General features: G+C 42.2%; 7 protein-coding genes across 7 annotated transcripts; 3 read left to right on the top strand and 4 right to left on the bottom strand.

Annotated features, from left to right (window-relative positions):
• The first annotated feature begins 2534 nt into the window (after positions 1-2534).
• On the top strand, positions 2535-3917 carry LOC139289544 (amphoterin-induced protein 3). Its single transcript, XM_070911169.1, has one exon. It carries the CDS (start codon positions 2535-2537, stop codon positions 3915-3917), a length of 1383 nt encoding a protein of 460 aa, XP_070767270.1.
• Positions 3918-10494: 6577 nt separating this feature from the next.
• Positions 10495-23940, bottom strand: tasorb (transcription activation suppressor b). Its single transcript, XM_070910334.1, has 23 exons — positions 23637-23940; positions 21978-22123; positions 21609-21701; positions 21450-21522; positions 21099-21190; positions 20873-21007; positions 20640-20764; positions 20481-20512; positions 20023-20128; positions 19619-19722; positions 19268-19377; positions 17873-17945; positions 17683-17757; positions 16591-17451; positions 15705-16015; positions 15500-15602; positions 14536-15395; positions 13745-13867; positions 13187-13346; positions 12986-13094; positions 12684-12862; positions 12417-12551; positions 10495-12179 (listed from the first exon to the last, which is right to left on the bottom strand). Exons 1-23 carry the CDS (start codon positions 23938-23940, stop codon positions 10924-10926), a joined length of 5565 nt encoding a protein of 1854 aa, XP_070766435.1. The 3' UTR covers positions 10495-10923.
• A 1043-nt stretch (positions 23941-24983) lies between these two features.
• asb14b (ankyrin repeat and SOCS box containing 14b) lies at positions 24984-27642 on the bottom strand. The gene is made up of 9 exons (XM_070909843.1): positions 27518-27642; positions 27373-27425; positions 27152-27283; positions 26912-27070; positions 26570-26815; positions 26166-26334; positions 25528-26062; positions 25230-25383; positions 24984-25162 (listed from the first exon to the last, which is right to left on the bottom strand). Exons 1-9 carry the CDS (start codon positions 27640-27642, stop codon positions 24984-24986), a joined length of 1752 nt encoding a protein of 583 aa, XP_070765944.1.
• Positions 27643-29798: 2156 nt separating this feature from the next.
• On the bottom strand, positions 29799-51694 carry dnah12 (dynein, axonemal, heavy chain 12). The gene is made up of 73 exons (XM_070910558.1): positions 51483-51694; positions 51257-51344; positions 51129-51155; positions 50827-51016; positions 50651-50720; positions 50389-50547; positions 50085-50280; positions 49636-49824; positions 49375-49528; positions 49198-49289; positions 48910-49088; positions 48678-48813; positions 48448-48573; positions 48228-48362; positions 47529-47722; positions 47207-47450; positions 46911-47096; positions 46604-46804; positions 46318-46512; positions 46111-46232; positions 45887-46022; positions 45657-45803; positions 45380-45499; positions 44847-45003; positions 44560-44732; positions 44299-44451; positions 43973-44212; positions 43568-43813; positions 43342-43461; positions 43119-43228; positions 42794-42977; positions 42550-42690; positions 42377-42460; positions 42097-42285; positions 41854-41973; positions 41487-41675; positions 41258-41409; positions 40951-41089; positions 40637-40803; positions 40239-40494; positions 39829-40125; positions 39373-39551; positions 38953-39145; positions 38657-38818; positions 38352-38546; positions 37950-38083; positions 37704-37866; positions 37512-37592; positions 37237-37413; positions 37013-37144; positions 36763-36852; positions 36538-36678; positions 36196-36437; positions 35953-36100; positions 35702-35847; positions 35329-35543; positions 35051-35243; positions 34767-34959; positions 34475-34647; positions 33584-33724; positions 33298-33456; positions 32874-33169; positions 32531-32784; positions 32289-32429; positions 32036-32173; positions 31724-31957; positions 31437-31625; positions 31035-31138; positions 30737-30941; positions 30484-30621; positions 30283-30374; positions 30100-30171; positions 29799-29985 (listed from the first exon to the last, which is right to left on the bottom strand). The coding sequence occupies exons 1-73, from the start codon at positions 51692-51694 to the stop codon at positions 29799-29801; spliced, it is 11922 nt and encodes a 3973-aa protein (XP_070766659.1).
• Positions 51695-53336: 1642 nt separating this feature from the next.
• Positions 53337-56108, top strand: LOC139289060 (glucose-induced degradation protein 8-B homolog). Its single transcript, XM_070910559.1, has 5 exons — positions 53337-53392; positions 53731-53860; positions 53986-54182; positions 54304-54501; positions 55005-56108. Exons 2-5 carry the CDS (start codon positions 53743-53745, stop codon positions 55176-55178), a joined length of 687 nt encoding a protein of 228 aa, XP_070766660.1. The 5' UTR covers positions 53337-53392; positions 53731-53742; the 3' UTR covers positions 55179-56108.
• Positions 56109-58993: 2885 nt separating this feature from the next.
• On the top strand, positions 58994-66766 carry slc17a9b (solute carrier family 17 member 9b). The gene is made up of 13 exons (XM_070910927.1): positions 58994-59127; positions 59803-60000; positions 60614-60753; positions 61660-61759; positions 62028-62158; positions 62292-62388; positions 63269-63365; positions 64090-64177; positions 64276-64310; positions 64492-64607; positions 65966-66021; positions 66169-66198; positions 66588-66766. Exons 1-13 carry the CDS (start codon positions 58994-58996, stop codon positions 66764-66766), a joined length of 1401 nt encoding a protein of 466 aa, XP_070767028.1.
• Positions 66767-97041: 30275 nt separating this feature from the next.
• bhlhe23 (basic helix-loop-helix family, member e23) lies at positions 97042-97725 on the bottom strand. Its single transcript, XM_070911093.1, has one exon. The coding sequence runs from the start codon at positions 97723-97725 to the stop codon at positions 97042-97044; it is 684 nt and encodes a 227-aa protein (XP_070767194.1).
• Between the last annotated feature and the right edge of the window lie 24171 nt (positions 97726-121896).

Below are 121896 nucleotides of genomic sequence, written 5' to 3'. Positions count from 1 at the left end.
AGCAGTGTTACATAATACCTTAAAACAATCAATGAAATGAATATTTAAAAAGCCATCTGGAAGGAGGTTTTCTTTACAGTAGGACAAAGTTCAATTTGCAGGAAAACAGACAAATTACTTTGAGGCCATTTGAGCCGTGATATAAGCCACCTACACCTACAAGGAGGGCCTGTTTAGAATCCTTTTCTAACATATCTCAAATGTACATGTGTGGGTGTATATATTTCTTACATGTTCCAGCCAAGCTGATGACTAGCCTTGGGACAAGATTGTGTGTAATGCCACAATGCCAAAGATGCTGATAGCTTGTTCATTTTGACATAAATACATCCAAATGTGTTTTCTTACCCTTAATCCTGTACTTAAAACACTGAGGAGGAATATTCTAAACTGATCTCAGACTGAAGCCTTACATTCCCCTGCAGTTTCCTGCATCCATCTTCCTGTGGACTCCCATCAGCTCACCTTTAGAGAAGTGAACCCCCATCCAGCGAGCCTGGATCCATGGGGAATCGGGTATGTGCCTCTGCAGAGTGAGTGAGTGAGTGAGTGGGAGTCAGTCAAAGCCCCAAGCACTTACAGGGAGGGGGTGGCGGGGTGGGGGTGGCAGTGAGGAGGTGGCTGCTGGGAGGCAAAGCTAATTCACTGTGACAGAAATCAGAGCTGTCAGGACCACCATGACCAAGCAGCATGGACAGCATATATCCAGTCAAACCCACAGCCAAGGGGAAGGAGGGATGTCGGGGGCTCAGGAAGAAAGGAGGGGATGTACTGATTAAGGCACTTAGAGAGAAAGTGTGTGAGTGTGTGTGTGTGTGTGTGTGTGTCAGCAGGGCAGGGGGCAGGCAACATCTATCCACTCACAACCACTAAAATAGAAACGAAAAGGTATGGAGGCACACTGGTAAGAAGAGACCTTCACAGTTAGAAAGGCTTTCAAGACAGAAGCTGACAAAATACACTGAGAGATGAAGACAGATGGACAGGATTTGCCAAATTCAAGAACTTACAAAAACAGGTGTATTTACAACGATAAGTAAACCGACATCCAGACAGAGTTACACACACACACACACAAGTACAGTAGGCACAGCTAAATTTCAGTCCTCTGGGATTATTGGTGAAAGGTTACCGGAATAGAATATTAATAGAATATTTGCGAGAAAACTGATATTGTTGCGAGAGGGAGAAGGAAACATAGAGAGCGGGAAGGGCAGCCACCAGCATCATTACTTAATGATGAGAGAGGGAGACACAAGGCTGGTCTCTAAATGACACAGAGAAGGAGGAGGGGATTGTGGGAGATTAAGTAAGCTCTGTGCTGTTTGCTATACACTGCAAAGCACTGCAGGATGTTTGTTGAGCGGCACTCTCATTTGGGACGAGGAGAAAGCCGGTAGGGGGACCTTAAACTTGGCTGAGGAGAGAGGCGAAAGCATTGTTCCTGGAGTGCCTCGGGAGGAGGATCTGAGAAGAAGATAAGGATTAGGCAGCAATGGTGTGGGTATTCATTGATGGGATACAACTTTCAAAGAAGAAAAAGCGCAGCAAAGTTGAAGTCTCATGTTGCCGCTAAGCAGTTTATTTTGGATTTGTGGTTCGGAAGTGTTTTTTTTCTTTTTGGAGGGGAGAATGGGATTAACTAAGTGAGCCAAATTACTCACTTGTCTGGAAGTGGTGTGAACTTTTCCTCTTCCTGCCATCAAATTCATACAGACTTACAAGTCAGCAGCGGGAAATCTGTTTGAACTGATCTGTGATAAAATGTTCAACTTCATGTCACCAGATACTAACTGAGAAGAAACATCTTTTTAAGGTGAAGTATCTCCCTCTGTGCGTATGACTTTTAAACCCTAAGCTCTTGAAAAGGTGTTTAAATGTTTCCTACTCAGTGGACAATGATTTGGGGCTGCAACGGTTAATCGATTCATTCATCAACAGAAAATTATTCAACAACTATCTTGAATTATTTTTTAAGAAAATAGTGCCAAAATTCTCTGATTCAAGCATCTGTTTTTGTCATCTTCTGTAATAGTGAACTGAATATCTTTGTATTCTGGACTGTTTGTCAGACAAAACAAGACATTTCAAGATGCCACCTTGGGCTTTGGGAAAATCTGAGGGGCACTTTTCACTATTCTATAGACCAAATGATTTACTGATTATTCCATAATGAAAAACATTTAGTTGCAGCCCGACAATGATCACTGCTCCAAAAAAAGGTGTATTATTTCTGTATTCTCTAAATAGTCTGGGGTTCGCTTTGTGATTCAAAAGCTGAAACGATTTTTCTGGGGCAAAAGGGATTTGTGGCTACTACATTTGAACCATTTTTCATCCTCTGCCATAGATAGAGAGTTCCTGTACGGCATTAACCTTGAAGTCATATTATGTGTCTGTTGAACGGCTAAAAGCAGCATGTGGGTCGAAAAAGAATAGCTTTTTAATATATCATGCTGTTTCTCATTTGATTCTTATCTGACCAGGGAGAGCCAGAGGGATTAGAAACCTTGAAGGATCCGACTTCCAGAAACATGACCTCTGGACTGTATACAGGCCCTCTTCTGGGGCTGCTCTGTCTCCTCCACGGCTCTGAGGAGACCTGTCCGTCCATGTGCCTCTGTGTATCTGACACAGTGAGCTGTAGCTCCAGTGGTTTGGCCAAGCTACCACTGTCCCTGCCCCCCTTCTCTGTCACCCTCGACCTCAGCCACAACCATCTGTCCTGGCTGGGTCCGGGTGGCTTCAAGAGGATGCCCAGACTGGAAAACCTCCGGATGGCCCACAACCAGCTCAGCTCCCTGGGCCATGGGGCGTTTCATAATGCTTCTGGCCTCAGGGTCCTTGACCTGTCCTCCAACAAGCTGCATGTGGTGGAGCAACATTACTTTCAGGGGCTTTGGAGGCTGGAGGAGCTCCTTCTCTTCAATAATAAGATCGCACAGGTGGAGGCCGGAACACTGAGTGGTCTGAGCAGCTTAAAAAAGGCCTACTTCAGCCTCAACCAGATCACACACTTCCCGTTCTTCTCTATCCAAGACCACAGTCATCCTTTCCTGACGATGCTGGACCTCTCGTCCAATCGTATGACTCGTCTGCCATGGGAGGATGTGAAAGCTTTGCCCGGGTTGGTGCAGCGGGGGCTGTATCTCCACAACAACTCTCTGATCTGTGACTGCTCCATGTACAGTGTGTTCTGGCACTGGGATCTGAGGGGTTATGACTCACTGAGGGACTTTACCGATGAGCACACTTGCACCATCTATGGGGACCCACGAGCGTCCATTCGGTTCCTGCGACACACCCGCTTCTTTCACAATTGCACTGTGGAAAAAGCCGTCTCACAGCCGGTGACCGTGCTCCTCTCCAATGTGTTGGTTTCAGAGGGAGAAAGAGTGCGTCTCGACTGCCAAACGTCCCTGAGTAGCACAGACCCCTCATTTACATGGCTCTCCCCCAGCAAGGGGTACATCACCCAGGCCAGCATAAATGACACGCTAATTAGCCTGTTTGCTAATGGTACCTTGGAGATCCAAGCAGCCAAGGTCAATGACTCAGGTCTGTACGTGTGCACAGCGGTGGATATTAAACAGGCACTGAATGCAACCCGTGAGGTGAATGTGACGGTGCTGCTGCCTGCAGCAGAGTCATTCAACACTGGCTACACAACGTTGCTGGGCTGCGTGGTGACCATGGTCTGCATCCTCATGTACCTCTACCTGACTCCATGTCGCTGCAGCTGCTGTAAACAGCCCAAACCCCCACTTATCCCCATTGCGACCTACGACCCCAGCACCCTAACTTCTGTTTTCTCCCCATCCATGAGAGACCAGCCCAAAATCCAAACTAACAAGCATGTAGCATTCATGGAGCCAATGATGAGTGAAGAGGGAACAGAGTGGACACACGAAAGTTAATGCTGAGCAGTGCTTTTTCTTTTTTCTTCCTTCTTCCTTTTTTGGGGTGGAAAAAGAAGACATCTGGACAAATCAAAACTCCTTACTCAGGAATTAGCGTCGAGATGCAATCAGAAGTGGGTGTTAATGCTGTAAACGAAAAAGAACATCGTGTCTCTTTCCCGACTCAGTTAAAAGGCCTCCTGTACAAAACAAAAAGCAATATGTCCTGTTCCAATTGTGCTTTTCTCTGTCATCTGGCCCAGTAGTCGAAATGAAAGTTTCAACTTTTGTTTATTACCCCCAGTGTACTGACATTGTTAAATCACAGTAGAGCCATTATCAGCCCTAAAACTCAGCTAATAACTTCTCTGTGTACTCAGGTACAGCACTCGGGGGGGAATATTTCTCGCGGGATCAGAGAATGAATCTGGCTCACTTTTCACACAAAGTGTTTAACAACGATTAAAAGCCCCAGTAATACCCTGCAAGTTTATGACTGTAACGGACTGCAGGAAGTAAGTTCAGCCTACCTTAGTTGAGTTGAGGTGCTCCATATTTAGCCTGGGAGAGATAGGCACTAGCACTGCACCAGCTGAAGATAATATAGATACAGCCCATATCTCTTATACTCTTAATATGTAGCTTAAACATGAAGCACCTAAAACTCTATCCAACTCCTGACATCTTCTGTTACCTGTGTTCTTAATAAAGGATTTGTTCCCTTAACATCAGTTGCTGGCTCTGCTGATATAAGTTTGGTTTTGAAGGCAATTTTAGCAAACATACTATCATACATAAAAAAAAATGGAATTAAGATACAGCAAGAAAAGCAATGAATGGTTCTGTGCAGAAGCCACAGCTTTCAGCAAACATTGAAAAATCCTATCTAGCGGAAAACAGAGGTGCATCCTGCAGTGATCCATCATAAATATACATATCTCCTACAAACCTGTTGCATTAATCTGGCAGAGAAAAACAATGACTCTCTATCGGCGCTCTGCTTATCTGGCAAATAGTGAAGTACAGAAATCAGGAGTGTCAACAAACCAAAAACAAACTGCAATTGGACTGCTCTTCAAAGACAGCATCTCTTTGATCAAACACAGCTGAGCACTTTGAACACTGCGGAACAAACACAACCACAAAATTTGAACTGAAGTGACAAATACTTCAAGCAGCTCTGACGCAAACCCCGAGGGGGCATTACTTTGTATAGCTTTGTTTTTTTTCTTAATTCACTGTAACATGCTTCAAATGACAGAATTACACACTGCCACGCTAGAGATGAAAGAAGATGCTGAAGAAGGACTTGCATGCTTTGCCACGAAAGAACATAAGTGTGTGGGACGAGAAACATTAAGTCGAAAGAGAGCATATGGGTGGTCGGGGATAAGGGGATGTATAAAACCTGATGAGACAAACAGTAGCCTCAAAAGAAACAAATCAATTTCTTTAAGTCCATATATCCATAATGTTTTGAGATTGTAGTTTAATCTCAATGCAAACACTGGGTGGGACTAAGGATTGCATCGAGATTGAATAGGATTAGATGTAATCCTTCATATAATGTCAAAGAGAAGTTGTCAGTAACCGCACATCTCACAAAAGGAGAGCATGTCGTTAGAGGAGGGGGCTTTGATTATTTCTAAATCCTTAATTAAAACTTGACTCCTTTCAAGTCCGAGGAGACTAATATTGTTGTGCAACTTGAATGTAAATTTGCAGGCAAAAACGGGAGGAAATCTAAAATCAAATGGGCAGCCCTGCATGAAACTGGGACACACTAGCACTTTGACAGCACTGAGTTTCATCACTATTAAACTCTCAGGGATTAAGCAAAAATCCGTTTAAGACTAAGAGAGCGCTGTATTGTGATGCACCACTCTGTTTAATCACACTGCTACTGACTTGTTATATTTAGCAAAGTTCAAAATGTTTTCACAATGGTAGGCAACATTCAAATTCCTGAACAAAGATTACGTAACATGCCGCGATGTGCCCGTGTGATGTAACATCTTGTATCAGAGTCATGTCATGATCCGTTGTTTTTCAGAGGCAGTGTACTGGAGACATTACATGGTGTGATGAGTTGGGGTTAGGTTTTAGGAGATTACCACGAGGATAAAAAAACGAGGTGCTTTGTCAATTTCAGTGTTTTTAAATCCCTCTAATCTGGTTCCGCTCTCTGACACAACACACACAGCTGGGTTGGGATTTATTGTTTCTGATATGATTAGCAGACAGGTTAAAACATAGAGGACATGATGTTAGTATTTCATTAAGGGCTTCTATTTCACAGAGGGTCCTCTGCGGTAAGCACACTGCTGATTTAGGGAATCAACCTCAGTGTAGGCAGCACGCCAGAGTTAGAATCAGTGAAGCTGGTATCCTGATGCCATTTGGTATCCAGCATTTTATTTTAACCTTGTGACAGCAAGTACTTTACTGATAATGGGAGCTCAGCAGAGCATTTTTTTTTGAAACGAGGTATAAAAAGCACAGCATAAATGATTTTTTGCTCTATCATATTGTTGCATATTCCTGCTCATTTGAAACATGAGATTTAGTTTGCTGAAATCAGGAGCAATACAATATTCCCTGTTTCATCTGTTATATCATTTACACTTTAATAGACAGTCCTAATAACTACACTTTAAAATAACATCAGGATTTCCAGGCTGCACAGAAAGGTGCATGTCTGTATGGCTCAGTCTGTCTGCAAATTACCCTGAACTGCTCTAACAAATTACTCATGTAAAGGACGGACCCCTTGATGCTTTAAAAGATGCCCTTCTCCAAAGCAAAACACTCCATCAGGCCTCAATTAAAGCATGCACTTCCCTTTCCAGATTAATTGTTTTCCCCTAGTTCGGCTGAGCTCCGAGGGATTTGAAATCATCTTATTCAAGAATCTAATTACCGTGAAAGGGGAGTTTTACTCTGAATAGCACAAGTTGAATTGCTTTCACTAGTGGAGGGTTGCCTTGACTGTCAACGGGGGCTATTACTGAACTGTCAAAGCAGTCATCAGGCTGGAGTGGAGGCATCCAGCTGTGGCATACACATCTTTCAGGCACTGTGACACCCACATATGCAAACTCAGTGGAGGCCCAATGTCACCAAACCAACAAAAGCCCTTATTTCACTGCACACCAGTCAACAGGCTGCTTATCATACCTCTGCACCGAATATGAACGCCGGGCATTTTTCTGGGTTTTCAAAGCAGCATGAAGCAGCTGGATGTCCGACATGTTAAACAGGATTCTGGTCCCAGTCAGATCACTGTGGGGCACATTGCACACGAATGTCTCATTAACCAAATGTAAAGATCTATCACATTTCATTACAAATAAACAAAGAACATATGCAGTGATACACCCTGGTCAGAGTCAGCATGTTGGTTAGCAGTATCCTGGCCCGCTGTCTGTCTGGGGCTGTTATGTGCTTCAGTGAGTACAATTTAGCTGGATATTGTAAGATTTGACAGGCATAATGACTCAAAGTATTTTAAGTTTTATATTGTTGCTCATGACCACTTTTCTACATCCTCTTGTCTTTTTATTCTTCCTCTGTGTTCAGCTTGTGTCATTTCTCCTACCAGCTTTATTGTATCGTGTGGTAATGGTGCTTCCCTTGTTATCATCTGTCAAACCTGTCCAGTAAAAGACAACAATGAACTTTGATGAAATATGTCTTTCATTTCCATTAAAAAGACCTTTACTGTCACAGAGACAGTGCAGGTACTATATCTACAATGTCTTATATTTTCAGTGATACTCAATAATGTATTTTAAGGTATCATTTCTTTTTGCCATACTAGCGGCATGGCTCCAGGCAGGCAATGTTGGTTGGTCCACAACTTTGGTCCAGACTGATATATACTGATATATCTCAACAGCAAGAGGATGGATTGCCATTACATTTTCCACAGACATTCATGGTCCCCAGAGGATGTTGACATTTATGGCTTTTAGTAAAATATTTTGACAACAAATGGATGGATTGGCACAAAATTTGCAAAAACATTAATCGTTCCCAGGTGATGAGTCTTTCTGACTTTGGCGATCCCTCGCCTTTTCCTTGAGCATCACCATGAGGTTCACATTCGTGGTTATGAGTGAAAGTCTAAACAACTATTGGAAGGATTCCCATGAAATTTAATACAAACATTCATGTTCCCCTCAGGATGATTTGCAATAACTTTGGTGATCCCTCAACTTTTTCCTCGTGTCCAGCACTATGGTTTACATTTCACGACATTCCCATCATTCAAAATCCTACTTAGGTAAAGTACAGACGTATTATCAGCAAAATGTACTTAAAGTATCAAAAGTTAAAGTACTGGTTCTGCAGAAAAATGACCCCTGTGAGTGATATATTATTTATCTATTTTATCAAATCGTTAACACTGACACATCAATGCATAAGCAGAGTTTTACTGTTGTAATTGGTTGAGGTGTGTCTAGTTTTAACTACTTTATATATAAGCTAGCTTATTCAGTCCAGTGGTTCCCAACCTAGGGTTTTAGAGAAATATAGGATAATTCCACCTCTACGTGCCTTGATCCGTTATCTAAATGAAACCATGTGAGAAGCTTAGAGGTGTCTCTTTGGTGGAACTTCTAGCAACTCATAGACATCTGAAACATGATAAGGGGTCACAAAGCCAAATACAAGCCCAGGTACTACATTTCATAAGGGCATCATGTTGTTTAATGCCAAATCTTAATCTGAAAAGTAACTTCTAACTACAGCTGTAAAATAAATGTAGTGGAGTAAAAATATAATATGCATATGCAATGTAGTTTAAGTATAAGATAGCGTAGATTAGAAATACTCAAAATTGGACTTTAGCACTGTACTTGAGTAAATGCACTCAGTTATCTTCCATCACTGCTCATGATGAGCCAAAAATGATCAATGTTTTGGTTTAATGGCCCACATCTTAAATATTTTGGTTCACTCTCACTCAGCCTCTGGCCCGGGCAGCTGTTTTCAGTGAAAACGCTCTGATAAACCCGCTGTATGCTACCTGCCGATCACCAGATGTCAAAGACATAAAGTTAGCAACTAGCTTAACGTTAGTTAGCTGGTGAACACGGAAGGCATATTTAGCATTAGCTGCTAAAGAGCCAGATATTTCCCTCAGGAGTTGGTGGAGAACAACACAGAGCTAAAAGGAGAGTGAATATTGGACTTACATTCATCAGGTGGCCAGAAACCTGAGGCCAAATGACCGTTGCTCCGCATCTGCTGGATGAATAACCAAGCAACTGTGTGCTAACAATTTAGCCTCATGAACTTTAAAGGTAACATGTCAATGTTGTGTTTTCACTTGTGTCGGCTGCCCCAAGTGGCCAAAAAAATCAGTTCATACGTTATTTTCATTATTTTCATACGTTTATTTTGAGCGGCAGTTGTATATTCCTGCCATTTATTAGACAGAAAAGGTAATGTTATATAATCCTGACACACTGATATTTATGAAAATGACTTCCATATTTTTGTTAATGGCTGTACTTTTGCCTGAATCTCAACATGATGTATATTCAGTTTATTTTTCCTGATATATTTCATTGTATTATATTTATTTCCCTTTAAAAATCAATAGAGTTCAGACATTTTTTTGTAACTGAATGAACAGAGTTCTTTCCCCCTACATCATCAACACCTCTGAGGATCCCTTGAACCTTGAACACAACACTGCAAATTCAGCACAGTGGTAAGTCTAAGACTGTATTTGTGGTGGGTATTTCAGGTGTAAATGTATCTGTGGAATAGGGTGCTTTAAAAAAATAAAAATAAAATAAAAAATAAAACATCCTGCTCTGTGTTTGTGTGATGGTCTTAGCTGCAATTGATGTAATGGAGGAAAATGTTCTCACAGTTTCCAAAGTTACCATGGCGCAGCTATTGCACAACTGGAAAGGGACTCTGGAGATAAAGTGTTAACCTATTTTCCACATTAACAGGAAAGGGCACCCTCTGGTGTTTATCTCCACCAGATACTCCACTGACTTAATAACACCCTACAATAGACCCACACAGAGGACATCAACCCTCGTAATGATCCTTTCAGTGGGGGTAGAGTTGAGGGGCCAGTGGCACCCTGCACAAAGTCTCAAAAGGATTTTAAGTGCTGCATTTCCTCCAAACTGCTCTCCATGCAGTTTCCCCTGCTGAAGAAAATAGATTTAACTGATTTCTACTGCAGTGCCCCATGCCTTCTGTCATGGTGAGAAAATTGTCTTTTCCATAGTATTTAAAGGCTTGTTTTTAATATACAAGTTTAGGTATAGTTTTTATGAGCACCAACACACCTTGAGTTTCTCCTAAAAATCTGAACTATTGATTCAAATGAGAATACTTTAATTTCATCACTTCACTTCATATTACACACTTTATTATGATCTACTGCTATTTTGAGATTAAATTATCAATCCTCATACTGCACATACAAATTGTAGGTAGCTAAATAAAATATGGAGTTTGAGTGAAAGGACAGTAAGACAGCTGTGATTTAGGTTTTTAATGGTTTGCTTGACACTGTCATCAAACTGGTGACACAAACAGGATTTGAAATGTTTTATTTTAATAGAATTTAGGACAACCAAATATGTAAAATAAAAAAAAAACCAACAGCAAAAGTGAAATTTCATTCACTATTATTTTTTTTCCTTAAAAAAATACCAGCCTTGCTCACAAACCGTTTCAAAACCGGGACAAACAGAAATAACATGATAAAGTCCGAGAAGCTGGAAGGCCATTAACATTTGTTGGCAAATATAAATATAGTGGTTTGAACAGGGTCTCAAATAGCTCACATGGAAAGAGTGTACATACAGTTTACATGACAGTAGGACACTCGGCACTGCCTGTATCAATTTTTTTATTAATGTAGAAAACCAGGATCCTTATTTACTGATTTAATCAATGTGTTTCACAAGGAAATATGTACATTCAGCCAGCTCTAATAGTCTCTGGAGTATGGCGTTTGTGTTGCCCCGTTCATCATGTTGATTGTCTATTCAGGCGCATAGTTGTGAGAGTATGTGTAGTCCGAGTAGTAATCCTGTGCCCCACCCCTGCCTGCTGGGTAACCCCAAGAGCAGGGTCCACTTCCAGTCCCGCCCCCCCGATCATGTCCTCGTCCTGGCTGAGGCCAAAGTCCTACTGGTGGGACTCCTCTCCCACGATAGCTCCCTAAAGAACCAGGACCCATACCACCCCGCATGGGCCCATGATCCATCTGTCCAGGGATGGCACCTATACTACCAAAGCCCACACTGCACATTGGATGTGGAGGCAGCTTAGGTCTGATTACTGAGCCCCCCCTGGTGGCCACTGTGGGAATGCCCACAGATGCACCAAGGTTGTCAGCGCAATTCACCTGAGTTCTGGCCCCCTGACTACCAGGGGTGCTGCCTCCCAGGGTTTCCCCAGTCTTAGGGAGTCCACTGGGGTCCACTGGGCCAGATGTGACCACAGGCTGGCTGCAAGCAGTCTCACAAGTGCTGGTCCCTGCTGTCCCCCACACACCCTCCCCAGGTCCACTGTGTGTCCTGTTGTGTTGCGAGGGGGTCCCGCTAGCATTTATAGGAATGCCAGCCATGTAACCTGGCTGGACTGAGTCACTATGGTCTGTGTAGGGGAGGGAGGTAGTGAGCGGAGAGTTCCCAGCAGCCCCAACTCCTCCAGTGTCCGAGCCATATGTGTGGCCCAGCATCATGAGGTGAGGTGGAGGAGGAGGTTTGACCTCCAAGGGGAGGGAAGCCAGGTTGGATAGAGGTCCTGCTGTGGCCATGACAGGTGCGGTTGGGACTGTGACTGAGGCTGTGGCTGAGGGGCGGTATTCCTGTTCCTGGGTGCTGCTGCAGGGTGAGGCAGGATAGGCCGGGGATGCCGCATAGCTAGAAGAGCCAGTGTAGGATGACCACGAGGCTGAAGGACACAGGAAGCTCTGGTGTGGATTCACAGGAAAACCTCCTGGCGACAAGCTGCCAATGTCTGAAGGGCCCATACCAATCTGGTTCGTGGCTTTGAATTGAGAGATGGCTGTTTTGAGAGCGCTGTAGTCAGACAGCGTTGGAGTTCTCTCTGGGGTAGCCTGCTGGTCTGGGAGTGGAGGACGAAACTCCTCCATCTCTGGTGGGGGTGGCTGTGGAGGGTGCCCCTTCTTAACTTCCTGGTTCTGCTCGGGGGGATCTGATATGGTCGGTGGCTCGCCATCATCAGAGTCTAATGACATGTCCTCCTCTTCCACACACTCATCATTCACTACTGGGAGAGCAGGAGAGGGCAGAGAGGGAGAAATGGAAAAGCAGAAAGGAAAATATTATCAAACATGTGTGTTACAAATGCATTAAGAGTATCAATCGGCTGGGTAGTTCAGACATCTTTAACTGGCGAGATAACTGTATAGAACAAAAGGCAATTTAGCAAAGCAATTACACTATAGCAAAATGACATGAAATCCCAGGTGTTTTGGTGTTTAGTCCTATTGTTGACGCTACCCACCAGTAGAGGGCGGTGTTGGGAGCTCATTCTGATTAATGGAGCCAATCAGACTGTGGAAACCGCTCATAACATCATCAATGCTCCCAATCACTATTCCATTTCTGGAGTACTGTAGGAACATCTCAAATGGCCTCTCTGTAAAAACACAACACAACATGCAAAATCCAGTGAACACTGTAAATGAGACATGGTAATAGTAAATACTTTATCATTCTAATAATGTATATCATTTATATAATAAGTTAATAGCGATGAGGATGAAGATACCTGTGAGGAAGATGAGGTGCCGCTGCTGCGTGTGCTGAGCTTGAAGCTTGATCAGGCATTCCAGATCTGGAGCCTGACGCGACTGGGTGTCACACTCGTGATAAGGGAGGAACTCCACTAGGTGCTTCTTCTGATAGGCTGTTAGAAGGTTCAGCAGCCCCATGGCGTTGGTGTTTAACCTTTAAGAGAACAGCAAAAGTGGATCCATACAGTGTGAGATTTTTTATTCACAGCTCAAGTCTGACAAGATCATTTTTATTTGATTACTACGGTTTTGGATAAGCTCCTACTGAGATACTGACCTCCCCAGTTCTTTCAGCTTCTTCTGGGACTTACAGTGCACCTTCCACTGCCAGGGGTGTTCAGGGGTGCTCTGCTCCTCCAAGAACTTAAGCAGCCCCTGCAAACGATCTGGACAAAACAAACGACACAAGCTCTGAAGTATCGTCCAACTGATGTTTCCATGAAGTCTCACAGCTCCCACAAGGAAAAGGAAAACTTACCCTGTGTGATAAGGTCAGGGTTGAGGACAAACTCATCAGACACCATGAAGCCTCCAGACACAAACAGCTCATTATAAGTGTGGTTCTTGACGTCGTCCAGAGTGTCCACTCCAGCAAAGCTCACTGAGGGCAGCTTCTTCAAAGACATCAGAGCCGGGATCTGCAGGGTACATTTTTTTTTATACAAATGGAGTTCTTTTTGTATTAAAATGTATATAGAAAAAGAAATGTAACAAATTTCATGTAATATGTATATCTTGATACAATGTCCCCGTCAACCCTGTTATAATTAAAAAAAAAATCAACTCAGCAACCAGACAAAAACAACACTCTGCAGCAGATGTATAAATTCAATTAGGATGCCATTATTTCTGTTTGATCACTGCCTGGATAAGCTGGCACAGAGATCAGAATCAGAATCAGAATCAGAAATACTTTATTGATCCCTGGGGGGAAATTGTACAGTACTGGTGCTCCCATTCAAGATTAGAAAGCAGCATAAATTTAGAAATAAAAGTATGTACAAAATATAAAAATGAAGAGGGTGACGGGAGGTACCTTGTGCACGTGCGCGGCGATGTCCTCGTTCTGAATGATGATGAGGAGCTTATCTAAACTGCTGCTGTTTTCTAGAAACGTCTGCGGGCTGCACTCGCTGTTGCCAAGACTTTTCAAATACTCCTTTGTGACAGACAGGAGAGACGTAATTGTTAGAGACAGACAGATGAACTTGTCCTTCTCTCTTACACGTACGAGTACTGACTGGCTGACAGATACAGAAAGAGCTGAGTACTGAGACGTGGAACACATAGTGACAAAGAGGAGCTAGCGGAGCCTTTCACATTCAAACTGTAGACCTGCATTTCCACTTGTGTATGCCTGTGCAATTCACTAATGCAGAAAGCCATGGAGGCTCTTTGGCGCCAATAAAAAAAAAAGTTGATCTAAATTAAGACTACAGATGTAAAATCAGAAGTAATAACAGTAATATGTTGAAGTAAAGCTGAAATTATTTGATTACATGGATTCACAGAAAATTATTACAGTCATTTTGATAATACAGTTAAAGTTTAGGTAGTTTACCAAATAAAATCACCTGTTCCAGATTCTCAAATGTGAGGCTTTTGTATTTAGATGTACATTCAATATCTCTGAGTTTTGGGCTTCTGAATGGATAAAACAAGCAAGTAGAAGACGTCAACTACCTTTTTTCACAATCTTTTTGACATTTTATTGACTAAACGATTCATTGTAAAAAAAAACAAAAAAAACAAGCCATTGATTAATTGATAATGTGAATAACTGTTGCTGCTCTACTTTCAAGACCACATTGGAACGTTTCATTGTACCTTGATCTCCTTGCAGACAGTGCTCTCCTCCCCCTCGTCCCCGGAGTAGATGTAGAATTTGACTGTATTCTTAGTGACGTCCTTAAAGATCTCCACCAGGCTGCTGAAAACCTCAGGCTTCAGCTGACCGATGAGGCTGCCAGCCAGCAGGCCGGACCCACTCCCAGAAGCAGGGCCTGGGTTTTGGGAGTTGCATTCTGGAGAGTCTGCTGTGACTTGAGAGGGAGAATACATCTCTCCCCCCAACTCAGTTGAGGAGGCTTCTGATTTAGCCTTAGTGGATGACTTCTCTTTGACAGTGACCATTTTACCACTCTGAGAGGAGGTGGTGCTCTTCGACAGGGGGGGGTCTGCTTTAGTTTTGGAAGTCTGCATGGGGGTGGGGGGTGGTGTTGTAAGATTAGATGTTGTCACCGGGGGAGGTGGTGAAGTGACCTTAGAGGGAGCAGGTGGGGCTGGGATCAACTTGTCCATCTTCTCACACAGCGCTTTGACATGCCCCTGAACGGGGACAGGGGACACGTAGGGCACAACAAAGTCTGAGAAGCAGCTGTTGGGAATCCAGCAGTGGCGTGGAGGCAACCGCGGGGGTAGCTGCGAACTATAGCAGATGTGGTGCGTCTGCATGATGTTTTTAATGTCAGAGGTGAGACTGTGAATTTCCTGGTTGAGTATAGTGTCCAGGCTGATGGAGGGCCTGAAGGGAATTTCCTCCACGACCGGTAACGTGGGTGGTGCAGCCGCCTTTTTTACTTCTACGGCTGCAGGCGTCTTCGGCTCTGTGTAGCCGTCTGCCACTGCCACAGGCTCCGGCTCCGGCTCCGGCTCGGACTTTGGCTCAGGAAAAGGCTGTGCTTTGTCTGGAAGAAAGCAGACAGGAAAGTTATCACAATCATGCCTTGTGAGCCAGATCTAAATATGCCTACAAGGGAGAGGTCTGTGTGCACTGTCTGCTCTGAGGTACCTTCATTGGCGGTGTTAACCCAGGTCAGGTCGTCTGAGGTGTGAGCTTGCTCTGGTGGGGAGCCCGTGCTGAGTGGACTACCAGGGCTACAATCCATGTCCTCCTAAACAGAGAAAACACCAGAAGTTATTTTTATGTCTGCGAATTTAATGCATGGTAAAATATTCCAAAATAACAACCCTAGAATCTGCCGTTTACATCTCACCTCTGTGTAGTTTGTTTGCAATGCTGGCTCATTTTGTTTCCTAAGATCTGGGTCAGGGGTGACAGGTTCCAGCCTCCCTGAACCCGTTGAGGGTTCACCGTGGTTTAACTGCACAGGCATTGAACCCTGAGCCACGGCTTTGTTGAGAGTAGCCAGGAGGATCTTGAGAAGGCGCTGGGTCTCGTTGACTGCTGTGGCGTTGGTGTTGCCGCGAGCCCTCAGGTCAGTGTCGTAGATGCCCATGCTTTCCATCACTGCTGTCAGATTGTCGCTCTGTCCACTCTCATCTCCGATCTCATCCGCTTGGGCTCCTAGCATACACACAATTAATTAGAGGCCTTTGCTAAATTTGGTATGTAAGTGTACTAGAATATCCTGAGCTCTTTAATAACTAAAGCTTTCAGGCTAAAGAGAATGTGAAGGACATATGTATCCTTTTTCACATTCCCTACAGGACGTATTATTGCAAATTTGTCAACTTTAACAAGCTAAAATATTATTTAAAGGGGGAGACTGAAACGTTACCTTAATTGCACTAGAAATGAAAAGCCCAACTCTTTTGCTATCGCTGAGCTAGCTTTATGGATTATGAACAGCTACCTGGATTAGCAACAAAAGTGCATGTATCTTGACATGAAAGTGTCAAATGTAAACAATCATAAAGGAATTAAAATTGAATGTAAGCCAATACAATAGCTGCTTGTTAATATAGTGCCAATGGGCAGCAATGTTTTTTTTATTTGCAGTGCAATTGCTGAGAAATGTTGTGAAACTAATATAATATCCATTCTTCCAGAGGAATTGACTTTGAGGCAGTAGAACAGTAACAACAATTGAAATGATGCCATTTAAATGAAGCTACATAGACAGCTGCAGCCCTCCTCACCTCTACTGGGTTCCCCGTTGCTCAGCGGATCTGTGCGTTGGTGTTTGTTCAGGCCCCCCCTCTCATCTCCCTCAAACTTTCTCTTCAGACTGTTGGCTTCCCAAGCCCCATCCTCTCCCCTTTCCTTCCCAGGATCCTTCACTAGTGCTTTCTTATGGAGCTGAATCAGCTTAAGCAACTGTTTCATCTTGTCTTTATCATACTCATTCTGGGACAGCCGCAACCTCTGAGTGGGCTGAGGCTGAGACTCGATGTGGGACTTGTGCTGCACCTGGGCCCCATTAGAATGGGCCGACCCTGGCCTCCGTCTGCTGCTGTCTGGGGTTGGCTTCTCCTGTGCTGGCCTCTCTGGAGGTGGCCTCTCCGGCGGTGGCCTCTCCTGGGGCAGCCTTTCTTGGGGTCTCTCTGCCCTGTCCGAGCCCCTGTCCGAGCCGCCCCAGTCAGAAACGGGGCTGTATTCCACTGGGGCTGGAGCAGGTGTGGGTATGGGTATGGGGTTTCGTATTCTTTCAATTATGTCCTTCGCCTTATTCAGAGGTAAAATGTAGTTGGCTGGGTTGTGGACGTAAGAGCGCAGCACAGAATCCATGTTAAATTTGGGTCGGGGCACTGGCAGTGGGTTGGTCCTATCGTCCACGTTATATTTGTAATCGGGCAGAGTAAACGGCCGCACCGTGCCTGAATCCATACGAGTTAAGTAATCTGTGGCCTGACGCTCCACCCCAGAGCTCAGGTCCTTGCCTGGGTTAGGGCGCAACTTGAATAGGGCATAGTGCAGAGCAGGGACGAAGGGCTCCACGGAGGACAGGATAGCAGGCTGGGGCTCCACCGTCAGCGGCTCTGGCTCGAACAGTCTGGATGCTACAATGGAGGACACATATGTCAGTGTCATATAAAAGATGTCTAAGTGCACTATTACAGTCTTTCGAGACAGGAGCTTAATAACAGCCAACACAGGAGTCACCTTTTAATAAAACAGGAGGAGGGTTCGGTAGGTAGATCATCCTCTGTTTGCTAATAAAACCTTCATGCAAACGCTGCCACTGGGGCCCAGTCAGAAAAGGGGATGGACAGATGGTGAATAATACTTACAATACTTGACAACCATCCTTGACTCCTGAAAGATGAATAATGCTTGTAGGTTCTTCTCCACCCGCCCCCGACGCTCTAGAAAACAAACAGCAACTTTTTTTTAATGCTGAACCCTCACTGAAGGGAACAAGTAGGTGTTCAACTGACACAACACTGGATTTTGAGAGGAGAGTAAAAAGCTTTTTGGCACCTTTGGACTCAACCATCTGAGCTGAGGACAGCAGGAAGAGAAAGCCCCTGTCAAACAAGGACTTCACCAGCACCTGAATAAGGAGAGGAGTAGAGAGCAGTCATAAGCAAACAGGGTGTATCATTATCACATAATGTTTGCACTTACTCTTTGTGTACACTTGTACTACATTGATGGTTTCATTGTATTTGTTTATGGTTATAAAAAAACAAAACTGGAATTACGACCCAGCGGTGGTACGCATCCACCAACCAGTCAAATTGCACTTTACATCCATGCCTGTCCAGAATCATAATATATGTACTGAATATTTGGAGGGATTTTAATAAAAAAGTATGTGTATTTTTTGGCTAAATAGAAGTTATCACTATATTGATAATACATAACATAATTGTATACGATTCCAGGCAGAATGGGCGACATGGAGGGTTAGTTATTGTTTACACATTGCATCTTCCCAGTCAACATGTGTGTGAAATATGGAATCGCCTAATTCATTCTTAAATCATGGCTAAAGATCTATTTTGAGGTCACAATGACCTTTGACCTTTGAGTCAAAAGTGTCACCTATTCAGTGTCCGACCAACTGTGAAATACGGTCACATTCTCCCCTTCTTTTCCTGAGTTATGGTGTTGACTAATGAGGTCCGGGTAACCTTGACCTTTGACCTTTGATAAGCAAAATCTAATAGTTCTTCCTTGAGTCCAAGTGGACATTTAAGGCAAATTTGAAGAAATTCAAAGTTCAAAGTGTTACTGAGATGTCATGTTCACGAGAATGGGATGGACGTGAGGTGTGAGGGAAATTCCTGTTTTTAATTATGTGTTTTCCAATATGATCATGTCTTTCACAGTATGAAAGCTCATTAGAAAAGAGTGTAGCCTGGAGGTTAAGGCCTCACTCTCACTTCTTCAGTGTGTTCTGAGAAATTAATGATGTATCTTGCCATAACAACGGGATGTGTATGTGGAAAAATTTATGGAGTAAAGGCAGGTGGTGAATGTTTTGAGATAATGTAACGTAAGAAGGAGAAGATCGACGTTCTTAAGCCAAGAAAATGTCATGCCCCAGTAAGGAAAAGCCATGACGATTTGAGTGACATCATGTGCATCCAGTTCTTTGTCTACAGTTAATGTGTGTTACTATAAGAGCTGACTAGAGACTGCCTCTAGTCATCATCTGTGTAATGCTGATTTGACTCATTGCTTGCAAGCAATAAAAGATCTTTGTGAGGATTTGAATATTGTGTCATTCTGGCATTACCAACTCTCATCTGTACTCGCAGCACTACATTTATTTAGTTGACAAACTGTGATTCAGTGAACTGATTCTGTATCTTTTGGGGGATTTTCAAGCAGGAGAACCTGGTAGATAACAGCTACAGGGTGACTCACCATCCTGTCCCTCTCCAGTTTATTGACCAGCCCTGCCAAGCTGCCGCTGGTCGGTTTGCCTTTTCCATCCACCACCTCAAACAGGCTGCAGGACATCCCACACTTCATCACTGCGGACAAACAAAAGCAAGGTGGAATGCACATCAGACCCATAACTCATCTACGTAGTCAGCTTTATCTGAAATAATGCAACACTGTTTATAACTTCAATGGATTTAGTGGGGTTTCTGTAATACCCGATGCAGTGTAGCTTTAGAAATTGGATTTCAAGTAATGCCTTACTGCCAACATCCCAAGGGCATTTCTCTATCATTTCACCATGAGATACACACATGTGGGGTCCGGACTGACCTTCCCGTGATGCGCTGTAGGTGTCCCAAGAAAAGAGCACAGAGGGAATCTTTCGCTTCACCTGCTCCAGCTGCATACCACGACTCACCTCCAGCTTCTCAGGCCTGCAGGGGAGCACATGGAGATTGATCAAAGAGCAACTCATAACAAATTCCATTAAGAAAATAGTCTGAATAATATAATACTTTAACTTCCTCTTCTCGCCTAAAATTTCCTTGTGTAATTTCCCCCCGGGAATCAATAAAGTATTTCTGATTCTGAAAAGATATGTGCAGTCTGTTCAGCACATAAAAATATTTTGCAGCAAATAGGGTCTTTAATGATTAACAGAGGAAATTCTAGTTGCACTGCGGGTGTTTTCTAGATGTACACGGAATTATATGAAAAATTAAAGGTTTACTCACAGTTTGAAAGGAAGGTAGGGGCGTGAGGAGGATCGTAAACAGATTGGGAATAACTCCTTGCCCTTGTTTGCTAGTGGGCCACTCCACACAGTGTAGCAGCTCTTCCCTGCAATGGCATCAACAGCACAGGTCAAAGGTCAGACATGATGCACAGAGGAGGCAGGGCTCATAACATTTCAGAACTGCTGGTTTGTCACTGAAAAGGCACATTTGTGACACATACTCTTATTAGAAAATCTCGAAAATTGTTGAATCTAATTTGAGTGCAGCACTTAAAATGCAACTGACTAGCAGTGAGCGTGCCAAACAAAGTGTTAAAGTTAAGTCTTAGGTAGCTATTAACATTATTGACGATTGTTGCAGATCGGCAGTTTTCCGCTCCGAAATGGCCTTTACACATATTCCAGTTTACACAGACATGACATTCATGAAATATATAAGATAAAAAAATGTTTTACCTCTACTTCCTTCTGAGGAAATAGTGTTAAACCTGAAAAGGAGAGAAACAGAAAGCTTGTTTACAAACACAGAACTCCGTGGAGATGTTACACGTCTTGCAAGCCTCCCCAACCGCTTGAAAATACTTGCTGAGTTTCACCATTTCCAGGAATGCGTACCTGTGTGCAGTCATAGGAGTTGCTGCAGACTCTTTGCCTTTGTACTGAAAGGAAACCACAGCGTAGGGGCACACGTGCCTGGGCCGTGCCTTGATCTCATCAAATGCAAACTCGAAAAAATATTGCTGAAAGATGACAAGAAAGGCACATTAAAAACTAAATAAATAAACGTCAAAAATTACTTTGAACGCAATACATACAATAAGTGAATGAAGAAGAAGAAGAATGCTTACCTGTGTGAGCTCAAACGCCCTGTAAGACAGCAAAGACGTAACCCTATTGGCACTTTTGGACAAGTGACAGTCAAACTTGGGTGTAGGTTCTATAGCATTCTTAGGTACGTTCTCATGGATGTGCTTTATTCGGCCCTGAGAAACAAAACATGCTGGTGAGCTATGAGCCCCACGAGAATTAGAAATCTGTCAACATCACAAAATGAAAACAGAACGGTAGACATACCCTCATAACTTTAAAAACGATCATGTCTCCAATCGAGCCCACTTCAAACGGATTGATTTGTAACAAATCAGAATATTTGGAGAGATAAACACCTACAATGACAGAAGAACTGAATTTTAGTAAAAGCATCATAATCATACTCCATCAAAATCTAAAAAAAAATCGCGGGTAGTCAGTTATGAACCAACATTTAAGTGATCTATTGCTGCATATAGCGAGCTGTTGTTAAGGTCTGTATTAGCGGGCTTCAGTTGTAACTTTATCAGGTGCATTAATCCCAAAACCATCTTTCCATCTACAACAATATAGTCCCCTTTTAAGTCAACAGCAAGATGCAAGAGACTAACTTACCCTGTGATGGATTTCCTAGTGTCTTTATTCTGGAGTGCCCAACCGACAGACCCTTCTCGCAGGTCCACTGGAGCTGGACATACAAGAGAACACACAAAGCTCAGGATCGTGCCATCAATATCAAAACATCATGCTTTATAACTTGTCCTTCATTAATACCTTGGATTTGTCTGGATAAAGGAAGCAGTACGACTCAGTCAGTTCTTGTTCGGTCCGCCCCTCCTGCTTCATCTCTCTCCGCTTCTCGATGAACTGGCACACAAAGCGAGTAGACAGCAAATGAGATACAGCAGTCTGGACCTCACAGACTCTTACATACATGGCTCTCGCAGAATGTGGAACACGGGAAGATCACATGCTGAAAACGTCTTATCACAGCCTGCCCTCAGCATGTGCTCTTTCCTGTCGCATGAATTACAGCAAGAATTATAGCACGGCAGAGTTGTTTTAACATCTTCCATTAATGAAAAAGGGAGCAACTGAAATGCTCATGTTAACATGGTCGTGTTCAGGAAGACAATGACCAACCTCCTTCTCCAGCAGCTCATTGCGAATGAGCCTGGCCTTGCAGTAGGAGAAGGTTCCTCGTGATGATGAGTCTAGGTAAAATGAGGAGACGATCTTCACAAGGTCTTCAAACTCCCGGCTGTCCGGGGGCAGAAAATGGTACAAGCCTGCACACACAGAAGTGAATCAGTGGATTAGTATATTTGCATCTGCAGCATAGACCTGTGTGCGTGTGCAGAGGAGGATCAGTACAAAAAGTAGCACACCACATCAAAACTTTAAGTCGAACTGCAGGAGACAGCAACATCATCAAACTGCCTATGATCCTTCTCTCTCAGAGCAATATGGCATGAACATATCACACAAGTCTAAAATATGTTTCTTTCTTACACAAGAAGAGGATTCACTGTGTTTAGACTTCAGCTCAATATTTAAGTCACATGTTCTCACATAAAAAGTGATGTAAACTGAGTGCTTGCAGGCAAGAATTCTTTGTGTACGTTTAGTACAGCAGCATCCTATGCTGAACTAATTTCTCATGTGTGAAAGCCAGCTCAACAGAATAGGTTATCGATATGTGCTTTAAGAGTTAAAAACACTGATCGACAACAGTAACAAGGAACCCCTTACATCAACAAACTGTACAGGTGACCAAGCCTTGCATACGTCTGTATTTACACAAGGTTTATGTCAGTCCAAACACATGCAGGCAGGCAACCTGGATGGAGCGTCATCAGCCTCAAGCTGTGGGGTCACAAGCAGTAAATATCCCTCATGTGAGGCAAAATAATGAAGACTGGAGACAGGCCAGTGGAGTGTGCACACAGCCAAGTCTCTCAGTGTCCCACAGTTAAGTTTCCAACTTGGGCAATGAGACATTTCATGCATTAAATATGCAACCTCCTGAGGGAAAGGTTGACCAAATACTGCAAGCACAGCTGCTTGTATGAGGCTCAAAATGTTAAGTCCAGCAACTTCAGCTCAACTTTGCATATATACAAATGCCTGATGTATCACAGCAAGGTTTGCCACAACCACTGTCCATCTACCACTTGACTAAAGGAGCTAACACCTTATGACAAATATAATGGGGCTGTATGGGAATTATTGTACTCTGAGGAGTATTGAGGTGTAAAGGGGTGCGCTGAAATAGCAGTGACATCAAGCTGCGACAAGGGGTGGGCAGCCCTACTTAGACTTCATTAAAAGTGTCATGGTACTGTGAAAACATCTTAAATAGACAAGTGGGGAGGATGAATCCATGCCCTTCACTGAGGTCACTGAGACACCCACATGTTGTCAGGTGATGGCTGCAACACACTCATGACAACAGCAGCATTATTCAGTCAGACTATGGTCCCATGAAAAGGTGAAGAAACCAAACAAGGTGGGCTTTCAAATGGGCAGTCCTCAAAAGTGCAGCTTTCAGGCGCCTTCACAGAACCATTGCTGCTCACTGGTAACTTGGATACCTGAGCCGGACTGCCAAAGCTATGTCTGCTAAAACAACCACAACCACCAGGACTATCCAAGTGCTTAAACAGACCTTGGTTTAATGTAAACCTTAAAACATGTTGTTAAACTAGCGAGACCAGCTAGCTAGGAAGCTAGCAACATACAGAAGCAGAATTGTGAAAGACAGGACAGTCTCTGTTCAAAATTGTAGCGATATGGCACCACCTTTCCGCTCTCTTATCTTCCTCGGGATTTGGAAATTTCTCCGTGGCAGCTCCTCGCTCGGTCTCTGGCCAGGCAAGGGAGAACTGCTAACGCTCTGAGCGTCCGCCTGCACGCTTCTCCGCCGCTCAGGGGCTTCTTGTTCGGGCATTACACTGTCTCCACATCCAGGCTGATCGCCATTTTGGTTGGCTGTGGCCGAGGTGGCGGCTGAATTCTTCGGGGGTTCGCCACCCTCCGGCTGGAGATCGTCCGTCTCGGTACATTCAGAGTCCCTTCTCCCAACCGCGTTGGGGTTCAGGGCCATTTTCGGGCACCGTGCACGTAATATGGGCAATGTAGCTCTAACGATTACGGCGCCGCTTCACACACACACACACACTAACACTCTCCTCCTCACCCAGCCTCCGCCATTGTGAAAATGACGTACACGTTCTTCTCCACCACTGCAAAACGCTGCCGTCACTATGTTTACATACGAGAAATCCGCGCCACCCAGCGGCGGATAGATGTACTGCGAGAATTGATGGAGTGATGATATGTGTGAGTGAACATTGTGGTGAAAGTAGTGCTCACATTTAACAATACACAATAAGACTAAGATGTAGAATGCAGCCAAATATGTAAAATCTTGCTATAAAGCTGTTAATGCCCCGACTGGACATAATTACTCTGATTACATTTTAACGTCTTATTTTGGTATCACTATGCATCACTTTATAACATCTGTTTTAGACCTATTTTCCCACACACTGACATGGCTAGCAGATGACTACAGATATACACACTTACTGTAAAACCATGTAGGTGGATGCAACCCACAGAACAAGCCCACTCTTGTAATACTTAATTCCACCACCAGGCGATGACAAAGGGGATTCCTCCATGTCGCCAGACATGGAGAAAAGTTTTTATTTGCATACTGGTTTTATGCTTTCATGCACTCTCTCCTAATGGTTTTATTGGATTTGTCTGTATTCATATTATACAGTAGAGTACTCAAATTACAATAAGACTCTCAGTGTCACATAATAACAACAATAATACATTATTTGCATTATTTACAGTTATTTCAAAATGTTTCTTTAGGACCCATTTAACCAGAGGAGTCGCTATAACAAAGAGTAAATCTTTACACAAGGCATTACCATGTCACTGTAGCTATTAAAAGAAAGAACTCAAAAGTACATATAAGAATAAGAATAATATTGCAAGGCGTAAAGTACATAAAACATGCACTTGGAAAACTACACGATTTCCAAAACACAAAATCAAGGCCAGCAGATAATGGATACTAACTGTCTTTGTCCCTCTATCACAGAGGTATCAGTGGCAGCTGTAAATGTGTGTTCACGATGGGTTAACCATGCTGCCCCTGCTGTAGACATCAAACTCCTTGTAGCGTAGGTAGTCTCTCAGTCTGGGAGGAAGAGGAAGGAAGTTGATGAAAACTGGGGCTCTCAAGCGCAGGCGACTGAGATGTTCCCTTATTCGCAACCGACACAGGTGCTTCAGGCTCCGTGCATTTCCTGAGTGAAAATAAAGTCAGTTAAGTCAATGAAGGCACATGAAAAATAACTCAAGCAGGAGTCTTACTTTGAATGTGACAGATCTCCCGCCACTGTTTCTGCTCATACAAAGTCTCCTTAAGTTTGGTGCAGAAGGAGACGTGGTCGGTGTAGTCGAGCATGATGAGCACCACCTGTGCAGACAAGTGCTGAAGCCAGGACACTGTTATCACCTCACAGAACTAGAAAGAGACAAACAAAAGACACAAGTGGCAGACACAGCGAGGCCTTGAAAGAAAGTGTTGCTCCACTGGCTCCCCTGTGGAATTCATTCATATTTTTTCAAACCTTCACACCATTTTTCTCTCAGACAAGCTTTGCCTCACCACCATGTCTTTGATGACTGAGGTCGTCCATGGAGCGTAGTCATGGGAACTGTCACCATAGGGACAGTCAAAGCAACGCTTAACATCGTACCCATGGTTAAGAATCATTCTCAGCATGACCTCGTCTTTCAAGGCATACTGCAGTGCTGAGGGGAAGTGCGTGGTGTTGACGCGGGAGTAGTAGTTTACATTTGCCCCAGACTTCAGCAACGTGTTGATCAGCTCATAGTTGCCCTGTCTAAGAGCCACCTGCAGACAGTTGATAGGATCCTGGTTCGCCATTGCCCCAGCCTCTAGCAGCAAGCGGGTGCACTGAAGATCATTGTTGGACACAGCGAAGAAGAGGGCAGACCTGCGCTCGTCATCATAGTTGCGGCGCACCCTTTGGTGCAGCATGAAGTTTGGATCATAGCCAGCTTTGAGCAGTGTTTCCACACAATGGGCATGTCCCCCAGCGGCTGCAGAATGGAGAGGACTCATCCCGCTCTCCTTTACAGCGTCCAGCTTAGTCACTGGGACGAGGTGCTCCAGTGCCCTGTCAAAGAGGAGACCTCATTTAAGAACGTGACAGTAGTGGTTCAAACTCTACTTGAAAATTGGGGAAGATGGCAAGATGTTGTAGCATAGATATTTCTCACAGTATGTGTCCATGGTAGGCCACACGGTGAATTGGCAGGTGTCCACTGTAAAGAGGTATGTTGGGATCTGCTCCGTGGTCCAGCAGCAAGGAGATTATGTCAGGGTTTCCTGATGCTGCTGCATCAAACAAGACAGTGCCTGACTCCGATTCACACCACACATGGGCTCCTTCAAAATGAATACAGATAACATTAGAATATACATTTAATAGGTGATTTCCAGACCTGCAGTTGTGTTTTGGAAATCATGTACATGTTTTATGTCTGGAAAGATTAATATGTTATAAAACTAAGGCAATTATTTATTTTTTCCAACTTTTCTGAAAAGCCATAATGCTAATTGTGTTTTTCATGCGCTACATAAAGCACCTGATGGACAGGTTAATTCACATTATCTCTTATACCTTTCTGTAAGAGGATCTCCACTACGTTTAGATGTCCGTTCTGTGAAGCCAGAGCCAGCGGTGTTTTCTTTTTGATGTCACATGCATTCGGGTTGGCACCAGACTCCAGGAGCAGATAGACAAAGTTCTCCAGGCCTAAAAAGGCGGACTCGTGCAGAGCTGTCCTGTTCAGTGGTCCTGTTTGGTCTACACTGGCATTGTAGCGAAGCAATAGTGTGGCCAAGTCATACTGGTCATTCAGAATAGCTAGGAAATAAGGAATAGGAGAGAGAAGAAAAGAATTAGCAGATATCTTTGGGTGTCTGTGAAACTGGGTGCATTCTGCCTTCAGATGTCAGATACCTGCCACTAATGGAGAATCCTGCTCATCATTCTGGAGATCCGGGCTACAGCCGTTCTGTAACAGGAACGTAGCGTTCTCTCTGAGTCCATGAACCACAGCCAGAAACAGCGGCATCTCACCCTTTAGAGTACGACACTGGGCTGCACCTGGGGCTGATGCTGCAACCCAAACACAAAACATCTGGTCAACATGCCAGAATTTAAAAAGAGTCTGTACATTACAGTTGTACTTTTAATAACCTGAGAAGATAATCTCGAGGATCCTTTTATCCTCTTGCACTGCAGCCTCATGCAGTGGGATCCATCCTCGTTCATCAACTCTGGACAGAGCCTCTGGTTGCACTGCCATTCTGTTCAGTGCATCTTCATCGCCTAAATATGAAGACATTATATCAGAGCTGCTGGCGAGATTAATGATAATCTGATATGCAACAGCTTTGACAGGAATTACATCACCTTACCCTCCCTAATCGCTTTGAAAATCTCATCAGGGTTGTCACTGGGTTTTAGATCACTACAGAAAGAAATAAAAAGGATTCAAATGATCAACAAGAGATACACAATGTGTAGTAAGAGACTTTTAACCCAGGGTGGTTAGAGATTAACCTTGGATTCAATCCTTTGAGCTTTCTATATTGAATCAGACTTTGCTCAATTATGTATTGCGTTGCCTCATCTTCATCCAAGTCGTCCTCTGATTGATAAAAGTCATCTTCTGTCTCTGTGTTCATCTGTTAGTCCAGAAAGGGTCAATGCAAAGGGGGTTGCTCTGGGGAGACACAGCCAGAAGGTAAACAAGGCCATAAAAATCTGGTACCCGAGAACTCGCACTTCACATGCAGCCTTGAATACCAATAGGGAAAAGTGAACTACAACACAGTGCAGCTAAGCATGGGATAGTTGCAGTCTTATTCCTGTTGTTGAATGAGATGTGAAAATGAGTTTAATGACACTACAATGCGTTCAAGATATTGAATCTAATGATTCCAATGAGCAGTCCCATTGTGTCCCACTTTCGTGCCCTATAGCTCTTAACTTTACAGGCCCAGTAAGAGCAGATCTCATGCAAAGAATTTACAGTATTTCTCTCTCAGCGTTGCCAAAACAAATGCATTGAGATTCCTACTGCACAAATGACAGCTGTTAGCACTTCCTATACATGAATCTTAAAGTAACAGCAGATATGTCATAAAGAAAACAAAAAGGCCACAACAAGACATTTTTTTTTCAGTGTCACAAGTGCTATTAAATGACCTGGATATTCAACAACATACTATGGAAATTCAACAGCTACAAACCACAAAGTTCAACAGGTTGTCTTTAACAGCAAACTCCACACTAATGAAGAGTTTTTCCCTAGATGCATTATTTATTTATTGTCTGGTGTTTACCTTCAGTCAAATGGCTGTGCGCCTTCGGTGCCTTTTAGAACAGTATAGCCAGTAGGCTCCTCAGTACCCACACATACTGCAGCTATTTATATCTCTCCCACTATAAATATCAGATCACGGGGTCTTCACAGGCAGCACCTAGCTTTGACCCACTGAGCACTGCAACAACTGCCACCATTATGCTCATATGCACATTCACTCTTCAGTGGCCATTATTGAAAAAACACAGCAGGAAGACTTTAGCAGTAAAACCATAAAAATAGGCAAATTTTTTTTGGGATTTAATTACATTTTATTATAATCTGTGCAATTCATTGTGCATATGCCCCAAATAGTGTTCTTACTTCGTATCTTAAATACTGATGCTGAGATTGCCCTTATTTACATATGCGTGCATTAGTGTAAATTTACATTTCCATATTGCATATATCAAGTTGAGTTTTCTTCACTTTTTAGTCAGTGATCATTCATAAGAAACGTTTATTTTCCCGATATTGTTGCTGTACTGTTTTACACAGCTAGGTCTGTATAATAAAGACAAAGCAGTAGATTATAGCCAACACATTAATAGCTTGTGAGGCATTCATAAGTCTGTAGTCGGTATCAGCTCACAGTGAGGAACCAAGAGACAAAAAGGTGACAAACAGAGGCAAGTTGGCATTGAGAAAAGGAAAAAAAAGGCCCCTAACAGGCAGGAAAGGCAGAGACTATCCAGAGTATTTACAATGATAAGTAACAGTCTACAAGCAAGATGATCAAGCCTTTACAGCAGCACTAGTTTAACATCAAGGTTCCTAGTTACTAGTGTTCCTGGTTCTGATTACAAGCCATCTGTTTTTAATTTTGGTTTGTGGCCACATTGCTGGTATAATACATGCCTGCAAATGTGCTCCAAAAGCAATGTTACACAGTTACCCGGCTGGATGCCAGAAAAGGATTCTTGTGAACTGGTTTAAAAACTCAAAAGGCCTAAGCGGAGTGCTTAAATTAGTAACTGAATAAGACTTGCTGTACACTAGGCAGAGCATGTACTGTAGGCCTACATGAGGAATAAACATGCAAGTTGTGTGCAGGGAGGAAATAAGAGGCTGCATGCAATGCGTTTCTAAGGATTGTTAAATGTAATAAAACAAATGAAGTGCACTCTTTTGTACTTGTTTTTGGAGTCAACTTGTGTGATCACATTTTGTTACTTCCGTGTGAATTTAAGTGTCAGTTTGTTTGTTTTTTGGGAGAAAATTATGTCAGACACTCGTCTAGCTTTGTATTTTGCAGTTGGCATTTGACCTGAAAAGGGTATCATGCGCCATTCGATGTACCTCTCTATAGCTATCCACAAATATGCTCTTTCCATAGTTTTGAAACAAACACACTCGCTAGTTAGTCACAAACAGATGTTATGTTTAATTCTGCATTGTGAAGGAAGCAATAATCCAAAAAGGCATCAAAGTGTTTAATGTGTCACAGTAAAGTGCTTGAGTGTTTGTTGTCTGATATCAGTCATCAAGCTGGCAGAGCATGGCCACACCGCGCTTGATCCAGTGTTGAGGGGGCCTGCTAGTGAGCAACATCATGGAAATGACAAAATTGGTGGAGTGGCCAGTGGTAGAGAGGGTGCCCTTCCTCTCACTGGTCTTGTAGAGAGGGCAGACAAACAGCTTCTGAGGCTCATCGCTGTTCTTTCTTTGAGCTGCAGAAGCAAAGAAACGAAGAAAATAGGAGGCAGAGAGTCAGGAAAATGAAGAGGAAATAATAATTAGAGTCATACATTTGGTAAAGTACAAAGTATAGTAATACTTACTGGGTTTTATCCAGATGATGGGCATCATATCAAACAGGACTTTGGGGTGCTGCTCAGCCAGAACTCCACTGATGATAGGGAGACAAACAACAGTTCAAGTTTATCAAGTCTCCTTGCACTTCACTATAATAATGATATATAATTATATTTCTAAAGACAACCATAGTATGAACATCTACCTTGCTTTGTCCCATCGAGCTCCATCCAGAAACAATCCATTAACGTACACACCATCCTCAGGCGATGCGTCTGACTCATCAATAGGAAGAACCTGCAAGATAAAATCGTGACAACAAAACCACACATCAGTATACCCTCAGGGCTATGAGAAGATCTTTGAGGTGGAAACAGGGGGGATTACAAAGTGTGCGTCTCTTGACCTCAAAATCAAAGCCTAGGAGGTCAATGGGGATGTGGTATTTCCTGGCGTAGTTCTGCATGGCCCCAGTTAGGAAGGCCTGGGTGAAGAAGAAGCCAGACAGCCAGAACACGTCAGGTTTGCTGGTGTCGTACCAATCCTACAGGCACACAAAGTAAAAGTGAAACTATAAGTGTAGTGAAAACTCAACAAAGCTTCCACATAATCAGAGTACTCTCCCGTTCATCTGAATTATACTTATCAAGCAGTCTCACCTGCAAAAACTTGAGCCTTGAGAGAAAGTCAGTAATGTAGCTGCCCAAAGGCTTGAGGCTAGGGTAAGAGCGCTTTGCCCATTTCTCTGGGACCTTGCCCACTATCAAACTGCCTGCAGCCGCCTCCAGCTCTGCATCCATCACCACCAAGCCCTTGATGGCCTTCAACAGGCTCTGTAGACTCACACGGATCGTACTGCACAGCCTGAGAGAGAGCAGAAACAGCAGTTAAGTCATATAAAATAGGTGATCATGTCCAGTTTGTCTTAAAGTTCTGCAGCGAGCTGTTTGTCCGTACGTGTTGTAACGCTCCATCTCTTGGACGAGCACAGTGTTCATGCTCTCCTCGTAGAGCACTGGGAACTTCAAGAGGGCTGCTTCTGTGTCGAAATCAGCTGGAAGCTGGGAGAAATAAGCAAGTCTGCCAGTTAAAAATATACAACGCAGCAAAATGTTGTGCTGATTCATTAAGTGGATGTTGAGATATTTCACAGGATAAGTGAAAACTTATTTTCACTTGGGATCACCAAAATCTGTAGGACTCATCCTCTGGGGACCATGAATGTCTGTACAAAATGTCATGACAATCCATTTGATAGTTGTTGAGATATTTCAGTCTGGGCCAAAGTGGTGGACCCCAAGATCCTCGCTGCTAGCACTGCTAAAAATTGCTAGATGAAGAGGTTTGATTAGTTTATACCTTAGTAAGGATGTCATTCGCTATGTCGTACAGCGCGTTGTCACTCCCGGAGCTAGCCCCTCCCTTAGCTCCTCCACCCTGGGTAAGTAGCAGTGAATCAAAAAGCAGCTTTGTCTGCTGGAGATCTTTAGAAATGTCGACATTTTCATGCATCCCAAACACCTCTGGATGCTGGCTGAATGGAAGCTCCTGGAACAAAACAAAGGTATTGCTGTTCAGTTGGATGTCATTATATAGAAAAAACACACATTTATCCTCTACATGTGTGTTATCTCAAGTGGCTTTACCTTGATAAATTCAATGTAGTCCTCATAGATAGATTTAGGTGGGGCATAATATTCACCACTAGGTGAGAAAGGGTAGCGAGGTTTCTCAATGATGTCCTGGTTGTAGAAGTCAGCCAAGATGGTCATCAGGAGCCGCCTATCCCAGTCGTCTGTCACACGGCCACCATAGTTACACTCCCCGGTCAGGTAAGTTATGGCCTCGAAGGGCACCTCATCATATTCATTTACAAACAGCTAAAGAGGAAAACAAATTAAATGCATTTTAGATTCTTGTGATGTAGAAAAACGGCCACTGAAACTCTGAATGAATACCTGTAGCTGTCTGATGCTTATACGTAGGTCAGACTCATTGAAGCCATAGGGAATGTTCCAGCCCAGAGGACCGAATGTCTTCCTCTCCTGAACAAGAGCATGAAAGAAGCACAGTCCATACAGGAGCTTCTCCCAAATCTGGTGGAGAAATCCAAGAGTCAGAGTATGTCCTTGATATGATGGACCTACTAGATAAATAAATGCTAATTCCTGTCGCATACTAAATAAATAAATTGCTTCTCCCCCAACTCACCAGCTCCTTTTTGGGGCAGTTACTGAAGAAGGTTGGGTCAGAAACAGGGTCGGACAAGTAAGACTGCAGCAGGTTGAGTCGGAGTCCTGTAGGAGGCTCGTTTGTCATTTTCACCCCATTCTGCAGGATGGTCACTGGAAACTGAAATCAGAAAGGATGTTTTTTCTTTAAGGCTATAATCAGAATAACGCTCTATCTAGTGTAATTTATACACGAGCTGAATAAAGTGCATCAAGCTTTACCTTGGATGAGGGGTAGCTTGTGAGCCAAAGGCGGAAGTCTGCGTGGCATGTTGCTGGACTGAAGTCCTCACAGATTTTCTCTAGGGTGGACATCCAGGAAACGGCCAAGTGACAGTTCTGCAAACACACCCAAGTCCCATCCTGCATGGCTGTGGATATCATTTTGGCAGCGATGGGTCCCTGGCCCTGCCCTAGAGAGATGGACTGGAACTTGGCACCACCCATGTTCTTGTCACTGGCAAACTTCGTTAAGCCTGTGGAGGGATATCGTTATTTCTAATGATATGCAGGGGTAGTGTTATATGGAACCTTGACAGGCAATCATTGGTACTGTAGGACTTACTAGCCATGGGATCAGCTCCTGGAGACAGTACAAACACGAGTGGGATGGTGGAGTTGGAGTCCAGGTAGCTCTTACTCAGGTCAAAGGGAGGAGGCTGGACAAATTTCTTCCCCAGTTTTCCAGTCACGTATTTAGTCACAGCTGGAACTATCTTATCAGGCCTGAGACAGCGAACAATGATCATCTTCTGCAGCTCATTGAGCTGCTCACACCATGGAGTGGGCAGAGGAGTGTTGCACGGCTCTTTGCTGTCATAAATAGGCTTGAAGTCTCCTGGGCTTTTGATGAACGCCTCTCTGTGGAATAAATAAACTTTGATTCACTCCATTTGTCAAAAGGAATATATAATGAGAAACAGGACAGATGAGTAATAGACAAGAGTGATAAAAAAACATTTTTGGTTGAGTGAGTGATGCTTTTTTACTTTATTCCTTCGAAGCCAGGCAGTTCACTGGCTCTACAGATCTCATCCCAGCTCTTGTCCTGTAGCCAGCTGGGGTCAGGGTTAGCAATGGTGTTCTGCAGACCCACTCCTCCGGTCAGAAAGAACATGAAGTCAGAGTATTTAATCTCCTCTTTTGCTCTGAGTGGAAACAGAAGAAGACAGCAAATTATAAAATACACACTGTATCTTCATATGTACCTGTGGTTAAAAGCTGAAATCAAATTCAAATCATCTAAATCATCACCCCAGTAGCTTTAACACTTACAGGAGTAGATTGCAGCAGAGGATGAAGGAAAAGAGGAGTTTGTCCTTCTCAAACAGAGAGCGGCAGACGTTAGAGTACAGGTTGTAGGTGAAGTGATCAATCAGGTATCGAAGCCTCCTCTCCAGGATCTTGGACTTGTTACTAATGAGTAAAAGACAAAACATAAGAAGCTTTAGATGAACTCAGACCAACTCCTGAAAGTTACATAAGGCTATGCTAAAAGTTCATGTCAGATGTCACAGTGCAGAGTTTGTCTTTCACTCAGAAATGTAGCTGAATCTTGACTGAGTAAAGGGCTCAGTCTCTTGCCACTAGTTTGACCCACTTTAGTAAAAAATGCTTAGAGTACAATGAAACATATTGATAATGTCTGCAGTTGCTACTTGTGATGTTATGAAACAAGAATGCATATTTCCTGTGTGTACGGGATACATCTGCTGCTCCACAAGTTAAAAAAACACACGTTACACTTGATCCCTTTCACTTGCAGCTGCTGTGTGGGAATACTTTTGCTTCCGCTCTGTCCTTAATCATAAATGGTGTTGCATGTCTTCTGTCTGAGTTTAATGATTGCACTTGTTTTTTTTCTGAAAATGATTAAAGTTAAAAGACAAAGGAATGATTTGGAGAAAATGACACCAGTACCATGTACCATGAGCAATGACACAAATCTCTTCTTCAAATCTGGCAGCAAGTTCTAACTGAGACAGGAACCTGGGGCCTCACATCCAAGTTGCTGTAATAATCCTCTTCTTTGTCAAACGTGTGATTCCTGTGCAATATTCACACTTGTGTTTATATAGTTTTCTAAACTGCTGGTATAGTCAATAAGCAGATTTGTCTCAACCTCTTTTGGGACACTGCAGAATACACTTCATATGCACCACTCACCTGTCATGAATAGAGTTAATGTAGAGGTTGACAAACCAGCTGAGAGAGTACTGGTACATAGGGTCTATGTTGGTCAGATCAGCAATGCTGAAGAACAGGATGGAGGAGTGCTTGGCGATGGCTCTGTATCCCTCTCTAGACTCTGCTATCTTGATCTCTGTTTTCTCTGCAATCTGGGAAATACGTAAGCAGTGGGAAGTTAAATTACCAAATATCAGACTCTTCATATTCACAATCAGGCCTCATTTTCTCTTGAGAACATGTAAGACATTTATTTGTGCATTATCCACACCTGCTGTTTCTTGGTAATCTCATTGGACATGATCTTCGCGGAGTCTAGAATCTGAATGGCACTCTCATCCTCCAGGATATTCCCCTCAGAGGACTGCAGTGTCTCAAGGATCTTGTCCTCAATTTCCTTAAGCTGCCTCTTATTGGCAGCTGACTGCAGGATTAGTGCATTCCTCTCCTCTTCCAGTTCTGGCCTGCAGAGCAGATAAAGCAGAAACAATGCTCTAAAGAAGTGATAAAAAGTATTTCTGTGGTATATCAACGTGAACACTTTATGAGCGCTACCTCTCCTTAGCAACCACAATCCCCAGCAGCTGGTCCTCCAAGCCCTCTGGGGTGATCATGAAATTGAGCAGGGACACCTTGGTGGCCAGTTCTGGTAGGTAGTGAGGGTTCCTCAGCTTAGTGGTGATGTAGAAACGGAAATCGCAGGAATACTCAATCACACTCTCCCCCAGCCTGATGCAATCCACACCGCCTAGATGAAACAAAAAATTACTGACCGTTTTAGTTTTAAATTGATCTCTATTGCCACCTTGGCAGACATCTCACATTCACAGCACCTTGTTTGAAGGTTTGTTTGAGCAGCAGTGGTTCCAGTGAGGGGTCCAGCTCCTCTCCTACATTTTCCAGCAGCAAGGGTGTTCCAAATTGAATACAGTTTTCCAAAGTTCTCATGTAGTCCCCGTCTGTTAGCTTGATTACACTCAGGTTGCTGTCTTTCTCTGAATTCTTCACCCACTTGTTGGCCTGACCCTGAGGGTCAATCATCAAGGGCCTACATACAAGAACACAAACATTAGGATGAGATGGAACTTTGGTTGAATTGTACACCTTTCCTTTTTCACATTTGACCAGAAACTGTATATTGTAAGTGTATCAATAGTTAAGTAGTGTGAGATTTAACTTCAAAACATTTCGGCAACACAGACTCACCATCTACGTGAATTACTGACAATAACACCATTGTCGATAGAAAAAGAGTCACTGGGAAGGCCTGCGATGTTCCAAGCCCTGATCTTAATAGGATCACCCAGAGTCTTGCTGAGAGAGAAGTCATCTGATGATGGGATGTTCTTACACTAGAGATATTAAGGACGATGAAAAGAAAGATTAAACAATTAGATATGTCTGAATTCAAAGAAAGTGACTTAAAAAGTCTAAATAAATAACTGCAGGACTGTTACTTTGCAGAGTTTGGTCCATGACTTGGTGCAGTCCTGTCTGAAGCCAGCAGTGAAGGCGCCCAGGTAGGCGATGACACCAGCAGAGATGAGAACATCTCCAGTCAGGTTGTCATATGTGTTCTGCAGGTCATCTGCTGCCTTAGACCATCTAAAGACAGAAATTAATTAAATCAGTGGCATATTGTAATTATCTTATTTGCAAAAAATAATCAACAACAGAATATTTATGTGCATCATCCTGACCTGGTCTTCTCTCCGCCCAGACCACCAATGAGTTTCTCTGCCCTCTCCAACTTCCTGGCACACAAATCCACCTGGAACTCCAACTGGGCCTTCTCCTCTGTCTTCTCCTCAAAGGTTTTCTGAAGGGCAGCCAAACGGTCCTCGACCTCCTTCAGCTCAGCTCTCTTCTGGTCCAGCAGGGCCATGGTAGCAGCCAGGGACTCCTGCGCCTCCGCGAGATTGGCCTTCTTAGGAGCCACAACCTAAAACCAAATAGGGTGGTTGAGATCAAATGATATGTGGAAGTGTATTATCAGGACAAGTCAAGAGAAAAAAGTATATGCAAACGCAAGAGCACTGCACCTTTGCCACCCTGTCATACACCTCCATTGCTTTGATCCACTTGCACAGACCCTCTGCTGCAGAGGAGGCCTTTGCCACTACGCTGGGGTCAAAGTCAGGATTAGTCATGTACTCACTACGTATTTTTTGCATTACGGGTACCTGCAGTGAAGAAATAGAAGAGTTAGTTAGAGCAAGTGTAAGTGTTAAATAGTACATTAAGAATGTAGTTTTCCAGACACTCACAGGAATATTGTCCTTGTCATATTCTTTAAGATCTCGTAAAAAATTCATATCACCCAGAAGTTTCTTGCTTGGACCCCAGTAGTCAAAAACCTACACAATATAGAAAACATGTTACTCATTCCGATACTATACTATAAGTTGCAATGTTAAAATGTTTTGTTATGATGAGCTTTGGCAATATTTCAGGGGCTGAAAATAAGTAGCAGACAATCGTGATTTCTTTATAAGATATGTTTTCCCTCAGTCTGACCTTTTTTCCAGTCCCAGCTGGGTCAGCTATCTTATCCGGCTTTATGTCCTTCATCACACACACAGCTGACATCACCAGCTTCACCCCCGAAGGAGGATTTTTCATCGACTTCACAATTGTGACATCAGAGGGCTGAAACGAAACAAGCAGCTAAACTTGCTCAACTGTCTAAACTGAGCGGCTACACGTGGAACAATGAAGTCATGCAGTTTAAGAGTGCTCACCTTCAAAGTGTTCAAAGCTGAGAGAGCAGCCTCGAGGGCAGGGATGGCCTCGGCCAAGTCACTTTCACACTCATTCTTCAGAGCCTGAGCCTCATTGGCTTTTATTGTTGCTGCCTCCTCATCAACACGCACAACTTTACTTTTGGCTTCCACCTCTACAGACTCTACTTCAATCACCTGAAAGTCATCACATTGAACATTACATTCAGTATATTTATATATACTGGTATATATACTCGATGCTGAGTGTGAATAAAGATGTGAAATGTATTCACCTTCATCATTTTGGTGTTGTCTATCTTTGCCTGTTCCAGTTTGGGCTGCAGGTCCACAAGTTCTTTCTTCATCTCACCAACCTGCAGAGAAACATTGTTAAAATGAGTTATACAAAGGTTTGCTGAACATTTTGTAATAAAAAGAGAGACAAACAAACAAAACAATTATAATTAAAAATGTGCTGCATATACCTGAGATTCAGCGAAGGCTAGTTTATCCAGACCATTAGTATACCTCTGTTTTGCTTTCATGACAGCGTCTCTTTTCTGAGTGAGTAGCAGACGGAAAGCTGCAATCAGCTCCAGGTAGGATGTGGGTGTCACATAATTATGCCGACCTAGCTCAGAGAGGAATCTGCAATCAAAACAACACTGTAATTAAGGGTTGTAAATGTACTTTACCTTTGAATATACAAGTTATAAATAACCACGTCATACCTCTGTGAGAGCTGTTTGGCTGAGGTATGGAATGTTTTGCAGATGGGTATGACCTCCTGCCTCTCGTTTTCACTCATCTCCAGTGACTCCAGGAAGGAGTTGGCTACTCGCTCAAGAGCCTCCTCTGGCCACGGCTGTCAGGGCCGAGAGAAGAAAGGATAGTGAGGACAGGAACAAAGATTGCTGACACTGCTAAGAATAGTGTCTATTAGCTAACTTATGTCTCCTTTTTTCTCCCTTTTCTTTCTTTTGATGTTAACTCCGGCTCAGGAAGCACAGATGACTAACTGTCTCACTGACTGACTCACACATACATATAGTACATAGACAGCTTTTAGTGTTTTCTGTTTTTTAAAATACAAACTGCATGCGATCATGCCACTCCTAATGCCTATACAGTACCTGGAACCAGTCAATGGTACAGCAGTTGATAAGAGATGGAAATTGGCGCAGGCGATTTCGAAAGGCGTCTCCAATAGGACTGAAGGCCACAACAATGTGCAGATTCTCTCTACAGCGTGCCACGAAGAACGCAAACAGAGTCAAAGGACTCAACTCCAAATTCTTATTACCAGCCTGGGCAAGAGGACGTACTGTCTGGAGAAATACAGATGAAGTAAGAGTAACATTAAACATAAATGAATATGGCTTTTGTACAAAGTATACTTTGCTCTATAAAGGTATACATTCAGTTTGTAACAGCCTACCTCCATGATCTCTTGTTTCTCGTCTATGGCAAACAGATTGGGCACCTCCCCTGTGTTCAGGACACTGTCCACATCTTCCAGAAAAGCCTCATCTTTGATCTGAGCGTCAGTTAGCAAGAACACCGTCTTCTGACCTTTCACCCCAGCATTTTTCAACAGCATCTAAAGCATAAGGAAAAGCATCGAGACAAGGCTAAAGAATGCTAAAGAATCACAAGCAGAGATCACAATGGTATAAGAATGTAATGCATCAGAATTACAGGACACAGAAGTCTGTCCTAAACCATGAAGCTAACCTTGAGGTCATCTCTCCACTCAGTTATGCCATAGCTCTTCGAGATCTCAGGCTGGAACATGGTCATGTGGGCCATGGATGTGGCCAGACGGGTGATGGACTGGCGTCCGCTGCCTCCCACTCCCACTAGTAGAGCATTGCCTCCTGGCTGCTTCAACACACGGCTGATACGGGACAGGTGCTCCAGGACATAGCTACATAATGCAGACATTTTTTTCTCAGTTAATCAAGTTTCCATGCAAAGACAGTTTTATTAAAAACACAATTTCATTAACTTACTGCACAAAAGGTCAAGTTATTTGATTGTATGCTCAGTCTAAAAATCTTTTTTTTGGAATGAGATTTAAGACTAAATAGCTTAAGACCAATATTTTTGCAGTGCATGTGGTTGAATTGACTCTACAACACCAAAGCTGTTTACCGGAATATGACGAGGTTCATGCGATTCTTGTGCATCTGGTTGTATTCATCAAGACACGACTCTGCCACTTGAGCAAAGCTTTCCATTGAGGGCACCTCAGCGTACATGCGCTCATCATCCTCCAGGTCAGGGTTCATGTAGTCACCAAACAGAAGATTCCGCACATCTTCCTCAACCAGCTGAGGAAAGGAGAAAATGTATGGCACAAATTAAAACATACAGATTTTCCTACTCGTTTCATATGTACATATTTTGTATTAGAAGAGTACAAATACAGTTATGGATGTTCTTATGCTAGTAGAAAATATATCTAAAAATATATCAAGCAAAAGCAAGCAAATCTGGGAAGGAAGGAGTGGTCAAAGCAGCTCCTCTTCTTTTCTGCATTTACTAATATACTTAGTAATATAATAATAGTAAAGCATGTGACACAAATATATCTGAATTTCAACTTACTTTACTGCCTTGTTTCAGGTGATCAAACACCTGGTCAAAGGACTCTTTGAAGTGATCTTTGAGGATGCTCTTCATCAGCTGGTAGAGCCACGCTCGATCCTTGTCATCCACCAGGCGGTCATAGTAGACGCGGAAGACTTCATGGACAAACAAGCGCATCATAGTGCGTTTGTTCTCCAGAGACTCCTTCTTCAGCAACAGGCAGCCTTGGATAACACGTGAGAAGTCCCGCAGGTTGAAGGTATAGTGAGACTTGGCTGGCGTTGGAAGCAGGTTCTCCATGGCTTTCTTATACACCTTCAGGAATTAAAAGCATACAAGCAAAGAATTAAGACATTGGAGAGGACACGATGTGATTCATGAGATCCTTTTACACATGAAAAAATATGAATGTTTTGGGGGGGACTCACTTCCATTGTAGCTGTTACTATTTGGTTGCCAACAGTGAAATAATCAGGTGGGAATTCATTGTTTTTGAGATAGAAGGCCACCATGCTGGAGAAGATGCGAACCATGGTGTCATCACTGAAGGCATTAATGCTAAAAATGTTGAAGTGGCGTAGGAAGCGGGACGTCACAGCATTCCTCCCACCACCAGGGGGGCCCATAGCTGAGATGAGCTGGAGGTCGACAAGAGAGATCCTGGAGGTATCCTTCAGGTTGTACCTGCCAGAGCATAACAGATAAGGTCTGCCTGTTTACTGATGAATGCTTAAGCTTCCCCAATGCAGTAAGTTTAGTCCTCTTCCTTTATTATCAATCTATTGCTTTGATATGATATTGGCATCTATTAGTGGGTGGTTCATACCAGTTTCCATGGTCTATATACTGTCGAAGAAGCTCCACAGGAGGCTGTGCTCCAAACTGTTCCAGTGCAGGCATGTTCATGTCATCTACAAAGATGACACACTTCTTTCCCATAGGGGGCCCAAACACTCCCTTCCTTCTCTTATCCAACCTGGACATGATGATGTTCTGGAAGATGCAATAAATACAGAATTAGTTATTTTAAATGAAAAGAATTGCACTTCCCTGTTTGTTTAGATTATTACATCTAATAACATTTAAAAAAAAAGAAATTCTGCAAGGACATTCTTTCATCCATGCTTCCTAAATGCTGACCTGAGTTTGGTTGGCGCTAGTGCGAGCTGAAAAATTGATAAAGAAAGGTAGATAGCGGTCTTTGTCCAGATTGTTCATCAGCTTCTCCTTCACATACACTGACTTCCCAGTGCCAGTAGGACCAACAAAGAGAAGAGGCCTAAGCAGAGAAACAGAGGAAAGGTTTTGTAAAAAATCAATATTGTCAGATGAAATGTAAATAAATCTAGTATATAGGGCACATGTAGAAGTCAAGCAATAATTTAAGGCAATAATGCACTTTTAACATGTGTGTATCAGTGCCACTGTGACCCCCTAGAATACTAACACTCCAAAGCCGATGCAGAGGTCCATGAGGTAGGTGTAGCGAACTGTGTCTATGGTGGGAACAATGATCTCTTGCACTTTGGTGTTTTTGTCCCCCAGACTGACATTCTTGATAGCATCATTCCAGTGAACCCAGCGGCCTTTTCCTTTAAACTGTTCAAGAGATTACAGTATTATTGACAGATTTAAACGAAAGTTGAACACCTCTGAGTGATGTAATTCCACAATACCTCATAGAAATAGTCATACACCAGGCCTTTCTCATCCATTGGACACTCCCATTTGCCCACAGTGGCAGGGATAGGATGTTCTTCTGTCTTTCCCGACACCGTCACCCTGAAGAACTCGTTAAACTTTTCTCTGCTGTCTGCGTCACAGCTGCCACCGATAGACCACACCAGGGAGAAGGCAAAAGCTGCCTGCAATCATAAAGGAAGAGAAGGTGAGGTGTCAGACAAAAATATGATTGAACTGAAATGGAAAGTGCAAATACAAAAAAATCTGAAATGTTTGCATGGAGGTGCAAATGTTTGCAAATCAAGAGAATAAATAATGTTACAATATCACTCAAAATGATACATGATCCAGTCCCTTTACCATGATCCAGGTGCGAATATTTTTATCCCCAGGATCCGTCTTTATAGGTTCAGTGAGCAGCATCTCAAACAGTCGATACAAGGACACCACAGTGTTACTGTTGCTAGTGGAAACAACTTCCTGTAAACAAAACCAATATCCAGCATGACAAAACTTCTGTATTTTATGCATAAATAAATGTAAACTTCTAAATGTTTTTCAGATATTTGTGTCTGGATTGTTCTGGTTCCTGAGGTCACTTACTCTGCAGTGTTTCCGCAGCATCCTGTGGGTAGGCGGCAGAAGCCAGTGGAAGAGCTCCAGCAGCAGGGTGCGGTTGTCCGGGCTCTGCAGAGCATCAGGAAGAGTGTTCATCCAGGAGATCACTAAGGGCTCCCAGCCCAACTGAGACGGTTCCATGTAGATCATACCACATCGACTGACTGTGGCAGGCTGCAGCGGAAGAAAACAACCGAACAAGACCTTTTTATAAGACCTTTAAGATAGGATATTCAAATAAATAATTTAATTAATTCTAACTCACCGAGGCCTGCGATAGATCCATTGCTTCAAAAATCAGACTCATCTGACTGGACATCTGGATGATCTCCCCACTCATCAGGCACAACTGTAGAGGAAGAGTAAAGCAAAAAAGATCTTACTTATGCGGAAAACAATTAATATAAATATCAAACATTTTTACTGTATATTATGTACCTTTTTGTTGTCATCCAGCACAGTGTTCATGCTCTCAATCCACAGTGTATCAATGGGACCATCAAACACCACCCATTTACGGTCGGGTGTGTCAGCCGATGCAAACTCACGAAATGTGTTGGCTACAATCCCATCAGTCCACTAATAATGAGGAAAAACAAAAAGTGAAAAGGGCAACCTGTTGTCCCAGGTCTACATCAATACTGTAAATACTGCAATAAGAGGATCCAGGGCTCAGGTCTACCTCATGGGAAACTTGGTCAAACTGTCCAAAGAGCTGTCCCATGGTGATGGACTTTGGGTTCAATGTCCTGAAGATGACCTTCTCCTCCGTACCGTACCCTCTCTCATTCATGAGAGTTAGTGTGTCAGCTAGAACGTGCAGCACTTTGGTCTTCCCGGCGAAAGGCTCTCCCACCAGCATGAACCTGATACAAAAAAAGATGCAATATCATGTTTCAAATATTCCCTTCAAGACATGTCCCAGTCGTGTGAAATACTGTATAACTAGAAAACATGCTAAACAGGATATCATGATATGGCCAAAATGCAATTGAAATACAACCTACCCATGTCTGACTATCATCATCTCATATGTCTGGATTATCTTCTGTAAGAAGACCTGTGTTGGCTGAACATTGTGCTTTTTACAGCACTCTTCAGCAGCCTCCAGAAACAGCTGTCGAGGATATGAAAAAACGCTGATTATAATATACACGACAATATTAATAAATACGCAGGTATTGCTAGATTTAGGACAAAACAATAAGTAATGGCATCAACAAATCTGACCTGATAGTCAGCCTCAGGAAGGGAGATGCCTGGAAACAAATCACTGGTGATTCCATTGAACAGTGGAATATCATGGGAGAGAAACTTGGGCTCATTAACATCCTTTATGGACCTCAGGAGCTGGACATTATAACATGTGGAAAAAAACTGAAATGGTTAAAAACTGCAAACCAACTGACAAACTAGAGTTCACAATTAGGATATGCATTAATTTCAGAACAAATACCAGTATGTCCTCATTCTCATCAGGATACTTGAGCTTGAGGTTTCCTGCAGCCACAAGTACAGCTTTGACGGCCCTCATGCCATAATCGTAATGGAACTGGGAGGAGAGCTGCTCTGAACAGAGCCTGTAGGTCATCACAATCTTTACTGACAGTGGTTTGGCGTTGAGGAAACCATATGAATACAGAGAGATCTCTGCTATTAGTGCGTAGTTGGGGACCATCATGGCCACTGTTCGGAACAACACCTGCACAGAGAAATGAAAGAACATTTTGTTAACGTGTTACTGCCAATGGACCATCAATGCATCACAGTGTGTAATTTAATGTTGGCAAGCCAACTGGAATGATTTGAACAGTGCCAACCCACGTTGCCAAATAAAAAAATGTGTTCAGTGATTAGAGACCTTGAGGTTGTCTGGGAGTTCTGAGCGTCCTGCATAGCCAGGGTTCATTGTAATGGACACAAAGCAGTTGGGATTGAGTTTGAGCATAGTCCCTTCGAAGTCAAAGTACTCCAACTTCAGCTCGATGGCCCTCTGGATGCAGAGAACCTGCTGGGCCACTACAGACAACACCTCCAGCTCAATACGGTTGAACTCATCAAAGCATGCCCACGCACCAGATGAAGCCAGACCTTTAAAAAACTGAGAGAGATTGCACCAAAATACATGTTAAAAAACAATGCTTGAAGAATGAAGAACATGAATCCAAAATTTCCTGTGGGTGTTACTTTGCCCATAGCGAGGTAATCCAGCCCATCAGAACAGTTGAAGACCACACACTGCACAGCTAGAGCTTTGGCTAGATCTTTGGTGGTTTCGGTCTTTCCTGTTCCAGCTGGACCTTCAGGCGCACCACCCAGATTCAGGTAGAAAGCCCCAATCTGAAACAGAGAGAGAGCTTAGGAATTGAAGGCTAAAATATGTTCACTCAGCATTATTCCAATAAAAAATAATTCATGTTCAAGTGGTCTATTTGTCAGATAATTTACCAGGGTTCTGTAGCATCTGTCAGTCAGTGGAGTAATGACCAGACGTGGTGAGTTCCCCAAGTACTCATAGGCGTACTTAACATCACAGTTGATTATGCGAACACGAACATTGTCATTGCTCCAGTAGTAACGAAGCTGGGCTAGCCATTGGAAGTCTGTCTCATTTGATACACCTGTTAAAAACGAACATTAAGTATTTTATTTTTCAAGCATATTTTCTTGGTGTTATTTCTAAACATAGGCATAGCTCTGTCATGGTCCACTCTGCATTCTGTGCAATGAGGTACCTTTCTCAATAAGCTCCATGACCACATCCCTGGCATGGACATCAATTGTGACCAGCGCACCCAAAGTGATCCGTGTTTGTTTGGGCAGTTTCCCTCTCACCAGCTCCACAATGTCCTTCAGCTGATTCTGGAGTTGCTCATAGTAGTTCTTCAGACCCTACAGAGAACAAAAGTCCAGTTACTATTTCAGTTTTTTTCCCGAGGTAATACTGTTATGGTGTCATGCTCATCTAAAGAAAAATACAGGTCAGTTGGTCAGGAGTGAGACACATCACTACTCTGTACCTCTGCACTATCAAAATGTATTTATGTGTACATTTATGTGTATTAGACTTGATTTAAGTTGGGGGTTTTTATCGGTAAAGGACATTTTGATTTAACTAGGACTCTTCACTACTAATCTTCTCATATTCAGAAAAACTCTAAACATAATTTCCATTAATCAATAATGAATTTTATTTCAAGTTCAAGTTCTTTCAAGACAAGAGCCAAAAAAATGTAACATTTACAAAGAAAAAGGTGTAAAAACCTACATCAGCCCCTGCTCTGATGGCTTCATGAACCTCCAGGGTCCAGAAAATCTGTGAGGTGCAGAGCACCACCTGCCCAGGCCACTCCTTGACCCACTGGCTCCGTGCAGTCTCAGCGTAGGCCTGTCAATACAGCCACATTCACTGACTCACATTCATGTTCACGTATAAGAGGAACCTCAGATTGTCCAGATGCAGATCCTTACACACCATGATGGTATAAGAGTTAACAAGTCACAGTATTGTGTATTATTTAAAGTATGGGTAACAGTGATCTCACCACCCTGGACCGGGCTACTACATCTCTGACACTGCGAAGCATCCCATCCTCCACCTGCACAAGCCACTTCTCCACTGCTCCTTTGGCTTCAGATGTGGAGATGTGCTGGATTAGCTGAACACGCTCCCCCTCACTACTATACATGGCCTGGGCAAGAACAGTATGCAATTTAATAAAAATTCATCAACCAATGTTTCATGTAACAATAACAATATGTGTGACTGCCTTGCCTGGATGTCCAAATTGGGCAAGAAGTCCAATTTGGAAATACCCTCAAAGCACTTCTTAAGATGGGGCTGCACTCGCAAAGGGTCCTTGGTCTCAGACAGAATCTCCAGCATTTCATCATTGGACAAAAAGAAGAACCTGGCAGCAGCATTGGCAGCGAGTATCAAAATCTGTGATATTAGCTAAGAATTGGGCAAAAGAAACACTGCAAATTTTTTCTGTTTACCGTGGAAAAAAGAGACGCTTCTTCTCCAAATAGGCATTCAGTCCTTTCATGATGCTGTCCAGGAGGTTGTTAGAATCTTGCAATTTCTCTAGCAAACCAGGCATAGAGGTTGCTTGCAGAATCTATGATTAGAAATCGTCAGATAACACAAACAGTTCATCTTTCAGATTTTCTTTTTTTCACCATAAACCTTTTTTGATGACTAACCTTAGGGTCCTTGACACAGTGCCTCATGACCTCTTTCCAGTTTTTGTCAACAGTTTGGAAAAGTCGACCCTCTTCCGGAATCTGCTGCATGATGTCTTGAGAAGAGAAGATGGGTTCCAGATAAAGCCACTGGGCCTGAACCTTCAGCCATTCATCTATGGTTTCCTGGATACGAAGCAGACGCTCCTCCCATAGCTGAGGCCACAGAACAAACAGTTAAATCTCTGCAGGATTGAGTATAGGCAGCGTTAAAATCACTCCCACCTGGTAAAACTCCCATGCTGACCTTGATCTCATTTTCAAAGGGTTTGATGAACGGTGAGCCCCTCATAGTCTGAGTCTTGACAATCTGATCATCTAGCATTGTCTGAATCTCGTCCAGGGCAGTCAGGATGGACACTCCAGTCTCCCTGTAAGGTTGATGGTGGAAAGAAATACCATCCCAAATATGCATCATAGTTTGCATAGCCTTCTCCAGGGAAAACTCCTGTAGAAACACACAGTGGGGGTATATGGCATTTAGCACAATGATTTAGTATTAAAGTTTTTATCAAATGCTGTAGAAGCAAAGGCTAAATTTCAGGAGTTCTCACTTTACTAGCAGCAGCGCTGATAGACTCAAACGCTTCCAGGTAGGGAGCCAGGTTTTGTTTGAGAATTTTGCGTAGTGTGGTACCAGAGACAGGAGTGAGGTCATACTCCACTATCGCTGACATCTGGTCCCAGTGGCGAGCTCTGATGCCTGGATTACACAAGATGGACACTATAGGGATATGATCCTGTTGACACAAACACATTCCACATGATGCTTTAGCACCAACAAACAAGACTTCGCTTCCTACAAGACGTTATTAAAGAGCCCCTTTGAAATGGCAGATACATACAGTACCTTGAACTCTTTGATCTGCTCCATGACAGTCGAGCACAAAAGTATTGTGGGGCTTTCCTGCTTCCTTGGATCACCTTCACTAGGTCGTCGCCTTGTCTTCCCAGCAATCTTCTCCATCTCTTGCTCGGCCTTGTTCTGTTTCTGTTGGAAAAACTTCAGCATCTTGAAGATCTCCCTAAAGAACTCATCCACTTTTAATTCCATGCTCTCGCCATCTACGTCCTGGAAGGAACCGTCCATCCATCTATTTAAGAAGAAGATAAAAGGTTATCATGGGAAATGTTTTAATTAAGACACAACAAGCATCAAACTGAAATCCGACCTGCTCTCTGTGCGCTGCCACTTCGTTACAAATCCAAACAGCTTCTGATACGGTTCAATACTGTCTTTGATGACCTCAACTTCTGGGTAACATGTTTGGTCACATTTATAAAAAGCCTCTTCTTTGTGAATGAAGTCGATCTCCTCCTCAGCCTCCTGGAGAAGTTTCTGAACTGTTCTGACATCCGCTACATACTGCTCAAAAAGTGATGACAAAACAAAAATGACAACAAATCATTTTTGATGTAATTGTATTGCTAGAAAACAACAGTAAAATTAGGCTTTATGGTGCTTTTGTAAAATTCTGATCACTACTTATATTATACAGGCACTAACAAGGAATTTAAAGGCATATTTTAATATGACTACAAAGTTATTTCAGATTCAAGTTTGTTTAAAGGAACTGTTTGACATTTTGCCAAAAGCGCTGGTTCGCTTTCTTGCGGAGAGTTAAAAGAGAAGATCGATACCATTCACCTGCTCAATATGATATGTGCTGGTAGATGGCCAGGCTAGCTGTTTCCCCCTGTCCCAGTTTTAATGCTATGCTAAGCTTACTGGCTGCTGGGTGTAGCTTCATATTGTACTGACAAATATTGACCTTCTTATCTTACTCTCAGCAAGAAAGCGAATACGTGCAATTCCCAAAATGTTGGAACAATTTTTTCAAGGTTATCTGAAAACGCTAATGACACTGTACCTGCTGCATCATATCCAGCTCAGAGCAATGTGGGAACTCCTCTATCCTGCGTCCCAACTTTTCCAGTTGTACCATTAATCTTTCTCTTTTAGCAAGCAGCTCCTGCTCCCCTTTCTGCTTGGCCTTCTGCGTCACCTGGAAATGACATAGCCTCCAAGAATGAGATCATCCTTAAAAAACAACCATGATACACTGTTGCCAGCAGACACAAGATCATTACCTCATCACTGAGCTCAAAGACATGAAGGAGTTTCTGTGGCCAGAGAAAGATAGTCGAATTGAGCTCCACATCCTCTGGCTCAATGACGTGGACATCCAGAAGGTAGACTAGTCTACAGTAGGCTTCCTGTCAGAAATACACAGTGTGGTGGTAAATACATAAGAAGAACTTATATAAGATTACTGAAATCAATATGCTTTTGTGTGAACAGGGAGAACCTGGTTATTCACCTTTATTTTTTCATTAAGTTCTGCAATACCCTTTGTCTTAGTGAAATGTATGTAATCAATGATCTGAGTCATGTCCTCTGTATTCTCTGGTACTTTCAGAACGTTCTCTGTGATGGTTTCAAATTCAGAGCAGATCCTTTGAACAGACAAGAAAAAGGAGTGTGAGACAAATCTGAGCATTTCAAACTCAGAGGGGCAGTTTTGTCAAAGAATGTTACAAGAAGTGACTCACTGTAGATTTTGCTCACGGTGGCTGGTGATCAGTTTCTTCAGAAGTATTTCAGCATAGTTTTTGGCTTTGTTGGCTAGCCCCTGTTTCAGCTCTTCACAGTCCAGATGGACCATTGTGAAGTGGGCTTTCGCTGGGAGGCTGACAATCTCCTTTGACAGAGCACGAAACTCCTCCACTTGCTTTTAAAAACAGTGAGATTGCACGTTGAGAGTCATCAGAAAAACTGATAACAAGGCAAGAATCGGTCTAAAACATACGCAGCATGAGTTTAACTTTATGCTTTGTTACCTTAGTGTACTCATCAAAAGAGTGTTCCTCTTTCATGAACTTCTCCACTCTAGTCTGTGCAGTTCCATTGACGAGCCAGTCATAGTTGTCAACTGCAAAATAAAGCAGAAAAGTCAGCAATACATGGAAATAAAATCTATGGAAGTGATAGGAAACAATTGGATTATAGAACATCACCATAGTTCTGGAAATGTTTGTCGGCTTCCTCTAGATTCTTGCACACAGAGGTCTTCACGGTGACCTGAGCCCATGCAAGGATGTGATCAGCCACCTTGGCATCCACAAACAAAGATGTGGCTTGTGCCATCCATGACTGCACCATCTGTACCTTCTGTGGATCAATGTTGTAGATATCAAAACTAGCTCAAAATATATGTTTACATGACAAGTGTGCCATAATGTAATTTTCCTTTAAATGGCTATTACACATAACCTCACCTGCAGTGTACTTGTGATGGCATTAAGAATCCCAAAAACAGCAGCTTCCAGATCTTGTAAGGTGGGATAAATTTCCATCTTTTCATCATCAAATGTCAAGGCCATACGAAAGAGGGGCAAGCGGTGGTGATTGCTTGGATCAAACAGACTGACAAACTCCTCTACACTTGTCTGAAGCAGGGATTTCAACTGGGAATTACAAAACAAAAATGTCCATGAGTCTAAATGTGTAATCAAGGAAGACCTTAATACAGCTGGCTATATGCTTTACAATCTTTCAATCAATTGTCAAGGTGTCTTTTAGTGGTCTTTTTAATGTGTCTCTCTAACAACTGGCTTCCTAAAAATACAATGTAGGACAGTATCACATAATTAATATATTTACGTACTGCCATTCTGACTCTACTCAAGTCAAAATCAAGCCCAAAATCAAGTCAGCATTATCTCACCTGATTGGAGATGAGGGTGGACGCACAGTCGTAAAAAGAGTCTAGTTTCTCATCTTTAACTCCCATCAGCATTTCTTCACTTGTTAGTAAGTGGATGACTTTGGGAAACCAGGTATTCATGATACGATCTTCAGTCCTCTTACACTCCAAAGCCGTTTTGTTCTGTAGGCTCTTACAGTCCACAGGTCCTGAAGCCCTGAACCAACAGACGCCAAAATCAAATCAAATAGAAACTTGAGCAAATCGTCACGTGAAATGTTGTAGTTATGTGCTTATTTGTTGCCTCTTTGTAATCTTTCCTTACCTGCATCCTGAAAGATCAACCAGGACCAGTGGAGAAAATGTCTTGTAGCCAATATCCAAGACGGTTTGCATTACCGGATGAAGAATGTGCAAATTTGTTTTTATCATCCTGCGGCTCCTGATAAAGCTATCATGCCAAGGTTGGGAGAAATCAAGAGTTCTGCAAAATATTTAGAAATGTATTTTAAAAAAGGGCTTTAAAAAACAGACCAACTATTATTTTGTTATTGTGCATCAATCACTTGTATACATTAGTCACTCACTTTGGCTGGGTAGCTGTCTGTTTTTCTGAGGTAGATTGTTCTTTCTGTGGATTCTTGAGTACTGTGTCCACTAAAGGGGGTGAAAATGGCATAAGGAGACATGGTTCACCTGTAGTCAACATGCACTCTGCAGGCATGGACATACAGTACATACATACACAAATAATTGGCAATACCTGTGTGCTTGACAATCACATTGTGGAAGTCATTGCTGACTTCCTTGCAGAGCTCCTGTAGCAGTTTATTTGTCTCAAGGCTCTCTTTAAGTTTAGGTGGGACTCTGGCTACAATGGCGTCCAACCACTGTTGCTGGATGGGAGCGAATGGGCGGCTCTCTACACACCGCTTCAGGAACATGTAGTTCATCTGCAAATGGGACCAAAAAAAATAACAGAGGTGTGACATACATAGAAATAGACTATTAGACTGCAGGTTAGACTATTAACAGGTCAAATGTAAAAATATAAAGAAAGCTTACCCTACGCTTCCGCTCCTCACTAAGCATCTGTAAAGCAAGAATTAAAATATAGCCCGTTATATTGTGCAATATTTGTATATTGATGTATTTTTAAAACGTGTGGATAGGTATATAGATAATTGTCATACAGAGGGCGGAAGCTGTGGCTCTGGTGACTGGTTACGCACTGCTCCCCTCTCTTTGCTCTGTCTGTAAGCCTCCATTGCTTTAGACACCCTGTAATAATTCAGTCAACACTGTCACATCGCAGGAAACCCAATGGCCTACATAATGGTTAGATACTGGGCTCATGTTGCTATAGTTGTGGCTATCATTGAGGCACTGACAAAGGAGCTGCCATAGCTGAAAACATACAATAACATGTGGAGTTGCTCTTGTTTCACTTTACTCCTTCTGTGCCTCAGCAGTCTCTTTTGAACCGTTATCTTCTCCGCCTTCTCCTCCTTTGCTGCACCGGTCTGTCCAGCCTCTCCCAGCTGCTGCGTGCCTTCAATCGGGGGCAGGACCGGAAACTTTGGCATGCCCTTCACCGCTGTGGCTTTGGAAACTCCGGGAGACGTAGCCATCCCTGGGAACAAGCCACTGAAAAGAACCAGAGTAACTTGAGGCTAAGTTACAGCTTTCTTAAGTTAACGCTAGGCTAACTTAGTTATGCTAACTGTTAGCTAGTTATCTTGCCACATTTGACCCTAAAAAAGCTAACGTTACGTCGCCGCAGTAATCTCAAAAGTTAATTGCAGTGGCTAACAACAAGCAAGGTATCGGTTTACCTTTTCGTTCATTCAATATCTACTCGTTTTGGTTTGTTGGTCAATAGCTAATGTCAATTTACTCAATTGAGCCTCTGGTGGGACATCTCTTAAAAGTGCGTCGTTACCATAGAAACAGTAAACAGGGTAGCCATTGGAAGGAGGCGGGGCTTGTTGTGTTTATTCCTGTTGCTAATATCTACAAGCTGAGGTTTATTGTCTGAAATATAACAACCTGAAAAGACAATAGACAATAAATACATACAGAAATGTATCAATGAAATCTTTACGTGTGGTATGCCTCCATGCAAGAAAATCCAATTTTCATCTTTATAGGTTTTTGATTTTTTAAATCAAATTAAAACTTAAAGTGGGCAAGAGAGAGGGCCCTGTCACCAGCAGTATCACCAACATATCATTTTTTTTAAATACCTAATATATACAGTATTTATGCTTGTCAAACATGCTTGCCACAAATCAGATTAAAGCATACGAAGAACTTGCACTTTCTCAAATACAATGATTAATGCCGTTTTTGCTTACTGTATCTGTTTGTGCTAGGGCCACCAAAACCGAAAAAATCCAGCTAATGAAAAGGCATGCCTTTAAACTGAATCGTTTATTTAACATATCAATAAACTAGGGGCTATACTTACGTGGTTATGTAGCAGTTAAGCAGTTAATTGACATTCAAAATCAGCCCTTCTGTATATAAAATGTTTATAATAATGTAAAACACACTGTTAATGCAGCCATTTATGTATACAGTTTGGTCTGTTACACGATTCCACCAATAGAGGTCCCTTTAGTCCCTCTTACCTCAGTACATAACAGTTGAAGAGGGAAGGAGAACAAAACATAAATAATATAAAATACATTAAAAGAAAAACAGGAGGTGTGAGAGATGATTGGTTATTTGACATTTAATTCAAGACATAACACCAATGGTTTCTAGTGGTGGAAAGTGACTAAATGAATTTACTTAGTACTATATAGTACAATTTTGAGGTACTTATTCTTTACTTGAGTATCCTATGCTACTTTATACTTCTACTCCATTACATTCCAGAGGGAGATATTGTACTTTTTACTCCATTACATTTATTTGACAGCTAGCTATAGTGAGTGTAGCTGTAGGTCTGTAAAAAGAAGACTTTTCAACTTTCCCAGTTAAAACAGGGTGTTTATAACAAGGTGTTTATAAGGTGTTTATGTCAACAACCAATACACAGAAGATCTGGATACTTTTTCCTTTTCTTTGAGCATTTTTCCAGGCTAGTAAAATTAGCATTAAGTGCATATGGAGGCTTTTAAAACACATTTTATGGATCATGCAATATAAAATCCAAGTTCTCAAATAGTCAAACAATGCTTTTAATATACTATAGGGGGCAGGAGTGCGCACGTATAGCGTGGCTTACGGTGCCGGAAATAGGCACGAGGAAAAAGAAGAAGAAGAGGCTCTTCTCCGCTCGCTAGCTAGCTACTGCTGGGAAGTAGCGACAACATTTTCAGGTATTGTGAGTTAAGTAACCATGATATTTGCATAAGGCTGTAGGCGCATGTCGATAGAAGATAATAAAACAGAATAGCACTCGTTTCGTATGTGTGTATTTAGTATAAATGCCCCGAAATGCCGAATTTGTCTCTGTTTTGATTCGTGTTAACAAGTCAGGCTTCAATGTTGTGTTTTCATCGAAGGCCCGAACTGTTGTGATTTAGGATTTCCGGTGCCGTGTTGCCGTCAAACTGACCAGCTAATTACCAAAACCGTTATAACGTTATATAACTGTCCTTACCGTGAGTTTAATATTCTACGTGTCTGAAATGTCATTCTGTCAACTCAACTTTAGGATTTCACCATAATGAGTTATGCAGAGAAGCCGGAGGACATAACGAGGGAAGAGTGGATGGATAAACTCAACAATGTCCACATTCAGAGAGCTGATATGAACAGGCTCATTATGAACTACCTGGTGACAGGTAAATTACCGATTTCTTTGTTTCTCAAAGTTTCCCCTCAGCCGTCTGTAAAGATCACTTGTGCAGACAAATGTGGTGCTTCAATGTGGAATGTGCAGGGTTTCACAACATTTTCTATTCAACAGAGGGCTTCAAGGAGGCAGCAGAGAAGTTCAGGATGGAGTCTGGAATAGAGCCCAGTGTGGACTTGGATTCCCTAGATGAAAGAATTAAGATCAGAGAGATGATCCTGAAGGGGCAGATCCAGGATGCCATTGCACTGATAAACAGTCTGCACCCAGAACTGCTGGATACCAACCGTTACCTCTACTTTCACCTACAGGTAATATACAGCACAATGCCTCTCAGACATCTAGGTTTTTCAAGCAGTATAATTTCTACTGCCTGTCTTACTACTGTTATTTTCACTCCATGTTGCATCCTCTGGCTTTTTGCATTTGCAGCAGCAGCATCTGATTGAGCTGATTCGTTTGAGGGAGACCGAAGCTGCCCTTGAATTTGCCCAGTCTCAGTTAGCAGAGCAGGGGGAGGAGAGCCGAGAATGTCTGACCGAGATGGAGAGGACGCTGGCCCTGCTGGCATTCGACAACCCTGAGGAGTCACCTTTTGGAGATCTGCTCAATATGATGCAGAGACAAAAGGTAGGGTCAATGCGCATTTGTCGTGTCTTGCACTTCTTTTTCACCAATATTTTTAGATACATAGATCAGTTTTAACTGCATGCCACCTGGAATGTGTGATCCCACACTAAATTAAAAAAGTCTTTCTCATCTCTGCAGCATGAGGACACTGTTCAGTGTTAGTAGTGCAGAATGTTTCAGGCACAATATAGCATTTTTCTTACCAGATTGTCAAATTAATTACAGACAAATCCCTTGATGTGTGAGTATGTGAAGCTCTTTCAAGTCAAGTCAATTTTATTTATAGAGCCCAATATCATAAATCACAAATTTCCCTCCAGAGACTTTACAATCTGTACAGGATACAGCACCCTCTATCCTTAGGATGGATCCTTATCCATTTGGATAAAGACCCCCCTGCAATTTTTCTTTTGAATATTTCTGCCTTATTATTATATTTCTGATTCATTGTTCAATATTGAAATTATACAAAACAATAACATGTCTGTGTCTTTGGCTTTCAGGTATGGAGTGAAGTGAACCAGTGTGTGCTAGACTATGAAAACAGAGAGTCAACACCCAAGCTGGCCAAGCTCCTGAAGCTACTGCTGTGGGCTCAAAATGAACTTGACCAAAAGAAAGTGAAGTATCCCAAAATGACAGACCTCAGCAAGGGAACCATTGAAGACCCCAAATAAGGACCCACAGTGAAAACATACCACAGCATTACAAAATGGACACATTTCCTTTATCTATTTATACCCCAACAAACTGACTCATATAGAGTACAACCTTTTCTTTTTTGTAAGGGTTGCTTTTTGATACTTTAATAATTTAGAACGTGCAAACTGGATTGATGGCATCTTAAAATGACTTCTCACACTAAAATAACATGCAGGCCATTCTTTTACATTTTATAATTTACATAGTTGTTTATGTAAAATGAGTACACTAGTTTTTCTGTCTGTTGGCAGGGAAAGTTGTTGGCATAAGAGGGTGTGAATAAAGCCTAAATTAGGCTGTCACTTTGTGTGTGTGACCACTTAGAAGGGGCTAAGTTTGATGTTTAGGGAAAATGGTTGGCTCAGTGTGCACTGCTTCAAATAAACACAAATGTTTTCCTTTCAAAATACATACACATTTCAGCTAGTAGTCTTGTAGCTAATACTCTCTGTGATGGCGATAGCCAAAGCAAAATACTTGGGATGTTTCAAACTACTGTGACTTTGAAAGTTAAATTCAGCTTTAGATTCATATTGCATTATTGCTTGAGACATTACAAAAAGATGCTGACATAGATGAGAACAAAGAGAAGATAAACTTTCAAGATATACATCACGGTAGCAATTAACATGTGGGACAAAGCAAGATTCCTGGAATGCTAAAAACTTTGCAGTGTACTGTGACTGTGCAAGCTTAAAGGCAGCCTCAGTTTATAAAATATCACAGATGATATTAAAAGATGTGAATGGATAAATCTATGTCCACAAAAGTGGGGGCACTTTTACAGATGGATTATTTACATGTATGGAATGAGTAGCTCTTTTGCTAAATTTGATGTGCTTTTTTTGCTGGGATATTATTTTGCAATAAAAGTGAATTTTTAAACTGCGCAAGTCATAAAAGACTTAAACGCTTGATGTGTTTTTCATTCTGGAAATTTCAAAGTTGTACAGCAGCAGAGGTGGAAGGTAAGTACATTTTCTCAACTACTGCACTTAGGTACAATTTGGAAGTACTTCTACTTGAGTGCTTCCATTTTATGGTACATTATACTTCTACTTCACCACATTTGGGAGAGAAATACTGTACTTTTAACTCCACTACAATTATCTACAGCATTAGTTACTAATCTCTTTGCAGATTTAAGATTTTTCAAAAGAAACCCTGATCAATTTATAATATGTGATACATTGTTATAGATTAAAGAATTAAAAATAAGCAACACTTCAGCTACAATATAAAATGCTGTTTGCTGTTAATGCGTCGCTTATGCTGATCCAATATTATGTATATTACTGGATGCAGCGTGGTGGAAGAAGTATCCAGATTCTTTACTAAAGTAGCAATACTGCAATATAAAAATACTCCTTTACAACTAAAAGTATTGCACTGAAAATGTCACGTGAATAAACATACATAAGTATTGTTAGCTGAATGTATTTAAGTATCAAAAGTAAAAGTACTCATAATGTATATGCAGATATGCAAATGCAGATACATTTCCTCTGAGTGTTACACTATTATATATTATCATATTGAATTCTCATTACTGATGCATCCATGTGTAGTAGTAGCATTTTACTGCTGTAGTTGGTTGAGGTGGAGCTAATTTGAACTATTTTATACACTGTTGGGTAGTTTAATCTACTGCAGTACATCATATTTTATAAACACGTGTTTTGTATGTCATCTGTCAAATAAATGTAGTGGAGTAAAAAATACAGTGTTTCCTCCTGTGTTGTAGTGGAGTAGAAGTATACAGCAGTTGTGGGAGAGTTGTGTGTCAGATCCTTTACTTAGGTAAAAGTTGCAATACTCAATATAATCATACTCCATTTGTCCTGCATTGATAATGTCACTTAAGTAAAAGTATCTAAGTATGTTCTTTAAGTATAAAAAGTAAAATTTAAATTTCCCCTGTGAGTGGTATCTTATTGCTGATGAATCAATGTGTAAGTAGCATTTTACTGTTGTAGTTGGTAGAAGTGGAGCTAATGTGAATTATTTAATGTACTGTTTTGATAGTGCATGTGCATGTGCAAGTTCATCACATGTTCTGTATTTAAAACCTTAATCTGTAGTCAAGTAAATATTAACTAAAGCTGCGGGCCATCTTGGACAATGGCTCACATCTTCTCCATGACGTACTGGTCAGGCAAAAGAGCAGCTTCAGTGGGAGACTCATTCCTCCCAAATGTACACCTGAGCGCCACAGGAAATCATTCCTGCCTGTGGCCATCAAACTGTTCAACTCCTCCCTCTGAGTGTCACTGACACTCAGAATAAACAGACTGGAAATATTCTACACATACTACCTCACTATTACTTATTCTTAAATGACAGTGCTGTATATATTTTTAACTTTATTTTTCACTTAAATATTGTAAATGTGTATATTTTTTTATTTTCTATTTCTTATTTTTATATTTTGTACATACTTTTATTTCTAAATTTATGCTGCTTTCTAACAAATCTTGAATGGGAGCAGCAGTACTATAAAATTTCCCCCGGGTATCAATAAAGTATTTCTGATTCTGATTCTGAAATAAATGTAGTGGAATACATATATATATACATACGCAACAGAGCAGTACATACACACACACACACATATATATATATATATATATATATATATATATATATATATATATATATATATATATATATATACATACATACATATACATTGTTATTGTATATATTTTTTACTTTATTTTTCACTTAAATATTGTAAATGTGTATATATATTTTTTCTATTTCTTATTTTTTATATCTTATTTTTGTACCTAGTCTTATTTCTAAATTTATGCTACTTTCTACTCTTGAATGGGAGCACCGGCACTGTATAATTTCCCCCCGGGGATCAATAAAGTATTTCTGATTCTGAATACGTCAATACACAGTTATAGTGGAGTAGAAGTATAAAGTACATGGAAAGGAAATACTTCAGTACAAGTATCTCAAATGTAAAATGTATTACTTATAATGGAGTATTTTACATTGTGGTGCTACTTTAACTTGAGTAAAGGACGTGAGCACTTCTTCCAGCATACAGCCTGTCAGAGAGCTGCTGAAAGTTGTGCTGAATGCAGAGTATTATATAACGACAGCCAGGGGCAGACGGACCGTCTAAATAACCTTGTAGTTAGCACTGACTGCGCATATCTCTGCCCCACAGCAGCTTCTCAGCACGGGCACCATCACGTCTTCATCCGGCAAGGACGGGGTCAGGAGGAGGAGAGTACATCCTGGTGCTTAAAGGATGCTCCCATAGACGACACAGACACATTTTCTATATTGCACCGTCATGACTGGAAAGGGACCGGAGCCAGAGGCGTCTCTCTCCGGCGTTTCGGGTGCTGCTGTGGTGGATGAGTCGGCCGACTAGACAGTTGAAGCCGGTTTAGAGAAGGCTAAAAAAAATCACTTCCTGACTAGCCCTACCGATCAAAAGAAGAACTGCGTGGCTGGCCGGAGGAGGCAGGGGAGAAAAACTGACACGTGGATTACTCCTCCTCGGGCATCAGGAAAAACACACTCCCTCCTCGAGCTCAGCTTCGTGACCATCGCCTGTGTCCTCCGGTGTAGTCCACGTCTCGCAGGTTATGGATTCAGATATCGCAAACCGGAGATGTGATTGCGCAAATACTTTCTGAGAAGATTTGTTCTGTTTATAAACGTTTACTTTTTTTTTTTTTTACCCCCCTCTCTGACTGATCGACCGGAAAGAGATCGAAAGTAAACAGCCGAAGCGGTTGAAAGGGGGCTGCTGTTAATCTCGCGTTGAATGGCAGTTATTCAAAAATATGGCAAGAACTATAGTCCAGATTTGGTCTGTCACAAGGAAAACCATCCGTCTGACAAGATCGGAGCCCCTGGATGTCACAAGAAGTGGCCTGAACACAACACCAACTGGTCAAGGTAACGTGTTTAAGCCTAACAGAGATACATTCAACAGCGCCGGTTGTTTTCTCCTGTTTAGTTATCCACGTCTTAGCAACTCAACAGGCTAAAAATGTCCCCAGAGGGACGTGTGTTTAGCCTAAATCCCAACTGATACTTTGCATCAACTCTCTGTCCTGTAACCCTTAATGTGCTACTTCAGGAAGAAGTATAGACATCCGAGCTTTCTGTAACCAGAGTGCCTCTCTGTAGTAAAATGACACGTATCATCTATGGCGTTTCATGGTTCAATACTCCAAAGATGGAGTTGCCCTGCCACATAACGCCAGGTCAAATGGTTTGAAAAGAAGGTAGTAAGTCGTTCTCCCTTAATAATAAACAGATTATTATATAATATAATGAAATTGTTATATTGTTACTCTTAAAGTTATTTCCTTCAGTTTAAGGATGTTGCACTTATTCCCTTTTAGATTGAACCAAAATCACCAAACCAAACTGACACATACTTAACTCTAATGAACATAAAAGCCACTTCAGCCCATGTTGAATGTACTTAAACCAAATTGGGGCCAGTTATTCCCTTCCTCAGTGAGATAAGACTCCCTCTATCAACTGGTTTTAAGTCCAAAGTTTGTCCCCGTATGTTCAGCCAAACTCGGACAGCTCAGTCCATTCTGCTTCCCTCCCGTGCAGGCCAGTGGCGAGGGTATGGACGGTGGTGCTGCTGCTCGGGACATGCCTCCTCTACTGCGCCCGTGTGGCGATGCCCATCTGCGCCGTCAGCATGGCAGAGCAGTTCAACTGGAGCAAGAGGGAGTCCGGCATGGTGCTGGGCAGCTTCTTCTGGGGCTACTGCTTCACCCAAGTGTTCGGAGGCTACGTCAGTGACCGGTGGGGAAACATTTGAGCTCAAACAGTATTCGTGTTGTGAGATACTGGTGGGCTAAGTGTACTGAACACTCTTGTGTCTACGAAGATGTCTGCTGTGGTATGAACACTGACAGTGAAACTGCTTTTCAATGGGCACCTGTTTTAGCTTCCTCATTAAGAGTCATTTGCATGAGAGCATTACTGGCAGTGACGCAAACTGCCCGTTTTGTGTTTGCTCAGTCTGGACAGATAATGCAGTGAATGTGAAAAAAGCCAGATGTTTTCTCTGTATTATCATGCTGTTAACTCTTGTAGGCTCACAGTGCCATAAACAGACAGGCTGCCTGTGTGTTTGAAGAGTTGTATTCACTCCAGAATTGTCACCCCAAAGTTAATCATCTAAAATACTTCCTCACGCTTATCTGTCAGAAGAAATCTTACAAAACATCCACAGTACCTAGTTCTACTATTGCAAAATGTGTAACAAAGAATCTCAAAGATAATATTTTTGGCAAATATACTACTTTCCCTAGTTTTACAAGTCATCCTGGAGATCAAAGTTGTGCCACCATGCCCTTTAGCATATATAAGCATATGAGTTAAAGCTAATACAGACTGTATTCTGTGTCCACAGGGTGGGAGGTGAGAAGGTCCTCTTGCTGTCTGCAGCAGCTTGGGGGTCGATGACGGCCTTCACCCCTGTCCTGGCCCACTTCTGCTCCCAGCCAATCCTCTCCATGACGCTGGCCCGCTTCCTCATGGGCTTGTTGCAAGGTGAGATGAATGGCTTTCGAAAAGAAAGTGAATGAGATTAATTGCATCTTGAGTTTACTGTAAATCAGTGAGGTGAAAAATGTATATTTGTTTGAGGGCATAATTATACAACTAAAAAGTCTGCTGTCTGTGTTAATGAAATGGATACAGGCAGACAACATGAAAGCACACAAACAGATGGCAACAGAAGTCAACTGAGTGTGCTGTCTGTCTTTTTTTTATGATTACATTACTGAAAACCCTTTGGGAACTAAAACTGATCTGATTTGAAGGTGTCTACCAGAAAGACAGCATTTGTCTCATTAGCTATATTTTTTATACTTTTCCAGATCCTTGTCACGTAGCCCACAGCTGTGTCTATTTTGGTAAAAGTACATTTTTAAGTAAGTTTTTATGTAGAGTCACAGGCCTTTTAGTGTCACTTAGGACTTTAAATTGAAAAACATTCTAATTTGTATTTTATCTGAAAAGGAAATGGATGATTATTTCATTTATTGAGTAACCATATGACATTTATAGACCTCTGTTGGTGACCGGTATGAATTGCAACATGTTTAGTTTGAGGCACAGCCATCTTTACTTTGTCTTTTATGTATTTGGCTTGAGACCAACATTTGATATTGTACATAGGCGTGGTGACTTAGGAGTGTCTTTAAACTGCTTTTGGCAGAAAGCTCTTGTTACAAAACAGAAGTGCGGGCGTTTCTAGATTAAAAAATGTTCCGCACCCGCCAAAGTATTTGCTGTGTTACTCACATTGCCCCAAAAAATCTACCATTTCCACTCCGATGTATACGTTTGTTTTGTGTGATGAGGTGGTAAAAGTCCTGCTTCTTTTGCCCTGTTTGTCCTTCTTGGAATTTCTTTCTAAACATTAACCGACTGTGTTTCGTTTCCTGGTTTTAGGAGTGCATTACCCTTCTCTGGCGAGTCTGTGCTCTCAAAAGGTGGTGGAAAGTGAGAGAGGCTTCCTCATGAGCACTGTGGGTAGTGGCTCCTACCTGGGGTGAGTCAAGTGTTACGCAATAAATGGGGAATGGTGGGAAAGGCATATGTGTTTCTCCTAGAAAATCACTGTTGTTAAATGCAAAGAGGAGGGGCTCCTTTGAAAGCTGTGTTTATTGTGATCCCTCAATCACTTCTAATACCTGTTTGTGAGCTCATTCAGCTCATGCCATGTTTGTTCCTAATCAGGTACTTTACTGTGTATCTCCTTACAAGGGTGTGTTTGTGTGTGACTTGTCATGTCTTGTTTGACCTTTTTTTCCCCCCAGCACTCTGGTGATTGGAGGGGCTGGCTCCCTCATGTTGGACCTGTATGGCTGGCAGAGCGTTTTCTATGTCCCTGGTCTCCTCTCGGTTCTGTGGGCCTACTGCATGTGGAAATATCTGCTCAAAGGAGAAGGCAAGGGAGGCTTTATCTGTGTCCACAGTATCAGCGGTGTCATTGCACGCTCCTATCTTGTAGCTGCTTATTTGTATGGTTTGTCAGTGTCCTCCTTGTACGCCAACGTCGCTGTGTTCATCTGTGTTTGCAGGGCCTATCATCACCCTGGAGTCCTTGGGAAGTGGTGGGTCCCAGTCCAAACTGTCCAAAAGGCATTGGTTACGGCTCCTCAAACAACCTGCAGTCTGGTGAGATAAAGACAAAGGAAGTGTGTGTGTGTGTGTGTGTGTGTGAGTGCATGTGCAAGCCTCTGCGTGTACAGTATGTGTGCATTTTGTACTCTGTGTAGCTCCATTGTGCGTTAGCTGTTTGTTTGTTCTCAATGAATGAGCAGCTTTCTTGCAGAGCTTGAGGCAGGAAGTTCTACTGTAACCCTGTGGTTATATTACAGCAACAGCCTAACTCTAAGATTCTAGTTTATTGCATGTGTTTTCCAGCCATGGAAATATGAGTTAGGGGGCTTATCCAGAAAATTAGAGACAGAATGTAGTGTAGTCAGTAGTCTGTTTTGTGAAAGATCATCAACTTAGTGAGGATGTTTCTGTAATACAAACATTTCTCCAGCTTTTATATGTACCAGATTTTCGAATAGCAAGCCTGGTCTCTGGCTAGCTGTCAGTAAATGTCTCTGATATTGAGTTCTTTGATGTCCTTCCAGTCTCTCCCTATGGCCCAGATATTTATATACTGTAATGCACCTGATATGCTCCATTTCCAGTGACAGGGAGAACCTCTGTGGCTTTATTTGATGTATCTGATCCACCTTGAGAGGAACGGATTAGATGATAGTTTGATGGCTCTGTGCTTTAAATATTCACACAGTCTTATACTTTCAACCACATGATAACTGCTTTAACACAGGTATGATATAGACAGGAAAACAATAGATGTCAAACAAGTAGCACAGGCACAAGCTTCTGTCAAATCACAAGACGTGCTCAAAGAAATTGTTGATAATAAAGTTCTTTGTTAAAAACACTGAGCAACCTTTGGTATACCTACAGTATGTATAAATATACTTTCAGTGCTTATTTTGTCTGTTTCTCTCTCTCTTCATTCCCTGACCAGTGCTGTAATAGTTACGCACCTTTGCACAGCAAGCACCTTCTTCACTCTTTTGTCGTGGCTGCCAACGTTCTTTAAAGACACTTTCCCCGATGCCAAGGTAACCATTTCGCTTTCATCACATATTTGACCTTCAGATTACAGGGAAGATAATTAATAAGTAAGACAATCATGAGGGTTAAACTCAAGAAAGACTGGATCTTTTATTTAACAAGACAAACAGTCTACTGCCATGCCAGCGGCTTTGAACTAAATGCTAACGGCAGCATGCTAACACACTCACAACAACTTGCAGCTAACATGCTGATGTTGAGCAGGTATAACGTTAACCATCTTCACCATTTAGTTTAGCATGTTATCATGCTAACATTTGCTGATTGGCACTAAACACAAAGTCATCGTGGCACTAGATGAAAAGAGACCATCAAAGTCATTAGGATGTTTCCTCTGGGGACCACAGATGTCTGATATCTCAATTTTAATGGCAATGCATCCAATAGTTGACAAGACATTTCACTAAAAAACAAAAATGTCAACCGGATGGTGGCACTAGAGAAAAAGTCAGGGGATCACCAAAGTCAGCAGGGGTCATCCTCTGGGCACCATGAATGCCTGCGCACCATTTTATGACAATCCATTCACGAGATGATGAGATATTTCAGTCTGGACCAAAGTGGTAGACCAACTGACCAACCGACCACCCAACTAAAAAAACAAAAACCAGACAAGTACCTAACATGCTACGAGAAATGACCCAACACTCGTTGTTACCTGCTGATTCTGGTCAAGCTCATTCACGCCCAAAACATATGTTGTCCCTCCAGGGTTGGGTGTTTAATGTCATTCCCTGGTTGGTGGCCATACCCTCATCCCTCTTCAGTGGCTGCCTATCTGACCACCTCATCAGTCAAGGTAGGTAGCACCCAACTGAGAAACAGATATCAGAATTATTTTTATTGATACAGCAGGTGCAAAATTGCCTGTCCTAATTTCTCTCTTGGTCCCCACAGGCTTCGATACAGCCTCAGTGAGGAAGTTGATGCAGGTACAATATTTGACAGTTTCTTTGTTATTCTGTGTGTTTGTTATCTGTTTAGTCTCATTGTGGATTTTCTTCCACTCAGTCCAGAGAGTATGAATGTCCTCTTTCCTCTTTACACTTGTACATAATGAATTCGGTAAGATTTTGATTTATGTGTTTTTGTCTACATTCATTCCTCTGTTAGTTTTTCTCCATGGGTGTGTCCAGTGTGTTTACCCTTCTTCTATGTGGTAACACCACCTTCCCCTGGGCTGTAGCATTTGTGTCTGCCACCATGGGCCTCACCACCTTCAGTCACAGGTACTGGCACCCAGAATGTCCTTGCACCCTGTCTCTCGCCCTGAAACCAGCACCTTTTTTTTTTAGATTTAAATGTGGTGTTCCCCAAGGGTCAGTTTGTCAGTCTTGTGTTTTGTATTGCTGTTTTGTTTTATATGCTCCCTCTTGTGATACCATTTGAAACCATTATATTAATTCCCATCGATATGAGGACAGTAGACTCTTAGACATTATAGTGCTATAATATTCCACCACTAGTGAAAAAGTCTGTTTTTTGACAAAAATTATGCTGTTAGGCACACCAGGGAGGACTTGGCAGCGTCTCAGCTTATATTAGGCCTGCAGTTAGAAAGTTTGGTCTGCTGTTGGGCACTGTGCCTCTGATTCATTGAATCTCTTTGTGCTTTGCAGTCTATCTTTAACCACTTTAAAAGTTACTTAATTGATTAAGTAGGACCTTTATTATCCTTTATTTGTCGTGGAAAAGGCCCGCTAAAAATGTACATTAATGTGTACTTAGCCTTACTTTTTAATAAGGCTAAACAATTTCCAATTTTTAGCAAACAGTACTCAAATAGAAGTGAATAGTGCATTTGTTAGAGACTATTTTCAGAGGCGGATTAATACACATTTGGAGCTCTAGTGAGTATTTATGGCAGTGAGACGGTGTATGTGGGATCGAATCAAAATAAACTACAACGGCAGTGTTTACATGCCATCCAGGGCAATGATGTGGCTCATGTATGTTTTAATAGGTTTTGCACACAGTGGAGCTCTATGACACAGAGGAATAAGATATATCAGGCTTTGGCTGCTCAAACAATACTTACTTACTACTTGACTTATCCTTTTAAACTGTGGGCGTATGTCCTTCACTTAATGCCAAAATAAATGCGTGATTGCATACTAATAATGGGTGGGTGAACAATGGCGGGTGTATCGCTACCAAGCAGAACCAAGCAATGAGGAAAACGTCACTGCAGGAATGAGGAAGCATCAGCTGTGTGGTGTGATGAGACCCTCTGATACTGTATAACTTCACGATATTATATTTCAATAATATTAATATTTGTTAAACACAGCACAGTCACACTTAATGCTCTAAATGTTTTTTCTGCTGTTGATGATACTAGTTTCACTCTGAGGCAATTCAGTAGTTTTTGGAGGTTGTTCAGTTTGTCTAAAATGGCTTGTTTCAGACAGAGGGTGAACTGAGGGGCTGCATAAAGGGCCAGTATAAGATAAATACTTTTTTTGAACTGTGAATCATGCAAAGCTACTCTAGTGGAATCCCAGAATAAAAATATAGAGCTGAAATGGAGCGTAATATGGGACCTTTTAAAAGATGAAATGGCAAATGACATGTATTTATTTTACAGCGGTGTGTCTGTAAATGTTCAAGATCTTGCTCCTTCCTGTGCTGGAGCTTTATTTGGTAAGTTAAAAAAAAAAGTCAGAATTTCTGAAAACGTTTTATAACATTTTCATTAATACCAAACATTTCAGCACCAACAGATACATTTTTTAAACCACACGTGAAATTTTTGAATTTTACATGTGTGTATCTGCTTTTCTTTTACAGGTGTTATGAATACATGTGGTGCTTTCTCAGGTGAGTTTTTGTGAGTTTTGTGAAATGTCTGTGATGAATCTTTCACCAGCAGTTGCTAAATGGCTGGTTTCGCCTTCAACAATCTATTAAGTGAAATAATTCATCCACTTCCCTGAATTCAAACTTTGAGCTGATGCGTGTCCCGTCAGTCAGGCTGGGCTCCTATGTGCCATGCATATTTCATCAAGGGAGCATCATGGAGTTCGTGTCAGAAGTGAATAATACAGGGAACAGAGGATGACAGTTAGTGGTCCTGTGAGGGGTGTGTAATGGACTGTGACATTTTCTCTGCGGAAAACGGAACAATCACATGGAAGATACTCTGTGCTTTGTTTATATCCTTGTGATGATGGGCTATTAATGGTGACTGTGTGTGTGTTCCTGTGCAGGGGTCCTAATGGTATATTTCTCGGGGTATCTCATCGAGTCCACTGGCTCGTGGGCGACTGTGTTTGCCCTCATCACCACAGTCAACCTGCTGGGCCTCTGCACCTTCCTGGCCTTCGCTGAGGCCCGCCGGGTCGACATTGACTCCAGTAAGATCCGCCACCACAACATCCACATCTAAAACATCAAGTCATCAGAGGGACTGGAATGCTATTCCCAAGGGAGATACAAACTCGGGCAAACCAGCAGCTTGGAGAACTAGCCAATGGATAGCAATTGGCACATGGATAAAGCCTGCATATATCTGGAAAACTGCTTGGCTCTGTGTCTGGTTGAGGAAGTACTGCAACAGTTACTGAAAAGCACACAGCAGAGCCTGCACAATGTTACTGAAAAATCTTGTGGCGCCAGAGCTCCAGTTAAATCCTAGAAAAACACAGCTCAGCTGTTAGAGGATGCTCTGTCAGTTCAGGGTGAATGGGAAAGGTCACAGGAGAAAGAAACGTCTACACTACCTCCAGGTCCCAGCTTGTGCCGCATGTGGTGGTGAAACAGTTGCTGGGCTACTGTTCACGCTTGTTATTTGTTACTTAGGACGTGGAAAATTATTATCTGGTGAGTTTGTGTCGAAGAAGCTGTGAGAGTGATGGATGTGTTAGTCTCAGGAGCTCTCTGACAGTTGTGACAGACCAAGGTGGTGTGTTCTTACCCTGCGGGGGTGGGGGAGGTGGGCACACGGCGGGTGACGTAGGGAGAGTCCAGAAGTCTTTTATTAGTACGCTCCACTCACTGAGTGAACTGTCTGAGTGACACCTCATTACCCAGCCACTAATTACTTAGCGGGCGCTCTAACGTCCTATACGAGTTACCTTCTATAGTGCCCATCTCCACGATTACAAGCTCATCTTATCGTTACAGTTTGGAGGGGGTGAAAGGGGTCATAGGAAGCTTTTTGGCAGCAAGGCTTTTTCTGAGTGCATTCTCCCTGTTTGTGATCTCGGAGAATAGGAAGACCAAAGGTTATTGATTATTTTTATTTTCTTTCTATGTGATTGCATGTAATAGAAATATAGAAATACCTCACTTAATTATTTTCAGTAATTATATATTTATATTGCTTAAAGATTTTTTTTTTGTAAATTTCAAATGTTTTTTTTTAGAAATTAAATATATTAGGTAAGATGACAGAAAATCACAAGTTATAAAAAAGTGTGATGCAGTATAAATATCCCTAATAGACATTTCTGCAAGTCTAGTTTCCTCACTTCTTCTTTTCTGACCTGCACTTGACCTGCAGGAGACAGGATTGGTGGAAAGAAACGTATCCATATTATCATCTTAGAGAAAACTGCACAGGCAGATGAGCAGGATCTCCAACTTTTATGTGTAAAAAGATTCACCCTTATGATCGCACTTGACATCACCGCTGCCTAGGTGCTAGACAGGAAGTGATGTCAGTATTTGGGAAGGAGACAGTTGGCCCATTCACTTGTCATGGTGGTGTTAGAGGTAGTGTATCCCCACTCTGTCTACATGTTACACACTGACATGATGATTGTTGAGTGACAGGTGAGAGATTTAAAAATGATGTCTTGGGTTCAATACAGTTGAGGAACTGGAGAACATTTGGCGTATTGACATTACTATGTAGCAACATTATGTTAGCTGCGTAGTTCTGCCTGAATGTTGAAGTGATTGTTTGTAGTATTTAGCTTTGGCGTTCACAGCACAGTTTCTGTTTCAAATTTTTGCTTTTTCAATCTAGCTTACTTGACTTGTGTACCTTGAATCTATGCATTTATTATTTTGTGCCTGATTTAAGCAATGAGAGAATTGTAAGATATGCTCACTGTGGTCAGTTATTGATCATTGTATCATCGCTACTTTTTTGCCTTCTTTCTAGGAGCTTTGTTGCTTCTGTGTATCTTTTATATTATTGTTATTCACATACAAAGGCACGTAGGGTTAAGTTGTCTTGGATGTTTTCTATAAACACTTGGAAGTGTATCCTTTGGTTGAATATTTTGTCAGCACCGATTTGATTTCTGAAATGTCCAACATGTTATTTACATTGTCATGGTCAGTGGTTACAAAAATATGGGTGTAAGAAATGAACTGGATTTATTCAAACATTTGCTCTCTGTCTCTATCTCAGAGTAAAGATACCTTTTTCTGTTTAGCAAACATATTTAGATTATTTGTTTGTGTGTGTTACAGATTCATAAACCTATTGACTTCATAGAATAATATATTTTGATATCTGATCTGATATCTATGCCAAATGTCACTTTGATTCTGTACCTACTCTATGTTTACGTGCTTTAAGTGTATGCCTAGATTTTTCAGATACACGTTTTCTTTTACAAAAGACCACTGTACAAAATACTCAGCCTCTTTTTGATCAAAAGAAAATGCCCCACATTCCTCAAATGTTTTACCCGCCTTAGCAGATGTGCATTATTTACGACTGCCTTCACTGCTTGTCCCTTTTTTTCCTGTTACTGTGTTGACGTCCTGCAAAATGTAAACATTTACATGAGAAAAAGCTGGAGTTCTGTTCACCAACGTATCTCACTGCAGGCTCCTGAGAGCCTTCTGACAGATAGTTTTTGATAACATGTAAGATATGTATGATAAAAACAAGAATTACATTAATGCAAGAAAATGCAGTATTCTAATGCTTTTAAGATATGTCGTATTTAAAAGCATATATCAACTTTGAATAAAAATATATTTTGTCAAAAATGGGGAGTTGTTTCAGTATGCGTGTATTTTCTCTGCTGCGCCACAGAGAGGCAGCACAGTATCAACAATGAGGAGAGCACGTGGTGCCATCTAGCCTCCAAATACTTTACGAACATTTTCTGTCAAGTAGAATAGAGGCCTTTTATGATGATCTCTTGAGGTTTTCACTTAGATGACTTTCAACTTACAGGAAATATGGAAATAGGAGTATTTTCATACAGTGATATGCACTACATACAGGCAAAGACTAAGCAAGGCGTTTCCACTATGAAGCTGAGAACCATTTGTCTGTACATCAGTAGCCAATTCTGCATGTGGATCAGCTGCTGAACGGGTTCTACTGCAGGTCTGTCCTGTTCACACCAGCGGCTCGCTACAGGCCCAGATCCTGAGTCCGGGCTAGCGGGACGTATGTGGTGGCACCATATGGCAGGATGCTGTGTGCCATGTTGGCTAGCTGGCACTGCCCACGTGTGAATGGCCAGACGCTAGTCAACCCAACCCACTCCTTCTCATGGGACAGAACGGCTCAGGTTGCTATGGAGACGGGTGGCTTGTGGCTGCTGCGTGGCAATGAAAAGAAAGGGAGGAGGGTCACAAGTGAGTGAAAGTAACAAGTCAGATAGAAGTCAGTGAAGTGGAGCGAGTTGGCAGTGAATTTGGCTTTTTTTTTTTTTTTTTTTCAGTTCATACAAAAGCAGCCATGGTGTTAAAGAGGTGGTCGGTCACTTATTGGAGTGCTCTCACTGACAGAAAATGGTGTTGTAAAAGCAGACATAATCATGATGAGTGGCCCACTATTTAATTAGCAGAGATGAAACACTGTAAGGGGAGTGCAGAGGAGAGGGGAGATAAACCCTCCCCCAACTTGTCGGCCAGTAAGGGTAACCCAGTAAAGGCAGGCCCCATCAGAGAGCCAGAGATACATGTAAATGAAATAGCCCCATTAATTAGTAATTAACATCAAGTTAATGACATTTCACTGTGTCGCCATCTCATCCTATGTCCTTCCTCTGTGGTGCAGGGGCCGTCTCTCTGGTCCCTGATCTGAATGCTAATTAGTGCAAAGCTAAACTGCCATATAGGGCTACCTAATGATATAGAGGCCCAGTTTAAGGCTGGTCATTGTGTGGGGAGGATTAATCACTTTGTAGTAGTAGATCAGGCGGCTTTATAAGCCTGCCACTCCTTAGAGGGCTGTGATATTGAAGGCCATTGACAGGTTTTATGTGCTAATTGCGTTGCGCCTGTTAGCCTAATGTTGGGTTATCCCTTATGACTTCGAACTACTTTTAACCATTCTCCTAGTTTTTCACAATATATCCAAGAAATATTTCTGTTAAATGGACATAAAATGGTTTGGTATGTCAAATCTAATTATTTCTGTGTCTTGCATGGTTTGATTGAGTTTGAGGGCCCAGCAGTGGATACACTCTCATTTGTTTTGGGTCCCCTCCTGAGCCTGAATCAGCTGTGTGACAGAGGTAATTTTACATGATTTGACTGCAGCCAGGGACAGTATCTCTGTGAAGCTAGATGAAACATGAAGTTAACACTCTGTACACAGCGGTGTTCCTGGAACGGACAAGAATGTCAGCTCCAAAATGAAGGAAATGTATTCACACATTGATGTGCGGGGTTATGTCCTGCAATGCTAAACTGTGCTTTGAGTCTGTGGCAGTTTCCTCTGTCTCCATTATGAATTCCTCTTGTTTCCTATAGCTATCAACATCTCTCTCCGTCTGCCTCTCTTCTCCATTGCCTTCTTTCTTTTTTCTTTTCCTTTCTTTCCAAACTCTGTTCTGATACTTAATTGACCCTTTAAAAAAGGGATCCCCTGACACCCAAGCACATCCACCATTAGCACACACACACACACACAACCGAATATGTTGATTTCTGTCAATTAAACCCCATCAGCTGTTTGCCTCCTGCTAGACATATGGCCTGTGTTAAATCTAAAGAGCAAATGGAGCAACCATTGAGAGGGGCATCATTTTAATAGAACCCTGAGGGACGAGACCCACACCTGCGCAATAATAACATTAAACCATGCTCAACCCACTGGCCAGATGAGGACAGTGTTGGTTTGTGTGTGCTCTGTGTGTGTGTGTGTGTGTGTGTGTGTGTACACACACACGGCATCTTAATTCAGCCCCACCAGCAATGGGAATATTAGTCTTTACGGAACAAAGTAATATCCAACTCTGACAGTGTTTTGTGAAACTAACATTGCAGTAATGTCTGCTTGTACAGGCTCTACAGGTAAGTTTCGGTGTGAATCTTTCTTCACACTGTTTGCTCTCTGTTTTCAGAGCTGCACCAGGAGAGGGGCAGCTCAGGCTGTTTTCAGCCTCTAATATTTGTTATTATATAAGCCAGAAAAACAAATGTACTCCATCTCTCCCCTGCAGTCAGAGTGAGTTTTTTTTTTCTTATTTATAAATATAAATGAATAGTTCACAGGTCCTCAGTCAGAAACGGAGACAAATAACTGAACAAATGTTTAGAAATATAATTTTAGAAAACAATATGGTGCTATGCCTTTGGCAGGGAGCGTCGGATGCTTTTAAGCTTTTAAGTTTTAAGAGAAGAAGAACGCAGATGAAATACTCTCACAACTGTATAAATATAGCTAATCCTTCCAATTCAACAACAACAATTTAAACTATTTTCTTTAAACATGAATGCTTCTATACTGCAGTTGACCGTGGTAAACATACCAGTCTAACAATTATTTTATTTTATTAACAATTTTTTCCCTTATCGCTCAGTCTGCTCCTTATTGTCTTGATTAATCATTTAGTTTATAAAATGTCAGAAATTAGTCAACATTTTATTTGCTGTCAGTCATTTTACTGTCACATATGACAAAGAAAAGCGGCAAATCTTCACAATTGAGCAGCGGGAAAAATGTTAAGCATATTTGCTTGATAATTACTTAAATGTTACTTAAATGTCAATTATCAAAATAGTTGCAGATTGATTTTCTGTCAATCCCTTAATTGATTAATCAACTAATCATTTCAGCTCACATTTTTAGTAGATTACGTAAAATGCACATACAAGCAAAATTGAATTAAATATAGACAGCACATCCCTTGCTATGTTTTGAATCCAGATAATTTATTATGAATAAGAAGTGTACTTGAGGTAATGAGGATAAAGCAGAGAGAGAAATCAGTTCAGGGATCAATAACAGTAAGTTGATTGTTCAACAAATCCACTTGCTTTATATAGCAGGTGTGCAGATCTAAGGCTTCAACTACCAATTATTTCCATTATTGATTATCTTTTCGATTAAGATTAATCGCTGAGTCTCTAAAATATCTGAAAATAGTGAAAAATGTCCATCGAAGTTTCCCAGAATCTAAGGCGATGTCTTCAAATTGCTTGTTTTGTCAAAGCAACAGTCCGAAGGCCAAAGATATTCAGTTCACAAAGATAGAAGCAGAGAAAAGCAGCAAATCCTCAGATTGGAGAAGCTGAAATCAGAGAATATTTGGCAGTTTTTGCATGAAAAACTGTTAATCGATTATCAAAATGGTTGTCAATTGATTTTCTGTTGATGGACTAATCGATTAATTGACTAATCATTGCAGCTCTCTGCAGATTTTTCCTAATTTTTGCAAATGAGAAATATTAAATGATCCTCCTTTGCAAACAGAACAATAACTGTATGTTAACCACTGAGGTAAGGGGCAGATAAAAGGTTTTCACATAAGAGAAAATGATGAAATGTTGTCAAATAGTTCTGTTTTGTTCTTATTATATTCACTCGTAGTTCCTAATAATCTGCAGCATTCTGTTTGTGTATGCATGCGAGGAGGTTAAATACCCCACCCCCGTCGGGCCCCCCACTCCCACCCCCCACAGTACCCCTCCACTCATCTGCTCCAGCTCTCCCCGGCTTCACACCGCTCACATCTCCAACACCACCAGATCTCCCCTTTTTTCCTGCTTGCTCTTTACTAAAGTTTGGCTGTCAATCAGCAGTGGCCTCAGGCAACAGGCACTGATGAAAAGACCCCTGAGACAAGGAGACCCAAATTAGATTTCAATAAGGATGTTGAATATTCATATCAGGGAAACATCTAAAGGTAAACGCTTTTTGATCTCCGCGCACAAATATCACTTGTGTGCATTCCCAGGTCCTGGCGCTCTGGTTCTACAGTGTTTTCTCCCCCAGCCTGGTCCGGCCCCGGCCTCGGCTCTGTCTCACTCCTCGGGGGATGCGATGGAATAATGATGATGGGGCTACAAAGGAGAAAAAGAGCCATAATGAATGTTTATACTAAAGGGACCCAATAGAAAGGGCATCCGTACTAAGTATTCAGTAATTAGTATTTAGCAGAAGTTGATCGCTGAGTGCACACATTCAAACACGCTGAGACACAAACACACACAGACACACACACACATATCCAGGGCAGAATCACTGAGGCATAATCATTTGCTGTGTAAACTTTAGACAGGGGAACCTCCCTTGACAGCAGCAGTCAAAACACAGTTTCATTGCTCCTGTCAACATGTTTTCCTTTATTTTTATAATTGACTCCACTTAGGGTCTTTCTCCCCAAAATGTCAACTGAATTCACAATGTGGCTGTTTATGTTTCTGACCACACCTGTGTTGTGCTGCTCATCAGCTCTCTACAGAATCACAGAATCATAATTATCACTTTAATATTGCATGTTGTGGAAGTATATGCCTCCTCACTTTATTGCTAAAACTGTCCTTTTTTGTCTTACCTTTATGTGCTTTTTTGCTTGGAAACTGAACTGTTATGAGAACCAAAAAAAAAGGGCCAACATCCTTTAAATACCCTGAAGAAATTGCCATCACTTCCATCTTAGTGGAGATGGAAATGTGTGGGGATGGTGGAGGATGTGGGGGGATGCTTTGGTTGGGAGGTGGGGTGGGGAGGGAGGGGGGTGACTGCCTGAGGCTCTTTTCCCCGCAGAGAGTCCACTTCGCTCGGGAACACACTATGAAGCGAGTCCCAAAATGAGACCAAAGGATGGGAACACCATCTCCTCTTGACGCAGGGAGGGACAATCCAGCTAATAGTCCACATCAACTTCTATCATCAATAATGTGTCAAGAGCGGCCATGATAGTCCCGATCAAGCGGCTGCGGCTCATGATGCGGAGAGACAAGAGCCAACTCCGTCCTTCAACGGAGCTCATAAAAAGAAAGCCATTCTCATCTTACATTATACTTTTCTCTTGTTATTTCTCTCACTCTATGTTCCTCTCTACCCCCCACCCCCCCCCCCCCCCCCACCCCCACCCCTTCCTTACAACATGATGGTCAGTCCATTGCCAGGCAATCTGGTCTGTGATGTTGTTCACACCTCCATCGAGCCAAAAAGAAGAAAAAAAAATCTTTGACAAGATATGATGACTTGCCCAGGTGGTGTGTTTCACTGGTCTCTTGGTCTTACGGGCGAGGGCAACCTACCAAGGTATGTGTATGTGTGTGTGTGTGTGTGTACATCTGCCTACAGTATATGATGGTGTGTTTACCCCAGGCCCTGTGCTGTGGTGCTGTGATGCTGAGTGTCACCCTGCTCCGGCCTGAGCCCTGCAGCCAGAGAAACCAGCTGTGAAACTGACAGCTTTGTCTTCTGCACTCACCTACACTCTTTCCTTCCCCTGCACACACACACACACACACACACACACATACAAACAAACACACTGATACATACGCAGGCAAACACATACACATAATGAGGCACACATACAGACACACACAGTTTCATGGCCTGAGGTTTAAGTACACATGCACACACAAGTCCCCCCACATCCACACATATCCACAGACCATCACACAAGCTGCAGGCAGTCTCTCTCATGCCAGCTACAAACACAGTGCAAAAGGAATATGCTTACAGAGCTCCGATATATAGTGGCTACTCATAACCTGAACACATTTTTACAATTTGATGAAAATCAGCAAAGATATTGAATATCCAAGTGAAATATATAATAAGACCGTGTTTCTCCTGCAATATTCCTCCTCATTTTAAGCACCGGATCACGCTATATTTTCATCCAAATTGCTTTTATTAAGCTGTAAATAAGAAAGTGCAGGTATTTAATGTCTTCCAAAGACATTACTTACAAGATCATTTAGAAGTCAGTGCCTTTACTCAAGAAAACAACAGGCAATTAAATTATGATCAAAGCAGTTTTAGGTGATATGTCTAAAATAAAAGCATATTTCTAAACTGCTTTAGACTTAATGGACAGTTTACTTGCTTACAGTTATTTGCAAACATATATTTTTACATGTTAATTATTAAAAAAGATTGTCTTGTGATTATGGGCAGTACATTTATTGTTCATGCAAATAAACCAGAGAGCATTTAAAACTCAAAGGAGAGTTTTAGAATACCTCTTCATGCAATATATAATGAATTTCCTCTTAGTTAGTTAGTGACATTTGTATGTCCAATACATTATAAACTGCTGTCTTTTGCAGATTTTATTCTCCTTGACAACCTTAATTCCCTGAGAGTTCAGGTTCCATTTAATTAGAAATTGAACCTAATAAACCATCCGATCCTCATATACATTGACAAGGATTTGCATGATCAGATGTGACTTTATTCTCCCAGGTGAAAGCATGAATCTTGCAGAATACACATGCAGGTATGTAGCACCTACAGCACATGTACATGTGTATTCTGTATCATGTAGGTCAATGAGGACATGCAACATTGCCACAAGCATCTGAACTTGTGGTCCATCCAGGAAAAGCTGACGAGTTTCCCTCAGGAGATGCTGCCTTCTATGCCACCTTCCCCCACACCTATTGTGCACACAAACCCTCACACACACACACACGGACTTTGACACACAGTAGTGAAGGATGCCATGTGTATCCAGGTGTCTGGCTGTGCTGTAGCACCCTTCAGATGTCACAACGACAGAAATCAGTGTTCTGACCAGAAAGTCTGCAGGCAGCGTGCGTGTGTGTTACCGTGCCACACTTGTGTACGTGAACGTGTGTGTGTGTGTGTTGGCGCATCTGTGCGCGCATATGCACGTGTGCTTGTGTGTGTATTTGTGGTTGCGTATTCCTAGAGGGTGGGGGTGAGAAAAACAAGTGAGAAAACAGCAAAACAAGTTAAGAGACAATGAAGAAAGCAACACTGGCACCTGTTTCCCCCGATGTGGAGGGCGAAGAATCCACCTCAGAAACTACACCGCCTGGTCCTTTGATGTACTCTGCCACTAATGATGCCACTGATAATTTTATCTCTAGATATTTTAGTCCCAACAACATGCACTATATCACCTTTATCCCTCCTTCTAGCCCTCCATAAACATGCTCCCTTCCTAACACACATGCACACTTTTTTTTTTTGGGTTCAGTTATGTGGCCAGATGTCCAAGTTGACATAGCGCTTAAGGCGTTTGACTGGATGAAACAGTGCATTGGCTGCGGGTAAAGAGGGATTAAAACAGGGCCTGAGGCACTTGTGTTATATTGAAAACATCCTGGGCTGCTTTGTATGGAGATTTGCATACATCGGGGTCTGTGCGGCAATGGCCCATCTGCTGAAGTGCATTGTCCCCAAACAACAAAGTGTGTTTAAATATTTCACATCTCCATCTACTGGGACATAGGTACATAGAAAAGAGTGGAGAGTGAGTGAGAGAAATAGAGGGCGATGGAGGGGGGGTGAAAAAAAAGACAAAAAAAGGAACGAGTAGATTGGCACAGCTTTGAATTTGAACTGCTCCCAAATGTGCCTCAGTCAGAGCCACAGTAAATAACACTATTGCCGGCCAGGATCTGGGAAAATGAGGAGAATCTAAATATAATATGTTGTAAATCTGAATTCTGGTGGAAAACTTAGTTGTCTGAATACAGAAATGAAGATGTGAAATGTATGTTTTGTGCTGCGATTGTGCTCGGGAATATTCAGCTAAATATAAAACAGCTTTGAATAGCACACATGCAATTCAATAAACTTTACGTCTGACTGTTGAAACTTTCAGCACATTGTACTCTGTATCTGACATTTTCACCTAATATTAATACATTTATTTTATCATGCATGCAGTGTCAAATGAAACAATGAAAGACACTGACAGTTGATAAAAAAAACTGGCAAATATCCATAGTAGACAGTTTGTTACAGACTGGTCCAGTATTAAGTTATCATCCCTGTGGCCCAAACCCTCTTTATTGTATTAATGCCATAACTCTGGATTTCTGTGACATTTAATGGCACTGTAAAATTAGATAATTACTGTAATATACCTGTGTACTCATGCCCGTTTTCCGAGGTCAGAAACATAAAAATTAATAAGGAACAAGTGGGAGAAAGGGGACAGAGAAGAGAGATTAAATGACGTGTGTGTGCAAGAGAGTTTAAAGTGACAAAGATGGCAAAAGTTCGTTTTATTAAAGCAAAGAGAATACAGTCCGAAGTTACTTTGGCAATCCAATGTTGATGCATCCTTCCTCGATACCCCTGCATTTTTATTTTCACTCTCCTCTCCCCGTGTGTCTTTCATTTCAACCAAAACACACATCAAATGAAAAACATGCTCAGGGCAGTGGATGGTGGATGGAACAGTAAGGTGATTTAACGACGGGACGGTTTGTGTGTAGGCTGGACAGCCTGGTGCAGCCTCCGTCTTCACAACCCGCACACATACACACAAACCCATGCGCACATTTACACGTACGCACACACAGACAGACACAGACACACACACACACTGACACCAAATATCTGAAAAAACAGCCAAGATGGACGTGAGGAACATGTTGCCTGCACGGGGGAGGATTTTGGAAAGAAGAGCGTGGTCAATCTGTTTGTTTCTCTGCCACATCCAAGAAGAGTGATAATTTCATTTTCTTTCATTATTTCCTCTCTTTTATTGTACTCCTAATGTCAGATTTTGAAAGCTGCTGAGGTTTATGTTTAAGAAAAGAGCAAATCAGACAATGGTTTTTATTTATTTTGCAACAAAATGTCAGTTGTTCTGTCTCTCTTGTTCCCACGTAGCGAGACATCAAGACAGCAAATACAGACAGACCCATTGATGCTACCTGAACCGCGTACCTCTGCCTTGTCTCGCTACATCTCCCTCCGTCTAATCAAGTCTCATAAGCCGGTTCATTTATGCAAACTCTTTAGTCGTGGAAGGTCACGGTTGGAGAGTCTGTGAAAAAGTATAACAGACACACATTAACCCCCATTTAATCAGGATTACAGAGAACAACCGAGCATTATTAAACACACATCACAGAGCATGGCAGCAGTAGGGAAATATGGGACACACACATACACACACAAACACAAATCCAGCACAATCAATCTAATGGTGTGCATTAGTTAACTGCCAAATGTTGGGCTTTTTATGGCAGGATCACCCGTCCCTTGAAAAGATAAATACGGTGCACAGATCCCAGTAATTACAGCAATCCCCTTACAGCACACAGAGACCGTCCTCACTCAGCAGCCTCTCTGGAGGACTGTCGCCCTGTAGATTAAGTCATTTAGGACAGTTTTAGGGCAGCAGGGTGACTGGCAGAAGAGCTGGATGGAGAGGAGACAAAAGGACAGACAGGGGTGGTGTTAATGCGTTTTGTCTTTACAGTATTTTGGGGGAGGGGTTGTACATGTAAACAAAATGAATAGACAGTCATATGCACGGTGACACACCTGTGATGTCCTGTAAACTTCCTGTGATTCAGTCAAGTCAATTTATTTATAGAGCACATTTAAAAACAACAAACGTTGACCAAAGTGCTTTACAGAGAGATTAAATACACAGGAATGACCAAATATAAACACAGAAATGAGCAAATAAAAACATAACACATAAATAATTTAACAAAATTGTATAATACCTTGATAAAATCATAACACAAACAGCAAAGCAAACAAATAAAAAACAGTCAACATCAGTCAACACATAAAGTAAAGGTTCATGAAATTTGTGTGGACAGTTTGAATCTTAAATTGTGATCCCATGGGGTGGACAGAAAATATGAATATATTCACAATATAATACAACATGTCCACTCGTTAACAACATTTCTCCTTAGCACCCCTAGTGGTCAAAAACTCCATGGAGTACCTTTAAAGGCTTTCTCGGTTGCCTATAACAGAATGTGGACTGATTTCTATGTAAAGGATTCTGGACGGGTTTCCAAAGGAGGTGACGTTATGCGGGCTCCAGAGTGCTTAGCCCCTCTTCAGCTCCATGTTCAGCTCAGTCCGCTACTGTCACCAAAAGACCGGCACCCGTCAAAACACAGAGCCCAACACAAAGCTCACGTAGCTTGCTTGCTAACGCGGACGAATTGCTAGCTAGCAAAGTGCTGTTTTGAGTGGATAACACCAGTTAATTCATCCAGACTCTCCGAGCTTATCTGGCTGATAACCTCGCTCTCTTGCTGTTTTCAAATCACTTCATCAGCTCACAATACAAACGCCAGATCCATGCAGCAGCTAAGTTACAGCTAGCTGGCCAACATTAGCTTTCTCGCTAACAATATGACTAGCAAAATACTACCTGATGATAACTGATCCATGATACTAACTGATGTATTATGTTGGTGTTGATTTTAGCCAACAATGAATGATGTAACGATACAAAGCAAATGTGTATTAACATGATAGGGTTGTTTTTTTGAGGGCGATTTTTTGTCATTTTATTTGGCTGATTGAGAGCCGCTGCTCAGCAATGGGCTCTCGGCTAGCTAGTCTTGGTCCAGTGGAAGAGAGAAACTTGAATTCAGAAGGTATGCGGTTGTATTTTTGTGTTTAATAAGGAAAGTAGTTTTGTGAGTTTATTTATTTGACTAAAAAAAAGAGAGTTTGTGGAGCGCAGCGAACTCACCGCTTGCACACATCTATGGGGGTTGCCGGTGCTGTATCCGGCTCGATTGCTTTCTACTAGCCAAGAGCGATGCATGGCAGGAGTGGACAACTCTAACTGCAACCTGAGCTAAGGTAATATTAGGTTTAGCCAGCTAGCTGTAATTTAGCTATATGGCATGGATCTGGCGTTGTTTGCTTCGTAATGTTAGCTGATGACGTAACTTGCATATGGCAAGCCAGTTTGTATCACGAAGCAAATGGTCCAGAAAAGTATATAGGAACATTACACATAGTAACATTATTCTAGATATGATTGTAAATCAGTCGTGTGTGTCACTTCACTGTTTTGGCTCGCCACTTAGCGGCCACCGGCGTCATTAAAAACAACAACTTTCTGAAAACGCCATACAGAACCTTTAAGCTATAATTTTTCTTTCTTTTTTAAATTTTTTTTTTTTACAGCTGCTCATGTTTGTATGCAGTGAAATCCCAGTACTGTCATATAAAAGCTGAGTCTTCTGTCCTCATACCTGCTCTCTCTAGAAGAGCTTACTGCAGACTATGACATTTCTTTTTGGTGTAGATCACAGAAAGTTTAGACTCCTTAGAATGCCTCGACTGTGTCTGTACATGAGGGTCTGTTGAAATGTGTGTGTGTGTGTGTGTGTGTGTGTGCGTGTGCGTGTGTATGTGTGTGTGTATGAAGGGCAGCGATGGGTGCAGTTTAGCAAAGGGAACTGAGTAAAGCCTTCAGGCCGCGGGGCGATTGATGTCCAGCGGGTGACTGAGGAACAGTAACTCACACTGCTCTCTGACTGCATCTAAAACTCTCATTAGTTTAAGTGTGTGAGAGTTCTCTGCCTCTGCACCCTTCAGACCACACAGAGAGGCAGAGGGCCAAAACCTCCTCAGATGGCTTTCACTGCAGGGGAGGCATGCAAGGAGGTGAACATGCATGTCTGCAAGCACCCAAACTTTCACACAAAAACACATTTTGTACGCACACATTAGTCTCTCTGCCTGTGTGTTTCTTTCTTGCAGCATGCATGTACATAACCGTGAGCATGCAGCTTAACAGCAGGGGCCTAATGAGGTCTGAAATATGAGCGGTAAACATTTGTATGGACAGATGTGGATTAATGTTCATCTTTTCTTCAAGCGCAGAGATTAAACCTGATTTAGGTTTTTTTTTCTATTTGATTACAGAGAGACAGAAATGAAGAGAGGAGGTAAATGAGACACAGTGGGAAAGAGAAACAAAGGAAGAAAACAGAGTGATTGTGTCTCTTACTTATGGGGAAGTTGCCAGAAGAAGCCAGACAGTGAAAGTGGAAGGAACAAAGACAAAAAAAAACAAATAGCGGGATTGGATGGAAGGGGAGGCAGAGGGAATCGTCAGATGCTCCTCATTCCTGTTGTGGGTTGCTGAAGTGAAGGAGGAGAAATTTGAGTCATGGGGACGGAATCAGAAATGTCAACAGATTGAGTCAGAGCAGAGCTGGGACCGTCTGGAAGGAGAGAGTATCAACACTGACTGAGGGGCACGCAAGATTTTGGGACCGTCACTGGGCTAATGGAAAAATTATTGGACATTATGTGTGTGCGTGTGTGGATGTGTGTGTACGTGTTGCATGGGGGAGGATGTGGGATTGGCTTAGTCTGCTGTCTATAATGAATGGTTAATGTTAGTCGGGGAAAAAATGAATACGGTCACCATCTGCTCGATCTAAGTCTGCGTTCTGTGCATGTGTGTGTGCGCACATTTGTGTGTATGACGGTCATGCAGACACACACACACACACACACACACACACACAATGTGCTCTTGGAGAGGGATTTGGAAATATGGAATGGAAGAAAAGGGAGGGAGGAAGCAACTAACAGAAGAGAGACATGTAAGAAAAACCTGCACAAAACCGGAGAAAGAGATAATGAAAGTGATGGAAAAAGAGAAAAAAGAAATGATATTCTTGTAGGCGACATCATATGTGTTTAGATGCAGCGGAGACGCAGATACAGGTGAGCACAAATAGGGCACAAGCCATGAATTCTGTCAGGTTTCTCAAGCACATGTAGCCTATGGCGGCAAACACACACGCATACACCAAAAAACATTCACAACGCACTATAAAGGAATGGAAAGGTTTATATTAACAATACTGTAAAGGACGTTGACAATTAAACTAAAGATACCTCTTTAAGAACATACTTTGATTTGTGTTAGCAACACACTACACATTCACACTGGTGGAAGAAGCTTTTTTAAAAGTAGAGATACCAGCATGTAAAAATACTCCATACTGCATTCATATTTTATTTCAGTGAAAGTACAGACATATTATCAGTAAAATGCACTTACTATAAGTACTAAAGCAGTACTCATTGTGCAGAATGGTTATAATATTGGAATGTAATTGTTTATGCATTAATGTCTATAATTATAATGTTGTAGCTGGTCGAGGTGGAGCCAATAACTGTAGTCTAATCTACAACAATTTATTATATTTAATGAAATGATTTTATATTTTTTTTGTTTATATGAATCTGCAAAGTAAATACAGCTGTCCAATGAATGTAGAGCAGAAAATGTACAATAATTTCTTAAGGAGCATATAATTAAATTACTTTTTCACATTTTTGTCATTCAAAATGTTCATAATACCTACATGAGGCAAAGTTAAATCTCATATACTGAATAATTGTCAGGGATTCAGTGTGAAATTAAAAAGTTAGAGTTATGTAAGATCCAATGAATAGTTTTGAAGGGATAAGTAGGCACAATTTTTTATGATGTTAGAGATGTTATATGTAGTTTAAATGTTACGAGCAAAAATTTAGGACCTCTGTACAGCTATCTATTACTAGACTACCCTGTGAACACACAGTAACAGTATTTAAAGCTTTAGGGGGATTACAAGTGTTGAGGACACTGGAACAGTATCATCCCCGGCTGTGCTCACACATAAACACACACACACTCTCTCTCACCCACTCACACACCAACACAGAACAAATGCATGTCCGTTAGTTATTTGTTGGGTTTTTTTGTCTGTGAACACATCACATTTGTCTCCAAAGTTTAAAACATGCCCCCCCCCCCCACCACACACACACACACACACACAGTTTTCATGCATCATCATGCTCTTGGGTAGCCATGACAGAGAGGAACTGCAGCACTGATAAAACATTTGTGATACATCTCTGAACACTAGGTTGATAAGTAAATACAGCCTACATCGATAATCCTCATGTCACTATGCGCTCTGTATCATGCAGACAGTTGCATACACACACACACACACACGCACACACACACACACGCGCACACACACACACACACACACACACTGCCAGGTTGTGATTAAATTCTCTGTGGCCTATGATCCGCCTCTAAATCTTTGCAATTTTCATTTTATGCAGCTTTAATATGGATCATAGTTGCTCTCAGAGTGCCCCATCTCCTAATCTGGAGCAATCTGAGCTGAGCCTGGCTGTGCCAACAGCTGACGCTAAGCCAACCAGTCACACTCAACCAGCCAGCAAGTCATCCACAAAGCCTCCGTGCAGTCGGTAGGCCCAAAATGCCATGAGATGGGAGAAGTTGGAAATATTTTAGAAGAATTTTTATGAAATAGTTGAGCAGATAAGCAGCAACTGCACACTGAACAAGTAACTGATGTGGGAAATTGTACACAAACAAATGACAGCAAATAAAGGAAAAAACTAATTTAGGAAAATGTGTCTACCATGTTGACAATTTTGCAGATTTTAGCGAAGAAATGAGAAACAATATTAAAGTTTGAAGGTGCCACTGTAGTTTTTCCTGCTGATAATAAATACTGTACATGTGCATAGATGTAAATCTTGATCTCGTTACGATCTGAAGGACCTGGTGGAGGAGGTGGAGGGAGGGGGGCTGAAGGGTAACGCTTGTTGAGGTCACGGAGCTGCGGTGTGTTTGGGTGGGGTACCATGTCAGGGCACATTAGACACACACGCACATGAACAGTCCATTTTCCCATGATATTCAGTACATACAAGCACATAAATACACACACACACACATGAGATGACCCTGTTTTTCAGAGCAAGGGGATGGGGCATAAGAGGATTAAGTCATTAAGGGTATACTGTTAAAAAATGTATATTAATATTGTAATGCTTAGATCCAGGAATTCCAGACCCACTCTCTTGAAATCATGTAACTGTTCGTGTCAAATTGTAGAAAGATACATTTATGATATTTCCTGTATTGTTTAGTTGCAGAAGTAGGAATCGTTGCATGTTGCTGTCGTGTTTCTCTCAGTCTAGATTAAATTGTCATGTCAAAATACAGACGAGTAACCAGCTGAAGTGTTGGACCAGGAGCAGGCACCCTGCTGGGACTCATGTAAATAATACTGCTGCTGATGGAGGAAAACCCACAAACTGAGCAAAGCTAATGCTAGGCTTAACTCTCTCTCTCTCTCTCTCTCTCTCTCTCTCTCTCTCTCTCTCACACACACACACACACACACACACACACATACACACTGAATTACATTGCAAGTTTGCTTTGCTTCGTCTCTGCAATACCAAAGTAACTGTAGATGAATCCATCCAGTTGTGATGATGATTCCTGTTACTGATGTTAATGAGGAACAGAGAGTGAAAATGTAAGAGGGAGAGTGAACATCAGGAGAAGGGGGTCACCCCACCACCTCAGCCTGCTTAATCCTCCCAGTGGCAGACGGCAAGACCAGTTAGATATCAGGAAACCCTTATGGACACATTTAGAGCACAGTGCTTTTACACCTTGGTGGCCACATTTGTCATTTATGTGAGTATGGTAGGTTTGACGGACATGAACAAATTGTATGCTTGTTAGATAATATACTGTATGTTATGTATTTCTGGTGCGGTAAGATTTTAGGTTGAAATAGTTAACACGAAATATTCAAACATTTTCAGTTTACCTCATAAAAGCCCTCATGTCCTTATGATATGTCAGTAACTGTTTGTGTTGCTCTCACTTTTTGTGCATTGTTCATGACACAGTTTATCCATATGACATTTGCTATTCCATAATCTGTCTATCATCCGTCTAGGGATGTTCCTCTAACAAAGCCATCTTTGCTAACATCTAGTTTAATTTTAAATTGCTAAAGGTCCAGACATCCAACCGTCCAAACAAATCCCATGCTAAAGCCAAAGGCAACAATGAATTAATTCAAAGCATGTCCTGTGTAGCTAAAGCCTGTATCATAGACACGTTTCCTCATTACAATGAACACGGGCACTGTAGTTTATTTTCTCAACCCAACACATATCGTCCTGCTGCAATAGAGACTCGCACACCAAATCGGGAGCTGAAAATATTCCTCCACAAATGCAATATTTAGGCCTGTTTGATTAACAAGACTACAGTGCCCTGCTGTTTTAGGAAATCATTTAGCCGTTTAAAACAATTGAAAGTATATATTCATGTTCTCGTTTTTAAAGATTTAGATCTTCAGTAGGGATGAATGGTGCTGACTGCCTCAGATAGGGTATATGCTACCTCAGAAAGTGACAGACGAGACAGACGAAAACGTTGTTGGCTTTTGTCTTTGCGTGGAATTTGATGACAATGAGAAAAATATAGAATATTGTCAGCCTCAACCTGCAAAACTTCGACAACCCATATCATTATCAAGCCAATATTTTGTATTTTTTTTGTATATTGTACTCCAATCACGCACATAGAAGTACACTATCCCAAATATATATTTATACATATTACATCACTCATTACTCAAGAACGATAGTAAAAATGGCACAAACTGTATGCAGTACAGTACTTTATGGCATACCAGCAGTATGGCTTTAAAATGTCCCTCTCTGTGCTGAGACATTAAGGCCGCTGTCTGCCTGTCAGGAAGTGGACAAGTGCAGGTTCACCTCGGTGAACATGATTAAATCACACAATAACCTCCTTCCCCTTATCAAATCCTCTTAAGCAGGCTGTATTACATATCTGCCAAACAAAGAAAACTCAATCAGAACAATCAACCAAGCCAGGCCAAGCCCACCCTACCAGCTTGTCTGATCCCATTGCCGTGATTAAAATGAAAATGGAGCCGGGACATTACCAGAAATCCCATGTTCACCTTATAAGGAAGATCAGAAGTCTGCATGTGTGTGTGTGTGTGTGTGTGTGTGTGTGTGTGTGTGTATGTGTGTGCGTGCGTGCGTGCGTGCACACAAAAGGGGATAATATAAATGTGTCCTGTGTAATTCCCTGGCGTGGATCACAAAACACTGTTTTTATTGTTTGCAATATTAATAGAAGAAAGATTACGATTGATGGGATTGGATTAGTAATATTTAGCATTTCCATTCTCAAAAAGAAATAAATTAATTTGTTTATGAGCAGCGTGTTTTGAGGAAAACATGTTTTCATTGTGCAGTACGGAAGCACCTGTATGAATATGTGAAACTCAAAACAACATCACAGAGGTGCTGCTAGATTTTAGATTCTGGTTGTTTACAAAATGTTAAAAAATCAGACAAAGTACTGGTTTTAAAACATTAAACACAAATCAGGTATACTTTACATTTCAGCGTACAAGGACTGCAACTAATGATTATTGTCATTATCGTTTAATCTGCCAATTATTTTCTCAATTAATCACAAATAGTGAACAATGCCTGATACAATTCTCCACAGCCCAAGGTGGCGTCTTCAAATGTTTTCCACAAAGCCCAAAACCCAAACATATTTACTATCATGTAAGGCAAAGAAAAACATCAGATCTTCTTATTTGAGAAGCTGTAACCAGCAAATGTTTTGGCTTTTCTGCTCAAGAAATTTAAGTAAATTATTTATCAAAATAGTTGCCAATTAATTTTCTGTCGATCAACTAATTGACGTTGCAGCTTTAGTTTTTAGATTTGTTCCAAGTGGGCAATGGTTTCCATTCATCTCACAGTATGAGATCAACTTGCAGACACTTGAAACTTAAACTAGACAATCCATCACATTTTGTGACCATTATTTTTAGCTACCACCCAGACATACATAACTTAACTTTGCCAAAAAATGTAAATCAAGACCACATAAAGTTAATTGTGATTGAACAAAATATGAATCTTGAGCAAGTTTCAAGTCTCTGCGAATAGATTTTCCTGCTGTGCTGAAATTATTGGAAACCATCAGACTACTAACAACTTATGTGTGTTTTTTTTATTTTAGTCAGCAGTAATGCAGTGTATATGGGATTTGTAATTAACAGCCCAAAACATGCAAAACCACATAACATGCAAGGTCACCATTTCGGCCCTTTGATAAATTATTCATGTTTTGGATGCATATCAGTTTGTTTGTGCGTGAGGGGGGGACTGTCCTCTCCAGAAAACCGTGAGTGTGTGTGTGGGTGTGTTAGAGACTCCTGGGCGGGCTTACAGTAAGAGGCAAGCTTCACATTACTGTTGCTCCAATTCACTTCCTGGGATAATCCTTAACACAACAGAGGGAACGGCAGGTGACCTGGACCAACAGAGATACAGTATGGGGCTCCATTAACAGGCACACACACACGCTCACCCACACACACATGTATGCACATTTTCACACACACCGAACCACCCATTCATAAATAATATCAACATGACCCTCCCTTCACCCTTCACTCTTTCCCTCTGCTTTATCTCCACTCCTCCATCGTAGTTTCCTCTCTTTGCCTCCCCTCCTCAACTCTTAGTGAAACATATTGTAGCCCTGCTGCCTGAGATGACGGAGTGTCATTCATCCACGGCCCCAAAGTCATCTCCTCCATTAACAGCACTGTCTAATTAAACCTGTGAATGACAAACACGTAGACACAAACACAGGCCGCGCTCTAATGGCCCACTGTAGCAGGAGACTGATGGGCAGCTGTCTCTTGTCCATCCTCTGTGCAGATCAACCTTGAGTCAGGGGACCTGGGGGACGTACATTTGGACCAGTGAGATAACACTGGAAGGTTAGCAGAGCATTGATAATGAATGATTTATATACAGTAGCCTGGCAGTTAGATAAGTTAATTGATTCATTAATTGCGAACAATATTGTCTTTTAACAAGGTGATGCTGCAGTGTTTGGTATGTCTCACATATGAGTTCATCTCTTTCCAGATATTCATATTAGCAAAACAAAAACAGCGGGGGATACCGCGGGAACAAACAAGAGGTGTTTTTCTGTTGTTTGACTCAGGACCAAAAACAATTGGAGAACAATAACTGTCTCCGCAGATCATATCCGGCGTTATTATCCTCTTATTTGCATTCTATGGAAAAGGAATAACAAGGTAGTGGAGCTGTGGCTTATCTAGAGCTCCTGTATTAACCACTGTGGCATTAGCATTAGCAGGCTAAAGCTAACTCCTTCATGTAGCTCATGATGCTTCATCGAGAGAGGGTGACCGAAATCAAAAGCCTTGAAAGTCGCTCTTTCTTACAGAGAAAGAAATGGTATTATTGCATAACATTTTTTCCTGAACCCCACCCCTCTCCACAATGCATTGCCTGTTTCTATTTGTCTCTTTCAATAACGAGAATCATCCACTCTTCTACCACGGTGTCCTGAAGAAACCTCGGGATAAAAAAAAAAAACAACAACAAAAAAAGCTCAAAATCCATTTCCATATTAGTATGAAAATGTTAGAATATTTCAGTGGAATTATCCCCTCCACAAAACAGAATAAAACCCCTCTTATTCCTGCTAATCCTTCAAAGACTGTGATATTACCTGATAGGATGTTGTACAGTGTGAATACTATCAACAAGACATGCCGAAAATAATGTAAGCAGGTCCCCATTGTGGAGATTAGAGTGAACATGTCTCTCTCCCAATTTATCTCTTCCCCGAAATGTAACGCCTCATTTTCTCTGTATTTCACTCTCTCTCCCTCTCCTCTGTCTTCTTTTCTCTGATTCCAGACTGAATTATCAACTAACTGGAAGCTACTTGTTTCTTTTCCCTTTGTCAGCAGCTTTTAAAACAACATTTAAAAATTGTGCAGGACCCGGTTTAACGAAGAGAAAGAGGTGAATAACAAGAGAGTAACAGAATAGTTTGAGCATCTTGTAAGTAAAAATGTACCTATGAAATTATATATGGGAGACAATGACACACTTGGCCAACACTATGGACAAATTAAAATCACGTTTATAGAAGAGAAACAATAATTTGACCAAACTAAAGACATTCCCATCAGTCTCACCTGTACTAATGTTGAAACTAAGATGGTGAACATGGTAAATGACTGCATTTATATAGCACTTTCATTCAAAGGGCTTTACAGCTGGCCTCTCATTCACACACATGCAAGGCAGTGGCCTGACCATCAGGAGCAATTGGGGGTTCAGTGTCTTGCCCAAGGACACTTTGACATGTGGACAGGAGGAGCTGGGGATTGAACTGCCAACTTCGTGATTAGTGGACGACCCGCTCTACCTCCTGGGCCACAGCCGCCCAGATGGTAGATATTATAGATGCTAAACATCGGCATGTTAGCATTGTCGGCTATTTATCTTGTTTCTATTTCATTTCTATCTCATTCTTGAGCACTTACTGTGTTTTTTTTGTCTTCTTTTTGTGAAATTCTGTATCAGGGACCCATAAAGGCTTCTGGCCTTGTTTGCCCCCTCAAGTAACTCCCTCATTTAGTTGTTTTTTGGGCACATTTCCCCACATTTGTCATAACCAAAACAGATGCACAGCAAGGCAAAGTAAATGGATCGGAAATAACCTGCAGGGTGGCTGAGAACTTGATTGACTGATGTAAACTCAACCTCGTTGCAGTGTAACAAAGGAGCCTCGTGTCATAGAGCACAGCGCTCAGACTGTTTGTGTGGTAATTGGTCCTAGAGAGAGGAAAATCCCAGAGACTGAGCTGCAGGACACTCAAAGCCCCTCAAGTCCGGCTCTTTTCTGCTCTATACATATTGAACAGTGGAGTCAGGGGGTATAAGAAGATTATCACAATGGGATGAAGAGGCCGTAAGAGCCTTTGTAGCCTCAGTGTTGTGGTGCACAGTGAAAGTTGCTACAAGCCCTTAAACTGCTTGACCTTAAAAGCTCTGTTTATGAGCTCTCAAAGGAAAAAAGAAGGGAATAAAAAATTGCAAACACAATACATAAAATGGCTAAACAAAGTGCTGTAAATATTGTCATCATTGAACACAACGAAAGAATATAAAAAATGTTGTCAGGTAGTGATAAGATGTCATCAAAAATGCCTGAAGCAAAAGCGTCATTGTCTTATTTTCACTTAAAAAATCCTTCCTTGTTCAGCACAGGGTTATTTTGTGTGTACGTGCGTGTGTGTGTGTGTGTGGTGAGAGCGACTGAAGCATTGAAATGACATGAAGAGTTATTTGGGCTGTAATGAAGCTGCTTAATGAAATCAGTGCCCTTGAAAGTTCTTCATCAATTTTAGCTCCCTTGCTCACTTGCTCGCACTCCACCATTCCAGCCTGTCAGCTAATCCACGCGCGCGACACAATATTAATTAAACACAGCGTTTCCTGAAGTACTTAAGTGAAGCGCTATCATTGATAATGAGCAGGTTTAAAGGAGTCACATCCCTCCAAAATTACTTTTTAAACCGGCCTTATTAAGCAGAAAATGAGGCCCAAATCAGCCTACAAGCTCCTCATTAAAAGCCACTGATCCTTGGCCAGGCGCATGTTCCAATGGTTTTAATTAGGCTAACGCAAGATCGCCGGCGACAGGAAGTGCCATTAATCTTGTCTTTTCATTCAGAGAGGGTGGGGGTACAGCATGTTGTGGCCTGGTGCCTCAAATGCCACAACAGGACGAGAATTAGAAAATCAAGTGACATACTTTAAATTGTTCTTCATTTGTGTGGACGAGGAGAAATATGCATTTTTACGCTTCCTCTCTGTTACAACCTTTAGCAACACATTGTAATTACAAGCTAGTCTTGCTAAGTGCATCATTAGTTACACACACACACACACAAACAGGATGAAATGTGTCTTCATTTTTTCTGTGTGTGTTTATGAGTTGCACTCGCAGTAGAGGATGGTCCCGGCCCTGCCTGTCACACCTTCTCCGCATGGAGGATTATGGATGGCCAATTACATCGCTTTTGTCATTAATTAATGAGGATAACGAGCTCCCCCTGCTCCCCACAAAACCATGGTGCTCCTCAGCTGGTACTGAACAGGGAGAGGGGTGCTGGGCCATGTGTGTGTGTGTGTGTGTGTGTGTGTGTGTGTGTGTGTGTGTGTGAAAGAGACAGCGAGGGAGAAAGAGATATAGAGAGTAGTCTATGTGAGTACAAAAGCCTGAACACAGAGATGATTGTTGACCCCAGGGCTTTGCATGTACATTTTGTCCAGCGAGTTGAGGTGCGTTTGCGTGTCTGTGTGTGTGTGTGTGTGTGTGTGTGGGTGGGTGTTTGCTCACCACCAGTCCTGTATCTGTGGGGCCATTACAGAGATTAGGCAGTGCTACAGTAACGGATGCCCCCGATTGTCAGCTCGCATCCTCTGTCAAGACAAGGAGCTAAAAGCGAAAGAGTGAGAGTGATGAGCACGGTGGTAGAAAAGGGGGGAGGGACCGTGGAGGGAGGAGAAACATGGAGGCATGTTCGCAGGAGAAAAGAGGAGGGGAAAAGAGAGGCTTTAGCAAAGTGGAAGGGAAGTCTTGCAACAAAACTGAGACGTCATGAGATCTATCTCCACGTAAGCTACACACAAAGAGCACCTATAAAAGAGATGATAAAGCCACCGCGGCCCTGAAGAGGACATCATATTCAACAACGGCTCAGACCGTTGTCATCCACTGCTGCCTATCCCTCCTCCATCTCTGCTCCCTCCCACCAGGCCCAATTTGGCCCCTGCCACACTGTCTGGGTCCACCATGCGTGGTGTCAGGTGCCTTGTGGCGATAGGCAAAACGCTTTGCCTGACTGCCATGTTTCAAGGGTTTTTGCGGCCATATGAGCACAAAACACACTCTCACACACACACGCTCAATGTACAAAACACACAGACACATGCAAACAGACATCACCCTCTCCACCCCCCTTTAGACGTCTGATTAACGAATGAAGGGCCCCGGCCCATCCCGCCGCACTTGCAGCAACGTCGCCCCGAATCACATGGCTCCTCGGAACCAACTGACTCACCCGCTCATCGCTTCCGACAAGGCGGGGCTGGGAGGGATGACAGAGTGTGATGTCATAGCGGAGGAGAGAAGTTGGGGGTCCATGGGTGATGGGTGGGTGAGGAGGAGGGGGGGCGGGCAGGCGTCTTTACAGTGCCACCGCCGGCACAAAAACACTGAGGCACCAGCACCTCTTCTCTTTCTCCACGCTCCATTTCTACCACCCAACACACTGTTGAACCACCACACACACACACACACACACACACACACTTGTTTAACCCTATTGTTTATCTCACCTCCTCAACCCTTCTCCCCATCATGAACCTGCCTGAACCAACCAAATCTTCTACGTCACCTGGCCTCTAAAGCCACAACTATAGCCTATGCTTCTGTGAGCAAATTCCAATAACAATAAAATAAAAATCTAATGTTTTATAAACCGCCTTTGTCCCCCACTGTAAGTATAATCAGAGTTGAAGTATGTTCATTTTCCTTCAAGGCCCCTGTAAGTGCAGTCTGTGTGTGGGGCTGTGTGTGTGTGAGATGAAGTGCTACAATGTGCATCAGACACATGAACTTGCGCATGGAGAGAACTTAATTAGAGAAAACAGCGCTGTCAGATGCATTAGGCAGAGGTACGCACTTAAGGGCATATGGTTTTAGTACTATACCATCGGGTTAGAGAAAAAGCACACAAACATACCTCAAAGCTCCGAGCCATGCTAATGAAATCACTCCCTTTCTATCCCACTGAGAGCAAACACAAATGTTTACAGACATCACACAGTCTGTCCGTACTCCTGCACCACACTGGGCTGTCGTGAGAGTGGTAGTGCTGTGTGTTTGTCTGCATAAAGACACTGCCAACAACAGACAATAGGTAAGAATAAGCAGTCAGATGTCAGTTTATAACAGCTCTTTGTAATGTTATTAAAATTGATTTATTGCATATCCTATTTAGTCTGTATTTGAGCCTATAATTAATATTATAGTACCACTATAGTAACACTCCAACCCCCCTATTTAGCATTTATTAACAGTATATAAACAATTAATAAACGTTTTATCACACACTATATTGTAATTGAAGCGTTTATGATTTTATTTGTCAACAACTACAACTCCTCATGTGGGCACCCACAAGGAGGCTGGTGTATAAAAGATAATGAATGACAATATTGTAAAACACAGTTAATAATAATGTAAAAGATGATGTTGTAACTGTTGACAAATATTGTACATTAATCGTTCTCAAAAATGTCCTTATATCTGCTCATAACTACATTATAGTGTGTTAGAAACCATTTATCAAACATGCCCATAAATGTTAAAAAGGGGGCAGTTAAAGTATCAATATTATCTTTCAACTGTTTGAACTACATGGATTATTTGATTATTTTATAAACGGGGGAACAAATGGCAGCAGCAATGTGAGATTATAATTATAATTACAGGTGAAATTATGTTAATCTGCAATACTCCATCTGATTGAAAATCTGTTATTTTGTGAGGAGCGGACAGCGACGATGCAGCTCAAACTGTGTCCTGGTACAACACATCAATTAGATGCCACTGAGATATTTTAAATGGGCACAATTGTCTTTGAATTTTTGCAGTTTTTGAAGTTTTCAAATCATTGCAACCTTTTCAAGTTTTTCAGACAGGCTCACTTAGTGTGTTTGTTTTTTACATCTTGACACACATGGCAGACTTTCTGCGGGGGGCATGCCCAGGGCATATTGAGGCGTTGATCTGTTTGCTGTGTTGCATCCAAAAATTAATGTGTTTGTAAAATCCTGATTGTGTTGCTAAAAATCACCCTCTTGTATGTTTGTTTTAGTCAATATTTTCCTGTATTTTTTTGCCAGCTATGAACACAGTTAATTGAGTTATTATTATAATTATATTCTTCTGCTATAGAATGCAAATGCTTTAAGAGACATGAATTGTGTATTCATAAAAATTAAAATTAGAACATTATTTCCTAAGAACCCCTCTCTTCAATCAAATCAACACGTTGCACAGAGTAACATTAGTACACTAGGCACCAGGCATGCTTTACCACTTGATGATATTGTTTTACTACTCAGTAGGCGCTCATAAGGCAAAATACACCAGCAAAATGTAGCTTACACATCCCTAAACTACAGAATTATCTCATTACAGGGAAATGTGAAGATAATTGGTGATTTTATGTACACACCATCCATTGCTGGTGGACTAAAGGGCCAGGAAACACTTCCATGCGACCAGCAAAATCACAAATCTGTCTTAATGTATAGATGTAGCCTACATGCCAAATGACACACTGCCACCATGCACACTGACGGCCATTAAGATAATAAGGTGACACAATAAAACATATATTTCAGCAGCTCGACATTAGAGGTCTATAGGGAGGGAAAGTGACCACCCAACCGTCCGTGCAAAAAGGCAACCATCTCATTTATGGCAATTAGGCTGTACGGAGACTGATGGAGCGCAGGGCCCGAGTCCTCACATCATCAGCAGCATTTGTCACATTTCATCCCCGCTGCCCTGACTGTCTCATGGGGCCTCAGACAAGACATGTGTCATCAGAGGGCCAATTTAAGATGCCATGGGTGGCCTGTTGTTGTGACATGCAGCTAAATTGTAAGAGAGAGACTGGGGTGGATCACTTAGTCACTCTCTGACTAGCATAAAATAGACTGGCCTGATCTAAATGTCTGGTCTAATATATTCTAAACAGCATGGCTTAGTTTGCGTAGAAGCACGAATACCAAATTATTGTAGACGTGTTGATAAAGGAAGAGCACCAGTGGGATTAAAAGCAAGGATTTCTTTTGATTTCTGAAAGAAATAAGAAAAGATGGATACTGTTAATCACAAAATCATTCAACTTTGTGGACTGGTTGTGACAGGGAAACAAAGCTTATTTAATGGCCTGTTTGATCAATCATTGTAGTGACAGCCTAATCTAATTCAGTACTAGTGTGTGGATTATATTGAAAATAACTTCCACATGTGCGGTGTTAATTTGCAGGCTACAAAAACACTATAAGCATCTCTTACTGTTATCAAGCCAGGTGTAAAATCCAAAATTGTTATATAGCCTATACTGTATAAATATATAGAATGATTAACACAAAAAGAGCAACAATATAGCACCAATATCAATGTTGTAGCAAAGACGAAAGGTACAAACCAAGGTACCAAGACAAAGGTAAAACCCAGAAAGTGTCAGTTTCCAGGTGAAGGTGCCTGCTGTCAGACAAATACAGACAATCAAAGACAAAGGAAACACACACAGACATCTTTTCAGGAATATAAATATCACTACTACTATGACCACTTCAAACATGAATTCTCAGATTCTTTTCTAAATTCATCCAAGTTAAAACCTGCAATAACAAACTAGCCCTGCAACGTTCACTGAATTAAGTCGAGCAGGGAGACAGGAGCTGAAATCGTGTTAATAGCTGTCCAGAGTGTAAGAGCCCGCCAAGGAAGCCTGCAAATCACCCAAATACCCAGAGACAGGTCCTAGGTGCCCCGGGCGGATCTTGCGCCCTTCCCCTCAGCGCCACCGACCCTGCTGCGTGCCAAACAGGCCCCACCAGCCCCTCTGAGCTCGCTGAGACCTAGCTATTCATGTCAGAGGCTTCTCATGCAAGAAAAGAAAGTTGCCAACTCATTTTAGGAGGGCCACTCAGAGGGTGAGAGCCGGAAATCAGTTTAGCAGCGTGAGAGGCGACTGTTTGATTTTCAGACTTTTTTTTAAGCGTTTGCCCAACAACATTTTACGATTAATTTGATAATTAAACTATAACATAGCCTATAATCTACACAACATAATTAACCTACAAGCAAAAAGACATGTTTAAAATGATCATTTTAAATGATGTCTTATGCAATTGTGGCTGGCATTTTAAGTTGTCTATATGTTATTTAATGTGTGCTTAATGTGAAAATGTTTTAAAGCTGTGAAATGGTTGTTGAAATGAAGCAAACCGGGTCCAAGCATAGATATGTGTTTTAATTATAAAGACATATAAACAATATATGAAATCCAACGTTGCAACACAACCAAAAAAAAAACAAAAAAACGCGTCTTCAATGTAGCCTATAGGCTGCTGGAGTTATATAACCGTTAGTATAGCCGGGCTTGGAGCAAGTGATTTTTCCACAGTTGTACAATACAATCATGTGAGATGTGCAATAACTTAAAATAATAATAAAAAAACAACTTGTCAACACATCGGTAAATCTATAAATATATCAACCAACATCACATTTCCCCCCTCACATAGCATCAGTACAGTCAGTCAAGGGAAGTCCTTTCTCAATTGCTGTGTTAAATTTAAAAGTCGCATTTCGCATGTTGTTGTTGTTGAATGTTGCATAGATTACAAATAAGAGCTGATAACTTAACTAAAATGTACCCAAACTCATAATTTGGACATGGCCTGTAGTGTCTGTAAAGTACGAGCGACAGGGTTTTTGACTTCATCTTATAACAAGGCCTAAACTGTCTGTTTTCTAAGTAGCGTTTGTTCAATCTGGGTGAAACATTGCAGTGTAATTACCCTACTTAACCATACTTTAAGATTATGCACCAGACTCAACTTGTTTTATTTTCCACAGAATGATTTAAAAATAACTAGAGTGGGAGAGAGACCGACACGGGTGCAGTAAAGGTAAAAGTTCAGGAAAAGAGACCGAAACCAAATCAAGGCTTGTCGTTGCAGTGTTTGAAGAGACTCGACGGTGTCCCGGAGTAAGTAGTGCACTTTTCGGCACAGGTGGCGAGCGAAGAGCCCGAGAACGGGTAGACGGCAGCCTGTCCAAAGGGCGCCAGTGCGGTGGGGATTGGTGAGGTTATGGTCTGTCCCTGGTTCAGATACGCCACCAGCCGCCTCATCTCCTCCAGAGCCTGAGCCTGCATGAGGATGTAGTTCTTGGCCAGGAGGAGAGTGGCTATTTTGGAGAGTTTTCTCACCGAGGGGCTGTGGGCGTAGGGGATAACAGAGCGCAGGCCGTCCAGGGCGTCGTTCAGATCATGCATCCTCCTCCTCTCCCGGGCGTTGATGCTGAGCCGCAGGGAGCGCTGCTCCTTGGACTTCTTGCCGAGGGGCCCCCCGGGCTTGTCGTCCCCAAACGACGAGCCCCTCTTCCGGGACTCCAGAGAGTCGAAGCCGTCCTCGTCGTCGCTCGTGTGCTCGCCGCCGCTCTCGTTAGACTTCGCTGTCTGCCCGGAGAGGAAGTCGGCGGCCGGTGTGAGCTGGAACCGGCCGGGACTTCCAGCACCATGGCCAGCGCCGAACCCGAAGGCTGACTGGCCGTAGCGCTGCGTCAGGTCTAGGAGCGCGTCGTTGCTGATGGACTTGAGCAGGTTCTCTTCGCTGACATTCATTTTCTCTTCCAGAACAGATTCTGACCAGGAAAAGTCTACTCTTCCGCTTTTCTCTCTCTCTATCCTATCTCTTGTTTTGAAAACTGTAGGCTGTACTCACGTAGTTCTCTCCAAGAGTTGCTGTTTTCTAGGAGTTCCTCTCTTCCCTCACTCCTTTCCTCTGTCAGTGCAGTGACTCTTCAAGAAGGAGGCTGTGAGTCTGAAGCTGAGCCTCTACATGCATTCACCTCCTCTGTACACTGCGCTCCCCCCTTGTTGCGCGCATAGCCCACGTTCAACAACACTTCTGTAATTGTGCTCGGTGAAATCGGAGCGCTCGTGTCCCCCCTTTCCTACGGTCGGTTTCCTCTCGCGCGTTTTTCTTGCCCTCCCTCGCCTTGGGCAGATTGTGACTCGCGCTCTGCCCTGCTCGCAAGTTAGTAGGAGCACGAGGCCCGCCGGGATTATCTGGCCGTCCAATCAGGGGGGCGTTTTAATTAACTCGGGAAGAGCTCAAATCCGCTCCCAATTTCAATCATTACGTGATAATTGCAGCGCAAAATGACACACAGCCGTTACTGTATTGTCCACTATTATATTATAACATATTTAAACACGTTTAACTTCATTTACTGTGAGGAATTTAAATCAACTTGAAAGTATTTAATTGTTATTTTGCTATGAAAGGCACAGGTCACAAGCAGTAGACAACATGAGCTCAGTGCAAACTTTAATGTCGCAGTATCAGACATGGAGGTGCATAAAAAGTAAACACCAGTCTGAAAAACATGTCTGTCTAGATCAGAAACACAGGGTAAGAGATCAGGTAGGGGAGCAGAAGGACACTGACAGGACACAAGGATGTTGGGAGGTTTTTACACCTCCAGGTTCTGCTCTTTCTGATCCAGACTAAAATGTTTGCTTTGGATTTGTGCATTTTTAAACAACTGTGACAGTGACAGACATCCTGGATGTCGCTGCTATAGTTTCAGTTGTGCAGCCTGCTCTGGACAGATCCCAGAAACAATGAGCTTCCATTCACCTTGCCTCCTAGCAGAGTCAGCATTGGCACCAAATTCTCAGGGACAAAGTTACATTCAATCACCTTTGCAGGTAATGTGGCGTCTTACACTGTCAGTGATTAGTGAAAGACAAATAGCTTAAATTCTCTTCAAAATGAGTCACATCTAATGAAAAGTATAAGTTGATTATATTTATATATATATGATATTATATGCCTGCAGGCTTTTGCACCAAAATTAAAAACCACTACAGCCAAATGATGCCACAGGCGATAAAAAGTGTTAAGACAACATCACTGGAAACTCACTGCTGAATAAACCCCTATAGCAAGCCTAAGGTTAGTTAATCAGGGCATGTTTTCATAAGAATCCAACCCTAAAGACAATAGCACACAGGTAATATGACCAACCAATCCCTTTTGCAAATAAAAGGTCTCCTGCAGGCTAAGAAACAGGTGTTCTGACTGTCACCAGCTAAGTATGAAACTTACTGTAACAGAGAAGGTAAGGCTGCCACTCAGTGTCCAGTACGGAGCATTGCACTAAGATGAGGCTGCATCAACTACTGCAATCTTCAGCTCGACTTTCCCCATGGCCTCCTGCAGGCATTTGTATTCGATAGTTATGGGGAAATGGTTTAGTTGATGGTGCCACCTTGTGGAGAAAGAGGCTAAATAAATATTATAATACAGTAAATCAATTTGGCTCACAATGTTTATTTTTTGTTGAGAATTTTGTTCCACTTGGTTTGGGGTCATTTGTAGCATTGAGTATGTAGTGTCAAAGTCCTCCCTCTGATAAAAATAAATATGTTATATTTATTGTTACTTCATTTGGATGTTTGACCTTCACTGTGCTGAATGATGTGTGTGCAGAGTTTGACACTACAAGGCTGTTTTCTCATTCATGAGTTGAAGTAGAAACGTTTCTCTGTGCTTACCTTAAATCTCAGTTTAAGACCTGCACCTCCAAGCATGATGACATGACATGACAAGTAGTTTGGAGGCCAATCATGGCCCAATGTGCAACTTATACAAGTGTAATGTGAAAACCTGAAGATTTTTTGTGTCCAAATCATATCAGACACAATATTTCTTAAAATATGTCTAGAGGGGATTAGGTAAATATCTCAATAAGTGTCTTTTAGTCAGCGTAGGTGAATGTGTATTTGTAACCACTGTTCTTTTTCGCTGTGTTGACAAATACTGTTATTATTTTTGAGACTTTTCTCTCTTTCACATTACATGTACGCTACTGCACCTGCGCAGATTTCCTCATATTCGCTCGGAAATAGCGATTACAAGACTTTTATTAAAACTGACACATACTAATAATTTATATCATGACTTAATTGTTTAGCTGTCATTGTAATTGGGATTTAAAGTAGTTTATTGCCTGAACTGTTTAACAGTCCCGTTTGGCACATGACATGACATCCTGTCCTGAACAGTCTGTTGAGCTGTAAATCTGATTTACACAGTAATGATGGTCAAATGTTTTGATTGATATACTTTATTATAATTATCCATAACACGTGTATTGATTTTAATGCATTTTAATGTATTTAATATGATTCGTCTGGGGTTGAGCGTGTTCATCAGTGCTGAATACAGTCTAGCAGTGAGCCAGCCAGCAGAAAAATGTGGGATTGAATATCTGAGACAAAGCAACACAAGATGAATGCTTTCATACAGGAGCGAGCAATAAAAAACAAAATTAAAGACAGAAAACGAGGTAGGTGACAGCAAAGGTTTGAATTCATGCCAACAAGAAGTGGTCACAAAACAACCAAATCTAGTGCTGTGGCAGCGCCAGGGACCCTGACACTGAAGCAGCTAAATGGAATTCAGCCATCGTTCATTTTATCATTTACACCTGTGCTTTACTGTGATATGTCAAAAATGTCTTAAGTGAAAAGGCCTGTTACTCCACACAAAACAGTAGAGTAGAAAAAAGGTGTAGTCAGTCAGGCAGCCCTTTTCACAATATGACCTCCGACCTTTGACGTCAACAAGTAGCATCAGACAGAACTTTACAATATCCCAACGACACCAATGACGTGTTCATACATTTTCATGTCTGAGATCCTGCTTGACGTAGACCTTAGAGGAGAGGAGAATCTGACATGTGTGACACATCAGGCCATTAGTTGTAAGTGTGAGTCCAAAAATACGACATGTTTCAACCCCTTGAGAGCACTGCAGCAGCAGCAGTTCTTTTAACCATGACTTTCTCTCTTTAACGCACACTGGGTACTGTGCAATACTTTGGCCAACAGATGGCAGAAAAGGCCATGAGTTGACAAATAAAAATGCTTCAAACACATAAAGGACAACACACTATATGTTTATCAGTCAATTCAAACAATTGAGTATCACCTGAGGTAATTTTTTGTCATTGTGTTATGATCATTCTATCCAATGGATGTCTTGGTTTTGTGAAATATTAATTTTAATTTAACTATGGCACAATAGCAAAAGCTATTCTGGAACGAGATTCAGACAAAAGAAAAGCTTCAATGTCTACACTGTCGGTTAAAAAGAAAAAACTCTGAATCATTTATACTGTTGATCTACAGTAAGAAAAAGTATCCAGTGCAGGCAATAATGGTACGATTTGACTTCTCCCTTGTGATCACATCCCCTAGTGTTCAACTGACAGCACTGCACAGCGTCGTCACCTTATTCCAGGAGGACTGAGCGCTAAAAGCTTCTGATTCACACAGAACGGAAGAAACGCAGAAGTGTCAACACACCAACTAATAATACATGATGCTTTTAAAGCCCGTGGTGCGGCTCTACGTCGCCATGGCAACTGCAGGTTCAGCTGCCATACAATGGTGGCATGCCACATTTGGTTGTGGCTCTGTGTGTGTGCGTGCTGTAGAGAGAAGCTTGCATTTGCAGTGACAGAGGAGGACCACCATGGGGCAGAAAAGTATTTTCTATAGCTGAGAATATGGCGGCACTGTCATAGTTGACAGGAACAATGCATGTGTGCACGTACACAAATGTGTGTGTGTGAATACATGCATGCAGACGCATGGTTGCAAGCGCCCATGCTGTACATGTGCTGTATCAGCCTTACACTGTCACTGTTGCTGTTTGTCCTGTGGATGCAGTGGAGTATTTTTTAAGAACAGTGCACATGTTTTAGTGTTAACTGGTGTTGATACCCAAAGTTACACCAGGTCTAGATCATTGCTAATATGTTGTGTATCAAGACCCAGCAGGATCCGCACATGAGGGTTATCTCTCCAGACTGTCTCTCATATCCTAATTTTCAGCCCCACTCTTTCTGTCTGACTCTCACCCCTTTTCTCTCTCTCTCTCTCACTCATACTCACACACACACACACACACACACATGCACACATCAAAGTGCTGCTCTGAGTAAAGATTGAACAGGCTCCTTTGATCTCTCCCTGCCGGCTCTGATTAATGTGTGGATTTACAGTGCAGACCTACAGGGACCTGGCAGCCATGACACCCTTCTGCTGCGCTGGAATCTAGTTGTCCACGCAACCAATCACAGCCCTTGATTTTATTCACCGCTCCAATCATGATGCTTTTCGCACAGGCACTCACAAAAGAACGAAACAAACCCGAGCCTCACACTCAGTCGACCTTAAGCGCCCAACCCAAAGTCTCAAAAAATCCCACCGCTGTCACAAATCATAGGGCAGCATACACGATACCTGCCCAATCACAGAGACTTCACAAAGTCTGCTTTGTAAAGCCTTACCTCAATCCAAACCTTTTGCTTCATCTTAGAAGAGACAGAAAGTTAGATGGATGCGGATTGGTGTGCTAAATGTTTAATTCAGCCAGTCTTGGCAGTCACCTGCAATGGTGGGAACAGTGTTGGTGTTTGGTGGGAGGTTTGCTGACGACGATGGAGCAAATGTTGGTAAAATTTAGCATTGAGCATCAAAGGGAGTGTTTGCACGGCACACATTGCACAATGTACTTTGTGCATTTCACATTGCACCCACGCTTCATCACAAGCCAAGCCAAAATAAGTAAACAATGTACCCACTCTCTTACTCTGTCTTTGCTCTTTTTACCCCAAAAATCTCTCCCCCATGTTTCCCCCATGTTATCTTTTCCCTCTCCATTTTGTCTATCCTCACTGCAGTGCAATGCAGATTTTTCACAGGGTGGAGGTATGGTAGAGATAGGCGGGGTACCATGAATAATTGTTGAAGATATTTTTACTCTGACCCACTTTGGAGTCCCTTTCGCCCCCCTTAAAGGTGCCGCAGCCCTACTCTGTCTTAAGTCAACATAGGAGGTTTAAATGAGTACCACAAACACATGAACCAATTCACAGGTGAGTTGTGTGGTCTCAGCTGCCGAATGAACCTCTACAGCTATCTTAGAAATATTTGACTTGTTTATATCCAGTATTATTACTGAGCAAGCATGGAGTCTACTTAGCCTAACTGCATTACCTCTCACCAGCCCTCTTACCAGCTTTATTGAAAGATATTGTGGACTTTACTTAATTTTCTAAAAATCAAAGGGTGGCCTTCCAGCCTCCCGTTACTCTACTTCATGCATAATGAATTGTGGAAAGCGGAGGGATTCAGTACACGTACGAGTAAAATCTTTAACAACGAATCCTCAAGCTCAATTGATTATACTGAATCTGACTATACTGAAGTGCCCGGACGTTCCAGTGTTATGTTTCTTCAGTATACCCAGATCTGGACCTCTAAATATATTGAACTTTTAAGATTTTTCAGGTGTTTGAGCATTAGGCGTTGCACACACCTCTCAGACCACAAGAGTGCAGGGCACGCTAATAGGATGTGCCAGTGTTGAGAGGAAGTAAAGCCAAAATATTGAGCTGCACGCTACATAAAGCTGAAGTGTTTTCCTTAACTTATCGTTAAAATTGTGTTGATGAAAACAAATCAACTTGTATCTCATGACAATAGCAGAAATGAATGTTTGAAGCAATATGCAAAACAATTATTAACACTATTAACACCAGAATGGTATCCACAGTTTTACAGGCTAACAGGTGCTGAATCTACTGTCTGGCTCTGGTACATGACCGAATCTGGTGAGTCACGAAGCCCCCAAGTGGCCTCTTCGGTATTCTTTGGCGTACGAGCCGCAGTTGCATGTACAGAAAGTGTCAAGTGCAGCGAGTATGTGTGAGAGCTGCGATCAGCAACAGCCGCATTGTGTCAGGTTGAGTCGGGTTTGTAGTACTGAGCAGTCTTAGCAGAGAGCTCATACAGCTACAGTACGCATTGAGGGGAAAATGTGTCAGGCAGTCACCAACTGCATTGCTTAAATCAAGTTAAACTTTGTCACACAGTGCTCTGTGAGTTTGTAATAATATGTAAGGTTGTAATTCTTCCATCTTGATAGTTTGGTAACATATAAGTGCTGATACACATCAAACTCAAAAAAGTATCTGTACGAGATAGATTTGATGGTATTTTTTTGTCACTACAAGACAGTAGACTCTGTGCTAGTATGTTACTTCCTGGTTAAAACCTCATTCAAAATCCCATTGACATTTGTAATAATGCAGATTACCAAAAATCCAGCCTATGAGCAGAGCCTTACTCAACAATATGTTTTGTGTTTGATTCCATATGTCTAGACTTTGTTTTTAACATTGATTTTAATATTCAATATTTCCGTTTTTAGCAGCGTTTAATGAACATTTCCCATAAGCCTCTGACCATCACAGGTGAAACATCATTGCTCCAAGGGCGACTTGAGGGGTCACCGTCACAGCTCAGACATGTCTGCAATAATAGCAAGACAGAGACGACTAAACACTGTCAAATGTTTTAGAAAGCATTACAGGTAAACTGTTGAAAAAATGACATAAGAGTGAGTGTTGATGCATTCATGGATATGAACAAAACCAAGTTATGATGACCCCAGTAATCAAAATAGATTGATGTCGGGACTGTGAAGTCACAATGTCCTGAACATCATGAAATCCAGTCCACATCCAATGTAAAAGTGATTAGGGGCTCCTTTATCTCGTCTCTGGAGGACTGAGGAACTCTATTGAAGTGTTTTTGTTGCTCACCATAGAGATTGGACATACACACACACACACACACACACACTCACACACACACACACACACACACACACACACAGGTGCATGAGTGAAGGTCTTTGTATGCACAGGAGATGAGAAATACAGAAATATACTGTTCAGTTGGCAATGAAGAGATATGCACTCAAGGCAAGGCAAATAAAGTTTATTTGTATAGCACCTTTCAACAACAACTAGGCAATTCAAAGTGCTTTACATAAGACAGAAAATGCATTAAGAAAAGAAACACAAGGCAATTTAAAAAGACACATTCAAATAGGATTTAAAAGAGTAAAATAAAATATAAGATAAAAAAATAAGATAGAATAGAGAAAACAGATAAAACAGGAGAATGAAAATTACAGTGCAATGCAAGATATAAATAAATAGTTCCCAATTGTGACAGTGGCATAAAGAAAAGTCTTAAGCCTTGATTTAAAAGAACTGAGAGTTGGAGCAGACGTAAGTTTTCAGGGAGTTTGTTCCAGATATGTAGTGCATAAAAACTGAATGCTGCTTACTTACGTATGTAACTTGTAAGTCATGTGATGAAACCTTACTTACATATGTACCTTAACTTAGGTAACCAACGTACTAAGTTTAATCTCTTTTCCTAAACCAAGTATTTTTGGGGCCTTAACCTGAACACACGTAAACCCCCCAGTAAAATTGGGAGACTCCTGACAAACCGTTAACACCTACAAGACGAGGGTCACATGACCGATTGTGGTAGCCAAATTAGCCCTACCGCTTGCAAGCTAATCTGCCAGCATGTTTTCACTGTTGGCTGTGTGAGCTATTAAGATGTTATCTAATAGACTGCACTGACTGGGTTTGACTATGTCTTTTTATGTAACCCACGCCTTTCAGGTTGTACCGGTGCATCGAGAGTCTCCCCATAAAACTCCCCCTGCTTCTAGTCTTTTGTTAAGCTAAGCTAATAGACTCACAGCTCTATCTTCATGAGAGTGTTGTCAATCTTCTCATCTAACTCTATGCGAAAAATCTTTGAACAAGTGATCACTTTTCTGAGTTAAGAGCTACTTCTGAGCATTACTACACATACCAGGTCTACTATATTTCTCTCTTTGCCTTTTATTTTTCTTCTTTGGCTCTTTAAGGCAATAATATGTGTGTGGTTCCTATAAACTCTCATTAATTACTAAACAGTATATAATTCATAGGCGGTGACATTTCTAGAAATAGCCACATTGTTATGTGTTACCAGTTATAGAGACATGACATGGAGTCTAAGACTTGACACTTGACTTGAACCTGTATTTTGTGACTTATGAAGCATCTCTGGGTGAAAAGGGCTCAGAGGGGATATATTCTCTTTTAACGCTGCGCTGTTTGAACACAAACACAACTGTACATAACAAATGGTTTATTTATAATACGCAACAGTGAGCGGAACTTGCAAAGGCTTGCAAAAATATAAAAGGAAGCCATCAGACATCAGATTTGAACATTTTACATAACTTCAAAATTTCTGAAAAACGTTTGGTGCCAGCCAGATGTCAAGCCTTTGAATTTTGAATGTTATTGAGCTGAACTCATTTTCTTCCTATAGCTGCTTCCCACAGCGTCTTTATCTTCTTCTGTTTCTTCGTCTTCTTCTTGAATCTTCTTCTTCGTCTCTGTAATGATTTTATGACATTTGTTTTCTGTCAGGGCTTTGAATATAGATAACAATACCCAAATACACACATACACACACAAAAAAGGACAGGCTATGAATGCAAAACTGACCTGATGTGTGCTCTGTGCAAATTTAGAGAGATCTGAAAGGTCCTCGCCAATTTCCAGCTCACTGCTTCTGTTATCTCGCCTTGCTTATCCCCCCCCCCCCCCCCCCCCCCCCAGCTCTGCTATATTTCTCTCCCTTTGTCTCTCTGCGCAATAGTTTCTCTTTCCGCCACCATCTCAATGCATGCCCCCCTCCACCCCCACGCTCTTCCCCATATTTCACAATGTGAAAAGTCACCCAGAGTTTTCCTTCTAGGGTTTTTGCGGACAGGAAGTCCATATTTAATGAAGTGACTCTCTTGTTAAAATGCTTTTAAGTGCTCCTGTGCAGGGCTCCAGGCTGGAGCAGAGGGGAGGCGGGGGCTGAGGCTTTTATTTATTCATTGGGCGGTTCAGTGCCTCTTCCCCGCTCCAGCTCTGTGAAGAAGGGAGCGGATTAGAGGAATGAATCCCCCTCCCCAACACACACACGCATACACACCCTTCCTCCCTCTCCCTCGCTGGCCGTGTTCCCTCCCTCGGGGGACACCCCTGCGTCAGTCCACATTAACATCCATCAGAGCATGGTGCTCCAGAGAGGGACGAGACTCTGTCCCACTGAGTCGCACATACATGCACGAGTACATGTCAGCACACGCAAACTCACGCACACCCATAACGTGCAAGGCAAGTGCACACGCAGGAACACTCTCCAACCAACACTCCTCATAGTTATGAGTCCAAGTGTCTCCGTCACCCCACTGCTGTTCCCACATTGAGCTTCACTCAAATTCAGTTTTGTTTGTACACTACATTCAAATTGGACTTGTTTCCAGAGAGCCCTCCAACGTTTGAATTACACAAGTGCTGCTGTCCCCTACTTGATCAGTAGGCGAATTTGAACAAGTTTGAACGAGCATCTGAAGACTGTCGGGAAACAGACGGAGGGAGAAAGGAGTCGGAGAAGAACAGAAAGTTTCTCCGAGTGAAGGCTGAGATCGTGCGTTGTGCTGATTCCTCTCCTCTTTGTGTGAAGTTTTGGGCTGTCTGCTCCCTCGTTATCTCTCCTCGCTGGCAGAATGGGAGGGGAGCCGAGACCCGGGCTGGATGAGAGAGGCATATCATTAACCAAGAGTGTTTCTACAACAAAGCGCAGACTCTATCAAATCCCACTCATTCCCACACACTGGTGTCACACTCATCATTCTCCTGCACTGAACCGCTGTGTGAAAGAAATGCCCTCATTTGTCGAAGGCACACATCATTTTTTTTTGTCAGCAGGCCTAATAGAAATTCCTTTAATATTTCCCTCTCTCAAATCTTTGAGAATTTTCAGATACTAATGCTCATATCTAAAATTGGATTATATTTGTTAGGGCTTGACTGATGTGTGTGTGTGTGTGTGTGAGTGTGTGTTTGTGTGCGTGGGCGTTGTGTGCATGTGATAGCGCATGCGCGTGGATCCTCATTGGAGGGCTTCACTGTAGCCATGCAGAGGGATGCAGATTGTTTCTAATTCACCCGGCTGACCTAGATTCCAAAAATCAGGCACATTAAATGAGAGATGTCAGCACACACACTCACACACCCGCAAGCTCAAACATGACAGACGGAAAAAAAAAAAAACACATTACCCTATGTCTCACCCTGATGTGTTACAAGATCTCTCCTTTTCACCCATCACTTCTTACCTCGAGAGATCCAACCACTGATTCGATCCATTCACACCAAATCACACATCAGTAATCCCCCCTCTCTTTTTTTTTTTCCCATTTCAGAGCTTCCCCTCCTTCTCTCTCTCATCTCGGAATCTAACATCAAAACCGAAATGTTAAAATGCAAATTCATTTTCCCAGCTAGCTCGGTTCACACAAACTTATAATTGGATTCTGCCTATTAATATAAAAGCTTTCTTCATCCTCATCATTTGATCTCGTATTAGCCTTTCCACAGATGCACGCGAACCGGCCTTATTCCACGATAAGACGGACAGAGGAAGAAAGATGGAGAGGCAGAAGAGGACGGAGAGGATAGTCGTCTCATTAGCATGGGAAGGTGTCTCATTGAATCATGGAGTAAGGTAGCACAGTTAACACGAGTTAGGAATTAATTAGCAGCATAATGAAAGTGCGCACATCTGCCTGGTTAATGTACGGTCAGTGGGTTTTCCTCTCAACACTCTTCCACTTGGTTACATTAACCCCCCCCCCACACACATACACACACACACACACACACACACACACCCCACCCCCCTCGCATCAGCTGCTGCATTCAAGCTAACCTGTGAATACTTCTGAAGTGGATGGAAGATGCAGCGCTGAGGGAAGCAGAGGGGGTGAAGCTGCACTCTGTGACCCGGGCTAACTAGCATGCTCAGGCTGAGAAACGAAGGGATTGGATGCTACCAAGCGACAGGAAGAGGAAAAAGAAACGAGAGAAGTTGAAAGTCAGCGTATGACGGTCAGGAAAGAGACAGACGGCCTGAGAGGGAGCACCAGATGCTGTGTGGGAGGGTTATTTAATTGATGATATCACACCTCTCTTTCCCTTTTCTCTCCCCCGTTCTCCCTCTTTTCTTCCTCTAACACACGCATTCACAAACAGAAGCACGCACACACACATTAACACTCATGCACACCGCATTTGCCCCGTCACCTCCACGCGTCTCCCTGCTCCGTCCTGCCTGTGGCAGGAAACATACAAAAGATGAAAAACACCTCAATTATATGTTCTCTCTGCTCTGTGCATTAAGTCATTTGAAATTATGTAACAACATCAATTTGGTTGGTCGCTTCAAGAGTGCAAACAACCTCACCACAGCTTTCTGTTACTCTAAGCCACAGTTTCTGCTTTCTTGGCCTCTTTTTACTTCTCGCTTCTCTGCATGCAAGTAGAAACTGTTCCACATGCTTCCTGCCAAACTAGAAAAGCCCCAGAAAATGAGTCTCATTAATTAGCTTCTCATTTGTAAATGCAAATGAGCTTAATTAAAAAATAGACTCTCCTTTTGCGGGCTTCAAAGGGAGACAGTGAGGCCTAATCAGGAGGTTTGTTCAGCTGTGGCACTAATGAGACATATTTGGCCTAACGAGGGAGCGATGCCCTAATTTGTTTATGGTAATGATATGAAACAGTGCTTGTCCTTTTGGTGTATCTGGGAAGGGATCAGTCACACACACGCCTCTGTGCGATGTACCTTCAGGGTTTCGTTCAGCGTTGGCGAGGTGTTGCAGCGGCCTCGCTGAATTGTTTCAGTAGGTTAATTGGCTTAATTAGCCTAATAGAGATCATTGGGGCGACGACTCAATGTCAAGGCATATGTGGGTTTCTGAGGCATTTCCATGCAAATATTGTGCAGTGAAAATGAAGAAAATGGAGCTCTTCATGCTGTGGCAGAGGTCAAACATTATCTCACTCAACCTTTTTACTATAGATATATTCCTGGAGAAGTAAATAAAGCAAAGCAGGTCCAGGTCAGGTCTTTGGTCCCACAGATTAAAGGATATCTGTGGTTTATTACAACCTGGCTCTTATTTTCATTGTTGTGGCCATTGTTTCTATAAGCAATAAAGACTTTGTACTCATCACATTATTTGCTAAGATCTGAGTCCAAATGGGAAAAAACATTTTTTTTAGACAATCATACAGGGTTCAATGCTGCATTCCTAAATAGATTTAGCTATGCTTAGGGATAGCAGTGTCGATCGCTCATTCAGTCAGTCAGTCTATCCACCACCTCGATCGGTCCACCACTTTGGTTCAGACTGAAATATCTTGACTGCTGACTTCAGACATTCATGGCGCCCAGCAGAAGATGAATCCTACTGACTGTGGTGATCCCCAGACTTTTCCTCTGGTTGACATTTTTGATTGATGAACAACTATTGGATGGATTACCATGAAATTTGGTATTTTTTTGGCCCCCGCCAGATTAAATTTCATAACTTTGGTGAACCCTTAACTTTTCATTTATTTGTCCAAACCTCAGCTGTACTTTGGGTCACCTGCTAAAGATCACCTCATTGTGAGCATGTTAGCTTGCTGATGTTAGCATTTAATTCAAGGAAAGCTAACACAGCTGTCTGACTTGTTATATCTCATCAGACTTGTTTGCAGGCCGCTGTATTCAACAAAAGCTCTTACAAACCAACTAACTGTCAGACAATGTCTGTCTGCTGTACGCTACTGGTCAGGTAGCGTACAGCAGACAGACACTGTCTGACAGTTAGCTGGTGAACATAGTGGTGCATTTAGCAGCTAAAGAGCCAGATAAATTCTCTCAGGAGATGATGGAGACCAAAACAGAGCTAAAAGGGGAGTGAGTATTGGACTTACATTCCTCAAGTGGACACAAATGACTCCAAATGAATGATAATGTTGCTGTATCTGCTGGATTTGTTAATAAGCAGCTGTACACTATCATGTTCGCCTTAGCCATTCGTGTTGTGTTTAAAGCTTAGTTTGCTGCCCACAAGTGGCCAGAAATCAATGAATGCATATGTAATCAAGCCCCCAAGTTAGAAGACAAAGTTAAAAATTTGCCACCATTTACAGACTGACTTCCTGGTTCGACTTTGACCTACCGTACTTTGTGTAGATGTGCGCACACAGTTTTGCTGTACCCTACAATGAGGTGTTATTATGGACATTTAGGTTGTGCTCATTTCCGGTTTTAGGTGATCTGGCTGCACTATCAGGTCATCAGACGGCTTGTGCTTCTTGCCCCGTCTGACCTTGCTGTTGTTTTCCCAGAGCTCAACAATTATTGTGGTAATTACAGTGTTATCATTAAAATAATGGCCAGTACCTCCAAAATAAAACCCAAGCAGTAATAAACAGGAATTATCCTTTAAGGCAATGTAATTTTCTAAATTGTGAGTGTGCTGTGCTTGATTTTTCTGAAGTCTTTTTCTGAAGCATGTGGTAGGTTTATTTGTGTGTACTGAACGTGCATACATGTGCATGTGTGAGTGACAGGATCCTCTCCACTATTTTGTTCACCGTTGACTGAGTGTGAGGCCGATTGAGATGGCAGCATGGCTGGCCTTCACTGATAACTAGGTACAGGCAGAGCCCTGTGCACTGTGCTTCTATTCAAAACACACGCACGCATGCACATGCACACACACATACACGTTAATTAATCCCAAAACGGAAGGGAAATTGAAAAAACACTGTCTCCACTTTTAATTGGACTGACTGTCGTCCAACCATAAAGAGAAAACAAGCTCAATCATTCTCCTCCATCTTGTTGCTTGTTGAATTATTGATAGACGGAGCAAACTGCACTAGAAAAGAAGCACGAGCACGGGCTCGAGTGTGTTTGAATGTAGTGATAAAATTTGATTATTCATGTGTGATGCATGCTGTGTGGATTCTTGTAACAGAGTGAGGAGGAGTACTGAGTTTCTCCATGGTGACTGCAGAGAACCTGTATGTGCCAGACAAGCCAGCTGGTATCTTGTTGTCCAAGTACACAATGCTCCATCAAAAAAAGAAAGATAACTGAAGTAGATGAGGTAGTTAGTCGGGAGGCATTCATTATTCGTCATATTTTAACCATTGTGTAAATGCTTATCTTCTACCTACCAGTCCACATTGCCTTTCTGACCCTTTCCCTTTTTGCTCGACCAGAGATTTGCCCTCTAATAAACTCTCTGAATATCCTGTAATCATCTTTTCATTTTTTACCGCAGCATCCTGAATTAGCTGGTCCTGGTGAAAAGCTTGGTAAATTATATCAGATTGTTTTTTTTTCCCCAGCAGTCGCTGGGATTTCTTCAGAGAAGGTTTTGGCGTCCGAGCTTTCTATTTATCAAAACATTTTCCCGGTCATAGCTCAGGGTGACAGGAACCAGTGGGGTCTGTCTTCTATTTAACTGTAACACCTCTTTAAAAATCAAAAAAGTTAAAGCTCCTTCCGCATTAGCAACAGATTATATTGTACAGGTGATCTTTAATGTGGCATATTAGACATGTCCCATTATTGATAATAATACCCATATAAAATGAATAACTTCATAACTGTTTCATGGACTTTTTACTGAATAGTACTTTAATACAAAGACGATTGAATTTTTTTTTACCTCCCATGTTTTGATACCTCAACCAGATAATGAGAATGGGGAAATCCCTGAACAGGCTTCTGTGCTTTGACAGTGACAAAACATGTTCGACTTAAACTTCTAGAGGCCAAATAGAGACCTTGAAATATTCTCCTCATCAATTAATCTCCATTCAATGACACACTGCTTTACTTAGCCAACCATTCAGCCTCCTCTGGCTGCTATAATTGTCCCAGTTAATTGCTTTTCAACTCTCTTTGATTACAAGGTCGGCTCTGAATGGCTGGTGTACATGGCTCAAAGTTCCCTCTTCCCTCGGCCCTCCTCCTTTTCCACCCTCCGCCTTATGACCCCCCCCCCACCCACCCACCATCCCCTTGGTCAAAACGAGTCAAACCATCCCTGCTCTCCTCTCTACTCTGGTCTGCTTTCCCTGACCCTACAATCCAAGGTATCAGTGTCATCCAAGATGTGATTTTCATTAACCGATTCATCACGTCAACCTGTGTATATAATGGTGTTCTTTAACTTTGATATACTGATACATGATAAATCTGTCCGCTTCTAAGGATGCCCAAGATAGATGGTTTTACATAATCTGTAGTGCAAGCACAAGAGAATTTAAAGATAACCTGTAAGCAGAGTTTTAATGGCTTAGTCCATTTCTCTACATGTAAAAAATGATGGTTTATTTACACACTGTTTATAATAAGATATCATTATTTCACCATTAAGTGGCAGGGTGTCAGAAAAGGGAAAAAAACAAACAAACCGTACACAGGGAAATGTGGAGAAATAAAGATATATTGCTATTGGCTCTTGGAAAGAGCACTGCTCTACAACTGTCCCTGACAATTTATGTACTGTTGAGGTTGGTTAAGGAAGCAGAGTCCATGATTGGAAAGGGACGGGGGTCGGTGTGTGTGTGTCTGTGTGTGCCTGTGTGTGTGTTACTCCTGCGTCTTCCTCCTCTCCCTCCACAGCTCACAGGGAGGCGACAGAGTCCCTCTCATTACTAAACAGCACAGCCCCCAAACAAAGGCTCACGCACCGACAGTGGCGCGTGTTCAATACCGATAACTGGTGTGGCCTCTCATCTGAATTAGCATGCCGTATAGGCCTTGACACATATTCACACCAACACACATGCATTCAAGTCCAGGCACACACACAAAAAAACACCACATACATGCACACACATTCAAAGGCACACCCTTATGTGCTATTATTCACACACACACACACACACACACACACTCATCCTGCAAACTCTTGTGTCAAACAGATAGCGATTACGGGATTACTCTGCAGCGGCAACTTGAATATGCATTCAAGCTTTGCGTCGTCAGCACTGGCTTTTGTTCTCCATGTGGAGAAGAGCCGCACAAAGCCTTTCGACATCAAAGACACTGAACAACAGGAATAGCAAATTGCGAAATACTAACTGTAGTTCTGAGGGATGCCGCCGGGTTGCTGCACTGAAGAACCAATGCAAATAAGCAACACAGCGTTATTTCTGCTCCACTTGAATGTAGCCTTCTCCTCATCTGGCCTTCTGCACGTTTCACACCTGGCTGGTTAAATGTGCCACTGGGCCTGGAGATGTCTGCTGAGGGGTGAACGGCAATGAGGCAGCATACACACACACACACACACACACACACACACACACACTTACCAACTGACCTTTGCTCTTTCAGGTTCATTTTAGACTATGTTCTCATAAGCAAACCATGGTGAAATGCAGTTTAAGATCATCAGAAAATAGTATCTTTGAAATAAGTGGGCAATAGTGGAGCTCATTCCTATAAATAAATACCTTTCTCCTTTTGTGGACACCATGTGGTAAAAGCAGGTTACAGAAACGTTGCCTCCTGTTGTGACTAATATCTGCAATCTCCCTGCCTCTCTGCCACACACAATCACAACGGCTTGTTTATCTTGCTGTCATATTTCTTCAATGCTATGTCATTCTCTGCTGTTATTGGGCCCATAGTTTCTACATATAGCTGGATGCAATGACAGCAGGGAGCAAAATGGGGGTCTTTTAAAACGTTTTAGCTCCCTGTGCATGCAGCCATACTGTAAGTGCATATTTGTGGCGAGCATGGACGATTTTTGCCCCCTATGCGTTGCATTATCTATATTTCAAAGGACACTTCAAAGCAGGCGGCAGTGACCCGTTTTGCCAATGAGTTCAGGGTTGAAGAAGAAGTTACCGAACAGGCAGACAGGGTCGTATCTCACACTGATAATGAGAAAACATGGAAGAGGAGGAGTGGAGGAAGAAAAGTGAAGAGAGGTGAAGTGCAGGAAGGGAAGCCTAAAATATGCATGTCATCATGTGGATGACTGATAGTGTTCTGTGAAAGCTTCTCTTGATGCACGCATGCAAGCCAGGCCTCTGATTGAGCTCTGCTGCCAATCACAAGTGCTCATAGTGTGTGTGTGTGTGTGTGTGTGTGTGTGTGTGTGTGTGTATGTTTACTCGCTGTGTTACATTCCCCTGCTGAAGCATTGAACACACACACATACACAAAACTCTGTGTCTTTGATCATCTGAGTGAGACTGTTCTCTCCATGTTCTACAGTAATTAGCTTTGGAGAGACAAGAGAGATCAAGCGGCAAACCCAAACAGATGATCAGTGCACAGTGAGAATGTAACTATCACCCTAAACTACCAGTCTGCAGGACCGACCATCTATCAACGCTTACACTATTACTTCAAAGAGACGCGGTGATATCTTCTGCATTCTCAGGCCTTTGTTGCATATTCATATAACCTTCTGCAAAAATGCTAAATCTCACATGTTTGTTTTAAGTGGAAACATGAATAATCAAACGAGTGGGAGAAGGAAAGACCTGCAACCGCTGATTATGAATACAAAAAGAAAACGACAGAAGAAACTGACTGTAAATTTCAATTCAAGTAACTACAGTAACCATGTGGATTTATGTCTTTCAGAAACATCAGAAACATAAAAACAAGCGAAGCACATCGCAGCAGAACGACCACTGTGTTGACTTGCCGTGCAACAGGCGCACATTGAATTGCTTTAGATGAAGAAGCTGAAAAGACAGATTTCGCCTGTGTGTTTAACTATATCCAAATAAAGGTCACAGATTTAAGTTAAATGCCTGCAGTGAAGTCTCAAGGCCTTACATCCATCTATGAGCGCTGTGAATAAAAAGGAACACTCAGTGGAGACATGTTATGTTTTCACTGACACATAATTCTCTTGACCTCCATGTGAAAAAATGCTTTTGCATTTGAATGACACAAATGGAAAAGCACCTTCAGACCTTTTCTGTTTGTGGTCCTGCACTTCCTCCCTCTGCTGGTCCTCAGTCTCAGCACATACAGACACAGGCAGCTCACACAGGAGTAATATCAGTGTCTCCCACCTCCCCGCCATCCTTTATTACCCCTCTTTTTCTCACTCTCTCTCTCTGTCTCTCCCTCATGAATAAACATCGCTTACATTCACTCAGTGCTGGCATGAAATGGCCACACAGCCCCTGGCACACGCAGGAGTGATGCCGCAATCATTATTCCACTGCAGTGGTCCCACACAAGCATATTTCACCAATCATGTGGCTCTCTCCCCTGGCTTTTGTTTGGATGACTTAAACAAATGATGTGGCAGTGAGGAGGGCCTGCGTACCACAGCTCCCCCTGTTAACACGGCAACCGTTGACACGGACACAGCAAAATTTGCATAAGAGTACGCTTGAGTGGTACTGGCAATTCCAACAGGGGTCCGCATATTTTTCCCTCTCTTTCTGTGAGAGGGTGGGGTTGAGAGTGGGGGTGCAAATGAGGGGGGATGGGGGGTGGGGGTTATTTTTGGTTCTCCCGCTTTTCTCCTTCCTTTCATCCTGTTCTCCCTCTCCCCTGTTCTCCTCTCCGACTGCCAACTCCTCTTTTCTCTGGGGTTTAGTGTTGAATTGGAAGTAATGAAAGATGCACACATGCCATGAGACTGACTGGGCTTTCAGCAATAGAGATGGAGGAAGTCTATTTGGCAGAGCTGTTAAACACATACAAGACAATGGTGGCATCTAAGAATCAGCCCAACTACAAATCACATGTACCTGGCTATGCAGTCGACCTGATCCTGAACGGCCAGACAGGCAGCCATAGAAGTGTCGTGTATGCATGAGTAAGAAGAAATAATAGTTTTTTAATTAAATACATCACTAGTATGATTATTTTGAAAGTATTCTAGTAGCAATCACTGGAGCATTTCAGAATAACAGCCTTGCTAAAGATGATGATTGTGATGAGGATGAGTAAAAGGAGGAGGATGTTTAATAAAGTCTGGCATTTGAAGAGGGGGGGGGCAACTATTGTGTCGATGAGGGCAATGATACATTTAACAAGGACGGCACTGCTGATGAAGGTGAGGAAGATAACCGTGATGATGCTTATTTCTGTTTTGGCTTTTTTGTCGACGTTAATATCTGAAAATAGAACGAGGAGTGCTGCATTCAGAGAAGTTAATCACGCAGCCCGAAGGGCCACTGCTCTGTCCTTTTATGTGCCTATCTCGCTCTACATTTCTCCTATCTCTATCTCTTTCATTCCCCTTATCTCGCCCTTCTTTAATCACAGCATATCAATGTGACTGATACATCTAAGAGATCTATTTGCGTGCTGTTCACTTTGTGAGAAAGTTCTATTTGAATTCCATGAATTTGCTCTCGCCTGACTTTCAGACTTCTCACAGTGAGACAGCAGCTCACAGGAATACCAAACAATGAAAACAAGCAGCAATATATTCCCGAATGTTTATGCAACGTGTGTTTTAATGTGTGTGTGTAGGCTTCGGTGACTCCGCTGAGTCCTTAGGGTGGGTGTGGCACACCATCGTGCAAAGGTTGTCTCCATGGTGATAGATGTGGGGTCATCTCCATGACGATGGATCGGAGGGGGTGTTGGCCGCCAAGGTCGCGGACCAAGGACAAGGCGAGAGTGATTGCAGCCACCCAGACAGGAAATCGAAGAGGAGCACTCCAAGGGGGGGGTCGAGGAAAAAGGTGCAATTTCACAAGCCAAATTACTTCTGGGATGGAGGAGAGAAAAATATCACAGCAATAACGGCACCAGGGATGAGAGGAGGGGAGGGGAGGAGAGGGAGGCGGCGGAGGAGCAGGAAGGAGCAGGGAGGTCCCAAACAAAAGCTCAATTATCAAAGTCATCAAACATGTATGCTCACATAAGCAAATAGAGTGACATCCTATTACCTTGATGTCATACAAACTTCCCATCTCGCCCTCACTGAGAGGAATCTTCAGAGGTATCAGAGTTTGGTTTTCCATGTGGTTTATCAGGCTCAGTTTATTTCTGAGACTGATGCCGGCTGTGACTAGAAAATATTGATTGGATTGTGCAACATGTTCCGCTGCAGCCCTACTGATTTCTTTTTCTGCTCTCTCTCTCTCTCTCTCTCTCTCTCTCTCTCCCTCTCTTCGCTCCTCCTCTGCTCTCTGGCGATTCCACAACATTAGTATGTGGAACAACAGCAAATCAGTAAATTGTTAACGAGAACAGGCGCGGTGAATAAATGACAACGACAACTTAAAATTTCTGCCTCGCTGCCTTGTTCCCTCCCTGCTCAGGGTTTCCCCAGTGCATTTTCTGCCTCACTCAGTGTGCCCTCTATTTTCTGAGTGTGTTTGTGTGTGTGTGCTCATACAGATGAGAGTCTGTATCGGCAGGCTGAGTGCATTGAATCATTAAGTCCACAGTGCCATTGTGCCCATTGCCTCATTGCACCTAATTAAGCCCCTTTTGTATCCTATCAATTAACATTGTAATTAAAACTAGTTGTGCTTCTGTTTACCCCGAGTCTGCTGATTCAGGGGAAATGACAATCACAAACAGTGATGTGCAGGAATTCAGCTAATAAACGCCTGCATACACATACAGAACATACATGTACACATAAATACAATTATGAATACGCACATGTTTAGAAACGTACAGCACATGCACACACACTTTTGCAACTTCAAAGCTCAACCAGGCCTCTCAATTCGCTAGAGAGTGTGATAGAACAAGGAGTGTTGATGGAGCTGGGAAATGACAGCAGGATGCTTTGGTGTGTGTGTGTGTGTGTGTGTGTGTGCGTGAGCCACTGTTGAGTCGTTAACAGAACCAAGGGATTCACCTCTCGATAATCTCACACTAATCACCTAATCCTCCATCCCTCAGGTGAACAGACGGGAAAGGAGTACATGACATCAAGTGGAAGCCAGACAACATGAAACCCACTCGTACACACACACACACACACACACGCACACACACGTACAGTATATATGTATGTGAATGTATGTACACACAGACAAATGAATAAGTCAAACAAATGAGTGCTACTCCACCCCGCCCAGCGCCATCCTCCTCAACACGCCAATGTACATTTCACCAAAAAATATACACCCTATCCTCTTGTTTCCATGGCAACTGACCGTAGAGCTGTGGGTATATGAGGCAGCAGGCGGCAGGCGAAATCACTGGAGTGAGAGGCGTACCGGTCTGTCACCTCAGCCTCCCCAGAGAAACAACACATAATACTGTACTACTGTACTCGCTCCTCTCTCTTTCTCTCTTTGTATCTACCGTTCAGATTTACAGGAATACACAGACTTATCTCTATCTACACACACACACACACACACACACACACACCATCCTCCATGTTGTCTCATGTACTGTAGCTCTGGGCAGACAGGGCTACGACACCAGACATTTGTGTGTAAAACATGCGTGATCTTCTTATTAAAACATGATCATGAACTGCTTCTGCTTCTGCTGCTGCTGCTGCTGCTGCTGCTGCTGGTGGTGGTGGTGGTGGTGGTGGAGGCCGACCTGTCCTTGGGTGCAGTAAAGGATTACAGCAGCACACACCATGTGACCTTAATTCCCCCCTGCCTGCTTCTGCTGCGCTCAGCCAATCGGGATCAGGGATGCGCCAGTGCATGTATGTGTGCGTGAGCATGTGTATATTTGTGTGTCTGTGAGTAGTGTTTTGTGTCTTTCCACGCAGGCCGCCATGTTTGTCAAGAGTGTTTGTCTCAAACGTATATGCTCCAATAGATGGATTAAGTCAGATAAAAGGGGGCTGCCATGAGGTTTTATTGTGTGGACATTTGTGCATATGTGTGTGTGCGTGTGCCAGCTTGTGTTTTTAAAAGGGGGGGTGATAGTGTGAATCAGCAGCAGCAGCCGCCCCGGCACGTGTCGCACATTCAGACGACCTCATTCATCCCCAGCAGCCCCAAAATCCCTCTGCTCCTTCCCCTCACCCACAAACAGACCTCAACCCCCACACAGCCGCCGCTGCCGTCAGCAGGCTCAGCTGGTGGCTGAGGGAGGAGGAGGAGGAGGAGGGGTGAGCAGAGAGATGGACGGAGTGATGGAAGGATGGATGGAAGAGGAGGGGGAGGGCAGGTGCTGAGAAGACCATTTAGTAAGCAGCCTTTTTTTCCTTCTCATTGGTGTTTTCATCAAAGACGGAAAAGCAGAGGAGAACTGTTACAAAAAAAAAGAATGATGAAGGATGGAGAGGAAGATTGGGGTAGGAAAGAAAATGTGAGGGGAAAAATTAGTGTGTGTGTGTTGTGGGGGTAGAGGTCAGAGTGTGTGTGTTGGGGGGTGTCAATTAGATATGGAGATCAGACAGAATAAGCAGCAGTTTAAACATGAGCATTACATCAGGGGGAGACGTCCGGCTGTTACGTCGGCTTGCACCCGCCTGATAAGGGCCCCGCAAAGCTTTGTGTGTGTCTGTGTGTGCGTCTTTGTGTCTGTGACGCGGCAGACGTAACAGACACAGCACCTTGCCTCATAAGACACCCGCTGTTGTTGGGGACCTTTGACCTTAACCAAACCTTGACCCTGGCAGAAGGCAACTGATTTACCCAACAAAGACAGATGACACAGCGGAGCCTGAAGCCAGCGCCAAACTCTGACCTTCGGTCCCGACCCGAACTCTATCTGAAGCCAAACACAAACCTGCCCCGCCGACACACGCGCACGCATTCAGACAATGAAGCAGGAAAAACGCATCACTCATCCATCAAAGCTGCAGAAAACCAATACCATCAAATAACATACATATGCAAGTGAATCCATTATTATTATGCTAAGTGGTTCAGTTTGCTCATTATTTACAGGGCTGAAATGAGATATTTAAATTTTCCTGTCTTTCACTTTTAGATGGAAAAAAAGCATAGTAATCTGCTGAGGTTGCATAAATCACATCATCCTTTAAACTAAAGATGTAAATGCTGTAAAGTTTGGCAATTTGGTCTTCAGCAGATATGAACTCTGGCAAATATAAAAAAATGGAATTATGAGAAAAAGTGTGTGAGGATAAAATACTTTCATAGACTGCTTTTTTGTCCTAAATGCAATTATATAATTCTAAATAATGTATGCCTCCCGCAATCTGAAGCACACAGCAAACACAAAAACAATTCATTCACACGCATAAAAACAAACTAAAAACATGCGATAGTGTAAAGGGAAAATTATGAAACGGCAGTGGTCGATCTGTGGCTTGCAAACAATGTCAAACACCCCAAATGCGCATCAAAAAGTAAGAAAGTGCAAGTGCATTTATCAAGCTATGCATAAAATAAACTCACCATGTCTTGTACCGTGACTGATCACTATGATCACTTTGTCTTATGGCTTAAACCAAACTTCCTTCTGTTTGTTTTGCATACAGGCAATCTAAAAGGAGGACTTGGTCACTATTAAGCAATGCAAGGAATCTTTGTGTTTGGCCATTCATTTTATAACTGATTTTAATGACACCTTGCAAGCAGTTCTTGTCCTTTTGACAAAGGGATGTAAACAATGAATGAAAAAGTTAAAACAGGTATAAAACATGCAGATTATTGCAGAAAAAGGATAAAATAACGAAAGATAATCAAAGCTAATACACATGCATGAAAATGTTTAGAGTGTATGTTTACTGTAATTACGAACTTCTTTCCCTTTGATCCAAAACTAGATTTATTTCATGTATAAAGTATGTAGCTCTGTCATACATATTAACTACATATGGTAACTGGAAGTGTTTCTGTCTCTGAGTCATGTGAAGTAAATGTCTGGCCCCTGCACTGCCTGTGTGTCTGTAACAGATGGTGTGTGTGTGTGTGTGTGTGTGTGTGTGTGTGTCCTACAAAGTTTGGCAGAAGCACCTTGTCACTCTGTAGTGCATCATGCCAACTGCTATTGGCCAACCACACAGCACCTTCCAATCTAACGTGCTCTTCCTGAGAC

The sequence above is a fragment of the Enoplosus armatus genome, chromosome 8 (genome assembly GCF_043641665.1).
Source record: "Enoplosus armatus isolate fEnoArm2 chromosome 8, fEnoArm2.hap1, whole genome shotgun sequence".
In the NCBI taxonomy this organism is placed as follows: Eukaryota; Metazoa; Chordata; class Actinopteri; order Centrarchiformes; family Enoplosidae; genus Enoplosus; species Enoplosus armatus.
This window is presented reverse-complemented; position numbering and strand designations above follow the sequence as displayed.

Bases quoted from the DNA above. Each gene is read 5' to 3' on its own strand.
- LOC139289544 (XM_070911169.1), top strand. From the start codon at position 2,535: ATGACCTCTGGACTGTATACAGGCCCTCTTCTGGGGCTGCTCTGTCTC.
- tasorb (XM_070910334.1), bottom strand. From the start codon at position 23,940: ATGGCCCTGAACCCCAACGCGGTTGGGAGAAGGGACTCTGAATGTACC. The intron at 20,765-20,872 runs GTAAGCATTCTT...GTCATCTTTCAG, and splicing joins GGGCGTTTGAGCTCACACAG to CAATATTTTTTCGAGTTTGC. The intron at 12,180-12,416 runs GTGGGTAGCGTC...CTGCTCTCCCAG, and splicing joins CCCAACACCGCCCTCTACTG to TAGTGAATGATGAGTGTGTG.
- asb14b (XM_070909843.1), bottom strand. From the start codon at position 27,642: ATGAACACAGAGACAGAAGATGACTTTTATCAATCAGAGGACGACTTG. The intron at 26,816-26,911 runs GTATCTGACATC...CTTATTTCCTAG, and splicing joins GGATTCTCCATTAGTGGCAG to CTATTCTGAATGACCAGTAT. The intron at 25,163-25,229 runs GTAAGACTCCTG...ATTTTCACTCAG, and splicing joins GGAGATCTGTCACATTCAAA to GAAATGCACGGAGCCTGAAG.
- dnah12 (XM_070910558.1), bottom strand. From the start codon at position 51,694: ATGGCTACGTCTCCCGGAGTTTCCAAAGCCACAGCGGTGAAGGGCATG. The intron at 36,679-36,762 runs GTGAGTGTCTGG...TCTTCACTGCAG, and splicing joins ATGACAAGGACAATATTCCT to GTACCCGTAATGCAAAAAAT. The intron at 31,139-31,436 runs GTATAAACTAAT...TATTTCTCCCAG, and splicing joins CGAATGACATCCTTACTAAG to CTTCCAGCTGATTTCGACAC.
- LOC139289060 (XM_070910559.1), top strand. From the start codon at position 53,743: ATGAGTTATGCAGAGAAGCCGGAGGACATAACGAGGGAAGAGTGGATG. The intron at 54,183-54,303 runs GTAATATACAGC...TTGCATTTGCAG, and splicing joins ACCTCTACTTTCACCTACAG to CAGCAGCATCTGATTGAGCT. The intron at 54,502-55,004 runs GTAGGGTCAATG...TTTGGCTTTCAG, and splicing joins ATATGATGCAGAGACAAAAG to GTATGGAGTGAAGTGAACCA.
- slc17a9b (XM_070910927.1), top strand. From the start codon at position 58,994: ATGGCAGTTATTCAAAAATATGGCAAGAACTATAGTCCAGATTTGGTC. The intron at 63,366-64,089 runs GTAACCATTTCG...TTGTCCCTCCAG, and splicing joins ACACTTTCCCCGATGCCAAG to GGTTGGGTGTTTAATGTCAT. The intron at 64,608-65,965 runs GTACTGGCACCC...TTTATTTTACAG, and splicing joins CTCACCACCTTCAGTCACAG to CGGTGTGTCTGTAAATGTTC.
- bhlhe23 (XM_070911093.1), bottom strand. From the start codon at position 97,725: ATGAATGTCAGCGAAGAGAACCTGCTCAAGTCCATCAGCAACGACGCG.